General features: G+C 42.7%; 1 protein-coding gene across 1 annotated transcript; it reads left to right on the top strand.

The window, feature by feature from the left end:
* On the top strand, positions 64,261-134,845 carry KCNK1 (potassium two pore domain channel subfamily K member 1). The gene is made up of 3 exons (XM_018042569.1): positions 64,261-65,105; positions 129,334-129,729; positions 133,951-134,845. The coding sequence occupies exons 1-3, from the start codon at positions 64,751-64,753 to the stop codon at positions 134,208-134,210; spliced, it is 1,011 nt and encodes a 336-aa protein (XP_017898058.1). The 5' UTR covers positions 64,261-64,750; the 3' UTR covers positions 134,211-134,845.

The raw sequence follows: 144,179 nt of genomic DNA, 5'->3' as shown, positions 1-144,179 counted from the left end.
AGGCAAGGTCATGTGGTCTGGGGTCAGACCAGACTTGGATCTCATCACCAGCACTGCCCATCACCATAAGCTAGGGCTTAACCCTCTTGGTACCTAAGTGTCCTCGCTGGTCGAGTTATTCTAGAATATAAGTGCTCAGTAAATGTGGTCCTCCCTATTTGGGGGAGAATGGATACAGGTATATATATGGCTGAGTCACTCTGCTGTACACCTGAAACTATCACAACATTGTTAATCAGTCATACTCCAATATAAATATAAAGTTGTTGTTGTTTTTAATGTGGCCCTCCCCAGAGAAACTCTAGTCCCACGTAAGGGAAGCATAGTTTGGCAGAATTTCTTGGATCCTTCTAGCAATTGTCTCCTTTCTTCAGTTTCCGTCTTCCCAGCCCTGAGCTCCTTGATTGTTTGGTTTCTCTACATTTATGTCCTTCTGTGGACTGCAGCGTTCAGCATCTCACCCTTTCAGCCCTTGGCATCACCCAGCAGCGTCTGGTGTCCTCCCAAAACCCTGCCACTGATTCTTGGACCACAGACTCAGACCTGACTGCTGATTATTTATTTTCAGTACTGACCTTGTGTGCCCTCGGGTTTTATTTCTGTTCTAGTTTGCTCAGCAAAAGATTTGTCTCTTTGTTTCTAAAAGCAAGAGGTGCTGGCATGTGACCTGAGCTGTCTGCCCCTCTGCCATCCTGCTTCCCAACCCCACATCCTCCAATAATTTGGGCAGCCAGCTTCCTTCTCTAGGTGCTGCTTCTCCTGAGGCTTCAGTTCCTCCCTCCGACATCTTCTTCCCTCAGCCCTTAAGGTACCAACACCTCCCATCCGTTAAAGACAATGGCTCACCCTTTCTTCCCCTCCCCCACCACCCTACGCCTCATCCTCTCCATTGACAAGATGGTGAAAATACCTGCCCACATTTGTGTCTCTCCTGCCTCAGCTCACATCAGCTTGACTTCTCATCCACCTCTGGTTCTGGCTCTGCTAAAAATGATTCATTGTGACCTTGAACCAGACCCTTCTCTCTGGCCATCAGATACTCTACGACATGAAGGCAGATGGGACCAATAAGTCTTCAAGGCCTTTTCGACTCATTGTCCAAGACAATGGTAAGGATTTGTTCTTGTTCATCTCATATTGCTCTACTGATAGTAATTTCCACTTAGATTAAAATTTAAAAGTAAAATATCATCCTCGAGAAAATTACTATAAGGAAAGGGGATAGCAAGGAGCCCTAATTATTTCCTGTAATGGAACATAATATTGTCCTCTCTGGCTGTGGTAATATTGGGTGCTTCGTGCTACAAAATTCAGGGCATTCTTCTGCCTAGAGGCTGAAATCTGTACTCATTTTGTGATTTCAGTTGAGAAATGACACTTACAGAGCTATTGACCTGTTCTATCTGAATATGAAACAATAAAAAGAAAATTAGAATGGAATATATTGTCATATAAAGCAAATATGAGAGGCCAATGGGCTATCTTACGATTCTCACTTGAGTCTAAAATGATATCATATTTTCTAATCCAGCTCAGAGAACTATAAACATTGCTGAAAATGAATCACCAGAAAATAATGGTTCTTAATGATAATAATACATTACATTTCAGTTTGGGAATTACAGACTAGAAAAATACATGTTTTCCATGAGATGTAGAATAGTGAGGATTTGGGTTTTACAAAAACAAGTGTAATAGCATTTGTTTCCTCTTCTCCCCATCTCATTCCATTGACTCAATAGCTCTGTTTTCTCCTCAGGCCACCAGGGTCCTCTTCTTTGCATCCCTTCTCTCCTATCCTTTGACAGAAAGCCTTTGAGTTAAGAATATTCCCCTAACTTTAACACTGTCTTTGTTCAGTCTAGTGACTGTCCAACTCTTTGCGACCCCATGGACTGCAGCAATCCAGGCTTCCCAGTCTTTTGCTATCTCCTGGAGTTTTCTGAAACTCATGTCCATTGAGTTGGTGATGCCATCCAACAATCTCATCCTCATTCAACAATATCTACATATCTGAGGTTGTTGATATTTCTCCCAGCAGTCTTGATTCCAGCTTGTGATTCAGCCAACCCAAGCATTTCTCATGATGCACTCTACATCAGTTCAGTTCAGTTCAGTCGCTCAGTTGTGCCCAACCTTTGCAACCCCATGGACTGCAAGGCTTCCCTGCCCATCACCAACTCCTGGAGCTTGCTCAAATTCATGTCCGTCGAGTCAGTGATGCCATCCAACCATCTCAACCTCTGTTGTCCCCTTTTCCTCCTGCCTTTAATCTTTCCCAGCATCAGGGACTTTTCAAATGAGTCAGTTCTTCACATCAGGTTGCCAAAGTATTGGAGTTCAGCTTTAGCATCAAGACTTCCAATGAATAGTCAGAACTGATTTCCTTTAGGATAGACTGGTTGGATCTCCTTGCAGTCCAAGGGACTCTCAAGAGTCTTCTCCAACACCACAGTTCAAAAGCATCAATTCTTTGGCATTCAGCTTTCTTTATGGTCCAACTCTCATATCCATACATGACTAGATGGACCTTTCTCAGCAAAGTAATGACTCTGCTTTTTAATATGCTATCTAGGTTTATCCTAGCTTTTCTTCCAAGGAGAAAGTATCTTTGTTTTATTTTATTCTATGTGTATTTTTTTATTTTTATTTTTACTTTATTTTACTTTACAATACTGTATTGGTTTTGCCAAACATTGACATGAATCCGCCATGGGTGTACATGAGTTCCCAATCCTGAGCCCCTCTCCCACCTCCCACCCCATATCATCTCTCCAGATCATCCCTGTGCACCAGCCCCAAGCATCCTGTATCCTGTATCGAACATAGACTGGCGATTCGTTTCTTACATGATAGTATACATGATTCAGTGCCATTCTCCCAAATCATCCCACCCTCTCCCTCTCCCTCAGAGTCCGAAAGTCCGTTCTATACAAAGTTCTCTGCATAGAAGTTAAATAAGCAGGGTGATAATATACAGCCTTGTTGTACTTCTTTCCCAATATTGAACCAGTCAGTCCTTCAATGTCTGATTCTAAATGTTGCTTCTTGACCCACATACAGATTTCTCAGAAGACAGTAAGGTGGTCTGGTATGCCCATCTCCTTAAGAATTTTCCACAGTTTGTTGTGATCCACGCAGTCAAAGGCTTTAGTGTAGTCAGTGAGGCTGAAGTAGATGTTTTTCTGGAATTCCTTGGCTTCTATGTACATTGCCCTAGTTTGTGAACAAGAAGATTCTCAGAGACCTGGGACCTGGAGTGGGCATGGTGGACCTTTCCTGTGTGTGGTCTCTTTCACTCAGACCAGTGCAGGACTCCTCTCCATAAAATACTTCAGAAATACTGAAGAAATACTGAGAAAGGATAACGGAAATATTTGACATTAACCTTGTGACTGTATATATTATGTTCACTGCAGTTTGTTATTTGATCAGTACAGGCAGTCACTTACACAAGGTGAAGTTTTGCTGTTCTGTGTGGATGATTGATTTGAGCTTTTTTGAAAACAAAATTAAAGCTAAATGCAGTAGCATTATTATTTTTTTAAGTGTTAAGAATTAGGGAGAACACAGAGAAGGTAAATGTCCACCCACTTTCACTTGGCCAGCTCCTGCTCCTGTCTAGTCAGATCTACTCCAGAGTGTGATTGGAGGATATAATGATTGGCCTCCATCCCTCAATATCTTCCTCCAGCCTGGTCATTATACAGGATCCCTTGCTAAGGTGGGGTATACACCTTAGTATACACCTTAGTATACATAGTATACAAGTGATGATCATTTATTAAAAATGTGGCATAAATTTTTATTCCATCCATGGACAATATTCACTTCCTGTATTTCTTCAATATGGTCCTTCAGTCTAGAATGACTCCCCCATCTTGTTTATCCATTCTTTGATTTTAACTAAAATTTTTCCAGACACTCCCTCTCTCCACTGGTATGATGAGCCCTATGCCCCTCCTGGGAAGATGTTTGATAATTTTTCAAATACATAAAAGCTCAACACATATTTTCTAAACAGACATGTTTAAGACAAAAAGATGAAACCCCCCTCCAGGGTACTGGCTACCAGGATGAAGTAGTCCTTCAGTGCAGTGATTATCAAAGTCAACTATAAATTGCCTACAGGGAAAAACATTGAGAAATATTCCTTATATTATGCAGAATAAATTTGGAAAGCAAACAAAAACAAAATGCAATCTATCAAGGAGAATATATTGTTTTTAATTTAAAGTGGCAGTGTTAGCTTATTTTTGAAATGCATTTTCTGTACCAGGAGCCACCCAAATGGCTCCCACCTCCTCTATTTAGCTTGGCCTTTAAGGAGAAAATAATAGCAGGATTTTAATTGCAGACTGCCCACTTTCTGCACCCACACAGAAGCATGCACAGTGTGCAACAGTTACCTCCTACACCCACAATCCTCTTCCAGACAACTGTGGAACCAGCTAAACAAGATCATCTTTAAAGAAGCCACATTGCGGTTGATGATTAAGTCATATTATATTAATAGCTTTTTCCTCTGTTGATTACAATCAAATAGCTAATTCAGTCGGTCCATTACTTTCGGCTTTTTCTTATAATCCAGTTCTTGAAAATTATAAACAGGGAAAAATATTTTTGCAATTAGCAGTTATAAGACCCTGAATCACTTTTTACCTCTGCTGTTTCTTCTCTGGTCCATGACATCCATTCCAATTTATCGTCCCTGAGGAAAACTAAACACTTTGTCTTGCCACAGCTTAGAGAATTGTTTAATCATTTCAATTACTTCCTTACTTTCCTGGAAATGAACCACAGATTCAGACTGGTCATCTGTTGATTGCTCCCATATCTGTCGGGACATGAGAGTCACCACTGTAATTCTGCAGGGTGGGCACCATTCACCCTAAGTTTAGGGAAATTGAATGGCTATTCAGAGTCCATAAGTAGAAAGACTAGGATTCCAAGTGTGGACAAAGAATGTTGCCTGCCTTATCAGTAAGCAAAGAAAGTTGTGGCCATCAAGCCATCAGCTACTGCAGCTCTGCACTCCACCCCCAACCAAGGTGCACCCTGAGGGGATTCAGAATGGAGAAACTAAGACACTGATCCTAGATGTGCTAAGGTGCATATGAAAGGAATGATTTCAATGAGCCCAACTCTTGCATCTTCCCTTATATAGAAAAGCACTAAATTCTTTAACTTGAGATGCCTAGTTTTCTTTAATCAATATTTATCTTCTGATGTTCCAACTACCTGGTCTTTGTTGCAAAACTCCTATATACCCTGGCTCCTCCCTTTACTCTTCAGAGCAGTCCTCCAAGCTGAGAGGCTGCTTCACAGGCTAAAGGCCTCAACAAGTCTGCTGAATAAAGCATAACCCTCAGCTTTGAGGTTGTGTCTGTTTTTCAGCTAACACAATCCAGATCTGACTTCAGATAAAATAGCTATACCATCTTGAGTGCTGATCTTTTACCCTGGAGAAAGATAAGTCCGTAATTCCCTCTGCCACACAGTCCTTTAATTGCATCCTATTCATTCCTTAGCTACTTTCGCTCCCGCTTTGGCCCACCTCCCATCCTGAGAACTTCCATTTTCTTCTTCTTTTCATGCTGTCAGTATGAAACAGGAGGGAAGGGGACAGGGCACAACCTTTAAAAGCATGACATAACCATAGTACATGACAAAAACTGATTGGAACCAACAAGGTCCAAGACGGCAGAAGATTTGATTTCCAGTTGACCTTGAGCATCATTATGCATTCATTACAATACATTAGCATATGACAATGACACACCCACCAAGGCCATGACAATCTGAGGTAAAAAAGTGGCGGTGGCCCAGTTTCTGGGAATCCCTACCTCTTCCCCAATATAGCTGGAATAATCCTCCCACTCAATAGACTATGAAATTATGTAGCCCATTAAAATTAATCATGCCATGTTTCAGGGCCTCTCACCTTCTAAGATAGCCCATACTCTGTCTGTGGAGTGTGTTTCTCTCTAAATGAATTTACTTCTTAATTACCACTTGGTCGCTCACTGAATTCTTTCTGTGACGAGACATTAAGAGCCTGAGCTTTGAATCCTGAGACTGGGTGTGTGATCACAATGAAAAAACAATGAATTTGAGACTGCCCTGGTGGATCCAGTGGTTAAGAACCCACCTTGCAACGCAGGGGACACAGGTTTGCTCCATGTTTGGGGAACTAAGATCCAACATGCTTTGGGGCAACTAAGCTCGAGCAACGAAGACATAGAGCAGCCAAAAACAGAAAAAAGAAACTGTGGTTTCAGATCCCAATCTGAGTTGCAAGGTTTCAAGTAGATGTCCCAGATTAACCCTGGGAGGATGGCCAGGTGGAAGAGAAAGAGTAGGATAAGAAGGAACGTTGTGAGAATTTCCACCAACGCCCTCCTCCTTACAAATAGGCAAAATATGCCTCAGACTGCTCACCATCCTACAGCTTTTTCTTTTTTGGTCCATGTTCATGACTAATTCTCCTCACAAGCTCTCTAATAATTCACATGTTAGGCCATGGAGCAGACACCAAAGTGCTGTAGAACTGATAACATTTTTGTTGAGTCTGATTGGCATAAGCTATCATTACTAGGAAGAACTTTATAGGATTTACAGCTGCCCTTAGAAGAAAAAAATCTCAATGGCGTTGTTTTCCTGTTTACCCTCCATCTGATGCTAGTAAATCAATTGAAGCACAGTCTGTTAGCAGTAGGAAAAATCTACCCAGACATGTAGGTTACACATTAATTATGCTAGAATTTGATGGTTTTTCTGGATACATAAACATTTACTAAAGGTTTTAGCACAAAGGTTTTCTAATTTCCTCTAAGATTTATGCTGTGTCTGCATATGTGAGATTTTATTCTTAATTAACAGATATGGAAAGATGAAGTGAAGAAGAAAACAATTTATGATTGTTTCTGTAGTAAAGGCCATTCCCTAGAGAAATAGAATACTCCTGTCATATCAGTAAGCAAAGACGTCACAGTAATCAGCAGTTGCAGCCCTCCAATGTGAGCTGGTGAGCTCTGAGGGGACTCAGGAAGGAGAATACCTGCCTTCAAGCAGCCACCAGACTGCAGCCACTCCCAACAGTGAGCCCTGAAGACAGGAAGCTCGGGATGTGAAAATGCAGGACACTGGCAGACAGCTGAAGGGCGTATCAAAGGAATGATTTCAGTGAGCCCAGACTCTTGCATCTTTCCATACATAGAAAAGCACTAAATTCCTTAACTTGGGTTATTTGGTTTTCTTTAAATAACAATAATCTTTTGATGTTCCCGACTATATGCACTTTGTTGCAAAACTTCTATATAACCTGGCTCCTCCCCTCACCTCCTCAGAGCAGTTCTCTCAGGGTCACTTGAGATGCTGCCTCCCTGGTTTGCAGTCCCCAAAATTCCCACCCAATAAAATATAACTCTTAACTTTTAGGCTGTGAGTATTTTGTGAGTCAATACCCTCAAGTGAAAATGAAGCATCTTTTATTTTTTATTTTTTCTGAAAAGTGAATAATTTTTCCTATTATCTCTGTTTTTTAAAACCAGATAAATTTGGTATCAATTTTTTTTTCTCTTTTTTATTAACTAAAAAAAATTTTTTTAATACCGAAAACATTTTATATTGGGGTACAGAAAATTAACAATGTTATGGTAGTTTCAGGTGAACAGCAAAGGGACTCAGCCATACATATACATGTATCCTTTCTCCTCCAAACCCCCTCCTACCCAAGCTGGCACATAATATTGAGCAGAGTTCCATGTGCTATACTATAGGTCATTATTGGTTATCCATTTTAGATAAAGCAATGTGTATATGACACTCCCATAGTGAAAGTCATGTCCGACTCCATGGAATTCTCCAGGCCAGAATACTGAAGTAGGTAGCCTTTACCTTCACCAGGGGATCTTCCCAACCCAGGAATTGAACCCAGGTCTCCTGCATTGCAGGCAGATTCTTTACCAGCTGAGACACAAGGGAAGACCTTCCCAAAGTCCCTAACTACCCCTTTCCCCTGGCAACCGTAAGTTTGCTTCCTAAATCTGCGAGTCTCTTTCAGTTTTGCAAGTGAATAAAATGAAGCCCCTTTTAAAATGAAATACAACAGCGATGCTGAGTCTTCTGCTTGCAAACACCTGTTTCCTTTGGTCGTCAGGACTGTCTGCTGTAGAAATGACCCGTGGAGAGACTTCACCTTGGTGCTGCTCGAAATGGTCACCTCCAGCAGTTGACATACAAGATAGAGGACTTTACTATGTGCTGTAGGTTGAATTGTGTTTTCCTCCAAATCCACATGTTGAAGTCCTAACTGCCAGTACCTCAGAATATGACATTATTTGGAGATAGGGTGTTTAGGTGAGGTCATTATAGTGGGTCCTGGGTCTTCCCAGGTAGCTTCATGGTAAAGAATCTGCCTGCCAAGCAGAAGACATGGGTTCAATCCCTGGGTCAGGAAGATCCCTTGGAGAAGAAAATTACAACCTACTCCAGTATTCTTGCCTGGGAAATCCCGTGGACAGAGGAGGCTGGCAGGCTATAATCCATGGGGCTGCAAAGAGGCAGACATGACTCAGTGACTAAACAACAACAAAAAAGACAGTGGGTCTTAAAACTGCAGGAAATTTGTACACAGACAGCCACACAGAAGAATGCCTTGTGAACATGAACATCTACATGCTGGGATTTCCCTGGTGGCCCAGTGGTTAAGAATCCACCTTGCAACGCAGGAGGATGTGATTTGATCCCTGGATTGGAACTAAGATCCCATGTGCCACGAGCAACTGAGCCTGCACACCACCACAACCTGAGGGTCTGTGCCCTGTACCTGAGAGCCCACATAGATCCTGACACAGCCAAATAAATTTAACAAAATAAAAAGATCTGCATTCCAAGGAGAAGGGTCTGGATCAGACCCTTCCATCACAGCACTCAAAGAAAATCAAACCTGCCAGCACCTTGATCTCTTACTCTGACCCTCCAGAACTGTGAAGCAACAACTTTCTGTTGTTTAAACCACCCACTTTGTGGTACTTTGTTGTGACAGCCCTACCAAATTAATCCATCATGTGCTTTGATGTTGTCAGAAAGGAAAAATTTCCTTACCATTCCAAGTTTTTCTGACTGGTCTAAGAATTAAATTGACATGAAATAGATTAACAGGAGGAAATCAAACAAAGATTAATAATATGTAAAGATGTGAGAGACCCAGAAAACTGAGTTAACTTGCCAAAATGACCCCAGTCCTCACCTTAAACACCATCTTCAGCTAAAGGCAAAAGAGGGTTGGCACTTTAAAGGGGAGGTGCATGCATGCTTAGTCGTTCAGTAGTGTCTGACTCTCTTTGCGACCCCATCGACTGTAGCCCACCAGGCGGCTTTGTCCGTGGGATTCTCCAGGCAAGAACACTGAAGTGAGTTTCCATTCCCTTCTCCAGAGGATCTCGACCCAGGGATCAAACCCACGTCTGGGCAGGCAGATTCTTGACCAGCTGAGCCACCAGGAAGCCCATAAAGGGGAGGAAGGCAACTCAAATGGTGATGGAAAAGCAAAAATTAAACATCTCATCATCGATTAACACATAAGAAACAGAAATAAACAAAGTATACAACCAATTTGGAACATAAATTGTTGGGAAAAAATTAAGAGTAAAATCTCCAGTCCATTCTGGGAGATCACAAATGTACAAAATAAAAACCATTTCAGTACTGAATTCACATTAGAACAGACAACCATGCACATCACAGACAATATGCTAATGAGATTACATAGACAGAAAAAAAAAAACCCCACCTTTGTGTAGGACCTAACAGATGCAACCCATCACATGCAAGTTCTCAGAGTAACAGTAACTTGCCCTCTTGTAAGTGAACTTGACAGGACCGTTTGTTAAATATTCTCATGGTGGATTTTCCTGGTGGTCCAGTGTTTGAGACTTCGATTGCCAATGCAGGGGACACGAGTTCAATCCCTTGTCCGGGAAGATTCCACATGCCACGGGCAACTGAGCACGTGCTCCACAGCTACTGAAACCCACATGCCCTAAAGCTTGTGCTCTGCACCAAGAAAATCCACACACCACAACCAGAGAATAGCCCCCACTCACCATAACTAGAGAAAGCCCACGTGCAGCAATGAAGAACTGGCAAACTTAGAACATAAATAAAATAATTAATTTTTAAAACTGTTTCCATGGTAATTGAGGTAGCCATCTCTGCTAGTTAACTGCCTTTATTTGAAGGGAAAATAAAACATCTTGTATCTCTATGACAAGCAGATTTAGAGCAAGGAGCTCAGGTTAACCTCCCACCTCCCACCTTAAGTAAGTGTCAGAGGCCCTCTCTTCCTTAATGTTTGTGTTTCAAAAAGAGAGTCCCAGGTTCTTAAGAGAAACATTCCAGAGTTGCAATGCTGGCAAGAGGCTTCTTTAGCCTCTAAAAAGATTTACATACATATCAAATTCATAGAGGAAGGTTTTTAAAATATTAGTTATTTCCAAGGAAATATTCTTTACAAAGAAGTGAGAGGAAGTTTCTCTCCCATTTAGCAACAGGGAAAATTCAGGGTTTTTTTTCATTTGTTTGTTTTTATACAGACCATTGATAACATCTTTCATATATAAAGAGCTCTTAATATCAACAGAAAAAAGATAATCACACCAATAGAAAAACAACAGGCAACTGATTTGAAGAGATGAGTCGTGAAAGGAGAAATCTAAATGGCTAAATATATGAAGAGAAGATCATTTCGCTAATTACAAAGAAATGCAAATTCAGGTGAGATATCACATTCACATGTCAATTTGACAAAAGCACAGAGAAAAAAGATAATACTCAATGTTTACTTGAGTGTAAGGAAATGGGGTGCCTTTACAGTCTCTTCTGATAAGACTGTAAATTGGCACTCCTCCCCTTGTGGGGGAGGGGTGGCAGTTTAGCGGCTACTGCTAAGTCACTTCAGTCATGTCCTGTGCGACCCCATAGATGGCAGCCCACCAGGCTCCCCCGTCCCTGGGATTCTCCAGGCAAGAACACTGGAGTGGGTTGCCATTTCCTCCTCCAATGCATGAAAGTGAAAAGTGAAAGTGAAGTCACTCAGTCGTATCCGACTCTTTTCGACCCCATGGACTGCAGCCTACCAGGTTCCTCCATCCATGGGATCTTCCAGGCAAGAGTATTGGAGTGAGTTGCCATTTCCTTCTCCAAAGCATGAAAGTGAAAAGTGAAAGTGAAGTTGCTCAGTCATGTCCACTTTTAGTGACTCCATGGACTACAGCCTACCAGGCTCCTCCATCCATGAGATTTTCCAGGCAAGAGTACTGGAGTGGGGTGCCATTGCCTTCTCCAGTTTAGCAGTGGATGTCAAATCCATAAATATTCAAAATTTTGCTTTCACTGGCTCATGCCAAAATAAAAATCAGATATGTACATAAAGATTTATGTATAAACATATACTTTGCTGCATTATTTAAATTATTGAGAAATGAGGAAACTTCAATAAGAGAATTAGTTCAATTTGGTATGTGTATACATGCTCAGTTGCTTCAGTTGTGTCCAACACTTAGCAACCCTATGGACTAGAGCCTGTCAGGTTCCTCTGTCCATGGGATTCTCTAAGCAGAATACTGGAGTGGGTTGCTATGCCCTTCCCCAGGGAATCTTCCCAACCTGGAGATCAAACCTGAGCCTCCTATGTCTCCTGCATTGCAGGCAGATTCTTTGCCTACTGAGCCACCTGGGAAGCCCATAATTTTGGCATATCTACATGATACAATGCTGTGTGAACATCTAATTTCCATAAAACATTTCATGACAAAAAATGTTCATGATAAGGACTTCCCTGGTAATCTGCCTTCCAATGCAGGGGACAAGGGTTTGATTTTGATTCCTGGTCAAGAAACTAAGATCCCACATGCCACAGGGCAACTAAGCCCCACACTCCAACAAGAGAAGCCTGAACTCTCTAGAGTCCATGCTCCAAGACTAGAGAAGCCTGCGAACCATAATGAGAGACCCTTGTGCTGTAACAAGAGAAACCCCCGTGCACTGCAGCAAAGACCCAGGCTGGCCAAAAAAAAAAAAAAAACTTTTTAAAATGTTCATGATGAAAAGCAAATGAAGAGAGATAATTTTATGTCTAAATAGTGGAAGTGACTATGATGTTATTTTTCTCATCTTATGTTTCCTTGCAGTAAATACATATTTATCATGAAAAAACACCCACATTTTTAGGAAAAGTTGTTTATGCAGAGACAGTAACACAAAAGAATTGAACTGGCTCATATCGCTGGTACACTCCAGTTGAGCCTTGGTCAAAAGTAGACTCAGGTAGAAGTCTGGACAGCCAGAAAAGACAACTGCAGACCAGTGACTTCTCTTTCTTTCATATTCTTAGGGCGTTGCTGTGTCAAACATCCACTTTGTCCCAGTGCTATGTTGTATCAAAATAAAGGTTACAGCTGAAGAGGTTTTTGACTATCATCTGGCAGGAGCTCAAATGTTGCACCTGGGATAAGTGTGCCCAGAGAGACTAAGTCAGCATTTGTTTCTGAATCTGACTTTTCTTTTAGAATGTGAGTGGGTGGTGAGGTACTGAGGTTACTTCAAGGCAAGAGCCATGGATCACCTCAGGGTAAGGACACATGGGAAGCAAGATTATAGTGGACACTGGGTAATTAGGGCTTTTAGGCGAGCAGCTTATCTTAAAGTCTCTTCAACTACAGACGGTCTCTACTTACAATACTTTATTGTTAGAGTGACCCTAATTTCTTTTTTATTAAAAAATATTTATTTATCTTTATATTTTTGTCTGTGCTGGGTCTACATTGCTGTGTGAAGGCTTTCTCTAGTTGTGGCAAGCAGGGGCTTCTCATTGTGGTGGCTTCTCTTGTTGCAGAGCACAGGCTGTAGGTGTATGGGCTTCAGCAGCTGGGGCCTGTGGGCTCTTAGCTGCCCCAAGGCATGTGGAATCTCTCCCGACTAGGAATCGAACCTGTGTCTCCTGCATTGGCTGGTGGATTCTTAACCATCAGATTACCAGGGAAGTACAACCACTCTACTATATCTAATTATTCTCCCGTCCGCCCTTGTCCTTCCCTTCTGATTTCCATTTATTCTAGTTTCTACTGTCCTTTTCCTTCCACTGTCTTTCTAGGTATCATACAGCATCTGTCTGCATTATGGTTATGCTCTTTCTATACATCACATCCAACCTCCTCCTCACCCACCCTTCAAAGATCTGATTGGTTCAGGAAATTAACACAATGTACAACTAACCCTTCTTTGCCTATCCAAGGACGCCAGCCCAGGCAGGTCCACTTTTTCAGGGTAGTAGGGCATTTTGTGTGCTTCCCTAGTGATTCAGATAGTAAAGAATCTGCCTGCAACGTGTGAGACCTGGGTTCAATCCCTGGGTTGGGAAGATCCCCTGGAGGAGGACATGGCAACCCACTCCAGTATTCTTGTCTGAAGAATCCCCATGGACAGCAGAGCCTGGCAGGCTAAGGTTCATGGGGTGGCAGAGTTGGACACAAATGAGCAACTAAGCACAGGGCATTTGGTATACAGAATGTTGACAAAAGCATGAGGAATTCAGAAAAGAGCTGAGGCCCACAAGGATCTACACAGAAGACAATACGAGTCGTAGATTCCTTGTCTGATCTTTCCAACACTAGAGCCAACTTTTTCCAGCATACACACAAGGGTATTCCAGACAAGGTGTTGTCCTGCTCAATTGTACTGGGAATGTAGTTGAGAGGAAGAGACAGCTCCTCTTCTTTACTGATAAAAGTAATATGCTTGCAAACTCTGACAATTCAACCATTACTGGTGTGGTGGTGAATTTTTTGTGTCAACTTGGCTAGTCCAAGGTACCCAAATATTCTGGATTTTTTATATGAAATTAACTTTTTTTCCTAATTCTTCTTAAAGTGTTATTGAGGTATAGCTGATTTACAATGTTTTGTTAGTCTCAGGTGTATAGCAAAGTGGTTCAGTTATATATAGAGAGATATAGCTATATCAAACACACACACTCATATATATACATATTCTTTTTCAGATTCTTTTCCTTTATAGATTATTATAAATTATTGAGCATAGCTCCCTATGCTATACAGTAGGTGCTTGTTGGTTATCTATTTTATATATAGTGGTGGTTGTTTAGTTGCCAAGTCATGTCCGACTCTTTGCAACCCCATGGACTGCAACCCACCAGGCTCCTCTATCCATGGGACTTCCCAGGCAAAAATACTGAAGTAGGTAGCCATTTCCTTCTTCAGGGGATCTTCCCGACCCAGAGATCAAACCCAAGTCTCTTATGTCTCCTGCATTGGCAGGCAAGTTCTTTACCACTGAGCCACCTGGGAGGCCCGATAAAGGCATTATATGGTGTTAACTATATTTAACATATCCCTCAAAATCAGCCTGTGTTTGTAGCCCCGGGCCTTGGAAAATGCGGACACCTCTGCCCTGTACATTTCCTGTCCCTTAGATGAGTAACTACCACCTCATTGTAGACATTTGGGCTTTTTAAAAATATATATATACATACTCAAATGCCGGAGAAGGCAATGGCACCCCACTCCAGCACTCTTGCCTGGAAAATCCCGTGGACGGAGGAGCCTGGTGGGCCGCAGTCCATGGGGTTGCTAAGAGTCAGACACGACTGAGTGACTTCACTTTCATGCATTGGAGAAGGAAATGGCAACCTACTCCAGCGTTCTTGCCTGGAGAATCCCAGGGATGGGGGAGCCCACGGGCTGCCATCTCTGGGGTCGCACAGAGTCGGACACGACTGAAGTGACTTAGCAGCAGTAGCAGCAGCATACTCAAATGCTTGAGAAGACCACAAAACTGATTTGTATGGGAGAGGAATGGACCACCCCTGACATTACTGACCCATAAGAGCTGAATCCCAATTATGGGTCATGGGAACTTCCTGGATACGTGCCTGTTAAGTCACTTCAGTCATGTCTGACTCTATGACGCCATGGTCTGTAGCCTACCAGGCTCTCTGTCAGTGGGATTCTCCAGGCAAGAATACTAGAGTGGGTACCATGCCCTCCTCCAGGGGATCTTCCCAACCCAGAAATCAAAAGATTAATAAGAAGTGAGGCCCCTTCATCATTCTGGTAAATTCCCTGGCAAAGCAGGTGCAAGACCCGTGGTCTAGAATATTCTGGACTGTATACCCCCACAATGGTGGGGTGGGGTGAGATGGAGCAGAGGGCTGGCGTTATGTGAGAGGTGGGGGTGGGAGGGGCTGAGTTCTTGTCAATCCCTTACTTGCAACTCCAAAGCCAAAAATTAGCTCAAAGCTCAAAGTTGGTCACAATTGACTTGCCTAAAATAACGTGAGGCTACTAGTAAGCTCTATCCCACTTAGTGCAAATGTTCATGCATTTCAGTGAAGAAGTAGTAATGTGTTTGATTTCTGGATTCTGCCTCAGGTCCTGTTGAAAATGTTATATAATATAAAATCCAAAAGAAGGACAGGCTGAATTGTAGCCCCAAGGGCTTTAACTAAGGGACTGTGGAACTGTTTCATTTCTCAACAATTAATTAAGTTAAAACAGAATTTCACGTCTATCCTTCAGAAGAGATTACAGTCCCCTTTCAAAGAAGCCCAGTGGGAGTATAAAATAAGAAATTAACAGGAGGATTCATGGCCATTCTTTTTTTATTATTATTATTTTATTTACTTTGGCTGCACTGGGTCTTCATCGCTGCATGGGCTTTTTCTAGTTGCAGAGAGTGGGGGCTGCTCATTGTTGTGGCTTCTCTTGTTGTAGAGTATGGGTTCTAGGGCTCAAAGGCTCAATAGGTGCAGTGCACAGGTTTAGTTTAGGGATATTGGTTCCTGGATCAGGGATCGAACCCATGTTATGTTTCCTGAATTGGCAGATGGGTTCATAGCCAATGGACCATCGGGCAAGTCCCCTCATAACCACTGTTGATCATGTGATCTGCGGTCAGTATTCCTGGGATGTACCTGGGATGTACCTCCTGGGATGTTCCTTGTCTTCTTTCCCTCAGAGCAGATTTTACCAATCAGAGCAATGCAAACATGTTTAGAGGCGAAACCTACTCCCTGAGATCCTGAGTGTTTTGGTCCCTGAGGGCCAACTGTCAGCTCCAACTTGTTCTGTCTTTTCCAAGTCCCCACACCCTGCTTGCTTTTCGTAAACGATGCTCAGGCATCATCAGGCTGACATAGGGGTTTGCAACTCACATAAAACTTGTCTTTTCTTCTGAGACATGATCTGCATTCACAAATAGGAAAACCAACAACTACTACACACCTTTCTACATATTCATTTGGCTCATTGTGCAGACTTCATTAACAGTGCTCCATTAAATTCAGGGAATAACATGGTAACCATATTTAAAGTAACAGTTCTACATTTTAAAAATCAATATAAGTTCTGTAGAGGCTGTGGAAGCAGAAAATCTTTTATGGATTTACTCATATTCAGAAACTTGACGAATATTTTCCTGAACTGTGCAGTATGTGACCAAAGCAAAATGGATTTAACCTTTTATGGATATACTATTAGGCAATCAGAGGCCAGCTAGAAGGTTAAATCAGAACTGTCATCATATTTCTTCTGGTTTTTGTAATTGCTAGACTTAAAAATGGTTCCTAAGAAAACAAGGCATTTCCAGAAATAAATAATGGTGATCACAATCCAAGATTTGCTAACAGTTGATAATGTTGTTCAGTCGCTATGTCGACTAAATCGGGCGCATGTATCTTGAAATGATGGTTTTCTCTGGAGTTTTGGGGTTAACAGATACACACTACTACATATAAAATAAATAAACAGAAAGGGCTTATTGCACAGAGAACTCTACTTAATGTTATGTAATAATATATACGGGAAAAGAATGTGAAAAAGAATCATTGTTCAGTGACTAAGTCACATCAGACTCTTGTGACCCCATGGACTGCAGCACACCAGGCTCCCCTGCGCTTCACTGTCTTCCAGAGTTTGCTCAAACTCACGCTCATTGAGTTGGTGATGCCATCCAACCATCTCATCCTCTGTTAACCCCTTCTTCTCCTGCCCTCAATCTTTCCCAGCATCATGGTCTTTTCTAATGAGTCAGCTCTTTGCATCAGGTGGCCAGAGTATTGGAGCTTCAGCATCAGCCTGTCCAGTGAATATTCAAGGTTGATTTCCTTTAGGAATGACTGGTTTGGTAATAGATATTCTAATTTATTATTAAGAGTAGCTACGTCAAAAGCCAGAGAACACTTTATTCTGCATGGCACAAGCAGAGTGCCTGGGAAATGAGATGTTTGCCAGTCATGAAAGAAAGTGAAAGTGAAGTCTCTCAGTCGTGTCCAACTCTTTGTGACCCCATGGACGGTAACCTACCAGGCTATGTGGTCCATGGGATTTTCCAGGTGAGAATACTGGAATGGGCTGCCATTTCCTTTTCTGGGGGATCTTCCCAACCCAGGGATCGAACCCTGGTCTCCTGCATTGCAGACAGATGCTTTACCATCTGAGCCACTAGGGAAGCCCAGTCATAGCCTTGGCTTTTTTGAGAAATGTGCTCATTCTTTCAACATACCTTTACTGAACCTTCCCTGGTGGCTCAGATGGTAAAGAGTCTGCCTGCAATGCAGGAGACCTGGGTTGGGAAGATTCCCTGGAGAAGGGAACGGCAACCCAGTCTAGAGTTCTTGCCTGGGGAATCCCAAAGATAGAGAAGCCTGGCAGGCTGCAGTCCAGGGGGTCCCAAAGAGTTGGACACAGCAGAGCTACTAACACTTTTTACTTACTGAATCTTTACCATGTGTCAGAGGCAGGGTTAGGTATTGGAAAAACAAAGTGAATGAGACATACCATCTCTTCCCTTGAGGTGGGATGGATTTGAGAACATTGAATAGAAAGAACAAAGAAAACCTCTAGGACTTAATGATATGTCTCAAACTGTACTTTCATTTTCTCTCATGGGTAAAGACTGAGTCTTACTTCAGTTCTTTTAATTCCTGGCACAGCTGTGGGCTTACAGAATATAGTTGGGCTAATTAGTTGAAATGAAAGCTGCAAAGAAATTAATGAATTCATCATTAAGTGAACTACAGGGCAAGTCCCTCAGGGCAAGGAGGTTTTTTCTTTTTCTTTTATTTTTTTCTAATTTATCATCTCACTGCAAGCTTGCCCCTGCCACAAAGAGCTTTCAAAAAAGTACTGAGCGGGGCTTCCCAGGTGGTCCAGTGGTTAAAGATTCTGCACTTCCAGTGCAGGGGACACAGGTTTGATTTCTGATCAGGGAGCTAAGATTCCACATGCCTGCCTGGCCAAATAAACAATTTTAAAGTAGTGAGTGAATGAGCCTGAGTTTTTCTGGTATTCTTGCTAGAATTTAGCTAGGTCCCTAAAGTCTATCTTGATATACAAAGGGTACTGTGATCATGCTATATGCTGAGTTTTCCCCATATGCACTCTGCTAGGTTACCATGGTGATTATAACATATCACGGCCTTTCAGTTATTTTTTTTCTAGTTGCAACATAACTACTTCTGTGCTCCATATGTAGAATAAGAACAGGGAATACAATAATAACATTCAAATCTGAGTGTCATTTAAAAACCAAGAATAATGTTTTAACTTGTGGTATCATGTCTTGATCATGGAATCTTAAACTGTCCCTTTCATCTCCAATGTTAGTGCCCATCTATCACTTCAAGGACATAGAAAAATATTTGAAATCTGGAAAGTAATACTAATTATATATGGCATAAGAATAAAATCTCTTCTATTACACCTCCAATCATTAGGTTGATATAAAAACCCTAAAATAAATGCACGTTGGGATCATTGTATGTGAAGAGGAGGATTTTCTAGTAAAAGAGAGCAAATACAGTATGTGTTCTCTTTGACTTGCAGCCAGTAGGAAACTAAGATGAAATAACATGCCTAAATATAAATACATCCAGATTGGCAAACCTCAGAAACAAAAGCAATTTCCTCTGTAGTCAAATGTGGCCATGTTTCAAGTAGATCACTCATTTTCCCACAGTTAAGAATAAGGAAAACAATATCAAGGCAGAATAATAACTTCAAAGTTCAATTTCCTGGTTATAACATCAGACTAACTAAATGTGCTTTCAATATTACCTTCGCAGAGGTTCCTAATTTCCCAGCTTCAATATAAAAAACAATTTAGTACAGATTTAAGAGATTATAATCAAAGAAATGCAAGAGAAAAGATGACACAGGGAAGAGAAGAAGACAGATGGGTCACAGAGATGAGGGGAGAAGAAATAAAAGAATGAGAAATGAAGGAATTTATAGGGAGACTCAGCTTAATGACGTGGACTGATGGTGGACTTCGACTAATATTTGTTGCTCTGTTGCTTTAACACAACCAGAAATCAAAAGTAAGTATTTGATATAAACACACTGCAAAAACTCCCTACAAGCCTTCTTCTCTAGCCTAGGAACATAGAGCTACCTGATAAATATTTCAGTTCCTTGGAGTAGAGATTTTTAATTGTTCCATTAGATGCTACTGTTTCCAAAATAATAGTAATAACTGCTAATATTTGTATAAGCCCTTCCATAAGTACTTTACATATATTGTATTGCCGGGAGCCAGCACAGGAGATCCCACCCATGACAAGGTCATGCGGAGAGACCTGAAGGGCAAGGCGAGTCAGGTCTCAAGGGGTCCTCTGCCTGAGCATCTACCCTGAAACCAACATCTGTCTGTTTACTGTCTGCTATCCTATACTCTTCTGACATTACCACCTTTCTCTGGAAAGAGTTAACTCAGAGCTCCAGTTAACAGTCTCCTGCATATAAAAGGAATGTCTTGGCTTAAACCCCTCTGATAGCTTTCTAACTTACCTGACCGGTCTGCCCGGACTTTTACAACTTGTGAATTGTTTACAGCCCCCCAACAGGGAGAGGTACAAAGCTTAAAGCATCTTAAAGATACAGAGCCTTTTCTAAAGAGCTAAAAATTATATTGGTGATGGGTTTCACTGTTGAGTCAATGACTGCTTGGCAGGCCTCCGTATTCTTTATCTTTTAGGCACCTGAAGGATATTAATCAATGTAACTGGGATATAGAAAAAGGAATGTAGTAGTTTTGATGTTAGCAACGCTAGACTTTTGAGTTAATTACTTTTCTCTTTGTTATAAATCACTGTACTTCTTTCATTGTTATAAATTGTTGTGTCCTTGCTATGTAAGAATGTAACTTTATTTAGTGCTTTCTGAGAGTGGCACCAGATTTTGGGAAGAGCAACACAAATAAGTTTTCTGGTTGACAGACCCTTATCAGAAAAGGGCTGTAAAATGTTAATTGGCCTTCTGGCCAAAAGCTGATGTAAATCACCTACAACTTGTGTATACAACTAGGTATGCAGAGAGAAAGCCTGGTCTCGATAAGAGTCAGGGCTGCTGACGCTGCATAATTTTGTATTATCCATTGATCTCTATGTACAATCAAAAGTATAAAAGGCCTTTCCAGACGAATGAAGATGGGCCAGTCATTAGAAAGACTGGTTCCCCCGTGTCTTTTCTTACTCTATTTTCAGGCTGAATTCCCATCCTGGGCGTGGAGGCTCACCATGTCTACTTTCTTGCCCTGGCTTCTAAGACCCATGAGAGAGGGAGCCCAAGGCGGGGCACCCTCCACTATTCAAATGGGCGCCGGTGGCCTAATGTAGATGGAGTAAACCTCTTGTCCAGAGGTTTTATTACTTCTCCACATAAACCAAGTTATTCAGCCTCTTTTCTCCACTAAATTTTCCTACTATACTATTTTTTCCTAATCTCTCTTTATATTTCTAAATAAATAAGTTTTTTCCTCACCACGCCATCCCCGCTTTGAAGTACCCTGGATCCACCAGGACTGGACCCCAGCATTATATCAGTTAATACTCAAAAGAATCCTCAAAACAATCTCCCAAACAATTCTAATGATTGTTACATTTTTGTTCCCATTGTACAGATAAAGCAAACAAGACACAGAGAAACAAAAGTCGAGGAGTTAGTAAGGAGTGGAATTGGAATGTTTGTTGTCGTTTTCAGTCACTAAGTTGTGGCCTACTCTTTGCAACCCCATGAACTGTAGCCCACCAGGCTCCTCTGTCTATGAAATATTACTCAGCCATAAAAAAGAATAAAATCATGCCATTTGCAAAAACTAGAGATTATCATACTTAGGTCAGACAGAGAAAGACAAATATCATATGATGTCACTTAAATGTGGAATCTAAAAATAAAATAAATGAACTTATTTATAAACACAGACTCTTAGAGAAAGAATTTATGGCTCCCTGAAGAAAAAGGAGGGAGGGATATATTGGGAATTTGGGATTGACATGTATACACTGTTATATTTAAAATATATTTAATATATTAAATAAAATATATTTTATTTTTAAATAAAAATAGAAAACTAACAAGGACCTACTGTATAGCACAGCAAACTCTGCTCAATATTCTGTAATAACATACATGAGAAAAGAATTTGAAAAAGAATAGGTACTTGTATATGTATAACTGAATCGCTGAGCTGTGCACCTGAACCTAACACAACATTGTTAATCGACTATACTCTGACCTAAAATTAGAAAAAAAAAAAAAAAAAGAATTGGTGGGCATAAATACCAGAGGCTTAAAATTCATATCCAAGTACTTGAGAGAAATAATATATTTTCTAAAATTTTGTGCACCTTGCAAATGCATATTACTTTTTGAAAAAATTAAATCCAGACCTTGATTATACTTTAATGTTTGGCAACTTAATTAGAGTTTAGAGGGGGCTGGCGAAACAGCCATTATGTCTTGGGTTGGCCAAAAAGTTAAGATGTTACAGAAAGACCCAAACAAACTTTTTGGCTAACCCAGTGTACACAATGGTGATCTCTGCATGTCCCTCAGATTCTAATAAAAGCCAAAATTCATTTCAGTAGTAAGGAATTAGCTGCATTTATTCAGATTTCCTTCTTTGAGCTTCCTCACTAAGGTGCTAGAGACTTCTAGTTTGTATCCTACAATTTAGCACTCAGTTATATATCATATTTGGAGAAGGCGATGGCACCCCACTCCAGTACTCTTGCCTGGAGAATCCCAGGGACGGGGAGCCTGGTGGGCTGACATCTATGGGATCGCACAGAGTTGGACATGACTGAAGCGACTCAGCAGCAGCAGCAGCATATATCATATTACATTACCTACTTCTGTGCCCCCAGAATAAATACCCTGATTTCAGAGACAGTTTCTTTTACTTCTGCAACATTTGCAGAACCATGACCCCTGTGCTTCACTCTCAGAAGCAGCTAAAATCCACAAATCCACACACCAATAAAAAACAAAAACAAAAACACAGTCATTCAGTCATGTCTGACTCTTTGTGACCCCATGGACTGTAGCCCACCAGGCTCCTCTGTCCATGGAATTTTCCAGGCAAGAATACTGGAGTGGGTTGCCATTTCCTGCTCCAGGGGGATGTTCCCAACCCCACGATAGAGCCCACTGTGTCTCTTGTGTCTCTTGCATTTGCAGGCAGATTCTTTACCCACTGAGCCACTGGCGAAGCCCCACAACTGTTTCCGCAGTGAGCAGGTCCAGACCTGCGCAGGGAGACCCCACTGGATTTTCGAATAGCTTGAAGTTTTTTTGTTCATTAGTTTTCTTATGTTTCAAGAGGAACAACTTTATTTCAAAATACCTTAGTGTCTGCTAGAAACTTAAAAATTATACTTCTACTGATACTTTTATCTTACAATATTTTACAAAGTGGTTATTATATTTTCTCACTTTAATCCTTAAAAACAATATCAAATCTAGAAAAGACAGAAACTGTTAGCTTCAGGGTTTTGTTTTTTCTTTTCAACTTCTGTTGTTCAGATGTCATGAAGAAACACACAGAGATAAAACTCAAAAATCACAAAATTTACACTTTTTTAAAAATGTACAACTCAGTGCTTTTAATACATTCACAAAGTTGCACAATTATCACCACTTTCAAATTCTAAAACGTTTTCATCATCCCCAAAAGAAACGCCATACCTATTAGCAGTCACTCCCCATTCCCTGTCCTTGGTAAACACTAACCTACTTTCTATCTTCATGGATTTGCCTGCTCTGGACCTCTAATATAAATGAAATCATATAGTATGGAGCCCTTTCCATCTGCTTTATTTCATTTAGCATGTTTTCAAGGTTGATCTATGTTGCAGCATCCCTTTTTATGACAATAATATTTCATTATATGGCTATACTACTGTTCATTCATTCATCAATTAATAGGCATTTCAGTTGTACCTGCATTTCATTTTAAATAAATTTTTTAAAATAAAATAATTAAATTAACCAAATAAAAATAAAACATCTAAAAATAAAATGTTCTCAGCAGAATTGTTTCTGTATTTAGACTGAAAGCAGAATATGTAGATGATGAACTTGAGTGTACGGCTGAGGAATTTCAGAGAGGTTTTGAAGGTGATGCCAAGCAGGGCCCTGTGTGGCTCCTGGGCACAGAGGCCTTTTTGTCTCCCATTCCTAGGCACGACTCTAGGCTCTATGACCTTCTCTGAATTCCAAAGGTCAGAATAGTTGCTAACCAAAGGAGAAACAGCAACAAAACCACCTGAGGCAAGATTAAAGGGACCAGAGAGGCCTATCAAGATTAGGAGAGGACCACCTGAAACCTTGCTGTTGTTCAATCCCCCAGTCATGTCCAGCTCTTTGCAACCCCATTGACTGCAGTATGCCAGGTCTCCCCGTCCCTCACCAACTCCCAGAGTTTGCTCAAGTTCATGTCCATTGCATCAGTGACATCATCCAGCCATCTCATCCTCTGATACACTCTTCTCCTTCTGCCCTCAATCTTTCCCAGCATCAGGGTCTTTTCTAATGAGTCAGCTCTTCACAACAGGTGGCCAAAGTATTGGAGCTGCAGCTTCAGCATCAGTCCTTCCAATGAATATTCAGGACTGATTTCCTTTAGGATGGACTGGTTTGATCTCCTTGCCGTCCAAGGGACTCTTGAGTCTCCTCCAGCACCCAGTTCAAAGGCATCAATTCTTCAGCACTCACCATTCTTTACAGTCCAGCTCTCACAATTGTACGTGACCACGGGAAAGACCATAGCCTTGACTATATGGCCCTCTGTTGGCAAAGTGACATCTTTGCTTTCGAACAGTCTAGGTCTGTCATACCTTTCCTGCCAAGAAGCAATTGTCTTCTGAGTTCATGGCTGCAGTCAGCATCGGCAGTGATCTTAGAGCCCAAGAAGAGGAAAGCTGTCACTGCTTCCAGTTTTTCCCCTTCTATTTACCATGAAGTGATGGGGCTGGATGCTGTGATCTTAGTTTTTTTAATATTTAGTTTTAAGTCAGCTTTTTCACTGTCCTCCTTCACCCTCATCAAGAGGTTAAGTTTCTCTTCACTTTCTGCCATTAGAGTGGTATCTTCCACATATCTGAGGTTGTGTTATGCCCAAGTCGCAAAATCTCCCAATGACCACCTGGGAGCCAATGTCCGATGCAAAAGCAAGAGAGTCTTTATTACCAAGCTTAAGCTGGGACTTTCACCATTATGGACGCAGCGGCTATGGGGAGGAGCCCCGAGTTTTGGGTTACATTGCTTATATAGGGTATATTCGTGTAAAAGGGGATTTTCAGGCTGGAGGACATCTGATTGGTCACCCTCTTTCAAAGGGTTGTGTGTTGATTTCTGATTGGTTCTTATTACCTAGGCAAACCACAAATTTCTGAACATAAGGTCAGGAGATTTTGGTCCGAGGTCTGATTGGCTCCTGGGTGGTGGGGTGAGGTCAGGGGATTTTCAGTCTCTTTCCTAGAACTTTAGAAAAAAATGGAGTTCTCCTATTAGACAAGATGGAGTAGCTTAAGCTCTTCAGTTGTCCCATCAATCTTGATTCCAGCTTGTAACTCATCCAGCCTGGCATTTTTCATGATGTGTTCAGTGTATAAGTTAAATAAACAAGGTGACAAGCAGCCTTGTCGTTCGCCTTTCTCAATCCTGAACCAGTCAGTTGTTCTATGCAGGATTCTAACTGTTGTTTCTTGACCCACTTCCAGTTTTCTCAGGAGACAGGTAAGATAGTCTGGTATTTCCATCTCTTTAAGAGTTTTCCACAGTTTGTTACGATCCACACAGTCAAAGGCTTTAGCATAGGCAATGAAAACAGAGGTAGATATTTTTCTAGAATTACCATACTTTTTCTATGATCAAGTGAAAGTTGGCAATTTGATCTCTGGTTCTTCTGCACATTCTAATCTTGTCAGCAACCCCACCCTTTTGAAACTTCAGAAAAAGGAATGAAGACTTTTACTGTCTTGATCCTTATCACATACACCTGACTGCATAATCTCTTCCTACTCACCAGGAAGAGCCAACTCATTGGAAAAGACCCTGATGCTTGGAAAGATTGAGGGCAGAAGGAGAAGAGGACAACAGAAGGTGAGGTGGTTGGATGGCATCACCGACTCAATGGGCATGAGTTTGAGCAAACTCAGGGAGAGAGTGAAGAATAAGGAAGCCTGTAGTGTTGCAGTTCGTGGGGTTGCAAAGAGTCAGACATGACTTAGTGTTTGAAAAACAACTCACCAGGAAGGGAGCTGGCACAGTTCTTGAGGCACTAACCTACTGTGTTCCCCTGTCTGGCAAAGTGATAAAGTCACCCTTTCCTTCTCTCCCATAACTCTGTCCCTGTATTTCTTTTTGGCACTGATGCACAGAGAGCCAAGATTTTGGCAACAAAGGTGCTGCCTGCTTTCCTTTTGCCACTTGTAATGAGGTGCAACTGAAGAGAGAGAAATTGAGGAAAGACAAGTTCAACAAAAATGAAACAAGGAATGGGAGAATTTTTAAAATTCTCAGCCTCTCCAGATGGCGATAGATGCCACACATCAGAGATGGCAGCCAAAAGTACAGCATATCATTTGTCCAGTACAGTCTTGATTTTAAAGTAATTTTCAAAAACCACTCTTTTTTTTTTTTTGGTGGTGTCACATGGCATGTGGGACCTTAGTTCCCCACCAAGGGACTGAACCCATGCCTGCTCCAGTGGGAGCACAGAGTCTCAACCACTGGATCGATAGAGAAGTCCCAAGTCTTGATTTTAAAAAACAAAAACAACAACAAAACTCAAAAAATGTCACATAGAGAAAAGCTGAGTGTGTGATGGAAGGGACAACTTTTGCAAAAACTGAAAAAAGCTCAAGAGATAAACTAAAAGCCTTTTTAAGAATTCAAGGATGTGTCTCACAAATCCTCTTAAACAGACAGAGGTCCTCTATGAAGCTTCAAGGGTTGCCTTTGTCAATTACAAATTGGAACTTGCCAGGGGCATTTTGCCCTCTGCCTCTGCAGAGACTGAGTCCTGTGCTGGTGCAGCTGCTGACCTTCAACATGCCCTGAAAGCAGTTCAGTGTGGAGAGTGAGGCACTCTGTGCTCCAGGGAAACACAGGGAACAGCTCTTTAGATAGATACTTTCAGGAACTGATTTTTTGATCCCAATCTTTGCATCTCCTCATATTTAGAAAAGCACTTAATCCCTTCATGGTGACATCAGTTCAGTTCAGTCAGTCAACTGTGTCTGACTTTTTGCGACCCCATGACCCGCAGCATGCCAGACCTCCCTGTCCATCACCAACTCCTGCAGTTCACTCAAACTCACGTCTATTGAGCTGGTGATGCCCTATAACCATCTCATCCTCTGTCGTCCCCTTCTCCTCCTGCCTTTAAGCTTTCCCAGCATCAGGGTCTTTTCAAATGAGTCAGCTCCTCGCATCAGGTGGCCAAAGTATTGGAGTTTCAGCTTCAACATCAGTCCTTACAATGAACACCCAGAACTGATTTCCTAAAGGAAAATGGGCTGGTTGGATCTCCTTGCAGTCCAAGGGATTCTCAAGAGTCTTCTCCAACACCACGGTTCAAAAGCATCAATTCTTGGGCATTCAGCTTTCCTTATAGACCAACTCTCACATCCATACATAACCACCGGAAAAACCATACCCTTGACTAGACAGATCTTTGTTGACAAAGTAATGTCTCTGCTATTTAATATGCTGTCTAAGTTGGTCATAACTTTCCTTCCAAGGAGTAAGCGTCTTTCAATTTCATGGCTGCAGTCACCATCTGCAGTGATTTTGCAGCCCAGAAAAATAGTCAGCTGCTGTTTCCACTGTTTCTCCATCTATTTGCCATGAAGGGATGGGACCAGATGACATGATCTTCGTTTTCTGAATGTTGAGCTTTAAGCCAACTTTTTCACTCTACTCTTTCACTTTTATCAAGAGGTTCTTTAGTTCTTCTTTACTTTCTGCCATAAGGGTGGTGTCATCTGCATATCTGAGGTTATTGATACTTCTCCTGGCAATCTTGATTCCAGCTTGTGCTTCATCCAGTCCAGCGTTTCTCATGATGTACTCTGCATATAAGTTAAATAAGCAGGGTGACAATATACAGCCTTGACGTACTCCTTTTCCTATTTGGAACCAGTCTGTTGTTCCATCTCTAGTTCTAACTGTGGCTTCCTGACCTGCATACAGGTTTCTCAAGAGCAGGTCAGGTGGTCTGGTATTCCCATCTCTCTCAGAATTTTCCACAGTTTATTGTGATCCACACACTCAAAGGTTTTGGCATAGTCAATATAACAGAAATAGATGTTTTTCTGGAACTTTCTTGCTTTTTTGATGATCCAGTGGATGTTGGCAATTTGACCTCTGGTTCTTAGGCCTTTTCTAAAACCATCTTGAAAATCTGGAAGTTCACAGTTCACATGTTGCTGAAGCCTGGCTTGGAGAATTTTGAGCATTACTGTCCTAATGTGTGAGATGAGTGCAATTGTGCAATAGTTTGAGCATTCTCTGGCATTGCCTTTCTTTGAGATTGGAATGGAAACTGACCTTTTCCAGTCTTGTGGCCACTGCTGAGTTTTCCAAATCTGCTGACATATTGAGTGCAGCACTTTCACAGCATCATCCTTTGGGATTTGAAATAGCTCAACTGGAATTCCATTACCTCCACTAGCTTTGTTCGTAGTGATACTTCCTAAGGCCCACTTGACTTCACATTCCAGGATGTCTGGCTCTAGGTGAGTGATCACCTATCGTGATTATCTGAGTCATGAAGATCTTTTTTGTATAGTTCTTCTTGTAATCTTGCCACCTCTTCTTAATATCTTCTGCTTCTGTTAGATCCATACCATTTCTGTCCTTTATTGAGCCATCTTTGCACAAAATGTTCCCTTGATATCTCTAATTTTCTTGAAGAGATCTCTAGTCTTCCTATTCTATTGTTTTCCTCTATTTCTTTGCATTGATAGCTGAGGAAGGCTTTCTTATCTCTCCTTGCTATTCTTTGGAACTCTGAATTCAAATGGGTATATCTTTCCTTTTTTCCTTTGCTTTTTGCTTTTCTTTTCACAGCTATTTGAAAGGCCTCCTAAGACAGCCGTTTTGCTTTTTTGCATTTTTTTCCTTGTGGTTAGTCTTGATCCCTGCCTCCTGCACAATGTCACGAACCTCCATAGTTCATCAGGCACTCTGTCTGTCAGATCTAGTCCCTTAAATCTATTTCTCACTTCCACTGTATAATCATAAGGGATTTGATTTAGGTCATACCTGAATGGTCTAGGGGTTTTCCCTACTTTCTTCAATCTCAGTTTGAATTTGGCAATAAGGAGTTCATGATCTGGGCTATAGTCAGTACCCAGTCTTGTTTTTGCTGACTGTATAGAGCTTCTCTATCTTTGGCTGCAAATAATATAATCAATCCGATTTCAGTGTTGACCATCTGGTGATATCCATGTGTAGAGTCTTCTCTTGTGTTGTTGGCAAAGGGTGTTTGCTATGATCAGTGTGTTCTCTTGGCAAAACTCTATTAGCCTTTGTCCTGCTTCATTTTGTACTTCAAGGCCAAATTTGCCTATTATTCCAGGTATTTCTTGACTTCCTACTTTTGCATTCCAGTACCCTATAATGAACAGGATATCTTTTTTGGGTGTTAGTTCTAAAAGGTCTTGGTCTTCATAGAACCATTCAACTTCAGCTTCTTCAGCGTTACTGGCTGGGGCATAGACTTGTATTACAGTGATATTGAACAGTTTGCCTTGGAAATGAACAGAGATAATTTTGTCGTTTTTGAGATTGCATCCAAGTACTGCATTTCGGACTCTTTTGTTGACTATGATGGCTAATCCATTTCTTCTAAGGGATTCCTGCCCACAATAGTAGATATAATGGTAATCTGAGATAAATTCACCCGTTCCAGTCCATCTTAGTTTGCTGAATCCTAGAGTGTAGACATTCACTCTTGCCATCTCTTGTTTGACCACTTCCAATTTGCCTTGATTCATTGACCTGACGTTCCAGGTTCCTATGCAATATTGCTCTTTACAGCATCAGATCTTGCTTCTATCACCAGTCACATCCATAACTGGGTGCTGTTTTGCTTTGGCTCCACTCATTGCATTGAACCCACTCTTCACCAAACAGCCTCTTTGACCTTCCCCAACTGCCTCTTTGGAGCAGTTGCTTTCTCCCGAGCTGCAGTCCTCATTTTACCACAAATAGGACATAACTCACAACTCTCACATTACGCATCTTTTTAGTTGACACCTCTCAGCCACTCAGAAGGAGCCAAGAATGGAAAAAGGCTTATTTCAGAAATATTTATGTGAGTGGAATGAATTCCCATGAAATCAGTACAAGACACAAAATTCTTAAGAAAATTTTTTCAACAGAAATACTGCCAGTCTGAACAAAAAGGAGCAGAGAAAATATAAAATGAAAGAAGGGTGTAGGACCTTTAAAACTGGACTGACAGGAAACAGGCTGATAAAATGACTCAACTGTGAACACATTTCATGGATAAGGAAGGATGACTCAGTGGGTGGAGAAATATTTTTCTAGAGGACAGTGGGAAAAGGAGAGGAAAGGTCCATGAATGAGCTCAGGAAGCAGAATTGAACCACCATATGACAGAGAAATGCAATTTTTTTGCTTAAGTCACTATGTAAATTGCACTGTGTGCAACCGCAGGGACATCCTTGTCATACAGATTATCTTTCACTTTTATGAAAACAATGGCTGAGCACAAGTGGTTTACCTAAACTGTTGTCCCCATTAGCAAGTCTTATGGAGAGATGGAACAAAATAAGGAGTGAAAACTGAGCCTTCCAGTGTAGATGGATGATGTCGGTTCTCCAAGTGAATTTTCTCCTGGCTGATTCCCTGTCTTCTTGCCTGCAAAGTAAACCAGTTGTTCTTTATAGGTGTAGTTCCCAATCAATATTTTCCATCAAGGGAGAGACAGACTGGTGAACCTTGCTTACACAGCTTACAGTAGCTATCCCAGGTTTGTTTCCTTTCTCTAAGTAGATAACCAACTGACATCAGACATATAGGAAGAGAATGAAGCACGAAAGAGAAAGAACAAGTAGGGATTAAAACAGATAATGCAGGGGGACACAAAAGCTCTTGTTCTGATACTTCAGTTCAGTTCAGTTCAGTTCAGTCGCTCAGTCATGTCTCACTCTTTGCAACCCCATGAATCGCAGCACGCCAGGCCTCTCTGTCCATCACCAACTCCCACAGTTCACTCAAACTCACGTCCATCGAGTCAGTGATGTCATCCAGTCATCTCATCTTCTGTTGTCCCCTTCTCCTCCTGCCCCCAATCACTCCCAGCATCAGAGTCTTTTCAAATGAGTCAACTCTTCGCATGAGGTGGCCAAAGTACTGGAGTTTCAGCTTTAACATCATTCCTTCCAAAGAAATCCCAGGGCTGATCTCCTTTAGAATGGACTGGTTGGATCTCCTTGCAGTCCAAGGGACTCTCAAGAGTCTTCTCCAACACCACAGTTCAAAAGCATCAATTCTTCAGCACTCAGCCTTCTTCACAGTCCAACTCTCACATCCATACATGACAACTGGAAAAACCATAGCCTTGACTAGATGGACCTTAGTCAGAAAAGTAATGTCTCTGCTTTTGAATATGCTATCTAGGTTGGTCATAACTTTTCTTCCAAAGAGTAAGTGTCTTTTAATTTCCTGGCTGCAATCACCATTTGCAGTGATTTTGGAGCCCCCCAAAATAAAGTCTGACACTGTTTTCACTGTTTCACCATCTATTTCCCATGAAGTGATGGGACTGGATGCCATGATCTTTGTTCTCTGAATGTTGAGCTTTAAGCCAACTTTTTCACTCTCCTCTTTCACTTTCATCAAGAGACTTTTTAGTTCCTCTTCACTTACTGCCATAAGGGTGGTGTCATCTGCATATCTGAGGTTATTGATATTTCTCCCGGCAATCTTGATTCCAGCTTGTGCTTCTTCCAGTCCAGCGTTTCTCATGATGTACTCTGCATAGAAGTTAAATAGGCAGGGTGACAATATACAGGCTTGATGAACCAGTCTGTTGTTCCATGTCCAGTTCTAACTGTGGCCTACATACAGATTTCTCAAGAGGCAGGTCAGGTGGTCTGGTATTCCCATCTCTCTCAGAATTTTCCACAGTTTATTGTGATCCACACACTCAAAGGCTTTGGCATAGTCAATAAAGCAGAAATAGATGTTTTTCTGGAACTCTCTTGCTTTTTCCATGATCCAGAGGATGTTGGCAATTTGATCTCTGGTTCCTCTGCCTTTTATAAAACCAGCTTGTACATCAGGAAGTTCATGGTTCACGTGTTGCTGAAGCTTGGCTTGGAGAATTTTGAGCATTACTTTACCAGCCTGTGAGATGAGTGCAATTGTGCAGTAGTTTGAGCATTCTTTGGCATTGCCTTTATTTGGGATTGGAATGAAAACTGACCTATTCCAGTCCTGTGGCCACCGCTGAGTTTTCCAAATTTGCTGGCATATTGAGTGCAACACTTTCACAGCATCATCTTTCAGGATTTGAAATAGGTCAACTGGAATTCCATCACCTCCACTAGCTTTGCTCGTAGTGATGCTTTCTAAGGCCCACTTGACTTAACAGTCCAGGATCTCTGGCTCTGGATGAGTGATCACACCATCATGATTATCTGGGTCGTGAAGATATTTTTTGTACAGTTCTTCCGTGTATTCTTGCCACCTCTTCTTAATATCTTCTGCTTCTGTTAGGTACAGACCATTTCTGTCCTTTATCAAGCCCATCTTTGCATGAAATGTTCCCTTGGTATCTCTAATTTTCTTGAAGAGATCTCTAGTCTTTCCCATTCTGTTCTTTTCCTCTGTTTCTTTGCATTGATCACTGAGGAAGCCTTTCTTATCTCTCCTTGCTGTTCTTTGGAACTCTGCATTCAGATGCTTATATCTTTCCTTTTTTCCTTTGTGTTTTTTTTTTTTTTTTTTTTTTGCCTCTCTTCTTTTCACAGCTATTTGTAAGGCCTCCCCAGACAGCCATTGTGCTTTTTTGCGTTTCTTTTCAATGAGGATGGTCTTGATCCCTGTCTGCTGTACAGTGTCACGAACCTCATTCCATAGTTCATCAGGCACTCTGTCTATCAGATCTAGGACCTTAAATCCATTCCTCACTTTCACTGTATAATCATTAGGGATTTGATTTAGGTCATACCTGTATGATCTAGCAGTTTTCCCTACTTTCTTCAATTTGAGTCTAAATTTGGTAATAAGGAGTTCATGATCTGAGCCACAGTCAGCTCCTAGTCTTGTTTTTGTTGACTGTATAGAGCTTCTCCATTTTTGGCTGCAAAGAATATAATCAGTCTGATTTCGGTGTTGACCATCTGGTGATGTCCATGTGTAGAGTCTTCTTTTATGTTGTTGGAAGAGGATGTTTGCTATGACCAGTGCATTTTCTTTGCAAAACTCTATTAGTCTTTGCCCTGCTTCATTCCGCATTCCAAGGCCAAATTTGCCTGTTACTCCAGGTGTTTCTTGACTTCCTACTTTTGCATTCCAGTCCTTCTCAATCCTTGCATCTCCTCATATCCAGAGAAGCCCTAAATGCCTTCGTGGTGATTTCAGATCCTCATGACTAACAAAAACCCTTTTTTAAAATGAGTGCTTCCTGGTATTGACTCCCCCTTCACCAAATCCTTATATATTGACCTTCCCCTACTGCCTCTTTGGAGCAGTCTTTCAGAGCTATCTGAGATGCTGCCTCCCGGACTGCAGTCCTCATTTTACCCCAAATAAAACTTAACTCATAACTCTCAAGCTGTACATCCTTTTTAGTCAACACAATAAATAAATAAAAGAGAGCCAGAAGGAAAGCAATGTAAAATACTGAGTAAAAAGTAAAGAGCCCTAGGTGACCAGTCCAGGAAACCCTGTATTTGATTATTAGGATTCCAGGGATAATTTAGAGAATGAAGAAGGAAATGATATAGAAATCAAAGAACTTTTATCAAAACTAAGAAAAAAAAAACCCTACTTCAAACAGATCCTATTAAGTGCCTAACAAGATGATTTATTTAAAAGGTATAAATACTGAGGACAACAAGAAAATTTTAAAACTTCTCCAAAAGGAAAATAAGCCACTCAGAAGGACCAAGAATGAGCCCTAACATCACATTTCTGATCAATTTCACTGAGTACTGGAGAAGTGGAACAAGGCCTTCAAGCTGTGGGAGAAAATGGTTTTATCCAATGGTGTATTTTTTAGCCAAACTATGAACTATGGTATGGATCTAACAGAAGCAAAAGATATTAAGAAGAGGTGGCAAGAATACATGGAAGAACTGTACAAAAAAGAGCTTCACCACCCAGATAATCATGATGGTGTGATCACTCACCAAAAGCCAGAAATCCTGGAATGTGAAGTCAAGTGGGCCTTAGGAAGCACCAAACTAACAAAGCTAGTGGAAGTGATGGAATTCCAGTTGACCTATTTCAAATCCTGAAAGATGATGTTGTGAAAGTGCTGCACTCAATATGTCAGCAAATTTGGAAAACTCGGCAGTGGCCACAGGACTGGAAAAGGTCAGTTTCCATTCCAATCTCAAAGAAAGGCAATGCCAAGGAATGCTAACTGCCTCTCAGTTGCACTCATCTCACAGGCTAGTAAAGTAATGCTCAAAATTCTCCAAGCCAGGCTGCAGCAACAAGTGAACTATGAAGTTCCAGACATTCAAGGTGGTTTTAGAAAAGGCAGAAGGACCAGAGATCAAATTGCCAACATCCACTGGATCATGGAAAAAGCAAGAGAGTTCCAGAAAAACATCTATTTCTGCTTTATTGACTATGCCAAAACCTTTGAGTGTGTGGATCACAATAAACTGTGGAAAATTCTGAGAGAGATGGGAATACCAGACCACCTGACATGCCTCTTGAGAAACCTGTATGTAGGTCAGGAAGCCACAGTTAGAACTGGACATGGAACAACAGACTGGTTCCAGATAGGGAAAGGAGTACGTCAAGGCTGTATATTGTCACCCTGCTTATTTAACTTCTATGCACAGTACATCATGAGAAATGCTGGGCTGGAAGAAGCACAAGCTGGAATCGAGATTGCTGGGAGAAACATCAATAACCTCAGATATGCAGATGACACCACCCTTATGGCAGAAAGCGAAGAAGAACTAAAGAGCCTCTTGATGAAAGTGAAAGAGAGGAGTGAAAAAGTTGGCTTAAATCTCAACAGTCAGAAAACTAAGATCATGGCTCTGGTCCCATCACTTCATGGCAAATAGATGGGGAAACAGTGGAAACAGTTTCAGACTTTAATTTTTGGGCACCAAAATCACTGCAGATGGTGATTGCAGCCAGAAAATTAAAAGATGCTTACTCCTTAGAAGGAAAGTTACAACCAATATAGATAGCATATTAAAAAGCAGAGACATTACTTTGTCAATGAAGGTCCATCTAGTCAAGGCTATGGTTTTTCCAATGGTCATATATGGATGTGAGAGTTGGACTGTGAAGAAAGCTGAGTGCAGAAGAATTGATGCTTTTAAACTGTGGTGTTGGAGTAGACTCTTGAGAGTCCCTTGGACTGCAAGGAGGTCCAATCAGTCCATCCTAAAGGAGATTAGTGATGGGTGTTCATTGGAAGGACTGATGTTGAAGCTGAAACTCCAGTACTTGATGGCCACCTCATGTGAAGAGCTGACCCATTGGAAAAGACTCTCAAGCTGGGAGGGATTGGGGGCAGGAGGAGAAGAGGATGACAGATGGCTGGATGGCATCACCAACTCGATATACAACTTGATGGACATGAGTTTGAGTAGACTCCAGGAGTTGGTGATGGACAGGGAGGCCTGGCGTGCTGCAATTCATGGGGTTGCAAAGAGTCAGACGTGACTGAGCGAGTGAACTGAACTGAACTGAACTGAACTGAACTGATGAACTATGAGACTAAACTAAGGATCTTTTTACTCAGATCAGCTTACCTCCCACCTTTTTCTCTGCAAGCTACTTGAAGGTATATTTCAGAGCCCAGGGAAATAAACCCCAAAAGTAGAAGATCTGGAGAACCAAAAGCAGTGGTTTCTGCCCAGGAGAGCAGTGAAATCTCAAAGTGAGTGCTATGCTGCAGAGCTAAAGATTAACCAGCCCAGTATGGAGTAAGAGAACCAGAGCTGAAGAAATACATTATTGCCAAAACAACATATAATTGAAAGAATGAGGAAACTCTTATAAAAAAATATAATCTGATACAAGAGACAAGGGCAATTTAAAGCTCCAAGATAAACTATAACCATAGGAGAAAAAAAAAATCTTGGTCCATACAGAAAGCCAACCAAAGTGTGGTATGATTTTAAGCAGTCGATGGAGCATAAGAAAAGAAAACCCACTGTAAGGGTTGACATCCTTAACCCTCATATTGTTCAGGGGCCAACTGTATAGACTAATCCGGTAAAAAAATCTTCTATAAAATATGAATAAATTGAATCCGGTATCATCAACAAATGTCTTTCCCCACGAAGACAAAGACATCTCAGCATTAGAAAATCTATTAATGTAACTCACACTTTTAACAGATTAAAACTCTAGCTTTCATCTTAAAAGTTAGGAAGAAAAGATGACATTCTAACTTGATAAACACTATCTAGCAAAATTTAAAAGTCATACTTGACACGTGAGAAAAATACTCTCATTTATGCCTAGAGCAAGTCAAGGTTTCCTGCTCTGCACCACTGTGTTAAAAGTTAACAACTGCAACCACAAAAGTATCAGAAATAAGAAGGATTCCGGTGAAAAAAGAATTGAAAATCACTGTTTAATGATGGAATAAAATAAAGAAGACCTTCACGACCCAGATAATCACAACAGTGTGATCACTCACCTAAAGCCAGACATCCTGGAATGCAAAGTCAAGTGGGCCTTAGGAAGCATCACTATGAACATAGCTTGTGGAAGTGATGGAATCCCAGTTGAGCTATTTCAAATCCTTGAAGCCCTTGCTATTAAAGTGCTGCACTCAGTATGCCAGCAAATTTGGAAAACTCAGCAGTGGCCACAGGACTGGAAAAGGTCAGTTTCCATTCCAATCTCAAAGAAAGGCAATGCCAAAGAATGCTCAGACTACTACACAATTGCCCTCATCTCACACGCTAGGACAGTAATGCTCAAAATTCTCCAAGCCAGGCTTTAGCAACACATGAACCGTGAACTTCCAGATGTTCACGCTGGTTTTATAAAAGGCAGAGGAACCAGAGATCAAATTGCCAACATCTTGGATCATCAAAAAACCAAGAGAGTTCCAGAAAATCATCTATTTCTGCTTTATTGACTATGTCAAAACCTTCGACTGTGTGGAGCACAATAAACTATGGAAAATTCTGAAAGAGATGGGGATACCATGCCACCTGACCTGCCTCTTGAGAAAGCTGTATGTAGGTCAGGAAGCCACAGTTAGAACTGGACATGGAACAACAGACTGGTTCCAAATAGGAAATGGAGTACATCAAGGCTGTATATTGTCACCTTGCTTATTTAACTTCTATGCAGAGGACATCACGAGAAACGCTGGGCTGGAAGAAGCACAAGCTGGAATCAAGATTGCCGGGAGAAATATCAATAACCTCAGATATGCAGATGACACCACCCTTATGGCAGAAAGTGAAGAGGAACTAAAAAGCCTCTTGATGAAAGTAAAAGAGGAGAGTGAAAAAGTTGGCTTAAAGCTCGACATTCAGAAAATTAAAATCGTGGTATCTGGTTCCATCACTTCATAGGAAATAGATGGAGAAACAGTGGAAACAGTGGCTGACTTTATTTTTCTGGGCTCCAAAATCACTGCAGATGGTGACTACAGCCATAATATTGAAAGACGCTTACTCCTTGGAAGGAAAGTTATGACCAACTTAGACAGAATATTAAAAAGCAGAGACATTACTTTGTCAACAAAGGTCCATCTAGTCAAGGCTATGGTTTTTCCAGTGGTCATGTATGGATGTGAGAGTTGGACTATAAAGAAAGCTGAGCAGCGATGAATTTATGCTTTTGAACTGTAGTGTTGGAGTAGACTCTTGAGAGTCCCTTGGACTGCAAGGAGATCCAACCAGACCATTCTAAAGGAGATCAGTCCCGGATGTTCATTGGAAGGACTGATGCTGAAGCTGAAACTCCAGTACTTTGGCCATCTGATGCGAAGAGCTGACTCATTTGAAAAGACCCTGATGCTGGGAAAGACTGAGGGCAGGAGGAGAAGGGGATGACAGTGGATGAGATGGCCAGATGGCATCACTGACTCAATGGATATGGGTTTGGGTGGACTCTGGGAGTTGGTGTTTGACAGGGAGGCTTGGTGTGCTGCAGTCCATGGGGTCACAAAGAGTCAGACACGACTGAGCAGCGGAACTGAACTGAAAATAAAATCCATTAAAACCAAAAATGAGAAAATGTTAGAACAAAGAATAGCAAGCAGACTGGATGCAAAATCAACACTCAAAATTTTAGAACTGAGTAGGACCCTGTGGGGTTCCTGGGCAAGGCAGCAATTCCATGTCTCCCATTTCTTGTTTGTAAGGAACAGACTCCTGCTTCTGTGACCTTCCTGAGGGTGGATTGAAACAGTTGTTAATCAGAGAAAGGAGGGGATGCAATGATAAGTGAAAAGCAGCCAAGAAACAATAGTGCAGCCTTGGGGCAGGATCCTGGTTCTGCCTCAGTATGCATAGCAATATGTCTGAGCTCTTCTGCAGAACTAAAATCCCCCCAAAATGGAAAATGTTAGCATTCTTCATTCCAGTTTAAAGAAACTGGAGAAGCTCATTAGGAGACCACCTGGTGCCAAATTAAAGAAACCACAGAACTTCATTAGATCACCTGCAGCCAGATTAAAGGAGTGTAGGGCCTAACACACCCTAAACCTTGAACCTTGCTATGAAACTTCTCACCAAATTCCTCTAGATTGGGAACATATGGTTTTGAGAGGAATGAGCTTGCTGTGCTCCCCTTTGCCTGGCAAAGCAATAAAGCGGTTCTTTTCCATTTCATCCAATATCCTGTCTCCAAGATTCGATTTGGCAGATGCAAAGAGGCTGTTTCCAGCCTCACTGCTGCTGCTGCTAAGCCGCTTCAGTCATGTCCAACTCTGTGTGACCCCATAGATGGCAGCCCACCAGGCTCCCCCATCCCTGGGATTCTCCAGGCAAGAACACGGGAGTGGGTTGCCGTTTCCTTCTCCAATGCATGAAAGTGAAAAGTGAAAGTGAAGTCACTCAGTCGTGTCTGACTCTTCGTGACCCCATGGACTGCAGCTTACCAGGCTCCCCCACCCATGGGATTGTCCAGGCAAGGGTACTGGAGGCCAGCCTCACTATGTATCAACAAAAACATAACTGAAAATACTATTGAAACAAGCTTCAATTCTTATTATCAATAAAAAGTGTTACATACCTAAAGATGAATGGAATATCCATATGAAGAAAATCATAAAGTTGTAGAGAAGAATATTTTTTTAAATAGCCAATTAAATGGGAATGTATTTCATATCTCCAATGAGAAGAATAAATAGTACAAAGATATCACTTGTGAATATTACTGCTGCATTGACAGCCATGACTGATGTGGACGCAACTTAAAGAGTCCTCAAGGATGAGTCCAAGAAGGATGGTTTGAATAAAAAGATTAACGTTAGGGCTGCTGTTTGGAATTGAGAGATAGCAAAATTACAAATGAAATGCAGGGAATGATAAACACTAATTTCAAAATAGTGGTCAATTCTGAGGGAAGGCAAAGAAGGGACTATAGCTAACAGGGTACCTTGCCAGAGGAGTCAGTGCTCTTGTGAATGTTTTAGTTTTTAAGGTGGGTGGTCAGAACTGTTTTTCTGTGTCTAAAATAGAATAAGGAGGGAGAATTCAAGAGCCAGATGTAAGACCCATCTCCTACCACAGACACAATAAAACTACAGCTATATATGGAATAATTCCCTTGGAAAGGGACCTGAAAACCAGACGAATAGAGCCACTACAACAAAGTGTAAAAGGACAGAACTGATATGGCAGGAGAGGCAGAGATATAGTCTCACCAAGGAAAAACCCACCCCAGCCATGGTGACCCAAGATTGAGAGGGGTTACAAAGGTATGGATCTTTTCCCTGAGAAATAGGGTATTGCAATTCTACATTAGATACCTCAGCCCCTAGACCTACACAGGAGAAACGAATCCCCCAAACACCTAACTCTGTAAACCAGTGAGGAATATAACCTGAAAATCTACAGATAAAAAGGGAATGGAAAGCCCACTGATAAAAGGTCCATGCACAGACTCTCCCAACCTCAAAACCAATGCAAAAGCACCATTATTACAGAATGACTTAAAATCATAGTTATGCTGCATGGACTTTAATGCAATAGGTTGTTGTTGGGTGGAAAAAGTAATTCAGAAAAAGTAATCTGGGGGACTTCCTTGGTGGTCCAGTGGCTAAGGCTCTGAGCTGCCAATGCAGGAAGCCTGGGTTCAATCTCCGGTCATAGAACTAGATCCCACATGCCGCAACTAAGAGTTTGCATGCCACAACTAAAGATCCCATATAGTGTGACTAAGACCGGTGTAGCCAAATTAAAAAAAAAATATATATATATATATATATATATATATATATATACATATATGTGTGTGTGTGTGTGTGTGTGTTTTGTCAATGTAATATAAAGGGACTTATCCCTTTATACACATATATTTTAAATTTATTTGTTATATATATAGTCTGTAGATATAAAATTATCTTATGGAAAAAACTATAAATTATGTTAATAATATTTCTGTTATTGTTAATAATGCTAAAACATGTGGGGAAAATATTCGTATGATGTATCCTATTTAAGCTTCTTATAACAGAAGTAAAGTCTCTGTCAATAGGTTGGTTTGAAAGCCTGGTGTGTGAATGTCTGTAATAGTCAGCAGTGCTGATTAGAACATGGGGCTGGTAAGATTTCTGCTTCAGATCTCTTCTCCTCGTTTCTTCACATCTCCAGTTAACTTTTGTTAGAGAAAATCCCTAATCCATTACTAAAAGTTGAATGCCAAAACCTGACAGAAATCTTGAATATGCATTTTTCAGAGATGAAAGATGACTAAATACAACTACTGAAAGCATTATAAACACACTGAAGTCATGGTGATTTGCCAAATATTCATGTTTCTGTATAAATTCTCTCTGTTAACTCTGCAGGGAAATATACACATTGGGATGATTGCTATTGTCTCTTTATGGGCAATTAAAAATAGTACGTCAGCTCTAACTTATTATATTGATTTACTGAAAAAATTTTCCAGGGTTCACTACTTTTTCCCTTAGAAAATCTCTTGTAAGTGAAGCCAATGCATGTAGCAATGTGAATTTTAAGTATTTTCAATGATGCCTTGTTGGAATATGCCTAGGTTTGTTACGCTGGCATGAAAAAAAAAAAAAAAAAAAGGAGACTCACTGATGGTTGAAACTAATGCCCAACACAGTTGATTCCTAAAAAGGGAAGATAATTCCTTGCTTTTGATGAAACTGTCTAACTTCATGTACAAAATGTTTTGCAACTATAATTTCACAAATGACAAATTTCCCCTTATAAACTCAGCATCAAGTTTTCATGGCAATATTTCCTTGTATAATCACCAGTATAATCATTCTTCATTACATGGTCTAGCTGACCACAGGGTATCTTCATAGCATTTCAAATTGTGCAAAAGGAATTCCCAAACTGGATATAATATAAAGAAAATGTGGGGGAATACTATCTTTGTTCTCCTTTAACTCTAGAAAGAGCTATCACCCAGCTTATTTAACTTATATGCAGAGTACATCATGAGAAACACTCGGCTGGAAGAAGCACAAGCTGGAATCAAGATTGCTGGGAGAAATATCAATAACCTCAGATATGCAGATGACACCACCCTTATGGCAGAAAGTGAAGAAGAACTAAAGAGCCTCTTGATAAAAGTGAAAGAGGAGAGAGAAAAAGTTGGCTTAAATCTCAACATTCAGAAAACGAAGATCATGGCATCTGGTCCCATCACTTCATGGCAAATAGATGGGGAAACAATGGAAACAGTTTCAGACTTTATTTATGGGGGCTCCAAAATCACTGCAGATGGTGATTGCAGCCATGAAATTAAAAGACGCTTACTCTTTGGAAGGAAAGCTACAACCAAACTAGAGAGCATATTCAAAAGCAGAGACATTACTTTGTCAACAAAGGTCCATCTAGTCAAGGCTATGGTTTTTCCAATAGTCATGTATGGATGTGAGAGTTGGACTATGAAGAAAGCTGAGTGCAGAAGAATTGATGCTCTTTGGATTGTGGTGTTGGAGAAGACTCTTGATAGTCTTTGGACTGCAAGGTGGTTCAATCAGTCCATCCTAAAGGAGATCAGTCCTGGGTGTTCATTGTAAGGACTGATGTTGAAGCTGAAACTCCAATACTTTGGCCACCTCATGTGAAGGGCTGACTCATTGGGAAAGACTCTGATGCTGTGAGGGATTGGGGGCAGGAGGAGAAGGGGACGACAGATGGCTGGATGGCATCACCGACTCGATGGACATGAATTTGAGTAAACTCTGGGAGTTGGTGATGGACAGGGAGGCCTGGCGTGCTGCAATTCATGGGGTTGCAAAGAGTCAGACACGACTGAGTGACTGAACTGAACTGAACTGAACTGATGAACTATGAAGCTAAACTAAGGATCTTTTTACTCAGATCAGTTTACCTCCCACCCTTTTCTCTGCAAGCTACTTGAAGGTATATTTCAGAGCCCAGGGAAATAAACCCCAAAAGTAGAAGATCTGGAGAACCAAAAGCAGTGGTTTCTGCCCAGGAGAGCAGTGAAATCTCAGAATGAGTGCTATGCTGCAGAGCTAAAGATTAACCAGCCCAGTATGGAGTAAGAGAACCAGAGCTGAAGAAATACATTATCGCCAAAAGAACATATAATTGAAAGAATGAGGAAACTTTTATAAAAAAATAATAATCTGATGTGCTGGGGTCGAGCCCTGGTGGATCCAGGGAATTCAAAGGGGAGATGGAGTCAGCATCTTAGAAAAGAATTATTTAATTAGAAATATAAGATTAGATTAGGAAAGAATAGTGTAGTAGGAAAATTAGTGGAGAAAAGATGCTGAATAACTTGGTTTATGTGGAAAGCTAATAAAACCTCGAGATAAGAGGTTTACACCATCTACATAGGCCACTGGCACCCGCTTGAATAGCAGAGGGTGCCCGCCTTAGGCTCCCTCTCACGTGGGTCTTAGAAGCCAGGGCAGTAAGTAGATGTGGTGAGCCTCCACGGTCCAGATGGGAATTCAGCCTGAAAAGGAGAGGGAGGGAGAGGGAGAAAGAGAGAGAGAAAGTTGACGTGAGGGAAACCAGTCTTCCCAGAAACTGGCCCATTCTTTATTGTTCAGGAAAGCTTTTTATACTTTTGGTTGTACATGGAGATCAATGGATAATACAAAATTACGCAGCGTCAGCAGCCCTGACTCTTATCGAGACCAGGCTTTCTCTCTGCATACCTAGCTGTATACACAAGTCTTAGGTGATTTACATCATCTTCTGGCCAGAAGGCCTATTAGCATTTTACGGCCCTTTTCTGATAAGGGTCTGTCAACCAGAAAACTTATTTGCCTTAATAGTGTTGTTCTTTTCCAAAATCTGGTGCCACTCTCAGAAAGCACTAAATAAAGTTACATTCTTACACAGCAAGGACACAACAATTTGTAACAAAGAAAGAGGAGTACAGTGATTTATAACAAAGAGAAAGTTCACTAACTCAAAAGTCTAGTGTTGCTAACATCAAAACTACTATAGTCCTTTTTCTATATCCCAATTACATTGATTAATATCCTTCAGGTGCCTAAAAGATAAAGAATATGGAGGCCTGGCAGCAGTCATTGACTCAACAGTGAAACCCATTACCAATATAATTTTTTTGCTTTTTAGAAAAGGGCTCTATATCGTTAAGATGCTTTAAGCTTCGTGCCTCTGGTGGTTGGGGGGCCGTAAACAATCACAAGTGTAGTTAAACCTGTCAGGCAAGTTAGAGAGCCATCAAAGGGGATAGAGCTGAAACACTCCTTTTATATGCAGGAGACTGTCAATTGGAGCTCTAGGTTAACTTTTTCCAGAGAAAGGTGGTGGGGAATAACCCCCTGTTAATGTCAGAAGCATAAGCAAAAAGCATAATGCAGTATGGCAGGCAAACTCTGGATTTGGGAGTAGATGCTCGAGAAAATTCAGCGAGGCTCCCTTAAGGCCCGACTTGCCTTTGCCTGTTGGACCCCTTAACCTCATGACCTTTGCAACGGATAGGACTCCTCGTGCTGGCTCCCAGCATCGATTCAAGAGACAAGGGCAATTTAAAGATAAACTATAACCATAGGAAAAAAAATCTTGGTCCATACAGAAGGCCAACCAAAGTGTGATATGATTTTAGGCAGTCAATGGAGCATAAGAAAAGAAAATCTACTGTAAATGTTGACATCCTTAACCCTCATATTGTTCAGGGGCCAACTGAACAGACCAATCCTGTAAAAAAATATTCTATAAAATATAAATAAATTGAATCTGTTATCATCAACAAATATCTTTCCCCATGAAGACAAAGACGTTTCAGCATTAGAAATATAGAAATATCTATTAGAAAATAGAAAATCTATTAATGTAACTCACACTTTTAACAGATTAAAACTCTAGCTTTCATCTTAAAAGTTAGGAAGAAAAGATGACATTCTAACTGGATAAACACTATCTAGCAAAATTTAAAAGTCATACTTGACACGTGAGAAAAATACTCTCATTTATGCCTAGAGCAAGTCAAGGTTTCCTGCTCTGCACCACTGTGTTAAAAGTTAACAACTGCAACCACTAAAGTATCAGAAATAAGAAGGATTCTGGTGAAAAAAGAATTGACAATCGCTGATTATAGATGGAATAATTATCACCTAAAATAAAGAAGATCTTCATGACCCAGATAATCACGATGGTGTGATCACTCACCTAAAGCCAGACATCTTGGAATGCAAAGTCAAGCGGGCCTTAGGAAGCATCACTACGAACATAGCTTGTGGAGGTGATGGAATCCCAGTTGAGCTATTTCAAATCCTCAAACACAATGCTATTAAAGTGCTGCACTCAGTATGCCAGCAAATTTGGAAAACTCAGCAGTGGCCACAGGGCTGGAAAAGGTCAGTTTTCACTCCAATCCCAAAGAAAGGCAATGCCAAAGAATGCTCAAATTACCACACAATTGCCCTCATCTCACACGCTAGGACAGTAATGCTCAAAATTCTCCAAGCCAGGCTTTAGCAACATGTGAACTGTGAACTTCTAGATGTTCAAGGTGGTTTTAGAAAATGCAGAGGAACCAGAGATCAAATTGCCAACATCCACTGGATCATCAAAAAGCAAGAGAGTTCCAGAAAAACATCTATTTCTGCTTTATTGACTACGTCAAAACCTTTGACTGTGTAGATCACAATAAACTGTGGAAAATTCTGAGAGAGATGGGAATACCATACCACCTGACCTGCCTCTTGAGAAACCTGTATGCAGGTCAGGAAGCCACATGGAACAACAGACTGGTTCCAAATAGGAAACAGAGTACGTCAAGGCTGTATATTGTCACCCTACTTATTTAACTTCTATGAAGAGTACATCATGAGAAACGCTGGGCTGAGGAAGCACAAGCTGGAATCGAGATTGCCAGGAGAAATATCAGTAACCTCAGATATGCAGATGACACCACCCTTATGGCAGAAAGTGAAGAACTAAAGAGCCTCTTGATAAAAGTGAAAGAGGAGAGTGAAAAAGTTGGCTTAAAGCTCAACATTCAGAAAACGAAGATCATGGCATCTGGTCCCATCACTTCATGGGAAATAGATGGGGAAACAGTGGAAACAGTTTTCTCAGAAAACTTTATTTTTTTTTGAGCTCCAAAATCACTGCAGATGGTGACTGCAGCCGTGAAATTAAAAGACGCTTACTCCTTAGAAGGAAAATTATGACCAACCTAGATAGCATATTCAAAAGCAGAGACATTACTTTGCCGACTAAGGTTCGTCTAGTCAAGGCTATGGTTTTTCCTGTGGTCATGTATGGATGTGAGAGTTGGACTTTGAAGAAAGCTGAGCACTGAAGAACTGATGCTTTTGAACTGTGTTGGAGAAGACTCCTGACAGTCCCTTGGACTGCAAGGAGATCCAACCAGTCCATTCTAAAGGAGATCAGTCCTGGGTGTTCTTTGGAAGGAATGATGCTGAAGCTGAAACTCCAGTACTTTGGCCACCTCATGTGAAGAGTTGACTCATTGGAAAAGACTTTGATACTGGGAGGGATTGGGGGCAGGAGGAGAAGGGGACGACAGAGGATGAGATGGCTGGATGGCATCATCGACTCGATGGACGTGAGTTTGTGTGAACTGCGGGAGTTGGTGATGGACAGGGAGGCCTGGCTTGCTGCAATTCATGGGGTCACAAAGAGTTGGACAGGACTGAGCGAACTGAACTGAACTCTAGAAAAGCAAAGAAAGGAAAGGACTTAATATTTTTAAGTGAAGTATAGTTGATTTACAATGTTTTGTTAATTTTTGCTACATTTTAAAATATATATTCTTTTCCATGGTTTATTATAAGACTGAATGTACTTTATGCTACACGATAGGACCTTGTTGTTTATCCACATAATATATAAAAGCTTACATCCCCAAACTCCTGCTGCCATCCCTACCCTCCCCACCTGCCCCCTGCAACCACAAGTCTGTTCTCTATGGAGAGGACAAAGTTTTTCATGCTTATTTACCTCTTAAATCACCATGGGTGATTAGCTGATACAGAACAATAAGGTATAAGTTAATCATAGTTGGGTCAAGAATTTCTTCAGGAAGGGACTTTGGGGTTTTAGGTCATCTTTTCACTTCTGTCGCAGTCTCTTTCCTCTTGGAAACAGCTCAGACAGCATGAGCTGGGTGGGGATGAGTATCAGCTGAAAAATTAAGAGCTGAAGTGCAGAGAAGGCTCTTGGGTTTTAGCGGTTACCTGCTTCAAAGAACGAAGAGACTGACCAAGGAGAAAAACTGAAGCTTTTATTTTTTCAAGGTTTCCGTAGGAGAGTGTGAATCACAATGTGGGTTCCAACCATCGGATATTTTAGATAAATATTACTTTGACCATATAAAATTGCTTATATTTAACCATCATCTTATGCATAAAAACTGCAGTTTCATATGATTCAACTGAATATCTTAAAGTGTAAAATGCTTGCTAGAAAACCCAAGTAAATATTTGGGGTCATTACATGTTTATAAGGATTTATATACCAAATTCTTCATCTTAACCTTTTTGCTTGAAGGCATGGACATTTGGGGCATTTTTACTTCTTATCATTCTGGCCAAGTTTGTTTGCATAAGACTGAAAATCAATTCAAAAATCTCTCCTTCCCTGATCTTCAAACACTGAAGTGCGGCATCCATTCTAAGAGTTGCTCATTCAGGAAGGTTTTGCCATTCTGAAATCTGGATTGAAAGGCAGTCTGTCAGAATGATAAAAATCTTAGAAGCACTGAGGTCTATCAGTGCTTATTTTTTTCCCAGCGACTATTTTGTGCTAACGAGACACCAAAACATGCTCATTGTTTCCAATGCAGCCACTGCCATTAATCATTCTCATTATTGATTATCTGTCACTTTCATCTGCATTTATGTGTTTTTCAGCAAAGAATAAATATATTTCTCAGCGATTTAAAAAGTCCTTGAAAGATGACAAAGTATAGTGACAGGAAACTATTATTACCAACTCCTTGGGTTTCATTTTTAAATATATCACAAAGCACATCACCATCATTTTATAGGCATGTTTCGAGCAACCTTATAAACCATGCTCTATGACATTGCAATTCAAAGGACAGGGCTCCTCTAGGACACTGAAAGAGCATTGACCAAAGATGCTTTCGAAAAAGCATTTTCCCTTATTCTTTATTTACTCATCAGTAAAAATTGGATAATAATGCCTTACGTACTTCTACAGATATTGTAATGAAATTCCTGTAATGAATGTATCTGATGAATGATCCATATGGAAATGATCTACAAACTTTATTTATTTATTTGCTCTTTGGCCATACCATGACATATGTGGGATCTCCCCTGACCAGGGATCGAACCCATGCCCCTTGCATTGGAATTGTGGAGTTGACCACTGGACCACCAGTGAAAACCCTATCTACAAACTTTAAAGCAGGAAATTAAAGTGAAGTTATTTAGGGAAAAGTAAAAGTAAAAGTGAAAGGTGTTTAAAAGAAAAAACGTGCTCTGAAATTAAGTTAATGGCCAAGCGAGAATGAAAACACGTACTCTATTTTCAGAGAGTAGAACAAAGATGGGGCAAGGCTGGTGCTGGTTTCCTGTGACAACGTTTTCCAAGTTGACAGTGACAGACTTCCCTGGTAGTCCAGTGGTTAAGACTCCATGCTTCCACTCCAAGGGGGCATGGGTTTGATTCCTGATCAGGGAACTAAGATCCCATATGCCCCTCAGCACAGCCAAAAACATTTTTTAATATTAATAGTAATAAAAGAGTTGGACACGACTGAGCGACTTCACTTTCACTTTTCACTTGCATGCATTGGAGAAGGAAGTGGCAACCCACCCCAGTGTTCTTGCCTGGAGAATCCCAGGGATGAGGGAGCCTGGTGGGCTGCCATCTGTGGGGTTGCACAGAGTCAGACACGACTGAAGCGACTTAGCAACAGCAGCAGTAGCAGCAGTAATAATAGAAAGTGACTGTGTTCTTGCATCGGCGAGCAGTGGGGGAGGGGTAGAGGGTAATGGGAAGGTGAGCAGAAGCAGAAAGCATTGCCTGGTGGCCAGGGTGACCACCAGCAGAACCAGCCAACCTCTGAGATTCAGTTGCACCTTCCCCCGAGCTTCTTTGCACTAGTTTGGAAACCTTGAGATCAGTTAGTTCTCCTCTAGCTGATTCTGTCGGGTGGAATAGATAGAATCCTCTAACTAGTTCTGTCAGATGCGGTTCTCTATCTTCTTCGTCACCTTGCCAGATGTAGGCTCCTCTGTGTGTCCTTCCTCTCCGCTGCTCTTACCTGCAGGAAGGCCTTCTTGCTGCGGGGAAGTCTGGGCTTCCTCTCCTGTAACTGTGGTGTGCATTGCTACTCTCCGGTGCAAAGTCCCCCACCTGTCTTGGGATTTTCACTAAAGCCACTTTCCCTACTTCCTTATTCCAATCAGAGAACACCCTCTGCCTTCTTCCCTTCCTGAAGCCCGGACCTCTTGGTATATTCTTGACAGTCCGTGGCAGATGCTGCCCGTTCTACTACATCTCAGGGCTGGAGACGGGATCGGTGTCATTCTTAAATTCCTCAATCAATTTGTCTCTTCAGAAAGAGGAATGGCAGCTGGGGAGTCAGTCTTTATGGTGGTGCTTCTTCCCTTAATCATCATCTCTGCTATCTACTAACCTCCCACTCACTCCTGAAACTGAAGATTTCTGCTACTGGCACCCACTCTCTTTCTTGACCCCTGTCCTGGCATCGTCTTGTTTGTCTTCAATGTCAGCATACACAATCCTAGACTCAAGGCTCATCAGTGACTTAAAAAATTCTTTTTGGTCACACTGAATGGCATGTAAGATATTAGATTCCTAAATAAAGATTGAACTTTTGCCCCCTGTATTGGAAGCATGGAATCTTAACCACTGGACCTCCAGGGAAGTCCCTACTTCAGTGACTTTCTTCCCTTCACTTTATCAATGGCCCTTGGACAGCAAGAAGATCAACCAAGAAACCCTAAAGGAAATCAACCCTGTATATTCATTGAAAGGACTGATGCTAAAGCTCCAATACTTTGGCCACCTGATGCCAAGAGCCCACTCACTGGAAAACACCCTGATGCTGGGAAAGATTGAGGGCGAGAGAAGAAGGGGGTGATAGGGAATGAGACGGTTGGTGGCATCATTGATTCTATGGGAATGAGTTTGAGCAAACTCCAGGAGTTAGTGAGGGACAGGGAGGCCTGGTATGCTGGGCAACCCAGCTCTGCCTTCCCTACCCCAGCCCCAGCTCTGCCTTCCCTACCCATGGTCTCCTCCTGGAACCTCCACTCACTCATCCCACAAATGTTTCTTTCACACCTACTCCCTGACAGGCACTACGTAAGGTATGATTTTCAGGCCTTCAGCAGTGAAAGTGCCGAGTTCTAACAACTGGATCGCCAGGGAATTGCCTTTTACTCATTTCTAAATACCCGGAATATTGCCTTCTATCTGGAACAGGATAGATATTTAATACAGCTTTTTCTGTCACTTTTGAAAATCATTACTGTGGCATAATTTACATTTCACCATTCATATTTTTTAAGGGAACAGATTATAACTTTTGCAGAGTACACACCTGCGTAATCACCAATCCAATCAGGACATCAAATATTTCCCTCTCCCCAGAAAATTTTTCTTGACACTTTTCAATCAATCTGTCTCCCACCACAGGCCACTACCAAGCTGATTACTACTTTAGATTACTTCTGCCTGCTAGAATTTCATATTTATGAAATCATATGGTACGTGGTATTCTGTGCCTGACTTCTCCACAGAACACATTGCTGTTAGATTCATCCCTATTGTGTGTATCAGGAATTGATTTATTTTCATTACTTGTATACATACATTGTATGAGTTTATACAATTTAAACAAGCTGAATAATGGATAAAGCTACAATAAACATTTGAAAACAAACATTGTGGTAATTGTTTTCTTTTTCTTCTTTTTGAAGCTCTTTCTTGTTTTTTCAGTTTTATTAAGCTATAATCAACATATATATTACAAGATTTAAGGGGTATAATATATGATTTGATGAACAAATATATTGTGAATGGCTTCCCCCATCCAGTTAATTAACACATTCATCAATCACCTCACATATTTACCCTTTTTCGGGGGAAAACATTTAAGTTCTGGTGTCTTAGAACATTTCAACAATGCAGTACAGTGTTATCAACTATAGCTGATGATCATTTTCATCTCTCTTAGATACACTTAGAAAATGAATTGCTAGGTCACATGATAATTTACATGATTAACTTAATGAGAAAATACCGTACTTTTGTCCAGCTATAAAGTTGTTTATGTTAGGAAGGCTAGTCTGGTAGTTATGACATCAGGGCTGGAAGTAGAATAGACTTACTACATCTTTGTGAATAAATTAATGAGTGAGTAAAATAAAAGGAGGGTCTAATAAAAGATAAGTCTCTTTTTTACAAGTTACCATATAGACACGCAAGTAAGGTAAGTGTTGATGAGTTTTGGAGGAAGGTTATAGATATTCTGAGCATATAGTTAACAAAACTTTAATTTCTTCATTTTATATGTGAGAAAAATCAAGACCCAGAAGTTAAGTAATTTTTTCAGGTATTCAACGACCTGAGTCAATTAGGTCCAACTAGGCAGAGTAAGGACCGACACCTAGGATGGTGGTGTTTTAGACCAGGTCTACTTCTGTACTAAGCTGTACTCAACTGTGAATGAGTCCTTTAACAGGTGGGACCTTCTGGAACACTGGGAGTCACTTTTATTTCAGTCTTAGCCCACTGGTTTGAAGTTCTGGAATATTACCAGTCACGATACGACTGAAAAGATTTTATAGCTCTCAGTGACACAAGCACCCTCAACGCCCATGCTGTGAGCTGTTCTGAACATTTCCTGGGCTGTCTCTTCTTCCTGCCTAGATGTTCCAAATTGGAACTGTCTCAGCCAAACTGAGATATCCAGTCATTTAGCTGATTCAAGCTTGGTAGCTGTGCCTTGAATATAATATATAGAACAGGAATATATTCTATCAGGAAGCTGAAGAGTTCCTTAATACTGTATTTTGTTAGAAGTTCTGAGTTAGGTCTTGTGAAAGATACAAAGACTGGAAAGTTACCTTCTCTGCCAACCAGGAACTTGACAATCAAAAAGAAGACAAATCGTAAAATCAGACTGAAGCCTACAAAACCACAAAATGTCGAAGTAATGTAATCAACTGTCCTTTAAAAACCAATACAAAATTAAGAACAGAAAGCAAAGAGTCCTTTGGATGAACACAATCAATACAAATATACCTTAGCTTTATGTTATAGCCTGTAAAGAGAAAGATCAGAGAGGAAAGAGGAGAGGGAAAATAGGTTGGAGAAGAATTAAATAGAAAATGTGAAAGAAAGAGGCACTAAGGGAAAAAAAAATCTGTGTGTCTGGCTACACATAGTTGTGTGGGATTTTGTTTGTTTGGTTGGTTGGTTTTTGGCTGTGCTGGGTCTTCACGGGGGCACAGGGGTTCTCTAATTGCTGCGATGCATGTGGCATCTTGGGGCTTCCCAGGTGGTGCCAGTGGTAAAGAATCCCCCGGCTAGTGCAGGAGACGCAAGAGACACAGGGGTGTGGAAGATCCCCTGGAGTAGGAAATGGCAACCCACTCCAGTATTCTTGCCTGGAGAATCCCATGAACAGAGGAGCCTAGCTGAGCACGTATGCACACAAAAGGCATCTTAGTTCCCCAGCCAGGGATCAGATCAACCTTCCCTGCATTGACAGGCAGATTGTTAACAACTGGACCACCAGAGGAGTCCATCCATTTGTTAAATAAAGCAATAGGTCTCTTTTCCTGTGTCCAGCTTCTATGCTATTGATCATAGTCATGCATGCTTCCTCTGGAACCATTCTTTATCAGTTGTCTCCCCTCTTCCCTCGTTTCTAATCCAGCTTCTCCACCAGTTCCTTCCCTGCAGTAAACAATCCTGTTCAAGTCTCAAACACACATGTCCACACCCATAACCACACACCCACCCACACCCCTTCTACTCTATGTGCCCATCAGTGGCATATAGAGTCACAGAGTCACTTGAACGAATGTTCTGGGCTTATGGATTTCACATCTCTGTCTCTTTCTCCTTAACTGGGCTAAATCTTGCACCCTTTAAAACTGCACTAGGTAAGGTTCTCAGCAGCTTCTTGGTTAAAACTTTTTAAATTTTACTGAAGAATAGTTGATTATAATGTTTCAGGTATACAATAAAGTGATTGTTTTATATGTATATATACATATATGTGTGTGTGTATATGTCTGTGTATACTTTTTCAGATTCTTTTCCTTAGCACAGTCTTGCTTTTTCTAGAATATGTAAAAGGGTATTTTGCTTTGTTTTTCAAGGTTATGGGAACAGAGAACTTTACTCAATATTTTGTAATAATCTATATAGAAAAAGAATTTGAAAAAGAATTGATATATGTATACATATGACTGAATCACTTTGCTGTATGCCTGAAACTAACACAATATTGCTTTGTTGATTTGCAAACAAAATATACCCCAATATAAAATTAAAAACTTAAGCTTAAAAAAATGATTAACTTGATGGGTAGGACAGATATTCAAAATTAAAAGTCTAGTAGAGTATCTTTGCCTTCCATGGTAAAATATCACCTGAAAAGCCTTCTTTATATAAGGAAAAATCCTAGAATCCAATAGAACAAATTTACTCTCAAATAAATCACTGTCTAGGGCCCCTGGGGCAGGTCCTTGTGCTGAGAACCAGTTTCCTCACATTGAAAGCAATAACAGATATTTATTGTATAAACAAAGGGTGGTTGGCCATCATTCTAAAAATATTTCACTCTAAATAATTTGCTGCCACCTGGGGAAAGTATAATCACTGCATTTATTCATTAATCAAACAATCAAAGATGTTTACTGTACATATATCATGTGAGAGAGTAATCCTGAGTGCTAGCGAGGGTACAAAGAACTAAGAGACACAGGGATCCCTCCTAAGAAGGTACAGTTCTGCAGGGAGACAGAGTGTACTCATAAAATGAATGACACTAGGGGGTAAACGTTAGGAACCAGTGACTCATACAGCTAATGTCTGCAGCGTGAATTCAGAGAGAGAGAGGGAGAGATAGGCTTTTGTGTGTTTTGTTAAGGAAAGAGACCTGAAAGGAGGATTTGCATGAGGTGTTGAAATAGAGGAAGGTTTATGAGGAAGTGGCCTGTGATATGGAGGAAACTAAAGATTCTAGGATCTAGGGGAGGTCCGGACACAGCAAACTCAGCAGTGTACCAGGTGAACATTTGTAGACTTCACCTGGAGTCCTAGCCCTAGCATTCAGTGGGAGTAGGCAGGGAATCTCAGTGTGCCCAGACCTGAAATTTTTCTGAGTAGATGAGTTCTTGAAAAGGTAAAGCATGAAGCTTCAGCATGAAGCCACTCTGTGTGGGAAGCTTCCTGGATGCCAGTTGGCATCTGGGTCTCTGCTGCTGACTTGCTGGCTTGTATCACATGCAAACACAATGGTTTATGAGGGTATTGTCCTGGGCTATCAAGGAGCTTGCAGTTCGAGTGTCTCACCTTGGTAGAAATGGAACACAGCAGCCCCAGTGATGGCCAGCAACCTGGCCTGGACACTCCAGGAGGCAAAAAAGTTATTGTCCTGCTCTTTTTTCTCTCTCTTTCTTACACTAGGGCCATAACCCCCACATGGTGTAAAGGTCTGAAATCACGGAGTAACTCAGCTTAAGGGAGTCCATTTCAAGCTGCTGAGACAAATGACCTGATTTTGGAAGGAGTGAATGAGGTGGCTATAGGCTACTTCCAGCTCACCTGCATGTGTGTACTCTGGGACCCTGGGTGGAAAGTAAGGGGAGGCACTGCCTTCCATGCAGGTGGGACCCGCTTCCAACCTCATTTGGCAGCCAGATTCTTGGACGTCATTAGAATTTTTGTGTTGCTCTGTTCATTTTTAAAATTTTTTTCAAACTTCACCTTCACCTTGTTTAACTTTCTTGCTTTTAAGAAAGTTCTGTCTTCTGGTCCTTTCCCTACTTATCTTTTGTACTTCTGGAAAGGAAGTGAAAGTGCTAGTTGCAACCGGCCTTTGGTGACCCCATGGACTGTAGCCAGTCAAGCTCTTATGTCCATGGAATTCTCTAGTCAAGTATACCAGAGTGGGTTGCCAGTCCCTTCTCCAGGGGATCATCCAGACCCAGGGATCAAACCTGGGTCTCTTGCATTGCAGGTGGATTCTTTACTATCTAAGCCACTAGGAAAGCCCTGTACTCCTGTAGGGCATGTTGAATAAGAGGTGAGCAGAGAACCCACTCCAGCGTTCTTGCCTGGAGAATCCCAGGGACTGGGGAGCCTGGTGGGCTGCCGTCTATGGGGTCACACAGAGTTGGACATGACTGAAGTGACTTAGCAGCAGCAGCAGAGATTTGGAGGCACTGATAGAAGACTGAGGGGAGGGCAGGAAAATTAGGAGCATCCCCTCACCACGGGTGGACAGACTCTCACAGGCTTGTGTGGCCAGAAGGACCCTAATGGGAGTCATCTGTCACTTGCTACCCTTCCAGCAGATGCTGAGCATGTCTAGAGGCTGAGCCCTATCTGCTCTCTTCTCAGGATGGATGTCTCCACCACAACGGGGGAGGGTGCAGGGAATGGCAATACCCTTTGCCAAAGATGACAGAGAAGCTCCCTGACACCTGGGCATGGCCCCACCTGGAGTTAGGTGCTCCAGGGTTGGAGTACTGTGGGCATCCCTGGTTAGGAATCCAGCAATTTTCAAGCTGCTCCTCAGGGCATTTTTGTGCATTTGCTTCACCACTTTCTCCCCATACCCTTGACCTTATAAATGCTGCAACCATAAATCTCAAACTTAGAAAGTGCCTTAAATGACACAAGGCTCCCCATTTTTCCTTTCGAATCTGTAACTGTTTGCTTTCTGCTTGAACAGTCATGGCAGGGACGTTTCTAGAAGTGTCTCATACCATTGATAGTCTCGTTATATGATTAGAATGTTCTCTCTTGCAGATGACATTACCGTTATGGCAGAAGGTGAAGAGGAGCTAAAAAGCCTCTTGATGAAAGTGAAAGAGGAGAGTGAAAAAGTTGGCTTAAAGCTCAACTGCCAGGGTCCAGCCCCGGTGGATCCAGGGAATTTGAAGGGTGGACGGAGACAGCAAGGAAAAAGTTACTTCTTTAGAAATATAAAGAGAGATTAGGAAAAGAGAAATATAAAGAGAGAGTAGGAAAATTAGTGGAGAAAAGATGCTGAATAACTCGGTTTATGCAGAAAGCTAATAAAACCTCAAGACAAGAGGTTTGCACTTCTACGTTAGGCCACAGGCGCCCGCTTGAATAGCGGAGGGTGCCCTGCCTTGGGCTCCTCTCACATGAGTCTTAGAAGCTGGGGCAAGTAAGTAGACTCGGAGAGCCTCCGCGCTCCAAGGGATCAGCCTGAAAAGGAGAGGGAGGGAGAGGGAGAAAGAGAGAGAGAGAGTCGACACGGGGGAAACCAGTCTTCCCAGTGACTGGCCCATTCTTTATTGTTCAGGAAAGCTTTTTACACTTTTGGTTGTACATGGAGATCAATGGATAATACAAAATTATGCAGTGTCAGCAGCCTTGACTCAGCGAGACCAGGCTTTCTCTCTGCATACCTAGCTGTATACACAAGCCTTAGGTGATTTACATCATCTTATGGCCAGAAGGCCTATTAGCATTTTACGGCCCTTTTCTGATAAGGGTCTGTCAACCAGAAAACTTATTTTCCTTAATAGTGTTGTTCTTTTCCAAAATCTGGTGCCACTCTCAGAAAGCACTAAATAAAGTTACATTTTTACATAGCAAGGACACTTCAATTTATAACAAAGAAAGAGGAGTACAGTGATTTATAACAAAGAGAAAGTTAATTAACTCAAAAGTCTAGTGTTGCTAACATCAAAACTATTATATTCCTTTTTGTATATCCCAATTACATTGATTAATATCCTTCAGGTGCCTAAAAGATAAAGAATATGGAGGCTTGGCAGCAAACATTAAATCAACAATGAAACCCTTCACCAAACTAATTCTTAGCTCTAAAAGGCTCTATATCTTTAAGATGTTTTAAGCTTCGTGCCTCTCTTGGTTGGGGGGCTGTAAACAATCACAAGTTGTAAAAGTCTCCAACTGTCAGGCAAGTTAGAGAGCCATCAGAGGGATTTGAGCTGACACTCCTTTCATATGCAGGAGACCAGTTGGAGCTCTGTTAACTTTTTCCAGAGAAAGGTGGTCGGGGATAGCCCCCTGTGATGTCAGAAGAGTATAGTATAGCAGACAGTAAACAGACAGATTTTGGTTTCAGGGTAGATGCTCAGGCAAAGGACCCCTTGAGACCTAACTTGCCTTGCCCCGTCAGGTCTCTCCGCATGACCTTGTCATGGGTGGGATCTCCCGTGCTGGCTCCCAGCACTCAACATTCAGAAAACTAAGATCATGGCATCTGGTCCCATCACTTCATTGGAAATAGGTGGGGAAACAGCAGAAACAGTGTCAGACTTTATTTTGGGGGACTCCAAAATCACTGCAGGTGCTTGATTGCAGCCATGCAATTAAAAGACACTTACTCCTTGGAAGGAGAGTTACAACCAACCTGGATAGCATATTCAAAAGTAGAGACATTACTTTGCCAACAAAGGTCTGTCTAGTCAAGGCTATGGTTTTTCCAGTGGTCATGTATGGATGTGAGAGTTGGACTGTGAAAAAAGCTGAGTGCCAAAGAATTGATGTGTTTGAACTGTGGTGATGGAGAAGACTCTTGAGAGTCCCTTGGACTGCAAGGAGATCCAACCCATCCATCCTAAAGGAGATCAGCCCTGGGATTTCTTTGGAAGGACTGATGCTAAAGCTGAAACTCCAATATTTTGGCCACCTCATGTGAAGAGTTGACTCATTGGAAAAGACCCTGATGCTGGGAGGGATTGGGGGCAGGAGGAGAAGGGGACAACAGAGGATGAGATGACTGGATGGCATCGCCGACTTGACGGACATGGGTTTGGGTGAACTCCGGGAGTTGGTGATGGACAGGGAGGCCTGGTGTGCTGTGGTTCATGGGGTCGCAAAGAGTCAGACACAACTGAGCGACTGAACTGAACTGAACTCTTGCAATGATTTTTAAATCTTATGCCCTAAATCTTCCACCTGTTAATCCTAGCTCTGCCTGTGAAGATTTACAAAATAAATTCACATACTGTTTTTTCTCTGCAGGCAGCTATCAGATCATCTTCAATTGTCTTTCCTCTGGGCAAATGCCTGGAATATTCCTGCCATTTCTCCAAGCTGAGTTTCCAGACCCGTCACTAGTCAGGCAGTCTCACCTGTCTACGTGCCAGGTCACTGAGGTCCTTGTCCTGTGTCCCACCTGGACTGTCCAACACCCTCCAGAAGTGAAGGATGTATACTTCTTCAAGGGCCCACATCAGCAATACAGCCTGGAGCTGGTTGGAGGATGGGGAAGCTTCAACTCATTCTTAAGGCCTGTACCCGGCTGTCAACTCAAATGGGGATTTTATTTTTTAATTGTGATAAAATACACATAACACAAAATTGACCATCTTAGCCAATTTTTTTTTTGGCTGCACCAGAAGGCATGCAAGATCCTAGTTCCCCATCAGGGATCACACCTGCACCCCCTGCATTTGGAAGTGCGGAGTCTTAACCACTGGACTGCCAGGATAGTCCCCGTCTTAGCCATTTTTGAGTGCAGAGTTCAGTGGCATTAAGTACATTCATATTGCTGTGCAACCATCACCACCAGCCATCTCCAGAACTTTTTCATCTTGCAAAACTGAAACTCTGAACACATCAAACAATAACTCTCCATTTCCCTCCCCAACCCCACCTCCCTCCAGGCCCTGACAACTATGAGATTCATCCTGCTTTCTGTCTCTATGAATTTAACTAGCCTAGGTACCTCACGTAAGTGGGATCATATGTTATTTGCCCTTGTGTGACTGATTTATTTCACTTAAGTGAAAGTTATTCACTTTCACTGAAAGTGAAAGAACTTCAAAGTTCTTTTGTATTATACTGTGTGTATAATATAAAGAATTTCATCCCTTTTTAAGGCTGAAAAATATTCTGTTGCCTGTACATACTATATTTTGCTTATTTGTTCATTCATTGATGAATTCTGGACTTGCTTTCATCCCTTGGCTATTGTTGACAATGCTAGGAACATGGGTGTACCTCTTTGAGTTCCTGCTTTTAACTCTTTTGAGTATAAACCCAAAGGTGGAATTGCAAATATTAACATTTTGTGTTTTTTGCTGCTGATTCATTGGTTTTTCCCAACCCTGTGTTTGTGAATTTCACTTTTTGATCCTCTGGTGAAAGACTTTCCTATAGAACTCCTGTCTCTACAAATGGTTCACATCATCTCAACCTGCTGAGATAATTAAATCCATTTACATGAACTATTTGCCACTTATACCTAATTATCATACAGTACAATGATCTTTTGCATCATTTGTTCCTTGTAAGATTGACTTGCAAGCTCTGTGCCAAGTGCCAAGTCAAGCTTGTCTCTCACAAAGCTTGGTCACCTGTTTCAAAATTATGTCAGTTAATGAGAACACTGATGTAGAAAGCAACCTTGATATTGTGAGATACTGCCTCTCTCATTTCCCACCCACTTCACCCTGCCCCCCTGCCCACTTCCCTTTCTACTTTTGCTTCCTTCTTGGGAATCTGCACTCTTCTCTGATGTTTCTTCCACATTCCCCCCACCTCCCTCTTTTTTCCTGAGAAATACTTGGGAGGGCCTCTGGCAGGCTGGGTGGGGGTAGCTCCAGCTTGTACGGTCCCAGGAGGCCAGAAGGGAAAAGGCTTCTCAGCAGTGTGGTACCTAGAAATCATGCGGAGTAGAGGTTTAACAGAAGGAAAAATCCTAACATCACTAAGATCATTAACTAGCTCATCCCCTCCCCCACCCCCAGCTCCAGGCTCCACCCAACAGATCTCATCCTTCAGGGAAGGTGTCAGACCACATGTATCGCAATTTCATTTCTATATGTAGTGTGAAGGCAACAGGTAATTTTATTTTTTTGGTTTTTTAATTTAACACTTATGTTATTTTAGAATATAGTGGATTTACAATGGGGAGAAGGCAATGGCAACCCACTCCAGTACTCTTGCTTGGAAAATCCTATGGATGGAGGAGGCTGGTAGACTGCAGTCCATAGGGTCTCGAAGAGTCGGACACAACTGAACGACTTCACTTTCACTTTTCACTTTCATGCATTGGAGAAGGAAATGGCAACCCACTCCAGTGTTCTTGCCTGGAGAATCCCAGGGACGGGGGAGCCTGGTGGGCTGCTGTCTATGGGGTCACACAGAGTCGGACACGACTGAAGTGACTTAGCAGTAGAGAAGACTCTTGAGAGTCTCTTGGGCTGCAAGGAGATCAAACCAGTCAATCCTAAAGGAAATCAACCCTGAATGTTCATTGGAAGGACTGATGCTGAAACTGAAGCTCCAATACTTTGGCCACCTGATGCAAAGAGCCAACTCATTGGAAAAGACCTTGATACTGGGAAAGATTGAGGGCAGGAGAAGGGGGCAACAGAGAATGAGATGGTTGGATAGCATCACTGATTTAATGAACATAAGTTTGAGCCAACTTCAGGAGATAGTGAAGGACAGGGAAGCCTGGTGTGCTGCAGTCCATGAGGTTGCAAAGAGTCTGACATTACTTAGCAATCGAGCAATTCTTTTTCAGATTCTTTTCCCACATATGTTATTACATAATGTTAAGTAGAGTTCTCTGTGTAGTAAGTCCTTGCTCTTTATCTATTTTATATATCTAATAGTGTGTATCTGTTAACCCCTAAACTCCAGAAAAAAACATAATCTGAAAAGATACATGCACCCCAGTGTTCACTGCAGTGAAGACATGGAAGCAATCTAAATGTTCATCGATGGAGAAAAGGATAAAGAAGATGTACATATATACAACGGAATATTAATCATAAAACAGGTGGCTTTAAAAATTTTTTGTTGCTGAAGATTTCTTTTTGATATAGATCATTTTTAAAGTCTTTATTGCATTCGTTACAACATCGCTTCTGTTTCATGCTTTGCTTTTTGGCCACGGGGATGTTGGATCTTAGCTCCTCGACCAGGATTGAACCCACATCCCATGCACTGGAAGGAGAAGTCCCCACCACTGGAAGGCCAGGGAAGTCCCCAAAGAGATGATTTTAAAGTATCAGTATTTGGTATCCCTGGTCTGGTTGTTATATGAAACTGGGCAAGAGTCTCAGCCAGATTAGTGAAATATGTGAAAAGAACAGCCAACACATTGGAAGAAAACATTTAATGACAAGTTTTAAAGTTTGGTATAGTCCAGATGCATGCTGTCCAGGGTTTCTATCATTACCTGAAAAGCTCCCCCAAAACTTCATGGCTGAAAACACCACCCACTTCATTACAGCTCATGATTGAAACCAAGTTCAGCTGGGGGATTTTTCTGTTGCGGGGGGCACTGACTCCCTGGGTGGTGTTCAGGCAGATGACCAGATCTGGAGGGCTGAGCCTGGCTGCACTCATGTCCCACGCCTCAGTGAGGATGGTGGAAAAGCTGGTTTAGCTTGAACTGTCTCCTGGAACACCTCCATGTGGCTTCTCCAGCTTGGCAGTTTACCTTGACTAACCTCAAGGAAACAAGAGACCTTAAGTGGTGGCTTCAGGCTCTGAGAGAGGAATGTTCCAGTGGATGATGCCTGAAGCTGGGGGCTTTTATGTGCCAACCTTGAAATCACCGAGCGTCATCTTTGTTGACTGAGTCACAAGCCCACGCAATTTCAAGAGCAGGAAACACAAAACCCTACTCTTTGATGAGAAAAGGGTCCAAGAATTTGCAACCATGTGTCAAAGCAGGCATACATGCGTATGTATATTGGAGTGTGCGGTGACCAAACCACACTTGTGTTATGCAGTTGTTAACCCCATGTATGCCACAAAATGTGCTGTTCAAAGGGTCCTAGGGACTTCCCTGGTGGTCCAGCTGCCCAGAAACTCCCAATGCAGGGGGCCTGGGTTTGATCCTTGGTCAGGGAACTAGATCCCACATGCCGCAACTAGGAGTTTGCATGCTGCAACTAAAGATCCCGCATGTTGAAAGTAGGACTGAAGATCCCATGCACAGCAACTAAGACCTGGTGTGGCCAAATAAATATTTAACAACAAAAAAGGATTCTGTGGATTGGGTCGTTGTTCACTCAGTTGTGTCCAATTCTTTGTGACCCCATGGATTGCGGCACACCAGGCTTCGCTGTCCATCACCATCTCCTGGAACTTGCTCAAACTCACATCCATTGAGTCAGTGATGCCATCTAACCATCTCATCCTCTGTTGTCCCCTTCTCCACCTGCCTTCAGTCTTTCCCAGCATCAGGGGCTTTTCTAATGAGTCAGCTCTTCACATAAGGTGGCCAAAGTATTGGAGCTTCAGCTTTAGCATCAGGCCTTCCAATGAATATTCAGAATTGATTTCCTTTAGGATTGACTGGTTTGATTTCCTTACCGTCCAAGGGACTCTCAAAAGTCTTCTCCAACACCACAATTCAAAAGCATGAATTCTCTGGTGCTCAGCCTTCTTTATGAGGAGGAAGAAATCACATCCCCTCAGGGCACTGGCAGTGTTGAGGATGAGGTATGGCATTTAAGCTGGGCACGAAGGACAGGTACATGCAGTACGTTACAGGTTGGGGCAGGGACTGTCTGAAATACATGATCAGAGACACTGAGGCCAAACAAGACAAAGAAACAAAAAAGAAAATAATGACACTGGGAGAAAAGCCATCATGATATACAGAAGGACAAGGAGTGTGCTGCAGGAGAAGGTGACCTCAGGAGCAAGGAGGTCCCCTGATATGTCACACTGGCAGTGATCAAGAAGAATGGGGTAGGAAGAGCAAGCATTGCAAAGCAAGTTGGAGAGCATGTTGCAAGATAGCGTGGGCTGGAGGTGATATTTTGCAGAGAAAGGAGCTAGTAGACCAGGAGGGAATCAGGTTCTAAAAGGGCAGGGGACTGACCGGGGAGATCACGGTTCCTGGAGACTGAGGAGCTCAGAGTGGTGGGTTAAAGACGTCACCTTGAAAATAAGCAGGAGCTGTTTTCCTCAGGGGTAAGAGGACAGAGGAGCCTGGAGGGCTACACTCCATGGGGCCGCAAAGAGTCAGACATGACTTAGTTTTTAAACAAGAGGAAAGAAAAGAAGTGGATTACTGATTAAGACATTTTGAAGTGCAAAGAAGTAAAGGGGAGAGATCGTTTCAATCCTCTGAGTAAAGTAGGAGGTAAAGCTCATTTATTGAAAGCAAAAAAACAACAATAATAACAATTTTAAAAAAATGATAAGGATGTTAAAGATTTCCATGAAAATTTCTAAGTGAACACAAAATGTTTTTCATTGTTTAATTTTTTAAAATTTCTTAAGATAGGCAGATAGGAATTCTAAATTATTTTGTTTATTTTTAATGTTTCTTTGAATTATAAAAATAGGTCCACTGTCAGGAATTCCCTGGTGGTCCAGTGGTTAGGACTCTGTGCTTTCATTGTTAAGGGTGCAAGTTCAATCCCTGGTCAAGGAACTAAGATCCCAAAAGTTACGTAGCACATAGCTTAAAAAAAAAAAATAGGTTCATTCTAGACAATTTGAAAAATAAAAAAATGTCAAAGAAATAAATGTCACCTATATACTCCACTGTCATACAAAGACAACTATTAGGGGATGATTTGATTTATCTATTATACAGATAGTTCTGTTTCATAATATAAAATATAACCATTTTACATATTTGATATTCTATACGTAAGACTGTATACACTCTCTATATGAGATTGTTTATGTTTCAATAATCTTCATGCTGTAGAGATACCATAATTTATTTACTTTATTTTATTGAAGTATAGCTGACTTACAATGTTGTGTTAGTTCCTGGTATATAGTAAAGTGATTCAGTTATACGTATATATACTCTTTTTCATATTCTTTTCCACTATGGTTTAAACACAGGATATTGAATGGAGTTCCCTGTGCCACACAGCAGGACCTTATTTGTCCGTCCTATATATAACAGTTTGCATCTGCTAATCCCAAACTCAGAGTCTAACCCTCCCTCACACCCTCTCCTCCTTGGCAACCACAAGTCTGTTCTCTGTGAGTCTGTTTCTGTTTCTAGATAAGCTCATTTGTGTCATATTTTAGATTCCACATGTATGTGATATCACATGGTATTTGTCTTTCTCTGACACGTCATTCAGTATGAAAATCTCTAGTTGCATCCATGTCGCTGCATATAGCATTACTTCATTCTTTTTTAGAGACACCATAATGTATTTAACCATTCCTCTATTTTGGAATAGTTCAATTGTTCCCGACTCTTCATTATTTCATATATAATATAGATACACATTGTTTATATATCTATATATAGCCTTGTCTATAAATCTTTGCCTGCCAGGTTATTTTTTTCTTAGGACACATCACGGAGTCAGAGCACAGAAACTCTTTCAAAGCTCCTGAAACCTATCTTCAAAGGGCGTTTGTCAAAACGGTACGCGGACTTTGACTCTCACCCACAGTAAGGGCGTTCCCGTGAAAAGAAATGCCACTTGGGAAAGCTCGGTTGCTTCTGGTAGTTGGCATACTGGGACCTTTCTTCACTCTTCATGTCTTAAAGAATTAGGATTCAGAAGTGTGACGTCCAAAAGTCTGACTTACTCTTCAGGTTCAAGGTGCCTGCCAACCTTGAGATTCCAGGATTCCGGTATTTTCACCGTCATCAGATTGCTCAATCCTTAGGCCAGTAAAAGAAGATGGAAAGTATCCCAGCACTTGCTTTGCTGTAACTGTGGCTTTGATTAAGAATAGGTGGGAAACTGTGTAGCTGGGGACAAGGGGCTTGGGCCCACAGCGCACAGCCCAGAGGTGTACACGCACCCACACACACACCCACACACACACCCACACACACACCCACACACACACCCACACTGGCCTTCAGCGCATAGCCTATGAATGTACCCCACGCACACTCCCTCCCTTCGTTGCTCCCACCCCGCCGGGTGCACTCTGGTGCCCGGGGTGGGTGAACCCCGGCGGGCAGCTGGAGGAGCCCGGGGGCGGGGCGAGAAAGGGCGGGGCTCCCAGAGGCCCGGGGGGCGGAGCCCAGGGCGGACGCTGCCAGGCAGCGCGCGCAGCCCCCAGCTCAGCCTCCAAGTTTGCCCGGAGGTTTGGGGCGACTCTCTGGTTACCTGAGCCAGTCACCACGTCAGCGCCACATCATCTGGGCCCTTTCTGTTAGAAAGGAAACAGGAAAAGAAGGGAGCAAAAGCTCTCCGGAGCGGCAAGCCAATCGCAGGCAGTAGGCGCTGCGGGCGGAGCGCGCGCGCGGGCAGCGAGGCGGGCCCGAGGGGGCGGCGGGCATCCGGCGAGCGGTGGGCCGGTGTGCGGCGCGGGCCTTGCGGCCGGGCGGCGGGGAAGATGCTGCAGTCCCTGGCCGGCAGCTCGTGCGTGCGCCTGGTGGAGCGGCACCGCTCGGCCTGGTGCTTCGGCTTCCTGGTGCTCGGCTACCTGCTGTACCTGGTCTTCGGCGCCGTGGTCTTCTCGTCGGTAGAGCTGCCCTATGAGGACCTGCTGCGCCAGGAGCTGCGCAAGCTGAAGCGGCGCTTCTTGGAGGAGCACGAGTGCCTGTCGGAGCCGCAGCTCGAGCAGTTCCTGGGCCGGGTGCTGGAGGCCAGCAACTACGGCGTGTCGGTGCTCAGCAACGCCTCGGGGAACTGGAACTGGGACTTCACCTCCGCGCTCTTCTTCGCCAGCACCGTGCTCTCCACCACAGGTAGGAGGCCCGCCCCGCGCCCCCGACCCCCGATCGGCCTTTCGATCCTCCCGCCCCCTTCCGCCCTCTGTCCCTGTGCCCCTCCGGCGCTGCTCGCGGGGGACCGGCTCCGCGGCGCAGGAAGCCGGCGAGGTGGCCTTAGAGCTTGGGGGTGGCCTCCCGGAGCTCTTGGATCGTGGTCCCTAAACCTTCGGCCTGGGCAGCAGCAGGGGTCCCCCTCCCTGGGCTGCCTTCTTTGGTTCGCGACACTCTACCTCGAGCTGCCCTCTTGGAGTCGTGCGGTCCTGGCGGCCGCGCGGTGAGGCCCGGGCTGATGGAAACTCGCGGGTGCTCCGAGGGCGCTCACCTTCCTCCCGCTCGCGTCTCGGCGGGGGAGGGCTGCCGAACCTTTAACGCGCCGAAGGGTCACTTTCCGGAGGGAGCCTGTCTTTTCATGATGCGGTGGTGTTTCGGCTCTTTTCTATGTGGGGGCCCTTTCGGGGTAAGCCGAGCGACATCATTCTGCTCTTCGCAGGTGACCTTTGAGCGCAAAGGCGGATCCGATTGCTTTTCGGAGCGGGAGGAGGGGTGAGGGAAAGGAGCATCCGATCGCCCGTGAGCAGGCAAAATGGGGGCACCCTGATTCAGCAGTTTTTGGTTTTCGCAAGTTTTCGTGTCCGAGGCCACCCTTCAGCTTCCAAGCACCACTTGGCTCGCGCGGCTCACCTGGCAGCACATTCGCTAAAGGCGGGTGTCCTGGGGGCGGGCGAAGGCCGTCCCTGCGCCTCAGGGCGTCGTAACTGTGCCACGTTGGGTGGCGAAGGCTGAGTTGTCCCAGCCATGGCTAACTGGGGCACAGACACCTGAGGGGAGTTGTTATCCATTGGAATCTGGACCCCGGAAAGTGGCCTCGAGCATCCAGCGCAGATCAGTTCTCTGAACAGTCCGTCTCGGCTTCCACAAGGTCACCGGCTTCCTAGTTGCCAGCGACGTCCTGGAACCTAAGCCTTGTGATTTCCCTGCCAGGGGCGTGTGGCACCCCACCCCCACCTTTACAGGTGAATCAGCTTTCTGTTTCTCGGACTCTTCCTTCTTCCCACCCCCTCTCTGCCTCTCGCGGTTTATTTCTTTATAATCCCCTTGGGCTAAACCCAGTTGATTGTTCTGGTAATTATTTGGTAATGAGTAATGGTAAGCCATCCAGGTATCCTGTGAAACAGTGATTGGCAAGTGTGGGGTGAATTACTAAACTGACTTGAATTTGCCCTGCAATAAAAAGAAGTAGAATTCTAGTTTGCAATGAGACACTTTTTTAAAGTAGCCTTAAGGCAGACCTGTTATTTTACTTTTTAACTTTTCCAACACTCCTCTTGAGCTTTTTTTTCTCCCTCCCCTCCTCGACCAGTTCTGCTTTCTTTGTCTTTCCTGGCTCTGTTCCCCAGAACTCAGGGTGCCTTTCCTTGGAGTATGTGCTAAATTGGGAATCGTTTTTTTTCCCTGCAAAAGCAAGTGGTTTCACAGAGCTGCAGAAGATCCACAACTGGGTCACAATGTTGGATAAATATTATGGAGAATGATGGTAACTTTTAGTGCTTTCTAAGTAACAGAGTAAGGACAGTGTTAGGAGGGAAAGGACAGGTTTGCTGCTCCTCGGCAACACACTTCCATCACTGACAGCCCATATACAATCTCAGCATCACGGGCACATAGTTAAATGTCAAATATATGAGTTTACATCTTGAACACACTATTATTCCCCAGATTCCCTGCTGTCCCTTTTTGCAATTACAAAAATCCACAGTTCTTGTTAAAAAAAAAAAAAAAGATGGGGAAAGATGTCTTATTATATTGGTATTCAAATTGCATTGTGGTTCCTAAGAAAGTGTGTATTCAGGCAAAACAAGAGTTCATTTAGGAAATCAGTGCAAGGAGCACTTAAGGATAAACTAGATGAAAAAGGATTGCCTCTTGGTTTGTAAAATTAGCAAAGCAATGAGTTCTTGTTACTGATAAAATAGAAATTATTGATTCAAATAGAATTCTATTAAAATGTAGAACTGTATTCTGAATCAAGGATACCCTTCTCTTGGTTTTGTATTGACCCATCCCCTGGTTTTGTATTGACTCATCCTCTGCCATGTTTGATGTTCCATGTGTTTATTGGTTTTGTAGCAGAGGATCAGGTGATTTTTGGTCAATACATTATACTTCCTTACCAGCAAAGTGTTTTCCAGAAAAGTACCAGGCAACTCAAATCAACTGGAATTGTGGTTTATGCTTTTCTTCAGGTAGATTTTTTTTAAATTTTAATTTTAAAAATTTATTTTTTATTTTTGCTGTGCTAGGTCTTTTTTAAGGCACTTGGGCTTAGTTGCCTCATGCCGTGTGGGATCTTAGTTCCCTAACCAGGGATTGAACCTGCATCCCCTGCGTTGGAAGGCAGATTCTTAATGACTTGTCCATCCCCTAGACATGCTGTAATTTTTTTTTTTTTTTTAGCTCTTCCACCATAGTGGATGGCAACTCACAGAGATTATCATTGCCCAGTCAATCAGTGTGGTCAGCTCTTGGCCTGGCCAGAATGATAACAATTCCTGTTACAAAAATGTGGTTCTTGGTAGTCATCGTCATAATATGGAACATGAAGATTTTATGGCAGAACCTTCTCATCCCAGAAAGCACAAGCTTCCATTTATGGAAATAAGTGGGTAAAGTCTTCGTGGTCTGTTTATAAGAAGCCTTGAATGATAATTCAGTCATATTCTCTTCATTCTCTCCTCTGCCAAAGACTCTGAATAATTTCCAGAAAATCATGTCACATCTCTTTACTTTTTGATTAAAAAAAAAAAGATATAGCAACGTCCACGTAGAAATCATGAGGATGGAAGAAAGTACAGTTTCACTTTTTCAAAGGGAAGGAGATGTGGGCTTAAGAAATATTCACAGTCTAAAAGTTGAGACTTATGTTTCACTTGGTGGGAATTTTTAAGACTTCAAGCCCAGGAGACAGCATCTCAAGCGACCGTGAGAGAACTGCTCTGAGGAGGCGAGAGGGGGAGCCAGGTTATGTAGAAGTTTTGCAACCCAAGGGCCTTGAACATCAAAAGATTGACGCTGAGAATTAAAGGAAACCCAGATGATATCTCAGGTTAAAGAATTTAGTGCTTGTCTAGGTATGGGAAGATGGAAGAGTGTGGGCTCACGGAAATCATTGCTTTGATATGTGCCTCATCTGTCTCGGGCCAGTACCCTGTACCGCCGTCCTGAGTTTCCTCATCAGCTCACGCTCCACGGCGGCTGCAGTGGCTGATGATGTCCTCGTTTACTGTTACGGGAGGAAAAATTCCGTTTCTCACAGGTTATTTTAGACTCAGCTGATTTCCCACTTAGAACTTCCCAGGTGGCACAGCGTTAAAGAATCTGCCTGCCAGTGCAGGAGATGCAACAGACAGAGCTTCCATCCCTGGGTCGGGAAGATCCCCAGGAATAGGGAATGGCAACCCACTCCAGTATTCTTGCCTGGGAAATTCCATGGACAGAGGAGCCTGGCAGGCTGCAGTCCGCGGGATCGCAAAGAGTTGAACACGACTGAGTGTGTGCATGCACGTGTTGAGGTGCACGCACCTTGAGGTGATGCTTGGAGAGTGAGAAGTCACTTTTATTAAAGTTATCTTTAGTAGCCAGATAAAATGATGAGTGATCTCATTCATTCTTCAGAAGAGTTTGTCATGTCAGTTACTATGATTTGCTTCTTTTTCTAAAAATTTTATTTGTTTATCTGTTTATTTATTTGGATAATAGGGTCTTAGCAGCATGTGGGATCTTCTTTTCATCATGCAGGGTCTTTCCCTGCTTCCCATGGACTCTCTAGTTGTGGCGCGCGGGCTCAGTAGTGCGGTATTTGGGTTGAGTTGCTCCTCATGTGGAATCTTAGTTCTTTGACCAGGGATCGAACCCCAGTCTCCTGCATTGCAAGGCAACTTCTTACCCACTGGACCGTCAGGGAAGTCCCACATTTGTTTCTTTATTCATTCCCCTAAACAGGGGTCTATCATGATGGTGGATGATGGAAATGCAGTTTACGACCTTTGCCGCATTGTGTGAGCATGGGGCTTACACCATTGCTGAGTCCCCCTTTCTGCCATTGGGAGCATGCTGCCTTATCAGCGTTTATGAAGAGATGTTTTGAAACTTGTATTTAAAGAACTCAGAAAAGGAACTTAATTTACCTTGTTTTACAGTGGCCTTTGTTTTAGCCAGGTTGGTAGCATTGGTATTTTTCAAAAAGAGAAAGAGGGAAAAGGTAATAGGAGATACCTGACGGATCCTTAGTCTTCAGATTATTTTCAGAAGGAGAACTGTATTATCACTAACAGCAAATACTTAGTTAAGCTTTTAGAGTAGAATCAGTCCAGTTCAGTTCAGTCACTCAGTCGTGTCCGACTCTTTGCGACCCCATGATGCTGGGGTCTTTGATGCTGGGAGGGATTGTGGGCAGGCGGAGAAGGGGACGACAGAGGATGAGATGGCTGGATGGTATCACCGACTCGATGGAGGTGAGCCTGAGTGAGCTCCGGGAGTTGGTGATGGACAGGAAGGCCTGGCGTGCTGCGATTCATGGGGTTGCAAAGAGTCGGACAAGACTGAGCGACTGAACTGAAGAATGGTTTTACATTTTCAAATAGCTTTCTAAAAAGTCAAAAGGAAAAAAGTACTTCCTGATCTGTTAAAGTTCTATGAAAAACACATCTCAGCATCCATAAACAAATTTTACTGATGCACAGACACACACCTGTTTTCTTCTGAATTACAGTTGTTGTCTACCATGAGTAGTTGTGACAGAAACCAGAGGGCTGCGGGACCTGAAATATTTACTGTCCAACCTTTTGTAGAAAGTTTGCTGCTGCTGCTAAGTCGCTTCAGTCATGTCTGACTCTGTGCGACCCCCTAGACGGCAGCCCACCAGGCTCCCCTGTCCCTGGGATTCTCCAGGCAAGAACACTGGAGTGGGCTGCCATTTCCTTCTCTAATGCATGAAAGTGAAAAGTGGAAGTGGAGTCGCTCAGTCGTGTCTGACTCTTAGCGACCCCATGGACTGCAGCCCACTAGGCTCCTCCGTCCATGGGATTTCCCAGGCAAGAGTGCTGGAGTGAGGTGCCATTGCCGAAAGTTTGCTAATATCTGCTTAAGATAATGCTTGGAAGAAACGGTTCAGTCAGAGGAGTTCTAAGTGCCTGACTAATTTTTAGAAAACTTTCTAGAAGACAGTTTAGCTCTTCAGGCTTCTTTGTGGTTTTTTTAAGTGGTTTGCAACATTTAAATTAGGTACCGCCACCACAGCTGCTTCTAGAACACATGATTATTATAGGATGTCACTAGTTTTGGTCAAATTTGTGACACTTTTTTTTAATGGTAACAAAGTTACACTTCACATTGGGATTACTTTCTTTAAAATGTGTTCAGTTCAGTTCAGTTTATTTGCTCAGTAGTGTCTGACTCTTTGCAACCCCATGAATCGCAGCACGCCAGGCCTCCTTGTCCATCATCAACTCCCGGAGTTCACTCAGACTCACCCCCATCGAGTCGGTGATGCCATCCAGCCATCTCATCCTCTGTTGTCCCCTTCTTCTCCTGCCCCCAATCCCTCCCGGCATCAGAGTCTTTTCCAATGAGTCAACTCTTCACATGAGGTGGCCAAAGTACTGGAGTTTCAGCTTCAGCATCATTCCCTCCAAAGAATACCCAGGACTGATCTCCTTCAGAATGGACTGGTTGGATCTCCTTGCAGTGGTGAATCCATATATTGTGTCTAGAGAAGAAATGACAACAATGAAGGGAATTCCACCAGAAACAAGCAAGTAAACTCGTCAGAAGAGAGATCTGACATCCCACACACAGACGTTTCCATTCTTTCTTTGCAGGAAAGGCTTTGGCCTTGCTTCTGAGCCTTTATACTAATTCTAACAAATTAAATGATCTGGTTTTCAAGCCTGTAACAGCTTAAGAAAGGAAAGGCACAGCTCTAGGCAAACCTAAGTGAAAAGTCATGAAAAGGCATATACCTTAAAAACCAGGAAAATAGAAGGATTCTATGTGCCAGGCAGTGTTTCCGTGTATTACCTTCTGTGTATTGCCAGGAAGTGATGAGGTGTAGTCATTATCCTCACTTTACAGAGGCTGAGGCAGAAGTTTCCTCGAGTGACTTCTCTAACTAGATCACAGACCTAGAAGTGATTGGCCTTGATTTGAATCTAGTGTCCCACTCTTTGGACCCCATGGACTGTAGCCCACCAAGCTCCTCTGTCCATGGAATTCTCTAGGCAAGAATAATGCTCACATTGCAGGCAGATTCTTTATCTGAGCCACCAGGGAGGCCTGTTGAATCCAGACGTGTCTGAATTAAGAACTTGAGTTGCACCTAGTAGCTGGGCATAGGAGGTTGTTTCTAGATGCATCTGATTTCCCCAGATTTGGAAGTCGAAATCATCACCGCCATAGTTCAACATGTATGTTTAGAGGTAGGGCCTTCAAAGAGGTAATGAAGTTAAAATGAGGAGCCAGTGAGAAGATGGCTGTCTATAAGCCGAGGGAAGAGGCCTCAGAAGAAACCAACTTTGTAGACCCTTTGATCTTGCACTTCCAGCCCCCAGAAAAAGTGGAAGTGAAGTCGCTCAGTCATGTCCTACTCTTAGTGACAACGACCCGATGGACGGTAGCCTACCAGGCTCCGCGGTCCATGGGATTTTCCAGGCAAGAATACTGGAGTGGGCTGCCGTTTCCTTCCCCAGGGGATCTTCCCAACCCAGGGATTGAACCCAGGTCTCCTGCATTGCAGACAAGACGCTTTACCGTCTGAGCCAGTAGGGACAGAACTGGGAGCAAATACATTTCTTGGTTTAAATCACCCAGTCTGTGGTACTTTGTTGTGGAGGCCTGAGCAAACTAATATAGAATTACTCAGGTAATTATTTTTTAGTTGCATAAACTGAAATAACACCCCTCCCACGAGGAAATCAACCTTGAATATTCACTGGGAGGACTAAAGCTGAAGCTCCAATACTTTGGCCACCTGTTGTGAAGAGCTGACTCATTGGAAAAGACCCTGATGCTGGGAAAGGTCAAGGGCAGGAGGAGAAGGGGACGACAGAGGATGAGATGGTTGGATCACATCACCAGCTCAATGGACATGAGTTTGAGCAAACTCTGGGACATAGTGAAGGACAGGGAAGCCTGCAGTGCTACAGTCTATGGGATTGCAATGTGTTGGACACGACTTGGTGACTGAACAGTACAGATACATGAGTACCAAGATGATTTTTTTAAACTTATTTTTTTATTGAAGGATAATTGCTCTACAGAATTTTGTTGTTTTCTGTCAAACATCAACATGAATCAGCCATAGGTACACATACACCCACTCCCTTTTGAACTTCCCTCCCAATCCTACCCCTCTAGGTTGATACAGAGCCCCTGTTTGAGTTTCCTGAGCCATACAACAAATTCCCATTGGCTATCTATTTTCCATATGGTAATGTAAATTTCCAGGTTACTTTTTCCATACATCTCACCCTCTCTTCCCCTCTCCCCAAGTCCACAAGTCTATTCTCTTTGTCTGTTTCTCCACTGCTGCCCTGTAAGTAAATTCTTCAGAACCATTTTTCTAGATTCTGTATATATGCATTAGAATATGATATTTATCTTTCTCTTTCTGACTCACTTCACTCTGTATAATAGGTTCTGTGTTCATCCACCTCACTAGAACTGACTCAAATGTGTTTCTTATATGTACCACAACTTTTTTACCCATTCATCTGTTGATGGACATCTAGATTGCTTCCATGTTGTAGCTGTTGGAAATAGTGCTGCAATGAATAGTGGGATACATGTGTCTTTTTCAATTTTGGTTTCCTCAGGGTATATGCCTAGGAGTGGGATTGCTGGGTCATACGGTGGTTTTATCCCTAGTTTTTTAAGGAATCTCTATAATGTCTTCCATAGTGGCTGTACCAATTTTCATTCCCACCAACAGTGCAAGAGCTTTCCCTTTTCTCCACACCTTCTCCAGCATTTATTGTTTGTAGACTTTTTGATGATGGCCATGCTGACCAGGGTGAGGTGATATCTCATTGTGGTTTTGATTTGCATTTTTCTAATAATGAGCAATGTTGAGCATCTTTTCATGTGTTTGTTAGCCATCTGTGTGTCTTCTTTGGAGAAGTGTCTGTTTAGGTCTTTTTCCCACTTTGTGATTGGGTTGTTTGTTTTTCTGTCATTGAATTGTATAAACTGCTTGTATATTTTGGAAATTAATCCTTTGTCAGTTGTTTCGTTTGCTATTCTTTTCTCCCATTCTGAGGGTTGTTGTTTCGCCTTGCATATAGTTCCCTTTGTTATGCAAAAGCTTTTAAGTTTAATCAGGTCCCACTTGTTTACTTTTGTTTTTATTTCCATTACTCTAGGAGGTGGATCGTAGAGGATCTTGCTTTGATTTGTGTCAGCAAGTGTTCTGCCTATGTATTCCTCTGAGAGTTTTATAGTTTCTGGTCTTACATTTAGGTCTTCAATCCATTTTGAGTTTATCTTTGTGTATGGTATTAGGAGGTGTTCTAATTTCATTCTTTTACATGTAGCTGTTCAGTTTTCCCAGCACCATTTATTGAAGAGGCTGTCTTTGCCCAAGAGGCTGCTCTTGCCTCTTTTGTCAAAAATAAGGTACCCATAGGTGCATGGGTTTATTTCTGGGCTTTCTATCTTGTTCCATTGGTCTATGTTTCTGTTTTTGTGCCAGTACCATACTGTCTTGATGACTGTAGCTTTGTAGTATAATCTGAAGTCAGGAAGGATGATTTCCTCCAGCTCCATTCTTTTTTCTCAAGACTCCTTTGGCTATTCTGGGTCTTCTGTGTTTCCATATGAATTGTGAAATTTTTTGTTCTAGTTCTGTGAAAAATGTCGTTGGTAATTTGATAGGGGTCACATTGAATCTATAGATTGTGTTTGGTAGTATAGTCATTTTCACAATATTGATTCTTTCTACCCAGGAACGTGGAATATGTCTCCATCTGTTTATGTTGTCTTAGATTTTTTTCATTAGTGTCTTATAATTTTCTGTGTACAGTTCTTTTGTCTCCGTATAAGTTTATTCCTATATATTTAATTCTTTTTGTTGCAATGGTAAATGGGATTGAGTCTTTAATTTTCTTAAAATCTTTCTGGTATTTCTTTCTTAGTATATAGAAATGCAAGTGATTTCTGTGTATTGATTTTGCATCCTGCAACTTTTTAAAATTCACTGATTAGCTCTAGTAATTTTCTGATACTATCTTTAGGGTTTTCTATGTACAGTATCATGTCATCTGCAAATAGTAAGAGCTTTACTTCTTCTTGTCCAATCTGGATTCCTTTTATTTCTTTTTCTTCTGTGATTGCTGTAGCTAGGAGGCCCAGAACTATGTTGAATAATAGTAATAAAATAATAATAAAAGTGGAAACCTTTTGTCTTCTTCCTGATCTTAAGGGTAATGTGTTCAGTTTTTCACCATTGAGAATAATTGCTGTAGGCTTATCATCTATGGCTTTTATTATGTTGAGGTAGATTCCTTCTATGCCCATTTTTTTGAAGAGTTTTAATCATAAATGGGTGCTGAATTTTGTCAAAGGCTTTTTCTGCATCTGTTGAGATGATCATATGGTTTTTATCTTTCAATTTGTTAATATGGTGTATCACATTGATTGATTTGCATATGTTGAATAATCCTTGCATCCCTGGAATAAACCCAACTTGATCATGATGTATGAGCTTTTTGAAGTGTTGCTGAATTCTGTTTGCTAAAATTTTATTCAGGATTTTTGCATCTATGTTCAACATTGATATTGGCCTGCAGTTTTCTTTGCTTGTGTTGTCTTTGGTTTTGGTATCAGGGTGATGATGGCCTTGTAGAATGGATTTGGAAATGTTCCTTCCTCTGTAATTTTTTGAAAGAGTTTTAGAAGGATAGGCATTCGCTCTTCTCTGAATCTTTGATATAATTCTCCTGTGAAGCCATCTGATCCTGGGCTTTTGCTCTTTGGGAGATTTTTTTAAATCACAGCCTCAATTTCAGTGCTTGTAATTAGGTTTTTCATAATTTCTGTTTCTTCCTGATTCATTTTTGGAAGATTGAATTTTTCTAAGAATCTCCATTTCTTCCAGGTTATCTGTTTTATCGCCATATAGTTGTTCATAACAGTCTGTTATCACCCTTTGTATTTCTGCATTGTCTGTTGTAACCTCACCTTTTTCATTTCTAATTTTGTTGATTTGATTCTTCTCTCTTTTGTTCCTGATGACTCTGGTTAAAGGTTTGCCAATTTTGTTTATCTTCTTAAAGAACCAGCTTTTAGTTTTGTTAATCTTTACTATTGTTTCTTTCATTTCCTTTCCTCTTATTTGTGCTCGGATCTTCATAATTTCTTTCCTTCTACTAATTTTGGGGCTTTCTGTTCTTCTTCCAGCCGTTGTAGGTGTAAAGTTGGGTTGTCTGCTCAATGTTTTCTTGTTTCTCGAGGTAGGATCGTATTGCTGTGAACTTCCTAGAACTGCTTTTGCTGCATCCCATAGGTTTTGAGTTATCGTATTTTCTTTGTCATTTGTTTCTAGAAAGTTTTTGATTTCCCTTTTGATTTCTTCAGTAACCTGTTGGTTATTTAGAAACATATTGTTTAATCTCCATGAGTTTGTGTTTCTTACAATTTTTTCTTGTAATTGATATCTAGTCTCAAAGCGTTGTGGTTGGAGAAGATGCTTGATATGATTTCAACTTTCTTAAATTTACTGAGGTTTGATTTGTGACCTAGGATGTGGTCTTTGAGAAAGTTCCATGTGCATTTGAGAAGGTGTATTCTTCTGCATTTGGGGGGAATGTCCTGAAGATATCAATGAGATCCATCTCATCTAATGTATCATTTAAGACTTGTGTTTCCTTATTCATATTCTGTTTTGATGATCTGTCCGTTAGTGTGAGTGGGGTGTTAATGTCACCTACTATTTTTGTGTTACTTTCAGTTTCTCCCTTTATATCTTAGTGTTTGTCTTATGTATTGAGGTGCTCCTGTGTTGGGTACATAGATATTTACAATTGCTATGCCTCCCTCTTGGATTGATCCCTTGACCATTATGTAGTGTCCTTCCTTATCTCTGATAATCTTTTTTAAGGTCTATTTTGTCTGATATGAGGATTGCTACTCCAACTTTCTTTTGCTTCCCATTTGCATGGAATATATTTTTCCATCCTCTCACTTTCAGCCTATATGTATCTTTAGGTCTGAAGTGGATTTCTTGTAGACAGCGTATATATGGATCTTTTTTGTTTGTATCCATTCAACCAGTCTGTGTCTTTTGGTTGGAGCATCTAATCCATTTACATTTAAGGTAATTATTGATATATATGTTCCTGTTGCCATTTTCTTAATTGTTTGGGGTTGATTTTCTAGATCTTTTTCCTTCTCTTGTATTTCTTGGGTATATAAGTCCCTTTAACATTTGTTGTAAAGCTGGTTTGGTGGTACTGAGTTCTCTTAACGTTTGCTTGTCTGGCAAGCTTTTGATTTTCCATCAATTTCGAATGAGATCCTTGACGGGTACAGTAATCTTAGTTGTAGATTATTCCCTTTCAGTGCTTTAAATATATCCTGCCATTCCCTTCTGGCCTACAGTGTTTCTGCTGAAAGATAGCTTTTATACGTGTGGAGTTTCCCTTGTATGTTACTTGTTGCTTTTCCCTTCTGCCTTTAATTCTTTCTTTGTATTTAGTCTTTGTTGGTTTGATTAGTATGTACCTTGGCATGTTTCTCCTTGTTCTTACCCTGTATGGGAGCTTTTGCACCTCTTGGACTTGATTGGGGAAATTTTCAACTATAATCTAATACCTTTTTTTTTTCTCATACCCTTTCCTCATACCCCAGAATTTTCTCATACGTAATTCAAAGATTGGTGCATTTGATATTGTCCCAGAGGTCTCTGAGACTATCCTCAGTTCTTTTCATTCTTTTTACTTTATTCTGCTCTTCAGAAGTTATTTCCACCATTTTATTTCCAGCTCACTGATTTGTTTTTCTGCTTCAGATATTCTGCTATTAATTCCTTCCAGAGTATTTTTAATTTCAGTAATTGTGTTGTTTGTCCCTGTATGTTTATTCTTTAATTCGTCTTGGTCTATGTCAGTTGATTCTTGCATATTCTCCATTTTGTTTTCCATCATCTTTAGTACCGTGATTCTGAATTCTTTTTCAGGTAGTTTCCCTATTTCCTCTTCATTTATTTGGACTTCTGTGTTTCTAGTTTGTTCCTTCATTTGTGTAATATTTCTCTGCCTTTTCATTATATATATATATATTTTTTAACTTACTGTGTTTGAGGTCTCCTTTTCCCAGGCTTCTAGGTTGAATTCTTACTTTCTTTTGGTTTCTGCCCTTCTAAAGTTGGTCCAGTGGTTTATGTAAGCTTCCTATGGGGTGAGATTTGTGCTAAGTTTGTTTGCTTTTCCTCTGATGGGCAAGGCTGAGTGAGGTGGTAATCCTGTCTGCTGATGATTGGGTCTGTATTTTTGTTTTGTTTGTTGTTTAGATGAGGCGTCCTACACAGGGTGCTCCTGGTGGTTGGGTAATGCCAGGTCTTGTATTCACGTGGTTTCCTTTGTCTGAGTTCTCACTATTTGATACTCTCTAGGGTTAGTTCTCAGGTCGTCTAGGATCTTGGAGTCAGTGCTCCCAGTCCAAAGGCTCAGGACTTGATCTCTGGTCAGGATCGAAGATTCCACAAGTGGTTTATTATGGCATTAAGTGAGATTAAAACAAATACCCCAAAATGAGAAACTAAAGATGAACCTCAGACAAATGGCAGTTACAAAATCAGGCAAATAGTAATTAAAATAATGGACTATATGCATATACACCCATAAGCAAAGTCAAAACAGTCCAACAAAAATAAAGTACAGTAGATTGATGCATCAAACAGAGAAATCAAAAATTACATCTACCAGTTAAGAACAAAACTAACTAAAGCACAAATCGGAAAACAAAAATAAACCAAAGTGCCAAGTGGGGAATAAAGCAATGAAAACAAAACTAACAAATATGTTGAGAGGAAAGGAAAGAATGAACAGAGAGAAAGAATACATATGCAAAGTTAAATAGAGGTAGAAGAAGATTTATATACATTAAAGGTTAACTGCAAGGGGAAAAGTACAGTAGGAAAGGTAAACAAAAGAATAAATGTAGAAAAAGTATAATAGACTTTTAAAAATTAAAAATTAAAATTAAAAAAAGGAAAACCACAGAACTGCAAAAGCCCAACATAGAGGCAGATGTTTATAACAATAAAAATTGTATCTGAATATACACATATACATGTACACCCATAAGCAAAATCAAAACAGTCCAACAAAAATAAAGTATAATAGATTGACCCAGCAAACAAGGGAAACCAAAAATTATATCTACCAGTTAAGAACAAAACTAACTAAAGCACAAAGTGGAAAACAAAACTAAAGCAAGGTGCCAAGTGGGGAATAAAACCATGAAAATAAAACTGACAAATATGTTAAGAGGAAAGCAAATAAAGAAAAGAAAGAAAGAATATATGTGCAAAGTTAAACAGAAGTAGATAAAGAAAGTTTATATACATTAAATGTTAACTGCAAGTGGAAAAGAATAGTAGGAAAAGCAAACAAAGGAATAAATATAGAAAAAATAATAAGAGGTTTAAAACTTAAAAAAAGAGAAAGAAAAGAAAAAAAAAATAGGAAAACTCCACAGAGCTGCAAAAGCCCAACACAGAGGCAGAGTTTTATAACTACAATAAAAAAATGTGGTGGGGGGGGAAGCGCAAAAGTTTAATTAGATTTCATAGTGCCAAGAAAATTGACAACTACAACAGAGGGGGAGAAAAAGGAAAAAAGAAAAAAGAAAAAATCCAAAAGAATCTACAAAACAAGTACAAACATAAGAATAATAAATATTTTTCTTGAGTCACTGCTATCAGGGTCCTTCCCCTCACTGGGAGTCACAGTCCACCTCACCTCCCTAGGACACCCTCCAAAACTGTGCTAATCTCTGGACTTGCTGTGGGGGCAGCTCAGATTCTAGTCTGGTCTTACTCCTGTGTGTTCTTGCCTCCAGTGTCCACAGCTATCAGAACTAGTGCATTTTCTTTTGTGGGAGCTCTCAATGGCCTTTTATATTCCATAGACACAGAGTCTGCCTAGTTGATTGTATGGATTTAATCTGCAGCTTGTACAGCTGGTGGGAGGGTTTTGGGTCTTCTTCCTTAGCCACACTGCGCCTGGGTTTCAATTGTGGTTTTATTTCCACCTCTACATGTGGGTCATCCGCTGGAGTTTGTGCCTGAGGCTGCCTTGGAGGGCTTGGATTTGCCCCTGTGAGGGCCAGGTGTGGAGGTGGTGCAGCTGCTTGGGTTGCAGGGGTTCTGGCAGCACCAGGTACTCAGGGGTGTTGGCAGCTATGGCAGCAGGAAATAATAGTATTCTAGAAGGGTATGGCAACAAGTATTGGCCAATGCACTCCAGTATTCTTGCCTGGAGAAAACCCCTGACACAGAAGCCTGGCAGGCCACAGTCTACAGGGTTGGAAAGAGTTGGACACGACCGTAGCAACCCTGGGAGCATAGACACAAGGTTTTTCTTTGTTGCCTGTGGCAGTTCTGCATGAAGGTGGTGCAGCTGCTTGGCTTGCAGGGACCCTGGCTGTGCAAAGTGTGCAGGGACACGGACTGCCTCTGCCGCAGGAGTTATGGCCCTTTTTTTGACCCTCTTGTAGCTGGCGATCGATCAGAAGGTCTCTTTGGCCAGTCTTTCTCTGTAGCTCCCCCTATTCAGACACTTAGAGGGCTCCCTTGCCTGAGGTCCTTCTCTGTTGTTCGGTGCATCAGGCACTTAAAGGGGCAGCCTGGCTGGGGTCCTACTCTGCAGTTCAGTGCTGGCGTGTGGGGAGAGGCTATGGTGGTGGCTCGTGACTCAGCAGTATCGGCTGGCTCCCGTGGCTGCCTGGCTTTCCTCCACAGGCATTTCCCACCACAGTCTCCTCCCTCACATCCCCTCCATCCGTCTCTCTGCAGTTAACAGCAGCGCTCGCCCTGGGATTGCTCCACAATCCCTAAACTCCAGCTCCCAGCCCTTGTGCCTTCCAGGGGACCTGCATCCCTGTCCGGTGTATGTATGGCTGCGGAGGACTGTCTGATTCTCATTCCACTTAGGCTGCCACAGATCAGCTGTTTCACTCTGGGCCTTAAATGTTCCTCCTCTGACTCAGACAGTTGCCCCGCTGTGGGGGTCAGACCCCTGCTTCCGTTCCGCCACCCGCCGAGGGCAGGTCCGGTCCTCCTAACACTCCTGTTTCTCCCCCAGTTCCTTCCTCCTACCGAGTTTTGTGTGGGTCTATATATTCTTTCCACTGGGCAGGTACTCCTGTCCGCTCTCAGCTGGTGTTCTGCATGCACTTCTGTGTCTGAAGGTGTATTCCTGATGTATCCGAGGAGAGATGTACTCCACATCCACCTACTCGTCCACCATCTTGTTCTCCCTCAAAAATAACTTAACATCCTTGGTATTGTGGCCAACATTTTCATATGCTTGGTTTGGACATCCTTGTTGTACTGTAGAACACAGTCTTGTAATTGATAGAACTGAAATATATTGAATTGATTATTGAAATCTCAAGAGCAATACTACAACGTGCTTAAGAAAGCAGAGATGCGTGTGATAAATTTTAGAAATATTTCCCACTAATGATCAAAGAGTAGATACTAGTGTTTAATGTGTAAACTCAGACCTGTCTACAGAACATCAGTCCTTTAGTATTTTTTTTCAAGACTATAAATATGCTGTTATCTGTACCTATTTTATGACACCTGTGACATACTGTTATGGTTATAAATGACAGTATCTTCAAAGAAATGATGTGTTGCTTTTATGACATAACTGTATGTCTTGTGAAGAATACAATCTCCAGTTTTCCCAGGAGCCTCGGCGGAAGTCTGATGCATGTTAGGGCAAGTAGTTTTATGGAGCCACCTTTCAGATGACAGCTGGGGCAGTGCGCCTGTTGTGTGTAGAGGAGGAGTGTGCTGGAAGGTTGAAGCAGGTGGAGTTGCTGATGCTGAACTGTTTGGACCCATAACAACGTCCACTTCACATAGGTCGACTCACTACAATGTGGTTTCAAGCATAGAAACGAATCATCCACACTGTACTCTCTCCTTGGCTGAGTATCTCTCCCCGAGTGTCCCAGGCTAGATTTTGTCCTCAAGAGACATCATCTGATCCCAGCTGTGGCCAAATCCATGAAATACTGAGCCGCTCTGCTTCTCCGCTGACTGCTGTGTCATCACACTGCCTGTTACTGGCGGGAGACAAAGGCTCTCTCTCTTTTGAAAAGCAGGCAACTGTGAAGGTGTCTTCTTCACCCTATGATGTTTCTTTTCCTCTCTGGGACTCAGTTGGTGCTCTGACTTTCTTTGTTTCTTCAGGATGGACTCCTTGTCCTTAGAGTTGGTGGCCACTCTGTGTCAGGGCAGGGCTATGCTCCTAACCTGAGGCTAAAATGGAGAAGGAGGGGAGGTTGTCAGATTACCTGTTCCACATTTTCAACAAATAAAAACTGTAGTTTTCCAAAAAGATACCATATTTTTGCTTTACTCTCCTGGGTTTCTACTTGCTCTTTTCTGATAAATTTCTTTAATCATTTAAGTCAGGATCAGTTCAGTTCAGTTCAGTTCAGTCACTCAGCCGTGTCCGATTCATTGCGACCCCATGAATCTCAGCACGCCAGGCCTCCCTGTCCATCACCAACTCCCGGAGTTCACTCAGACTCACGTCCATCGAGTCAGTGATGCCATCCAGCTATCTCATCCTCTGTCGTCCCCTTCTCCTCCTGCCCCCAATCCCTCCCAGCATCAGAGTCTTTTCCAATGAGTCAACTCTTCGCATGAGGTGGCCAAAGTACTGGAGTTTCAGCTTCAGCATCATTCCTTCCAAAGAAATCCCAGGGCTGATCTCCTTCAGAATGGACTGGTTGGATCTCCTTGCAGTCAAAGGGACCCTCAAGAGTCTTCTCCAACACCACAGTTCAAAAGCATCAATTCTTCGGCGCTCAGCCTTCTTCACAGTCCAACTCTCACATCCATACATGACCGCAGGAAAAACCATAGCCTTGACTAGACGGACCTTAGTCGCCAAAGTAATGTGTCTGCTTTTGAATATGCTATCTAGGTTAGTGGAGGTATAATTTACATATGGGAAAATATATCCTTTTTTAAAAACTGGAGTATAACGGCCTTACAATGTTGTGTTAATTTCTGCTGTATAGCCAAGTAAATCAGCTGTATGTATACATATATCCCCTCCCCCTTGGACCTCCATGCCATCCCCTTAGGTCATCACAGAGCACCCAGCTGAGCTTCCTGCGCTGCATATATATAGCAGCTTCCCGCTAGCTATCTCAACCTTCCATTCTTCTGTTACAGCGCTTACCACCTGGTACTGACATCATTTGTTTTCCTATCTGACCTCCCCCAAGAGCCGTCTTGAGGATAAGCACATTCTCAGTCTCCTTCGCATCCCAGCCTCAATAAGTCCTGAGAAGCCCGCTCCAGTATTTTTGCCTGGGGACTCCCATGGACAGAGGAGCCTGGCAGGCTACAGTGACTTAGCAGAAGCATGTGCAATTTAAGGCACACTTCCTCACGCATCAGAGCCTGTTTCCTCTTCTGGAAAATGAGGAAGGTTAAGATGTTTCAAGAGACCTTAGATATAATCTTGTTGCCTTAATGGGGAAACAGAGTCCCAAAGTGCTTTAATAACTTTTGAAGTTATTCATATTGTTGACTGAAAAGTTTTACACCATCTAAAAATTGAGAGTTGTAATACTGTACCTATTATAATACTGTCTCTTATGTCTACTCAGTGCCCTGTGGAGGGCCTTAGCTTATCTATAGGAAAGACAAGGGGATTCTTCACCCAGAGTCTTTTGTTTCTTGGGTGTTTTTTTTTTTTTTTTTTTTGGCTGTGCTAGGTCTTTGTTGCAGCTCTCAAGCTTACTCTAGTTGGAACATGGGCTTAGTTGCCCCGCTGCGTGTGGGATCTTAGTTCCCCGACCAGGGATCAAATCCACATCTCCTGCATTGGGGATCTTGCCTTCCTAGATGTGTCCGTCTAGCAGGGGGAGAAATGCAGGAAACAAGATAACTAAAATACATAGCACTTCCTGTGGGGAAATCCGCGGAGAGCCACCCTGCAGCAGAGGAGACCAGGGTGCAGGGAGAGTGCATTAGTGCGTGCTCGAGGCGGACTGCGGTCTAGGAAAGGGGGTCTTGTTTGTGAGGAAGCCAAACAAAGCCTTACCGAGGAGATAGCATTTGAGTAAAGAGCTGAAGGAGGTGGGAGGGCATTATACAGCTATTTGGCGAACTGTGTTCAAGGACCAGGTCCCCATGTTGGAGACCACTGTGACTGGAGACCAGCGCGCAAGGAGTGATGGGCACATGGTGAAGGATGTCATGTTAATGTTTAATTGCCAAGTTGTGTCCAACTCTTTTGTGTCCCCAGGGACTGTAGTCTGCCAGGCTTCTCTGTCCGTGGGATTTCCCAGGCAAGAATACTGGAGTGAGTTGCCATTTCCTTCTCCAGGGGATCTTCCCGACCCAGGGATCGGACCCGTGCCTTCTGCATTGGCAGGTGGATTCTTGACCCCTGAGGCACCACGGCAGCCCTGCAGGATGTCACAGGCCACTGCCCAGCCTTGGGCTGTTCTCTCAGCCAGGTGGAGAGCCCTGGGAGATTTTGAGCAAAGGGCAGTGGAAGTTGGTGGTGAGACTGGTTGGATTTCGTGTACCTATTGATGATAGAACCAAGAGGATTTGCTGATGGATTGGACATGATTTGTGAGATAGAGTGGTCAAGAGGGACCCCAGGGTTTTTGGTCTTAGCCGCTGACCGTATGGAGATGGAAGGAAAGCTGGGGAAGGATCAGGTGTTGGGTAGAGCTCAGATGTTGGCCTGCTGAACTTGAAATCTCTCCTGGGTGTCCAGGGGTCCCCAGGAAGCATGCTCCCACCCTAGCGTGGTGGTCCTGGGGAGACTGTAACTGTGTTTGCTCAGTGGGCCAAGATTTTAGGTTACGTCGATGTATCTGATGGCAAGAGGTTGTAGACTTGCATGGGGCGATATCTGAACTTGTCCTCGAAGGAGAGAGAGTATCCTTAAACAGGAAAGAGGGAAAAGAACTCAGATTGAAAATGTGAATTCTTTGGGCTGAGTTGTCCTTTGATGATTGCATTTAACCTTAGTTTAAACTCTGTACTTCAACCTCCAGGCTAGGAAAGAGCATCTAAATTATCATATTGTTTTCTTTTTTAAAAAATTTATTTATTTTCTACTTTAGTATTGCATGTGGAAAACTGAGGGGGAAAGGGCAGAAGGATTTGCTTCATATTTTCTTAAGTTTAACAATAGTATATTTAGTACTTGATAATAGTAAAATGTAAAATTTATGTTATATATTTTCAAAGAAACAACACACACAATGTACAATCTTTGGTACATTTTTTTTTTCCTTTAGGAGCAGCTAACATCAAAGTTTGGAGAAGGCAATGGCAACCCACTCCAGTACTCTTGCCTGGAAAATCCCATGGACGGAGGAGCCTGGTAGGCTGCAGTCCATGGGATCGCTAGGAGTTGAATGTGACTGAGTGACTTCACTTTCACTTTTCACTTTCATGCACTGGAGACGGAAATGGCAATCCACTCCAGTGTTCTTGCCTGGAGAATCCCAGGATGGGGGAGATTGATGGGCTGCCATCCCTGGGGTCGCACAGAGTCGGACACGACTGAAGCGACTTAGCAGCAGCAGCAGCAACCTCAAAGTTAGATGATGTTGACTAACATCAAAGTTAGATTATGTTAACCAACAGTCAGCTCCCGGTCTTGTTTTTGCTAGTCAAGGCTATGGTTTTTCCAGTAGTCATGTATGGATGTGAGAGTTGGACTATAAAGAAAGCTGGGCATTGAAGAATTGATGCCTTTGAACTGTGGTGTTGAAGAAGACTCTTGAGAATCCCTTGGACTGCAAGGAGACCCAACCAGTCCATCCTAAAGGAAATCAGTCCTGAATATTCATTGGAAGAACTGATGTTGAAGCTGAAACTCCAATACTTTGGCCACCTGATGCAAAGAGCTGCTCATTTGAAAAGACCCTGATGCTGGGAAAGATTGAAGGCAGGAGGAGAAGGGGCAACAGAGGATGAGATGGTTGGATGGCATCACCAACTCAATGGACATGAATTTGAGTAAACTGCAGGACTTGGTGATGGGCAGGGAGGCCTGGCGTGCTGCAGTCCATGGGGTCACAAAGAGTCCGACATGACTGACTGAGCTGAACTGAACTGAACATCAAAGTTACTGTTCTATCAAAGTTACTAGGTCGTTTCTGTTTTTAGGAACTAAATAAGAAAAACGTGAATTTTTTTTCCCCCACAAGGGATCTAGACATTTTAGGAGTCTATCAGCTTCAAACAAACACATTTACAGTTTGTAACAGGTGGGAAAATGATCATGTGACTCTGAAAACCACTTAAGTAATTTTCACTTCTTGAGAGTATTTTGTTTTTTATGTTTACTGAATTACTACTCAAAATGATCAAGTATCCTTTTCTTTTTCTAAAAAAAAAAATTTTATTTGGATGTCTCCTTCACTTGTGCATAGCAGGAAGGGAAGTGGAAAGTTTGAAACTAGAATTAAAAGGCGAAAACAGTCTTGTAACTAAAATTCTTCAAATATTTGAATACCAGTTGCCAAGGCATTCAATTATTTAAAGACTGGTTAGGTGGATTACGTTAATTAAAGCAGCAGAAGAGGGCTGCCTGGGTGTCTGACGCCCCACTGAGAAGTTCTGGAGCCACCAGGTCACAACCTACCTGCCCCTAGTGCTGTGACATGAGTCACGGCCGGTGACTCATGCAGCGCCCAGTGGGGTGTGCAGAGCCCGACCTCACCCCCACCAAGGGGACTGGCAGTCTCCACCTCCATGATGCATCTTGTGTTTAAAGATGGAGAAAAAGGACAAAACTGAAATTAACAACAGCGACAAAAATGCAAACTCCTGTTAGTAGTTTATGGATCACGATCTAAATCTGCATTTGTTCTCACGGCTCTGGCTAAACACCTGTGACTTGAAAAATCATCTGAAAGAGGCTTAAAAGACACATTTGCCACCTGAATTTCCTCTCTTACTTCAGTCACAACTGTGTTTTGTGTGTTGATCGTTGCTGGCCATCCCCTGCCCTCTCAGGGCTGTTTCATGCCACGCAGGGCTGGTGGCGGGAGTATGTGTCCAGGAGTTTTTCTTGCTGATCCTGTGTGGCCCTCTGCAGTGTCCACATGGCCAGCCGAGGGCGGGGGCACCTCTGGGCAGGGTCCCTCCTCGTCGCGAGCAGGGCTGGCTTTCCCTCACTGGCCCGGGGAGTGGAGCTGTGGAATAGGATTCTCCTCAGTGGTATCGGACTGGATGAATACGACAGAGTATAGACAAATGAGTGAAAAAGTGAGAATCGCGAGTTATTTAATATTTTGGGGGTTTTTCCGATGTACCGAGTGACTCAGTACAGACTTCAGTCAGTGTTACTAAAAGTGTTCCTTGAAGAACTTTAAAAAGTGAGCCCAGGGGCTTGAGTGAAAGGTGATGGGATAGGTGGTGCAGAAACCTTGATCAGGAGAACAGAAGGAGTCATCTTTAGCAGGACCCATTGATGATTTCTCCAGAAGTCAGTTGTTTCTCTGTGCAATGAAGGGGCTGAGCTTCTCCTCCAGCTCTGAAGTCCTATATGGTCCTAGGTCTTGGGAGTGTCTACTGAATGCTTATATACTGCGCCCCACATATGGAGCCACATACAAATCCTAAAAGTCGGGACTTCTCTGGTGGTCCAGTGGTTAAGACTTTGCCTTCCAGTGCATAGGGTGCAGGTTCAGTCCCTGGTTGGGCAGCTGAGATCCCACATGCCTTAGGGCCAGAATCCAGAACATAAGCAATAGAAGTAACGTGGTAACAAATTCATTAAAGACTTAAGAAAGATCTTAAATGGTCCACATCATACAAAAAATTCTGAAGAAATGAAAAAGACCTAAAAGGGATAACCACTGGTCTCACAAAGCCTGCAGCCCAGCTACAGAGGCAAAACTCAAACATAAAACCCTCAGAGAGCCATAGTGGTGTAGACACCTAACTACTGAATTGGGTGGGCCCCTGGGGGCATCTGGGCTTTTCCAGTGGCTCAGCTGTAAAGAATCGCCCTGCAGTGCAGGAGCCACAGGAGATGCTGGTTTGATCCCTGGGTTAGGAAGATCCCCTGGAGGAGGGCATGGCAACCTACTCCAGTATGCTGGCCTGGAGAATTCCATGGACAGAGGCCTGGTGGGCTACAGTCCATAGGGTCACAAAGAGTTGGAGACGACTGAGCAACTGCAAGATTTTGCCGAGGAGAACAGGTTGGGCTTAGGTGTTCAGAGAAGCCGCATGTAGGTGACTGAGATGAGCAAGCACGTTGTGTGGCACAGAGGAAAGGGGATCAGAAGGAAAGGCGTGTGTGCTCAGTGCAGGTGCCCAAAGAGGAACTGAGCCTGGCCTTCAAGAGAGCGTGGGTGGCCAGTCTGTCCCAGTCCAGAGCCATCTGTGGGCGAGGGGCTGAGAAGGACCTGCAGGTGGAGGCAAGAGCCTCAGATGCGAGAAGCTGAGTTTGCTCTGGACTCTAGGGGTTAATAGGGAGCCACTGCAGGTTCCTGAGCCTGCACTATGATGAACAGCCTGATCTGCAGACTGGCTTACAATGCGGGAAGCTAGATGTGGGGACCATGGCTCTGAGGCTTCTGCAGACATTCAGACACAGGTAGGTTGCACTAAAGCAGAGACAGAAGTGTCCAAAGGACCACCAGAGCATGGAGAGTTGCAGGCATGTGGTATCTTCCTGGACCACGGATCGAACTGATGTCCCCTGCATTGGCAGGTGAATTCTGAAGCCCTGGACCACTGTGGAAGTCTGCTCATAAATGCTTGGAGGCAAATGCACCCCTTAGTATACGACTTTAAATTCATGATCTTGCTCTGTTTTCTTCCTCATCAGATGTGATATATATACATATGTGATACATATATTTTTTAACCACACACATGATCACATTTGCCGAATCTGCTTTTCCTTACTGCTGCCGTATTGGAAAGCTGTGAACTCAAGAAATGAGTTCCATGTTGAACTCACAGTTGTTCTTGTAGCCAAGATACTTCCACAGTTCCTAGGTGAGTCTGAGAGAGATTTCCATACATGGAAATGTTAAAAAGTAAAGCAAAGTTGATCACATTTTTTTATTCTCTTAAAAGTCTGCCAAGACAAAGTTATGGTTACTAAGGGGGAAAGGGATGGACAGGGGAAGGGTAAACTGAGAGTCTGGGATTAACCTATGCATGCTACTACATATAAAATAGAAAAACAGCAAGGACCTACTGTCTAGCACAGGGACTTCTCAGCACTCTGTAATGACCTATATGGGAACAGAATCTAAAAAAGAGAGGACATATGCATATGTATAAACAATTCACTTTGCCATACAGCAGAAGCTAATACAACATTGTAAACCAACTATACTCCAATAAAAATTAATTTTAAAAAAGAATCTGCCATTTAACCCCTGAGGATCCACCCTGGTGCATTTCAGGGTTAGACACCACTTCAGCTGCACCTCCCCACCCCACCCCCAGCCCCACCAGCCCTCCTTTCTCAGGTGTGCTCTCAGGGCAGTAAAAGCCCAATAGGAAGTCAATAGAGAGCTCTCCTGGGGCTTCTTTGGTGGTCCAGTGGTTAGAGGGTTCGGGTTGGATCCCTGGTTGAGGAACTAAGATCCCACATGCCACACAGCGTGGCCAAAGCACACACACAGAAATAAAAGTCCAGAGCCCTCGTGCAGCAAGTGAGAGGGCAGGGCTTGCTCGTTTCCAGGAGACTAAATTAGCATAGGGTAAATATTATTCTTACAATAATGTCACCCTTACTTCCATTCTAATATGCTTTCTTGAATAGGAAAAAAAAAAAAAGTGTTACCTCTGGCCCGGAGAATTTTGCACCACCCGCAGTCTGTTTTGTTTATACCAGTGTTGAGAATTCGAAATTCTAAAAGACACAGTGGTTACTGTTTCCTTCCCCGTGTCACCAATTGGATATCACGTCAGGATGTATGCCCATGAGGGTGTGCTGCTCATTGGGTAGCTGATGTCTGTTTAGCTGTAGGGGAAAGGAGAAGAATCATTGCTGGAAGACATGAAGTTTAATTAGCCCCACCTCATTATGTTTCTTCTTAATGCATAGGCTTTTAAACCCAAAAGTTATCAGCTCAAAAGCAGAAAATATTAACTCTAGCTTGTGCCCTGTTACCTTAAAGAGGGTATGCAATGTGTTAACTCAGTGTGAATGTAATTGAATTCCCCCTTGCTTGTACACATGATGGTTTTCAGAGCTACTTTCTCTTTTACCAAAAAGTGCAATAAAGCCACCCATCTCCATCTACCCACTTGGCATGTTTTAGAAGGTGAGCACATTCAGGAACCCAGTGAAATGATTCCTTTGTTTTTGAGTATTTCCAGCCTCCTGTCTTTCCCGCTCACCTGTGCAATGAGTCTGGGCTGGGATCTAGCGATGTGTTCCTATAGAAGCATCCTCACCCTTCTCACACAGCCTGCTCATTCCTATGTGTGGTCTCATCAAAGGCTGATGTTGTTGTTCAGTTGCTAAGTTGTGTCCAACTCTTTGTGACCCCATGGACTGCAGCACACCAGGCTCCTCATCCTCCACTGTCTCCTAGAGTTTGTTCGAATTCATGTCCATTGAGTCGGTGATACCATCCAACCACCTCATCCTCTGCCACCCCCTTCTCCTGCCCTCAAACTTTCCCAGCATCAGGGTCTTTTCCAATGAGCTGGCTCTTTGCATCAAGTGGCCAGAGTGTTGGACCTTCAGCTTTAGCATCAGTCCTTCCAGTGAATATTCAGGGTTGATTTCTTTTAGGGTGACTGATTTGATCTCCCTACAGTCCAAGGGACTCTTGAGTCTTTTCCAGCACCACAGTTTGAAAGCATCACTTCTTTGGCATGCAGCCTTTATGGTCCAACTCTTATATCCATACATGACTACAGGAAAAACCATGGCTTGGACTACATAGGTTTCATAAAAGGTTGATAGGTTCAGCCTTTTCCCTAGCAGGTAATCTGCATTTCCCCTTCAATGCAGAGGCAGTGAGAGTGTGTCTTCCAGAAGCTTCAGTGACTAATACTGTCTTCTGGTTTGATGATCCCCTCAGATTCAGGCAGAGCCCTGTCCTGGACCCTGGAGAGGGATTGTAGCTCAGCTTGGCTCTGTACCTGAAGCCCCCTCTGACTTCCAGTCCCATAGACCAGTGTCTGTCCAAGATGCCAGGACCCTCGAATCCTGGGTCTGTATGTGTGCTGCTGAGCTCATTGCAGGAGGAAAGTATAGCTTTGTGGACTAAGTAGGAACCAGACATTTTGCTGACAAACTTGAAACAGTTAATATGTGTTTTGTCTCCTTAGTTCAGGCAAGGTTCTTTTCGTTCCCCTCAGGCCTCCTGCCAAAGTTAATGATTCCTCTCATGATGTGTTCTGCATGAATTCACTTTTACATGGACATATTTGACCTGTTTCCTACTTTTTTCCCCTAAAAATACTAACTCTAACTTGAAGCTAATGAGTTTTGACATGCATACAACCCAATCAGGATGATATCAGGAGAATGTTTTATTAGTGCTATTGACCATGTAGGATGAGAAGGTCAATTCATAGACGAGAAGCCTCAAGGGTCCATCTTTTCATAATCCTACAGTACTGGCACTCATCCTTCTTTTTCTTTTAACTGCCTGTAGTCCCTGTTGAGATCCATCGGCGACATTGCTCTGGGCCCTCCTGGCGATGATTTGTCCTCTGTTCGCTGCTTGGACCTCACCAGTGGATCTGGTTTGATGGTCCCAGTAACTACTACTGCTTGTTGACCACATTCTGCAGGCCGTACACAGAATGTGGCTTGTCTTGCACTTAATTGGGTCCTTCTGCTGTTCTGCTTGGTGGTCTTGGTCACCTTTCCTGATTATCCTGGGTTTGTACCTCATCCCAGAAGCAACTCACTGTTTCACTGTCCTGACCTGCCTGCCAGCTGCTCTCTTTGTCCTCCAGGTTTTTTTCCACATCAGGTTCTTTTGCAGTTCAGCTCTCAGAACTTAGCTTTTGGAAGCGTCTCATCTCTTACAGGCAATGGCACCCCATTCCAGTACTCTTGCCTGGGAAATTCCATGGACGGAGGAGCCTGGTAGGCTGCAGTCCATGGGGTCGCTAAGAGTCAGACACGACTGAGCAACTTCACTTTCACTTTTCACTTGCATGCATTGGAGAAGGAAATGGCAACCCACTCCAGTGTTCTTGCCTGGAGAATCCCAGGGACCGGGGAGCCTGGTGGGCTGCCGTCTATGGGGTCGCGCAGAGTTGGACACGACTGAAGCGACTTAGCAGCAGCAGCAGCAGCAGCAGCATCTCTTAAAACAGTCTTTGCATTTGAAGATAAGAGCTGGGAGACCATACTGTCTATTCTTAGAGATATTTTGAAACCTGTCTTTCCAGGGTCCAGTGTCTGCCTGTAGCTCAGTGTCAGAGCTTCCTCCTTGGCCTTTACAGAGTTAGCTCTTTCTAACTTTGGTTTAATTCCATGTGTCATTTCAGTGGAAACTCTATTCCTTGCCAGTGAGTGAACTGTATGAAAATAGTTGTGGGATCCTTGAGACACGGGGGTGCAGGATTAGGGGGTGGGAGGTAGAGAGAAGGTTGTAAGCAATTCAGGTTCATTTTGTGACTCTTAGAAATCTGCCCTGTGGTAGAGGGACTTGTCATTTGCATCCTCTGTCAAGTATGAAACAGTAAAAGTACTGTAGTGAAAATTAACATTTTAAGAGGAAAACTCCATTTAGAGTATGTATTTTAGGGCTCTTCCCCAGGGCATTCTCATGTAGGTCAGTACATTTTAAAAAACCAGATTAACATAATGTACTTGGGAAATGTTGATGGCTCATTAAACCTACTGTTTGGTTTTCTGAGGAATTCAGAAATATTCTTGAATCTAAGAATATTTACTGCTTTCCTTAAGCTGCCAATTTTATAAGACAATTTGGATGCCCATTTGATCCTTCTCTATGGAAGAATAAAAGTATGCTGCCAATTTGTCTAAAATCTTGAATAATACCCAGTAAAATATTAAATTTACTTAGTGTTTAGGGACAGTCTGAGAAGGAGACACATTTTGGTAGTTTCTAGTGTCTAAAATTCTGTGTTTTGTTTTTTGGGGCATACATTTTTTGTTTGTTTTTGTTTGAGAGTGGGAAAGACGATTTGAAATGAGATGATATCAGATGCACACAATTTACAAAGAAAACACCCAGCCTCATTAATGGTAGGTGCCAAGGGAGAACCATTATAGCTTTTTGTACCCAGAAGGAGTTTTAGAACAGTCCAGTACACAGCAAAACAATAGTTCCCTTTATTCATTCATTTACTGAGTGTTTGCTGGTACAAGAAATTGTAAAGACCAGTGTTCAGCAGTGACAATGAATTAAATCTGGAGACAGCAAGAAACACAAACACTCAATAAAGATATTTACATTTTTTCCTTTGCAATTTGTATATCGTTTTGCAGTTTTTTAGAATTGTTCTTACTGTGTTGCCTCCTTAAGCCCGGGTCCTGTAGACTTAAAGATGTGAATGTAAATATCCTGTTTAACTGGAAGCAGTTGGGAATGGAGTATGGGACTCAAACCCCAGTGCCCAGACAGTCCTGGGGGCTCTTTGAGAGAGTGAGGTGTGAGCGCCTGAGTGTCCAGAAGTAGGACTCATGGGATTGTTACAGCCATGCAGTACCTTGCGTATAGTGACTTTAAGTTCCTCCGGTTCTTCTTTGGAAACTTCTGCTAAAGATCCCGTGTTGACCCTTCCTTCAAATCACAGGCTTCCCTAGTGGCTCAGCTGGTGAAGAATCCACCTGCAGTGCAGGGGACCCCGGTTCAGTTCTTGGGTTGGGAAAATCTTCTAGAGAAGGGAAGGGCTACCCACTCCAGTATTCTTGGGCTTCCTTGGTGGCTCAGCTGATAAAGAATTCGTGCGTAATTCGGGAGACCTGGGTTCGATGCCTGGGTTGGGAAGATCCCCTGGAGAAGGGAAAGGCTACCCACTCCATTATTCTGGCCTGGAGAATTCCATGGGCTGGATAGTCCCTGGAGTCACAAAGAGTTGGACACAACTGAGCAACTTTCACTTTCACGCTTTCACTTTGGAATCACTTAGTGCAAAGCTGAAAGAAAATCCAGACCATCTCTTGAGCATCTGAGTCTGAAATGGTCACTTTGTCCAGATGGGACACTTTAAATATTGATAGAGAGAAAGAATTGTTTCTTTCCAAAGTTAAATTGATGTTTCATAACCCTTATTGGTACTTAAGGCTTCTACCCTTTGTTCTAATGCCGAAGGAAGAATGTTTAAATGGAAATGGTTCTCCAGTCCAACCTATCCATTGCTTAGGCCAAGTCTTTAGAATGGAGCTGTCTTTTGGTAGGGGGAGGGGTGAATGCAGCAAAGCACAGAGGGTTTTAGGACAAGTAGACTACTCCGTGTGGCCCTCTAATGATGGACACGTGCCCAAACCGCAGAACGCACAGCGCCAGGAGTGAGCCCTAGCGTAAACCGTGGGCCCCGGGTGGTGGTTTTATGTGAGGGATGGTGATGCTTGGGGGGCCGTGCATGTGTCAGGGCAGGGGCATGTGAGAATCTTTCTACCTTACGCTCGGTGTTTGCTGTGGATCAGTGTTTGCTTTTTCTAAAAAAAATTTTTTTAATGGAATTCTCAACATCTGAAGTAAGTAAACACCCATATTTTATTCTTTTTCAGGGACCACTTTAATATTCTGTTAATAGCAGTTACCAATTTGTGAATGGAAAAATAATCACCTTTTCCATATAAATAGTTTGCATATATACCTACTGGGGTGAGAGTACCCCTGAGGTTGTATTCACCCTGACATAGCTCAATAAATAATGACACTGTATTGTAAAATAAAAGCCTTATTTATTGTTCATTCAGGCCACAGATACCTTTTGAGTTCCTGCTGTGAGCCATCCTCTGCTAGGCTTGAAATATGGGGGAGAAACAGAGTAAATACAATCCTTGCCCAAAGGGAACCCAGAGTCTGTCTCCAGGACCATTACATTTTGTTGCTTTTCATATTTTTGAGTGGTTGAATAAAAATGGAAAATCTAAGCCAGTAGAACATCACAGCTATGTATTTTTCACTTGACATTTTGAAACATCACATATGATCTAGTTAATAATGAACTAAGGAGCCAACAAAACCAGTGCTTTGGGTTTTTGTTAAAGATTAATCTATAAATTTGCTTCTGCCAAGTGAAGTATTATTTCATTCACTCATTTATTCATATTGAATAAATTATTCATATTGAACAAAATACCTTTTGATACCTGCCATGTCCCAGGAACATTTTTAGGTGCTGAAGGAACGTCAGGGAACAATGTAGCCTGAAATTCTTACTGTAGGGTATACAGTCCAGAGAGGAATGATAATAATTAATATAAGTGACTTACAAAATTATAAGATATTTTACATAAAATAAGTAAGAAGCAAATATAAAGTAGAGCAGAGAAGGATGATACAAGGTTTTCATTGAGGAGAAGATTGATATTTTATTTTTTAAATATTCATTTAATTTATTTATTATGGCTGCACTGGGTGTTGGTTGCGGCCTGCAGGATCTGGTTCCTTAACCAGGGATTGAACTCAGGCCCCCTACATTGGAAACATGGAGTCTTAGCTACTGGACCACCAGAGAATTCCCAGCATTATTTTATATAAGGTGCTTTGCTGAGGCTCCTCGAATAGGCCACTTTTGAATAAAGACCTGAAGTTGGTGACTACGCCAGCCAAATGGATACTAGAGGAAAGACCATCCAGACAGCCGGGACAGCACGTGCAAAAGCCCTGAGCCCCGACTGAGCCTGTCCTGGAGCTAGGCGGCCGGTCTGGCTGGAGCTAAGTAAAAGTGGCAGATGAAACTGGAGCTATACGGGAGTCATATCAGGCAGGACCATATGGGCCATAATAAAGACTTGGGTTTTATTGTGAGAGAATGAGGCAAAGCACTGCTGGAGGATTGGAAGCAGGAAAAAACACCATGTGACTCGTTTCCCAGGGTCACTGTACTGCTGTTTGAAGAGCAGAGTGTCTGAGGCTGCACAGAGCAGGGAGTCCATTTGGTGGACCATTACTGTGATCATCAGGGAAATTTTGGTGACTTGGACCATAGTAGTAGAGTGGAGAATGGTGAGACGTGGTCCAATATGGACATGCTTTAATGAAGAGACATATGTAAGATTTGCTGTTAGATTGGATGCATGTGAAAGGGAACAAGAAGAGATGGGCATGACTGTAGGGCTTTTGGCCTGGATACAGGGAAGTAAAGTTGCAGCTGCCACCAACAGAGGGGGTAAACCCATGTAGAAGCAAGATGGAGCTCAGCTATGGAAGTGTTAAGTTTGGATGCCTGTGTAATGGCCAAGTGGAGATACTGAGTAGGGGGCTGGATGTATGAGTCTGGGCTGTTCCACATGAGAGGTCAGAAAGAGGAGGAGTCAAATGAAAGACTCAGGTGGTCAGTGATGTCATAGGAAAACCAGGTGATTGCCGTGGCCTGGAGGTCAAGTGATCAGTGATAGAGTTGTTGCGAGGAGGTGAAGGCTGAGACTGGCTGTCCTATTTAGCAATGGCAAGGTCAGTGAGTCAGTGTGGAGCCCAACCTGAGTAAGATTGGAAAGAAAAGGAGAGTGTGTCCTTCAGTGGGTGAATGGATAAATCGTGGAACCTCCAGACAATGGAACATGGCTCAGTACTAAGAAGAAATGAGCTATCGAGGCATGGAGAGACATAGAAGAACCTTAACTACATATTGCTGAGTGAAAGAAGCTAATCTGAGAAGGCTACATACTGTATGATTCCAGCTATAGGACATTCTGGAAAAGATGAAACTATGGAGACAGCAAAAAGTAGTGTCCAGGGGATGGGAAAGAGGTGAATAGGTGCAACACAGGATTTTTAGGGCAAGGAGCAGCTATTCTGTCTGGTCCTATAATGATGCATACATTTGTCAAACCCATAGAATGCACAACACCAAGAGTGAACCCCAAGGTAAACTGTGGACGTCTGGTCATAATGATATGTTGGCGTAGGTCCATCAGTTGTAATAAATACATCACTCTGATAAGGGATGCTGATCACGGGGGAGCTGTGTGGAGTCAGGGCGTCTATGGGGACTCTCTGTACCTTCTGCTAAAATTTGCTATGAATGGTCCTGCTCTACAAAGTAAAGTCTATTAAAGAGAGAGAGAGGATAGGAATTGGAGGTAGGCGGTGGATAACGGTTTATGGTTTTGCTACAGAGAGGAGCAGGAAACTGAGCAGTAGCTGGCAGGGAAGTGGAGGATCAGGGGAACGGTCACCTGCTTCTTTAAGGTGAGCGAGCAGCACTGTCTGTGGAAAGAAGGTAGACCTGCTGCGGTGGGTACTGGTAGGTGCATGGGCCTGCGACCTCCTACCTGGGTGCAAAGCAAACAGAAAAGTTGGCAGTCATTTTCCAGGTGGGGAAATATGCTTCTGGGTTTTGGTGGGAAGTCTTTTCTGTTGGCTTATGTTTGCTCAGTGGGATGAAAATGTAAGGAAAATTTGAAACAAAAGAACTTAAAAACCCATACTTAACCGATGTTTCAGCCTATCTCTCAGTTTTCACCAAGCTAGCCCCCTCAGGTCATTCAAATTAAAATTCCCATTTGGCATTGTTTGTTTATCTTTTCATAAGCACAGAATTACCAAGCTTGCAGTGGGACCCCTGTGACTGTGGTGTATCCCAGGGCTGACCAGCGATGAGATTTCACCTTTACAAAACCTGCACCGTAGGAATTCTGCTTTATTAGTTAGTTAGGAATAGTTAGAATGTAATATTGCTTTGGGAAAATCTGGATTAAAAGTAAATAAATTCAGGACTTCCCTGGTGGTCCAGTGGTCAAGACTCCTCCTGCCAATGCAGAGGACATGGGTTCAATCCCTGCTTCAGGAAGATTCCACATGCTATGGGACAGCCAAGCCCATGTGCCACAACTGCAGAGCCCGCGCTGTACAGCCCGTGAGCCACAACTACTGAAGCTCATGAGCCCTTGAGCTGGTGCTCTGCAAGAAGAGAAGCAACCGCAGTGAAAAGCCTGTGCACCGCAACTAGAGAATAGCCTCCAGTCACCACAACTAGGAAAGGCCACACGCAGCAAAGAAGACCCAGTGCAGGCAAAAAGAAAATATATATGTACGCAAATACATAAATTCAGTTCAGTCATTTGGGGAGCAGAAATTCATTTTGCATTTTAAATAGTTCTATTTATTGGAAACAACATTTAAGGACTTTAAGAGCAGAGATTCTCAGTGGGTACATCGGGAGAGGGAGATACAGTTTGAATACTATTATATTTTATAATTATTATTTATCATGCTGTTCACCAACTCAAAGCTCATTCTACTCACCACACAACAAGGCATTAAATTGAGAGAGAAGTTGTTGGGACAAGGAACATTGGCTTTATTCGGAAAGTCAGCAGACTGAGAAGATGGTCGATTAGTGTCCCAAAGAGATGTTGATTAAGTTAGAATTCAGGCTTCTTTTATACCAAAAGGGAGTGGGATGGCTGGTTGGTGCAAACTTCTTGGTGTGGGAATCCTTTGTTCTTGCAGCAATCCACATAGGTCAGATCAGAATGTTCCTGTAAACCTCCAACAAGGCAAATGTTGTGTTTTGCAACTTTTTATCTCTTTAGAAATGGGAAAGTATTAGCTCTTAAGGGTTGTCCTGTGTATTTCAGGGTATGAGACAACATTCTTTAACTTGTAGCAAAAGCAATAGGAGACAAAGCTGAAAGTAAACAAAACAAAACAAAAACAAAACGCCCAGGTCCAGATGGAGTCAGATTTGCTCTTCCCTATTACAATACAGATTACAGAAATTAATGTTTGAGGGAATATTCTGGGCTGTGGAAAAACACAGAGTTATCCCTTCCCTCCCCACTCCGTGATGGAAATTACTCTAGTTTTGTTTATCCAGAGGGCATTGATTTTTAAAATTAATAAAACCCTGATTTGGATATTCACTCTTACTGTCTTAAACAGTAAAACAAAGCCAAGTTAGTGTCAGATTTGAGGTGCTTAGGAGGCGGGGGAGGGGACTGCACATGCCTTCACTTTCCCGCAGACTACAGTGAATGTGCCCACCCTAAACAGGAGGCTCTCTGCTTCTCTTTAATGAGGTCATACCAAGATGTGGATTAGGAAAACAAAGTGACTCTTTCTCTCTTTGTGTTTTATTTAATGGTGTTTCCAAAAAAGAAATCTGTTGAGGAAATGATGGCTTAGTAGAAGTGAGAATGTTTGCTAAGACAGATGGGCGGAAGCGCTGCAGAAGGAACTCTGTTGCGCAGTGCTGTGAAGCGGTGACAGATTCTGGAGGCTGCTGTGCAGCGGGGCACCGAGACCCCAGCCTCCACCCCCTGCTGGCCTCCCAGCCTCCTCTCCTCGAGGCGCTCTGTGCTCTTTCTGGCTGAGCCGCCCTACTGCGCAGGTGCAGGCTGTGGGGACCCAGCTGGTGGGAAGCAGGACGTGATGACTATCCCAGCTCTGCTCTGTCGGCTCCGTGACTAAGCTGAACCACACTCGGGAAAGTGTTTCATGCCAGGAACTAACATTTTTAGAAAGGGAAGAATTCGTGTGATTCTATCAAGCAGCTTGTCCTTCCTACGTCTGGCTCTGTGCGGTAGCATGTGTCCACAGAAATGGCAGATACATCTTCCTGCTCCCTCAGGGTAATTGCGCATAAAACAAATGATGCCAGTCTCTTTTTGGGAAAATAAAATAGAAACCCAGTGATGACTAGTTTCCTCTGACCAAAGTCTTCCAAAGTCTTTATATATTTAACCCTGGTATATATTTACTCAAGACCGTTGACTCTGGGATTGGGCTTCAGTCCTGAGGCACCAAACGAAGAGGTAAATATATAGGATTTGAGCTTTTCAGCCATATAACCCTAAATCGAGTTTCCCAGGTGGCACAGTGGGAAAGAATCCGCCTGCCAGTTCATGAGATGTGGGAGTTGAGGATTCAGTTCCTGGGTCAGGCAGATCCTCTGGAGGAGGAAATGGCAACCCACTCCAGTATTCTTGCCTGGAAAATCCCATGGACAGAGCATCCTGGTGGGCTACAGTCCATTGGGTTGCAGAGTCGGACACAACTGAGCGACTGAGCGTGTCATTGGCTTCATATGCCTACCTCTTTATAGAGCATTTCTAACCACTCACTTTTCCCCTAATAATAGTTTTTTGTTTTAAATGTTCTCTTTTGTTTCAATAACTATATCTTTCATAAGACAAGAAGAGCGTAGAGTCGGTCCTGTGTCTCTTGGAACAACCTGCAGCATCTCTGTGTGTTTGGCATATAATAGGTGTGTCATATTTTGAGCCATTTATAAGAAGGGTTGATTTTCCACCTTTTATGTTGCTTGGTTGAATTGCTCTCTCCCATTGCATAGATATACCTTGTATTTTAACACTAAATTGCCTTCTCATTTATCTCCCAATAATATTTAAAGTAGGAGAATCTGACAGATTATAAACATTCCCTGTGTGTTTGTGTTAAACATTTGATCCTTTTCCCGATAATATCTAGGGGGAGAATTAGTGCTTTTTAGACTGTCCAGTGTTTAAAAGAACAGAGGCAGCCAGCTTATGAACTTGGTATTGTGTTCATGACACAACTGACAGGGGTCTTGGCCTCCTTAATCAATAGAAATTGATCAGAGACCAGACAAATTCAGGCAAGGCTTTATTGGGGCCCCTGCTGAAGCCGGTGGAGTGGGGAGCAAGAAGAAACAACATGTTCTCTTGTTTGCTCACTCCCCAAAGGACGATGAGGGTAGGGGTCTCCAGGAGTGTCCAGTGTCCAGGGGTCGAGCTGGAGGGCTGACTTAGATTGTTTGCCCACCTTTAGGTGGTGGTGTGTGCAGGGGGCGTGAGAGGTACCCTGCTTTTGCTCCCAACCCCCTGCTTTTGCTCCTGGCTCCTCAGAAGTGGCAGTTGGGTTTTTGGTCTTTTTGTATCTTGTTGTCCCTAATTTGCCCTTACTCTGCAGGGTGCAGGCAGCTATTTTTATTCACTTATAGTTTCTTTGTTTTCTGTCTCTCGGGGAGCCCAGGAGACATCTGTCCAGATGCAAGCACTGCAGCAAAGCATCCCAGGTCCCAGCCAGTCTCAGTTTGTTCGTGTTCACTACTAGGTCGTGGTTTGGGTTTAGTTTTAGTACTCCTAACTTTTATCCTGAAAAATCCTTCCTGAAAAGTACTGAATGCTGGTTCCTTCCTCTAGTTCGCACTTCTCTGCCCAGATCCTCTGTGCCACTCTCCCTCTGCCTCATTCTTGCCCTCTGCAGCTGCTGACCTGGGGTTTCAGGGTGAATGGGAAAAAAAGGATTAGAAATTGAGCTCTGGCTGGGGAGGAGTAGGTGATGAGTCCTGCTATTTTTTCACCAGTCTCATTTTTTCAAGGAGGATTTGCAAAAGGGACTGTAAGCTCTCTTTCCAAAGAGAGATCTGAGATAAGAATTCTCTTGTCCAAACAGAAAAACAAGTCTCCCAGGTTTGTGGAAAGCAATAGAGAGAGAAAACCATATGATACTGGTTGGAAGAGTTTTTGGTAACATTGGAAATATGCTCCTCTGATAACATAGAACTTTTTTGGCACCATGAATAGTTTTGAAAAGGTGAGAAAACACGTATAAGAACTAGCTGTTGTGCAGTATTGTCAGTGTGGGCTGAACTCTGAGCCTGGTTTATTGTAGGTGAGCAGATAAAGGTGAGGAACAAAGGAGCAGTTGGAATTCTCAGTGCTGAACTCTCAGGAACAGTGTGGAAGTCCAGCTTGGCTTCTGACCTAGTAGACTCATTCTAGTTCTAATTTCTTCTCCATGGAAAGACAGAACAGACTTGGAAGTCATTAATTAGAGCTAATGAATTGGCTCCAAAAGTTGTTTTCTTATCCAGTGAACTAATATCCCTATGATGGAAATTTGGTAATAGTTTACATACATATTTTTAAAATTTATTTTATTGAAATATAATTGATTTACAATGTTGTGTTAATTTCTATTGCAGCAAAGTGGTTCAGTTATACATATACATTCTTATTCTTTTCCATTACACTTTATCACAGGATATTGAGTATAACCTGTGCTGTATAGTAGGACCTGGTTGTTTATCCATCTTATATATAATAGTTTGCATCTGCTCACCCTAAAGTCCCAATTCATCCCTCCCCTACTTCCCTCCTCCCTTTTGGCAACCACAAGTCTGTTGTCTGCATATGAATTTTTAATCTCTGAAAGTACTCTTGGAAATTGCTCTGAAAGAGGTGATTTTCTGGGAAAATGTTGAGAATAAGTGTCAGTTCTGTCTCGTGTCTGCCTGGAACAGCCTCTTCTAACTGCTTTCCCCATAAGCAACACCTCTGAGGTTAAAGCCTTCATTAGCTTGCCTTATGCAAGGCCCTGTGCTAGGATTTCAGAATTAGAAGAAATCAAACATATCTTAGAGAAACATGTAGACGGATTATTATAATACAAGTGACTATCAATTAAGATTGCTTTCAGCTTCAGTAAATAAAAATCCCAGTTTATAGTGGCTTAAATTGGTGTGTTGGTTGAGGGGGGTGATTTTTCTCCTAGCATCTGGCAGTGAGCAGTTGGTCTAGCTGGCACTGGTCTAAGCTGTTCAGCATGGCAGATCCTTCCTGCCTGTCGCCCATCACCCTTGGGCCAGGCCCGCAGCATCACAGGATGGCTGCCAACTATTGGTGATAAAGCAGGGACAAAGGTCACCCAGACCAACTTCCCTCCAGCACATTTCCATGTAGATCTGATTATCCAGAACTCTGCTATGAGGTCACTCCTGGCTCGCACGGTGAAGAGGACAAGAACTGGGTGCCTCTGCCAGCCTCTGGTAGGGACGGTAGTAGGGGAAGGGCTGTGTGCCTTGGGGGTTGTCACAGCAATGCTGCGGGCAGAGAGCAGAGACAGGGAGTATGGGGACAGTTCAGAAAGACGAAAGGGAGCAGCCATGTGAAACTGGGCAAGCATGAAGGGCAGGAGATGTTCTGGGAGCATCTCCAGATTCCCTTTGATCAGCCCTGAGCAGGCAGTGAGGCTGACTGACGGGCCCCAAGCATTCACCCCGGGGTCTGAGCCTTCGCCTTTTGCAGTGAGAAGTGGCAGCAAGAGGGGTGCAGAGCGGGAGGAAAGCCACTGAGGGTCCTGAGCACAGAGCAGGGATGATGAACCCTCAACCTGATGATGACAGAAAAGGCAAGGAGCTGGAGCAGTTCTCCCAAAGCCAGGGGCTCTGGGTGCCCCCTGCATGGCAGTGGCAGGCTATGAGTTGGGGATTATTCTCAGGCAGCTGGTGGGTGGACCGTGGAGCCGTCCCCAAGCTGGTTTGAGGGGTGAGCTTTCTGGTTCATTCGTACATTTGCTGGGTCAGAGGTAGTCCCAATCTATTCGCCTCTCGGTGGTTGGGAACTGGCGACTGGGTCTGATGGGGGCTATGTTGGGGTGGGATATATACAGAAATGAGGGACTTTGTGGGGCATGGGTGGGTGGGGAGTAGGTACTTGTTGAAATAAAATATCTTGTTGGAGTCCAGGGTGACAGGGTGCTGCACTCACTTTACCCCATTGTTGTTCAGTCGCTCAGTTGTGTGTCTCTCTGCAAGCACATGGACTGCAGCACGCACGCAGGCTTCCCTGGCCTTCACCATCTCCCGGGGCTTGCTTAAACTCCTGTCCATGCAGTTGGTGATGCCATCCAACCATCTCAACCTCTGTCATCCCCTTCTCCTCCTGCCTCAGTCTTTCCCAGCATCAGGGTTTTATTTTAATGAGTCGGCTCTTCCCATTAGGTGGCCAAAGTTTGGAACTTCAGCTTCATCGTCAGTCCTTCCAATGAATATTCATCATCAGTCTGAATATTCAAAATTTATTTCCTTTGGGATGGACTGGTTGGATCTCCTTGCAGTCCAAGGGACTCTCAAGAGTCTTCTCCAACACCACAGTTCAAAAGCATCAATTCTTCAGTGCTCAGCTTTCTTCACAGTCCAACTCTCACACCCATACATGATTACTGGAAAAACCATAGCCTTAACTAGACGGACCTTTGTTGGCAAAGTAATGTCTCTGCTTTTTAATATGCTGTCTAGGTTGGTCATAGCTTTTCTTCCAAGGAGGAGGCGTCTTTTAATTTCATGGCTGTGGTCACCATCTGCAGTGATTTTGGAGCCCAAGAAATATAAGGTCTGTCACTGTTTCCATTGTTTCCCCATCTGTTTGCCATGAAGTGATGGGACTGGATGCCCTGATCTTCAGTTTTTGAATGTTGAGTTTTAAGCCAGCTTTTTCACTCTCCTGTTTCACCTTCATCAAGATTTGTACATTGATGGAATTCGTGTCAACCTTAGTTCATAGTTTGACATTGCACTGCAGAGTATAAGGTCTTCTGATGCACCCCTGTTAGCAAACACTTTCCCCAGAGTGGGTTCCCTTTAAGCACTGCGCCTCCGCCCTAGCCATGCTTCTCTTTCCTTACTGAGTACTCAGGCTGTGAAACCTCTCACTCCTTGTTTGCAGAATTCCTCTTCTACAGAGGAGGAGGCATGGAGACCTGGACTTCATAGCTAGGTTCCGGCTGCTGATGGGGTGTTGGACCAGCGTGGCAGGAACCGTCATGACTCCTCCACACCCCTCCCCTTTGCATGATGTGATGTCAAATTCATATACATCACAGCTCTGTGTCAACCCACCCCAGTATTCTTGCCTGGAGAATTCCATGGACAGAGGATCCTGGAGGGCTACAGTCCATCGGATCACAAAGAGTTGGACACAGCTGAGCAACTAACACACACACATAGCTCACATCATCATCTGAGTTCACCTGCTCTCCCCAGCCACTCTCAGTGTAGACTGTTTAGACTGCGGAGGGAAAGAATAAGACAACAGAATCATCCATGCTGTCCCAATCCCAAAGGAGCTTTTGCAGTTCACATGTCTTGACAATAAAACTGCTGGCCGTATCAGGGACATTCATGGTGCTTTTTAAATAGATACGCTGTGAACTCTTATATATAGTGCACAAACAGTTATTCAGTGCTCCCTACTGATCAAGTGGCTCTTCTAGGCACTTAGGCTTGAAACAGTCGATAAGACATCTTGGTTAGTATGTAATTAAGTAAGGTGATATTTGCTGCGATGGGAAACTGAGATGGGGTTGTGGCATCAGAGCCTTGAGAGGGGATGGGACCGTGTTAGCGAGGGTGCCCTGAAGCCCTTTCTTGAGGCAGTGGTATTGGTCTGAGACCTGAGTGAAGAAAAGGAGTCGCTCCTATGATAGACCTTGGACTTTTTGAAGAGGAGACAAAGGCTGGTGTGTCTAGAGGGTAGTATGTTAGGGAAGTATAGGAGGAAGTTTGCTCAGAGAAGTACTCAAGGTTCACGTCCCATACAGTCCTGTGAAAGTGAAAGTGTTAGTCGTTCAGTCGTGTCTCTTTGTGACCCCATGGACTATACAGCCTGCCAGGCTCCTCTGTCTGTGGATTTCTCCAGGTAAGAATGCTGGAGTGGGTTGCCATTTCCTCTCCAGGGGATCTTCACAACCCAAAGATCTAACCCAGGTCTCCTGCACTACAGGTGGACTCTACCATCTGAACCACCAGGGAAGTCCGTGTGGTCCTATATTTCATGGCCATGAGTTTAAGATTGTGCTGTATTTCCAATATTTGCACTGAAAAGTCGTTGGAGGATTTTAATCTGAGGAAAGATGGGATTTGGTTTTCATTATAGAAAAGTAACCTTGGGACTTCCCTCATGATCCAGGGGCCAAGGCGCTGCACTCCCAATGCAGGGAGCCCTGGTGTGGTCCCTGGTCAGGGAACTAGATTGCACGTGTAGAAACAAAAAGATCCTGTGTGCCACAACTAAGACCCAGCACAGCCAAGTAAATAGTCAATACTTGAAAAAGACAGCCTTAGAGTACTGAAGTGGGATGAATGGTGGTCCCCAAGTCGACGTCAGTGTCTTAAGCCTGGATCCTATCACCTTATTTGGAAAGAGTCCTTGCAGATGTCACTGGGTTACACATCCCACGGTGAGATCACCCGATGGGCCCTAACTGCCATGAGAGGTGCCCTGATAACAAGACAGAAGAGGGGATGCACAGATGATGCGGAGGGAAGGCCCGATGGAGCTGTAGGCAGACGCTGGGGTGACGTGGCCACAAACCTCCAGGAGGCTGCCTTCCTGGAGGCCTAGGGCCACCGGAATCTGGGAGAGCAAGGAGGGAGCCTTCCCTGGAGCCTTCGGAGGCTGTACAACCCTGGCAGCATCTTGGTTTCAGACTTCTGGCTCCCAGAAAAAAAGTACTTTTCTGCCGTTTTGAGCCACCAGGTTGGTGGGAACGTGTGAAGGTAGCTACAGGAAAGTAACCCAAGTGTCTCACAGCCTGGGCATACATCCGGGGCTGGAGCAGTGGAAGTGTGGGGAGGGCTGGGAGGTGGGTAAAAAGGGCTCCAGGAGAGTAACCACGTGGCGTGGATCAGCAGCAGGGAGGATGATGAAGAGTGCTCTGATGTAGAACCTATTTGGGAAGTAGAACCAATCAGATTTGCTGGTCGATTAGAGGTTGGGGACACAGGAAAAAAAAAATTTTTTTTAAAGATCTCCATGGTGTTTGGGCTGAAGAACCAGATGTCAGTACTGTTACCTGCAACCAGGAAGACTAGACTAGGGGAGGGCCTCCCGGGTGGCACTAGTAGTAAAGAACCCACCTGCAAATGCAAGAGACGTAAGAGACACAGGTTTCGTCCCTGGGTCGGGAAGATCCCCTGGAGGGGGGCGTGGCAACCCACTCCGGTATTCTTCCCTGGGGAATCCAACCCCATGGACAGAGGAGCCCGGCGGGCTACAGTTCATGGGGTCACAAAGAGTTGGACACGACTGGAGCAACTTGGCATGCGTGCAGACTAGGGGAGGGGCCAATGTGGGCTGTTTTTCAGAGAGAGAGGTGATGGTTGGGGCAGAGATGGTTCTGAGTATGACATAATGGAGACATCTTTTTGGATATGTTAACTGAGACACCTGTGTCACACCTCTAAAGATGGGACTTCGAATAGGACGTTAGGCATGGATTTAAAAGCTCAGAATAGATGGGCTTAGTCTTTTCAGTTGTGTCCGACTCTTTGCGACCCCACGGACTGTAGTCCACCAGGCTCCTCTGTCCATGGGGTTCTCCAGGCAAGAATAACTGGAGTGGGTTGACATGCCCTTCTCCAGGGGATCTTCCCAACCCAGGGATTGAACCCACGTCTCTTATGTCTCCTACATTAGCAGGTGAGTTCTTTACCACTAGCGCCACCTGGGAAGTGACCAGAATAGAGGGGAGGACAAGTAAACTTGGGAGTCATAACAATAGTGAAAAAACATATACCAGCATCTGCACTCCATCCCAGACCAACTGAAATGAAATCTCTAAGGCATTTAAGAGTTCCCCAGGTGAAGCTAACGTGCAGCCAGGTCGAAGAGCCGTAGGTAAAAGATGGAACTTACAGCCTGTGTCTGGATGAGCTCATCCAAGACAGAACCGCCTCAAAGATGAGATGCTGCTGATGAGTCATAAGCAGACTTGGCTTATGGCTCTTGGGTGGCCATAGTCTGAGGTTGGTAGTGAGTACAGTTGAGGGGTAAGTCCTGGAGGTCTCAAGTCAGGCAGGCTCACCACAGAGAAGGACCCTGAGGAGGGTCTGTGAGCTGGGAGACACTGAATGGAAGGGAGAAGCCGAGAGAAGAGAGTGTTTCAGGAGGGGTTAGTCAGGGGGTGGGGGAGGGGGCTGTCAGCTTGATCCAGCAGTGGTTAGAGGTTGAGAAGCGTGAGAATGAAGCTACTTGGGGATTTTCACAAAATGTAAGCCACTGGCGACCTAAAGGAGACGGACTCATTTGAACACAATGGTTTGGTTGGAGCTCATGTTGAATCACAGTTCAAAAGCATCAATTCTTTGGCATTCTGCCTTCTTTATGGTCCAAATTTCACATCCATACGTGACTACTGGAAAGAATTGATGCTTTCTAACTGTGGTGCTGGAGAAGACTCTTGAGAGTCCCTTGAACAGCAAGGAGATCAAACCAGTCCATCCTAAAGGAAATCAGTCCTGAATATTCATTGGAAGGACTAACGCTGATGCTGAAGTTCCAATACTTCGGTTACCTGATGTGAAGAGCTAACTCATTGGAAAAGACCGTGATGCTGGGACAGATTGAAGACAGAAGTAGAAGAGGCTGACAGAGCATGAGACAGTTGGATGGTATCACCGGTTCGATGGACATGAACCTGTGCAAACTCCAGGAGATGATGAGAGACAGGGAGGCCTAGAGTGCTACAGTCCATGGCATCACAAAGAGTCAGATACAACTTGGCAACTGAACAACAACATATTGAACCAGTGGAAAGAAGTGCATTTTTTGTTTGTTTGTTTCTTTGTTTGCTTTCATGTTTATTTGGCTGCACCGGGTCTCAGTTGCAGCACGTGAGATATAGTTCCCTGACCAGGGATCGAACCCTGGCCCCTGCATTGGGAGCGTGGAGTCTTAGCGACTGGACCACCAGGGAAGTCCTGGAGATCTTAGATTGGGCCCAAAGATCTTCCCACTAAACCTGGAGGGAGTGAGGGAGCCTCTGATAGGCTTGTTCCTTCTGCTTTCCCCTCCTAAAATCCAGCATATTATCTGTGAGCTAGAAAATTCTATTCAAGATGAGTCTATTGAGCCAAGTATTTCATCTTTGCGAATGTGGCACCTGAATCCCCTTATGAAGACGTCATCTTTATATTATATCTTTTTCTTTTCCATCTGCCTGAGCTACAGAGGGAGCCTCTTTTGGGGCTGGGGGATTGGTGAGCTTTGAGTGATTTCTTTTGCGTGAGATGGTTCGAGCTGAATGAATTCATACCTGAATGTAAATGGAGTTGTCAAACCTCACTGCCTGGAACACAGTCGGAGCTCAGCAAACATTAGTTGAAACCTAGAGCTAAAATCACCTTAAAGGCCATCACAGCTGCCCCAGGGACAGCCAGTGCGCACCTGAAGGTGCCCTGGGGGGAGGGCCTCCAAGCTGCCGTGGGGGGTGGGGGAGGCTGACCCTTCATATGCCCCCTACTCCCAACGCCCTCACCCCTCCTCTCCTCTGCTCTGCCCTCAGGGGTCCCACTCCCCTTGATGATGAGTTGGTAGGGCTGCCATGCCTTTGGTTTCCAGCTTCAACTCCTCTTGTTTCCTTCTGGCACTCAGCGCCCCAAGACTCTGTTCCGCCTCCTCCCCGCACCCTGGGAGTCTCACAGGATGATGAAGTCAGGCCCAGCATGTGTGTTGGAGCGGATTGCGCTTCCTCCAGCCTCAAGGAAATAGCATTTTCCGGAACACTGCTCATTAGTGACAGGTTGGCAGGACCAGGAGGTGCTCCCTGGGCTGTGATCCACCCCCACCCTCAGCCTGGCAGATGGACCTGGGAATTGTGTCCCCACATGTAGGAGCAGACAGCGGATGTACATGGACCCCTGGAAGCTCACCTAAGGAAGCCCTGGAATTGAACCCTCCTCCTCGTTTCAGCCCCTGCACATCTGAGTTGCCTACAGCCTGGGATTCTGTGCTCTCGAAGAACAATTGGAGGTGTTAACCCCTTTATCTGAGGATATTAAGGAATGTTGTTTAGTTGCTAAGTGTGTCTGACTCTTTGCAAAGCTATGGAGTGTAACCCACCAGGCTCCTTTGTCCATGAGATTCTTCAGGCAAGAATACTGGACTGGGTTGCCATTTTCTTCTCCAGGAGACCTTCCCGACCGAGGGATCGAACCTTCATCTCCTGCACTGTGGGCAGATTCTTTACCACTGCACCACCTGGGAAGCCCAAGAAACTGTTACAGATCTGTTAGCAATTTAAAAAGTACATGTGACTGAATCTTAATGTTTGTGAGTGCCACACCTTGGTGTCGTAATTGATCTTCTGGTTCACGTGCTAACTTCCTGCACTGTCCTATACCAAAGCAGGATTTCAAGGAGTAAAGAAAGATCTAGAGTGTCCTTCTTCATGTTGTGTAGCTGGAAAACAGTTCTCACACCCACAAGTCAAAGCCCTAACTTTTAAGTGTGTTCGTTCCAGGTTATTTTCAACTATTGACAGAATTAGAGTTGCATAATGCATCCTCCATGTGCCCACAAGCCAGCTGTCAGCACACTGACTTCCCATTCTTGTCTCCTCCATCCCACATACCTCCCTCGCCTGCTTTTGAGTTTTCCCAGGCATATTGTGTTAGTAAATTTTGGCCAAGCAATGTTGTGGTGATGTGACTCCAATCTCTGTGGCTTCCAGTAACCAAGGCACGTGTTCTTAGTGATCACACGTGGCTTTACTCTGCAGCCAAAGCAGCAAGATGAGCCTCACCCTGTGGAAGAGTTCCTGAGGCAGATCCCACACCCACTGGGCCATGACCCAGAGCTGAGAGAAGCAAAATTTCCTAGAAGGAAAAGTCAGTCATGTTGTCAGACCCTAAGAGGAGTAAAAAGATGTTTTTGTATTCCCACATCATGGTGTGGTAGTGTTCCTATAAATTAATCTGTAGTCCAATGACAGAGAGTTACCATATAAAGTTCCCTGGTTAGGAATGAAAGAAAACTTTGACAAACCTAGACAGCATATTAAAAAGTGAAGACCATCACTTTGCCGACAAAGGTCCGTGTAATCAAAGCTATGGTTTTTCCAGTAGTCACGTGCAGATATGAGAGTCAGACCATAAAGAATTCTTTGGCTGAGCACCAAGGAATTGATGCTTTCAGATTGTGGTGTTGGAGAAGACTCTTGAAGAGTCTCTTGGACTGCAAGGAGATCAAATCAGTCTATCCTGGAGAAAATCAACCCTGAGTATTCATTGGAAGGACTGATTTTGAAGCTGAAGCGCCAGTATTTTGGCCACCTGATGCTAAGAGCCAACTCATTGGAAAAGACCCTGATGCTGGGAAAGATTGAAGGAGAAGGGGACAACAGAGAATGAGATGGTTGAATGGCATCACTAACTCAGTGGACATGAATGAATTTGGCGAGACTCTAGGAGATAGTGAAGGGCAGAGGAACCTGTCATGCTTCAATCCATGGGATCACAAAGAGTCAGACACCACTTTAACAACCGAACAACAGCAACAACAACTCCAGGGGAAGTTAGCATTTGGAAGACTCTAGCCTGGTGGGAGGCGGGAAATGGAGTCGCACAGAGTCGGACACAACTGAAGTGACTTAGCAGCAGCAGCAGCTTGGAATTCATTCTCCTGAAGAGGTAGCAGCAAGGGCCTAAATATAGACTAGAGTCCATCAATCAGCATAAGGGGAGACTAGATGTATTTTCAGGGATAGGATGGATGGTTCTTCATTCTAGTTATGAGGATTGACAAGATGTTTTTCTGCTCTTGCATGAAGAGCTATAAACATTTTTGTGAATCCAGCAAATGGATATCCTTCACTAAGGCATTCCAGCTCAAGGATTCTGTCACCTGATTGGACCAGAAAGTGCTTGATATCTGGCTTCTAAAAAACTGTGGCATCTACCTCCATGCAACCTTTCAACCTTACTGCTTGTTGCAGTACCTATAGGAAAGAGAACTTAAACTTCCCTAAGCTTGTAACAGATTGTGTGACTATTTTGTGCCTCGTTTCATTGCAATATACCACCTAGTAGAGAAATTTTATGGGACCTACAGTTCTCTCCAACCTTCTTTTAAATTAATTTTTATTGGGGTGTATTAGATGCTTTACAATGTTGTGTTAGTTTCTACTGAACAGCAAAATGAATCAGCTATACATATAACCCCTCTTTTAGGATTTCCTTCCCATTTTGGTCACTACAGAGAAGTAAGAGTTCATTGTGCTATACAGTAGGTTCTCATTAGTGATCTGTTTCATGAGTAGTATCTTTAGTGTGTATGTGTATATATATATATATATAAATCCCAATCTCCCAGTTCATCCCACCCCCTTTCTCCCTTAGTATCCATATGTTTGTCTTCCATGTCTGTGTCTGTATTTTTGCTTTGCAAATAAGATCATCCGCTGGATCATGAAAAAAGCAAGAGAGTTCCAGAAAAACATCTATTTCTGCTTTATTGACTATACCAAAGCCTTTGACTGTGTGAATCACAATAAACTGTGGAAAATTCTGAGAGAGATGGGAATACCAGACCACCTGACCTGCCTCTTGAGAAATCTGTATGCAGGTCACGAAGCCACAGTTAAAACTGGACATGGAACAACAGACTGGTTCCAAATAGGAAAGGAGTACGTCAAGGCTGTATATTGTCACCCTGCTTATTTAACTTCTGTGCAGAGTACATCATGAGAAACGCTGGGCTGGAAGAAACAGAAGCTGGAATCAAGATTGCCAGGAGAAATATCAATAAGCTCAGATATGCAGATGACACCACCCTTATGGCAGAAAGTGAAGAGGAACTAAAAAGCCTCTTGATGAAAGTGAAAGAAGAGAGTGAAAATGTTGGCTTAAAGCTCAACATTCAGAAAACGAAGATCATGGCATCTGGTCCCATCACTTCATGGCAAATAGATGGGGAAACAGTGGAAACAGTGTCAGACTTTATTTTTGGGGGCTCCAAAATCACTACAGATGGTGACTGCAGCCATGAAATTAAAAGACGCTTACTCCTTGGAAGAAAAGTTATGATCAACCTAGATAGCATATTCAAAAGCAGAGACATTACTTTGCCAACAAAGGTCTGTCTAGTCAAGGTTATAGTTTTTCCAGTGATCATGTATGGATGTGAGAGTTAGACTGTGAAGAAGGCTGAGTGCCGAAGAATTGATGCTTTTGAACTGTGGTGTTGGAGAAGACTCTTGAGAGTCCCTTGGACTGCAAGGAGATCCAACCAGTCCATTCTGAAGGAGATCAACCCTGGGATTTCTTTGGAAGGAATGATGCTAAAGCTGAAACTCCAGTACTTTGGCCACCTCATGCGAAGAGTTGACTCATTGGAAAAGACTTTTATGCTGGGAGGGATTGGTGGCAGGAGGAGAAGGGGACGACCAAGGATGAGATGGCTGGATGGTATCATTGACTCAATGGACGTGAGTCTGAGTGAACTCCAGGAGTTGGTGATGGACAGGGAGGCCTGGCGTGCTGCGATTCATGGGGTCGCAAAGAGTTGGACAGGACTGAGCAACTGAATTGAACTGAACTGAACTGATACCATATTTTGGGTTTCCCTGGTGGTTCAGACAGTAAAGAATCTGCCTGTGGTGATGGAGATGTAGGTTAGGAAGATCCCTTGGAGAAAGCAATGGCAATCCACTCCAGTATTCTTACCTGGAAAATTCCATAGACAGAGGAGCCTGGTGGGCTACAGTCCATGGGGTCACAAAAGAGTTGGACACGACTTGGTGACTTAAGCAACAATACTGTTTTCTAGATTCCATACATATACATTAATATATAATATTTGTTTTTTTGACTTACTTTACCCTGTAGGACAGTTTCTAGGTCCATCCACGACTCTACAAATGACCCAGTTTCATTCCTTTTAATGGCTGAATAGGATTCCATTATATATATGTACCATCCCTCTTTATCCATCTCTCTGCTGATAGACATTTAGGTTGCTTCCATGTCCTGGCTGTTGTGAATCACATAATTTTAATCATGGAAATCCGATAAGATCTACCCATAGGAATGCGACTGTTGTGAGTGGCCACCTTATTGGATCTCTGCAGTGAAGGGACTGAGAAATTGCGAGGGGCCCTTTGGATTTTTCTGTGGTGTTGGGGTAATCAGTGTTCTCCCCAACCACAGAGAGGCCACAAAGTTCCTGTGTATCAGTTTGTTCCCTGAGTGCTCTTGTTAGGTCTTTGGATGTTACCCGGAACTGCTTTAACCACCAGTTTGGAAGCTACCTTGAAGGATAGAGGGAAGATCAAAATGTGTGCAGAAGACAGAGGAGAGAATACTCATCTTCTAGCTAGGATGCCTGGTGGCCGGTCTGGAAGAGTGTGCACATTAACAAGATAATTCAGCTAGTTCCTTCAACATGCATAGAAGAGTTTACTCTCTCTGCTTCTTATATACCGGCAACTTTACTTTGATGTAACCCTCACAACACCTCCTGGAGGTAGGAAGTGTTATTCATATTTGACAAATGAGGAAATGAAGGCATACAGTTTTGCAGGGCCAAACAACTAGTAAGAAGCAAAGTCAGCAAGAATTTCACCGTGTAAAAAAGATATTTTTATTGTGACTCAAAGAAAATCTCAGGAAATTTAACTATATTAAAATAATTTACCCAGCTTACTTAGCTTAACTTAAATATGACATGGTTCGACTCCTTGCGACCCTGTAGACTAACCTGCTAGGCTCCTCTGTCCACGGGATTTCCCAGGCAAGAATAATTGAAGTGGGTTGCTATTTCCTTCTCCAGGGGATCTTCTGACCCAGGGAGTAACCTGCGTCTCCTGCATTGCAGGTGGATTCTTCACGATCTGAGCCACCTGGGAAGCCCAACTATTAAATGGTGTATTTGTCCAGTTTCTTTTATGATTGGATTCTGCATAAGGTGCAAAACATAGGGTACAAATAAAATTAATACTAAACTCCAATTTTTTTTTTTTTTTAAGTAGAGCCAGGATTCAACTTTAGAACATCATATTCCTTGGCCCATTCCCCTAAGCCTCACCTTTAGTTTCAGTTCAGTTCCGTCTCTCAGTCAGTCCTACTCTTTGCGACCCCATGGACTGCAGCATGCCAGACTTCCCTGTCCATCACCAACTCCCAGAACTTGCTCAAACTCATATCCATTGCGTCGGTCATGCCATCCAGCCATCTCATCCTCTGTCATCCCCTTCTCCTCCTGCCTTCAATCTTTCCCAGCATCAGGGTCTTTTCCAATGAGTCAGTTCTTTGCATCAGGTGGTCAAAGTATTGGAGTTTAAGCTTCAGCATCAGTCCTTCCAATGAATATTCAGGACTGATTTCCTTTAGGATTGACTGGTTTGATCTCCTTGCTGTCCAAGGGACTCTCAAGAGTCTTCTTCACGAACACCACAGTTCCAAAGCATCAATTCTTCGGTGCTCAGCTTTCTTTATGATCCAGCTCTCACATCTATACATGACTACTGAAAAAACCATGGCCTTTAGTTTACATGTGTGATACTGTAAAGGACTTTTTTGTTTGCACCTTCCTCCCTGTGTTCTCAATGTTCGAGAGCCTCTAAGTCTTTAAAGTCTGATGGAAGAGAAAAAGAAGTTTGTTCCAGGAACCTCTGCCTTTCAAAAGTACAGAGATTTTCCTATTAAGGGGAAGTGGACACCTGTGTTTTCCTTACATAAAACCTTAGGACATCACTGCTTAGTTGGATACGACTGAGTGATTAACACTTTTTAGTTCTTCACTGGTAGCTCAGATGATAAAGAATCTGCCTGCAATGCAGGAGACCCTGGCTTGATCCCTGGGGATCCCCTGAAGAAGAGAATGGTTATCCTGGCCAGTATTTTTGCCTGGCGAATTCCATGGACAGAGGAGTCTAGTGAGCTACAGTCCATGGGGTCGCAAGCAGTCGGACATGAGTTAGGAATTAACATTTTCACACTTTTGTCTAAGGGAGGAGTGGTTTAGTCCAGCAGGTGCCCACAGCTCCCACACCTTTATACCATACAACAGTTTAGAACCACTGATAGTCTGGAGTCAAAGTGAAAGTGAAAGTGACTCAGTTGTGTCCGACTCTTTGCAACCCCATGGACTGGGGCCTGCCAGGCTCCTCTGTCCATGGAATTCTCCAGGCAAGAATATTGAAGTAGGTAGCCATTTCCTTCTCCACGGGATCTTCCCAACTCAGTCATCGAACCCAGGTCTCCCGATCGCAGGCAGATTCTTTACTGTCTGAGCCACAGTCTGGAGTCAAGCTTGGGATCAAGTAAGACCAGTGCTGATTACCTGCAGGGCTAGGGGTTGAAAATTCAGAGCCAGGTAAATGGTGTGTTGTCTCCTTGTCATCCAGCACTTTTTCCGTTACCTTTTGAGCCTGCCTTCCACAGGGCAAGGTACCCACTTGCCCTGTGGGTAAAAGAAACTAAAATCTGGATGTCTGCACAGCATCCATGCCCGGGGGAAATGCCTACAGCACAGATTTTCAAACCCTGTTGTAAAGGCGCATGACTGGGAGGCCTTTACAGTCTAAGAATTTTAAACCTCAGGGAAGTGATGGCCGCAAGATAATTATGTCAAACCTGAAGGCACACTTGAAGGAAGTGGCAGGTGGAAAAATCAATGCTTTGGTGAACAGATCAGAAAGCCTTCTTTAACATATTAGAACTTTCGGAAGAACCAGACTCTTGTTCTGATGCTTTCTTTGGTTTTTCTTCATCTTATTGTCTCATTGTCACAAATTTCTAAGACATGGTCAAAATGAGGGAGAGAGGAAACTAACAATAATAAAAAAGACTAACTAGGGACTTCCCTTGTGGTCTAGTGGTTAAGAAGCCACCTTCCAGTGAAGGGGACACACGTTGATTCCCTGGTGTAGGAAGATTCCACATGCCAAGGGGCAACTAAGCTCATGTGCCACAACTATGGAAACCCAGTCCCCCAGAGCCTGTGCGCCTCAAAAAAGAAGCCTCCACAATGAGAAGCCTGAGCACATGCTAGAGAGGAGCCGCTGCTTGCCACAACTGGAGAAGGCCCTCATGCAGCAACAAAGACTCAGTGTAGCCAAAAATAAACAAGTAAATAATTGAAATAAATAAATAAAAGATCAGTAAACACATGGTTCAAATCCTGCCTCCCTTTTGCACTTACTGTTAGGACTTTGGTAAACAGTTTAATCTCAGAGTTTCTTTTTCTGTTAAAAAAGTATTAGTCACTCAGTCGTGTCTGACTCTTTGCAACCCCATGGAGTATAACCCTCTAGGTTCCCCTGTCCGTGGAATTCTCCAGGCAAACATACTGGAGTGGGTAGCCATTCCCTTCTCCAGGAGATCTTCCTGACCTAGGGATCTTCCTGACCTGGGTCTCCTGCATTGTAGGCAGATACTGTACCATATAATCCACCAGGGAAGCCCTAGGTAAAATAGAAACTTACGTGCTTATCTCAAAATCTGATATAAAGATGAAAGAAGATGATGCTTGTAAAGCAAATGCCTGGGTCAGAACATCCCGAATGTTTTACATTCATTTTCTCTTTGGAACACTCTTCCCAGGACTGCAGGGGAGATGAGAGTTAACGAGGAACAAAAATGAAGGCATTTTAAAGATTCTGTAATTGTGTGTATTCCCTGACTCTTTCTACAGATTCCCAAGCTCATCTAGATTCTTCCTGGTTTGGTTGCTAGAATAAGTTCAAACTTACTACTGCTTGTAAGTTAGCCCAGTGGGCATGCTTCCCTAGAGCTAAGCTCTGGTTTTGTTCTCCTCCTGCAGGAAGTGTCCTTTTATTGTGCTGCTCTGGCATCTTGGGGCCATGCTGACCCTGCAGAAACTGCCCCTCTCAGGCTTAGCCAATTCCTAGATGGTAAAAGGCCCACCTGTTAGTGTGCTTTCAGATTCCAACTAGCCAATCCAGAACCTCTTTTATCAGGCTGTTGCTCTGAGATCCTGTCCCTCTGCCCTAGTGCCAGGAGATTACTTAAGAGCTGGACGCCAGACAGCTGGGCCCCCTGAAAGTATGTCAACTAGCCAGTCCTAAGCCTGTTTCCCCTGCCTTGTCTGCTCCCTCCTATCAGAACCCACAGTACAGGGAGCTGCTTGGAATTCTGGGAAAGCCGTACTAAAAACCCAGACTAGTCTGGTGATGATCTCATATCGGATAATGGGCCATGTGCTCCCTTCTTCTGCCTCTGGTAACCTAACAAGGGCATGGAGTGACTGTGTTCAGTGGATGGCCACTTGAGCAAGCTGGTGTTAGGAAACATGTAGAGAGATTATGACCTGATGCTTTTCACAGGAAACAGGTGGAACGATGATGGTTAGTGAAAAAATTGCCCTTGGCCACTGTTTCCTGGGCAGCACTACTATAGCATGTATTTAACGTATTCCTGCAAGTTTACTGAACGATGGCTGACCAGTGGAGCAGACCTGCTAGCATCTTGACCAAGTAAGGTTCAAGCTGAGCACCAGGTGGGGCAGAAGCTAGGCCACAGCCGGGTATCCACCAACTCAGCGAGAATAGTGGAAAGGAGGAGGAACAGTTGTAAAAGTGTCTGCAGTGTATTTATTCCTCTGAGAAATTCATTTTCATGAAGCAGGGCTTCATAAGGTGATCTTGGCTGGTGAGGATGTGCAGAGGCATGTGGGAGAAGACATTATAAGGATCTGTGTCTTAAAAATAGATTGAGGAACAAATCTGAAAATATGAAAAAGGGAATACGGAAAAGATCATTGTAATGTGAACTTTAGAGCTAAAAAGACCATTCAAGAAATTTAAAAATTAAAATAAGCAGTACAAGGGAAAAGAAATGAAACGGTTGGCATCTTAGATAGAATCCATATTCTATCTAAGCAGCTCCCATATTACTAGTGTGAGGGTAAAATGAATAAGCACATGCTTATTTTTTATGTTTTAAAATTTCATCAGCATGTAGTTGATTTGCTGTGTTGCTGTGTTAGTTTCAGGCGTGTCTGACTCTTTGCAACCCCGCGGACTGCAGCACACCAGGCTTCCCTGTCCTTCACTATCTCCCAGAGTTTGCTCAAACTCATGTTCATTGAGTCAGCGATGCCATCCAACCATCTCCTCCTCTGTCACCCCTTTCTCCTCCTACCCTCAATTTTCCCCAGCATCAGGGACTTTTCCAGTGAGTCAGCTCCTCACATCAGGTGGCCAAAGTACAAGCTTCAAGCCTCACTCCTTCCAGTGAATGTTCACAGTTGATTTCCTTTAGGATTGACTGAAAGTTGTTAATGTTTAGAAAAGAAAGCATTCATAGTAGGAATCCCTAAATTGGCCAGGTAGCTCAATAAAAAATTTAAATTGGAAAATTAAACATTTTTGATTGGACAGTTCAGAACAAAAGGTCAATAAGCAGGTAGTAAACAGTGAAAAATTGCTTGTGGAAGCAGAGTCATCAGAAAGAAGACAGTAGAACAACCATACATGCAATATACTGTTTATGACAGAAACCAGCTCAGACTGTTTTTCTGGAAGTCTATATCTGTGAAGCTAAAGACTTAGAAAAATTTCAGGAACTGTTGGCTGCAAACTCATAATAATAATCCTCTGGAGACCTAGAGCTGAAGAGACGGTAGGTGGTTGAAAAGACCTTGGCTTCATTGGTATTCTTTAAAGTTTCCCAGTGTACTTTGTACAATGTACAGTTTTGATTGAAATGTTCGGCTGACTTTTATATTAGCCTCTTAGGAACCGAACTCATCCTCTGGGCCAGTGGACAGCCTGTCTCATTTGACCAGTGCCTCTGCCATTGTGTGTTTATTTGCAGACAGAATGCCAGATGGAGTTACCCACATCTAACAGTTAAGGGACTTCCTGGTGGTCCAGGGGTTAAAAATCCACCTTCTGATACAGAGGATGTGGGTCTCATCCTGGTTGGGGAGCTAAGATCCCACAGGCTGGGAAGCGGGAAAAAAAAAAAAGTTTTAGCAATTAAGTAGGAATATAGGAGTTCTATTGGACCCTATTCTGTGTTTGTATCACTGTTAGTGCCGCAAAAACAGTACTTTACAAGGTCACCACATGTTTGTCATGATTTCATGTTTCCATGTCCTATTCTTCATTGATGACCATTTATCATAATGGTTCACCCATATGGCTTCTAAGTTGAATTCAAGAATCTGGGGCCCGTGTGGCTTGTACTCACATTCTCCAGGCCTTAATGGTTTATGTGCTGACCTGCCTCTTGACTCTAGTGTAACCCCTGCCATTTTGTGTGTGGGTCACACAGTCCTTTGTCTGTCCGCTTCCTTCCAGAGTCTCATCTCATGTTCAGGTCCACAGAATCACTGGGAAAAAACCCAGTGAGCTCAGGCGGCTCACAGTCTAGTGGGAAAGAGATGTGAATACGCTAAAGTCCAGGATTGCAAATGAAAGTCTTTTTAGGAAACATTGAGACCTACTTCAGTCTCTCTACCGGGGCTGACTTCAGAGGTGGATATTCTTCTTGTGTAGTTTTCTTGTTTTAAAAGCATGTGTCAAGCTAACTTAATGGGAAATGAATATGTTGTATCATAGTAAATAATGTGACTAAATGACAGTATTTTTTTGTTTGTTTTGGACACACCACATGGCTTGTGGGAGTTGAAGCCTGGCCCTGGGCAGTGAGAACTTGGGAGTCCTAACTACTGGATCGAGAGGAAAGTCCTAAGGCTATTTTTTATTTGGGCAGGTTAACGGTGAGCATTACTTCTCTCAAAAGTATCAGGTACACGTGACAAAATTGCACATTTGTGACTTGCTGTAGTGAACAAAATAGGAGCCCAGAGAGAGCCCTGATTCAGGAGGATGTAAATACAAGAACAGCCAGCAGGCCCTCTCTCCAGCACAGTGGGGCCCAGATTGGATGGTAGCTAGCCTCCTGTCAGGGCTATTCTAGTGAAAGTGACAGAAGCCAATAGAAAGCCCAGAGATAAGTCTACGCACCTATGGACACCTTACCTTTGACAAAGGAGGCAAGAATATACAGTGGAGAAAAGACAATCTCTTTAACAAGTGGTGCTGGGAAAACTGGTCAACCATTTGTAAAAGAATGAAACTAGAACACTTTATAACACCATACACAAAAACAAACTCAAAATGGATTAAACATCTAAACATAAGACCAGACACTATAAAACTTCTAGCGGAGAACATAGGCAAAACACTCTCTGATGTAAATCATAGCAGGATCCTCTATAACCCACCTCCCAGAGTAATGGAAGTAAAAGTAAAAATAAACAAGCGGGACCTAATTAAACATAAAAGCTTTTGCACAACAAAGGAAATTATAAGCAAGGTGAAAAGACAGCCTTCAGAATGGGAGAAAATAATAGCAAATGAAGCAACTGACAAAGAATTAATCTAAAAAATATACAAGCAACTCCTGCAGCTCAATTCCAGAAAAATAAATGACCCAATCAAAAAATGGGCCAAAGAACTAAACAGACATTTCTCCAAAGAAGACATAGAGATGGCTAACAAACACATGAAAAAATGCTCAACATCACTCATTATCAGAGAAATGCAAATCAAAATAAGCATGAGGTGCGATCTCACACCGGTCAGAATGGCTGCTATCCAAAAGTCTACAAGCAATAAATGCTGGAGAGGGTATGGAGAAAAGGGAACTCTCTTACACTGTTGGTGGAAATGCAAGCTAGTACTGCCACTATGGAGAACAGTGTAGAGATTCCTTAAAAAACTGGAAATAGAACTGCCATACGACCCAGCAATCCCACTTCTGGGCATACACACTGAGGAAACCAGAATTGAAAGAGACACGTATACCCCAGTGTTCATTGCAGCACTGTTTATAATAGCCAGGACATGGAAGCAACCTAGATGTCCATCAGCAGATGAATGGATAAGAAAGCTGTGGTACATATACACAATGGAATATTACTCAACTGTAAAAAAAAATGCATTTGAATCAGTTCTAATGAGGTGGATGAAACTGGAGCCTATTATACAGAGTGAAGTAAGTCAGAAAGAAAAACAATACAGTGTACTAACGCATATATATGAAATTTAGAAACATAACAATGACCCTATATGCGAGACAGCAAGAGAGACACAGATGTAAAGAACAGACTTTTGGACTATGTGGGAGAAGGAGAGGGTGGGATGATTTGAGAGAATAGCACTGAAAAATGTATATTATCACATGAGAAATAGATCACCAGTCCAGGTTCGATGCATGAGAAGGGTGCTCAGGGCTGCACTGGGATGACCCAGAGGGATGGGATGGGGAGGGAGATGGGAAGGGGGGTTCATGATGGGGAAGACATGTACATCCATGGCTGATTCACGTCAATGTATGGCAAAAAACACACAATATTGTAAAGTAATTAGCCTCCAATTAAAATAAATAAATAAAGTGACACAAGCCAATCTGGGAAACTGTCACTTGGGAAACTGTCATCAATTTTACCCCTACATCCTACCCTCCCCTACAGGTACAGAATCATAACAGGAAACCCAGACATCGGAATTTCATTCCAGAACCCTGTTTTTCTTTTTTTTTTTAATTAAAAAAAATTATTGGCATATAGTTGATTTATTATACTATGTTAGTTTCTGCTATATAGTGAAGCAAATCAATTATCAGTTCAGTTCAGTTGCTCAGTTGTGTCCGACCGTTTGCGACCTCATGAATTGCAGCACGCCAGGCCTCCCTGTCCATCACCAACTCCCAGAGTTCACTCAGACTCACGTCCATCGAGTCAGTGATGCCATCCAGCCATCTCGTCCTCTGTTGTCCCCTTCCCCTCCTGCCCCCAATCCCTCCCAGCATCAGAGTCTTTTCCAATGAGTCAATTCTTCTCATGAGGTGGCCAAAGTATTGGAGCTTCAGCTTTAGCATCATTCCTTCCAAAGAAATCCCAAGGTTGATCTCCTTCAGAATGGACTGGTTGGATCTCCTTGCAGTCCAAGGGACTCTCAAGAGTCTTCTCCAACACCACAGTTCAAAAGCATCAATTCTTCAGCGCTCAGCCTTCTTCACAGTCCAACTCTCACATCAATACATGACCACTGGAAAAACCATAGCCTTGACTAGACGAACCTTAGTTGGCAAAGTAATGTCTCTGCTTTTGAATATGCTGTCTAGGTTGGTCATAACTTTTCTTCCAAGGAGTAAGCATCTTTTAATTTCATTGCTGCAGTCACCATCTGCAGTGATTTTGGAGCCCAAAGGAATAAAGTCTGACACTGTTTCCACTGTGTTCCCATCTATTTCCCATGAAGTGATGGGACCAGATGCCATGATCTTCATTTTCTGAATGTTGAGCTTTAAGCCAACATTTTCACTCTCCTCTTTCACTTTCATCAGGAGGCTTTTTAGTTCCTCTTCACTTTCTGCCATAAGGGTGGTGTCATCTGCATATCTGAGGTTATTGATATTTCTCCTGGCAATCTTGATTCCAGCTTCTGTTTCTTCCAGTTCAGCGTTTCTCATGATGTACTCTGCATATAAGTTAAATAAGCAGGGTGCCAATATACAGCCTTGACGAACCAGTCTGTTGTTCCATGTCCAGTTCTAACTGTTGCTTCCTGACCTGCATACAGATTTCTCACGAGGCAGGTCAGGTGCTCTGCTATTGCCATCTCTCTGAGAATTTTCCACAGTTTATTGTGATTCACACAGTCAAAGGCTTTGGCATAGTCAATAAAGCAGAAATAGATGTTTTCCTGGAACTCTCTTGCTTTTTCCATGATCCAGTGGATGTTGGCAATTTGATCTCTGGTTCCTCTGCCTTTTCTAAAACCAGCTTGAACATCTGGAAGTTCACGGTTCACATATTGTTGAAGCCTGGCTTGGAGAATTTTGAGCATTACTGTCCTAGCGTGTGAGATGAGTGCAATTGTGTGGTAGTTTGAGCATTCTTTGGCATTGCCTTTCTTTGAGATTGGAATGAAAACTGACCTTTTCCAGTCCTGTGGCCACTGCTGAGTTTTCCAAATTTGCTGGCATATTGAGTGCAGCACTTTCACAGCATCATCTTTCAGGATTTCAAATAGCTCCACTAGAATTCCATCATCTCCATACATATATCCACTCTGTTTTAGATTCTTTTCCCATATAGGGGGGACTCTGTTTTTTAAGTTCTTTTTTAAGTAGACCTAGCCTTGCTCAATCTTTTTTGCCCCAAAATTATATGAAAAATTTAAGGAACACCAAACACGTAAGGTATTGACATTTTGCTAATTACTTCCTAGTTTGTAAAAAAATTTTAATATGGTTGCAAGATTTTAAAATATGAGCATTGCTTTATGATTTGTCTGGGGAGTCAACTGACATAACTTGAGTAAATTATTCACCACTTCATTACAGTTCACTGGGACTGAAGGTTTCCATCGGGTGCATTCAACAGTCTATCCCAAAAAAATTGCTGTGTGCTCAGTAGAGCATTGCAAGTGTAGAGACTGCAGATGAGATGTAAATTTTACATTATACTGTCCATTAACAAAAATTGTATATTATTTATTTTAAAATATATTGTCTATTCATTTGGACGTGCTGGGTCGTAGTTGCAGCATGAGGGATCTTTAGTTGCTGCATGTGGGGTCTAGTTCCCTGACCAGGGATTGAACCCAGGCCCTCCACACTCTCAAGTGTGGAGTCTTAGCCACTGGACCACCAGGGAGGTCCCAACAAAAATTATTTATGCAAACAGAAGGAGAAACTGGCTTTCAAGAAGCATTACACTTCAAAAGAATAAAATACTTAGGAATATTTCTACCTAAAGAAACTAAAGACCTGTATATAGAAAATTACAAAACACTGATGGAAGAAATCAAAGAGGACACTAATAGATGGAGAAATAGATCATGTTCATGGATCAGAAGAATCAATATAGTGAAAATGAGTATACTACCCAAAGCAATCTACAGATTCAATGCAATCCCTATCAAGCTACCAGTGTATTTTTACAGAACTAGAACAAATAATTTCAAGATTTGTATGGAAATACAAAAAATCTCGAATAGCCAAAGCAATCTTGAGAAAGAAGAATGGAACTGGAGGAATCAACTTGCCTCACTTCAGGCTCTACTACAAAGCCACAGTCATTAAGACAGTATGGTACTGACACAAAGACAGAAATATAGATCAATGGAACAAAATAGAAAGCCCAGAGATAAATCCACACACATATGGACACCTTATCTTTGACAAAGGAGGCAAGAATATACAATGGAGTAAAGACAATCTCTTTAACAAGTGGTGCTGGGAAAACTGGTCAACCACTTGTAAAAAAATGAAACTAGATCACTTTCTAACACCACACACAAAAATAAACTCAAAATGGATTAAAGATCTAAACATAAGACCAGAAACTATAAAACTCCTAGCGGAGAACATAGGTAAAACACTCTCTGACATAAATCACAGCAGGATCCTCTATGACCCACCTCCCAGGATATTGGAAATAAAAGCAAAAATAAACAAATGGGACCTAATTAAACTTAAAAGCTTCTGGACAACAAAAAAAATTATAAGCAAGGTGGAAAGACAGCCTTCAGAATGGGAGAAAATAATAGCAAATGAAGCAACTGACAAACAACTAATCTCAAAAATATACAAGCAACTTATGCAGCTCAATTCCAGAGAAATAAACCACCCAATCAAAAAATGGGCCAAAGAACTAAATAGACATTTCTCCAAAGAAGACATACAAATGGCTAACAAACACATGAAAAGATGTTCAACATCACTCATTATTAGAGAAATACAAATCAAGACCACAATGAGGTACCACTTCACACCATTCCTAATGGCTGCAATCCAAGAGTCTACAAGCAATAAATGCTGGAGAGTCTGTGGAGAAAAGGGAACCCTCTTACACTGTTGGTGGGTATGCAAACTAGTACAGCCACTATGGAGAACAGTGTGGAGATTCCTTAAAAAATTGCAAATAGAACTGCCTTATGACCCAGCAATCCCACTGCTGGGCATACACACCGAGGAAACCAGAATAGAAAGAGACACATGTACCCCAATGTTCATCGCAGCACTGTTTATAATAGCCAGGACATGGAAACAACCTAGATGTCCATCAGCAGATGAATGGATAAGAAAGCTGTGGTACATATACACAATGGAGTATTACTCAGCCATTAAAAAGAATACATTTGAATCAGTTCTAATGAGATGGATGAAACTGGAGCTGATTATACAGAGTGAAGTAAGCCAGAAAGAAAAACACTAATACAGTATACTAACACATATATATGGAATTTAGAAAGATAGTAATGATGATCCTGTATGCAAGACAGCAAAAGAGACACAGATGTGTAGAGCAGACTTTTGGACTCTGAGGGAGAGGGGGAGGGTGGGATGATTTGGGAGAATGGCATTGAAACATGTATACTATCATGTAAGAAACGAATTGCCAGTCTATGTTCGATGCAGGATACAGGATGTTTGGGGCTGGTGCACGGGGATGATCCAGAGAGACGATATAGGGTGGGAGGTGGGAGGGGGGTTCATGTTTGGGAACTCATGTACACCCGTGGTGGATTCATGTCAATGTATGGCAAAACCAATACAGTATTGTAAAGTAAAATAAAGTAAAAATAAAAATTAAAAAAAAAAGAGGTGGCAAGAATACATGGAAGAACTGTACAAAAAAGATCTTCACGACCCAGATAATCATGATGAAAAAAAAAAAAAAAAAGAAGCATTACACTTCAGTGATATTTAATCTCTTAGTGGGAACATACTACCGACCAAGAAAAGGCATTACCAAAGAGAGCCATCCTAAAGTCTTGGAATGATTATCTCAGTTGCTTGGAGATGACATTTTAGTAAATTTAGTAGGATTCTGATAAATAAGATTCTAATTCTGTTGTCATTTAGGAATAAAAATGATAGCCTAAAGTATTTTAAAGCTGGAAATTATTTCCCCCCCCCCTACTGTTACTGAAATCATGTAGTTTATTGAAACAAATGGTATACAGAAGAGGTGGGCTGTGTGATATGGGAATGTTAGACTTTGGGTGAAGATTCATAGCAATGCCACCAAACAGTAATAAACTCATGGGCTTCAAGACTTTTTGCTAGTCTAACAGATTTAGCCAATCTTATGTTTTCTCTGCAAAAATGCTACCAAAGTAATCCATCCTTTACAGTCTGTGCTTGATTCCCATTGTCTCCTGGTACTTTCAGTCAAAGGTTCGCTACCAAATTTGTGAATCACTTTCCAGTTGTCTTTGTTATGTTAACCACAGTTTCATTATCCTATTCTATTTCCAGATCTCTGACCATTAAAATATCCTTCCTCATTAATGCCTGGCCTGGTTCCAGTCGGCCCCAATCTTCTGTGATGTGAACTGCTTTACTCACAAACTCTTAATTCCTGTAATGTTTTTCCTCACAAGTAAAGCTTTCACATTTCTCATGCTTCTTTCTTTTGCATGAATATTATTCAGCAAGCCTTCTCCATCCTCCATACTACTGTCTGGAAACCCTAACTGGCTTATCTCCCTCTTTAACCGCGCCTAGAATCAACCGAAGCATTCCAGGAGCAGCTGCGTGTTCGAGGACCAGATGGATTTGGGAACTAATGCTCAGAACAGTGGTTCTCAGTCCTTCTGAATGCCTGAGCTTTGGCATCTCTTTACAGAAAAAATGCACGTGTGTGGAGATGTTCAGTTCAGTCGCTCAGTCATGTCTGACTCTTTGCGATCCCAGGGACTGCAGCATGCTAGGCTTCCCTGTCCATCACCAACTCCCAGAGCTTGCTCAAACTCATATCCATCAAGTCAGTGATGCCATCTAACCATCTCCTCCTCTATTGTCCCCTTCTCCTCCTACCTTCAATCTTTGCATCAGGTGGCCAAAGTATTGGAGCTGCAGCTTCATCATTAGTCCTTCCAATGAATATTCAGGATTGATTTCCTTTAGGGTAGACTGGTTGGATCTCCTTGCAGTCCAAGGGACTCTCAAGAGTCTACTCCCAACACCACAGTTCCAAAGCATCAGTTCTTCAACGGTCAGCTTTCTTTATGGTCCAACTCTCACATCCATACATGACTGCTGGAAAAACCATAGTTTTGACTATATGGACCTTTGTCAGCAAAGTAATATCTCTGCTTTTTAAAATGCTGTCTAAGTTTGTCATAGGTTTTCTTGCAAAAGGAGCAAGCATCATTTAATGTCATGGCTGCAGTCACCATCTGCAGTGATTTTGGAGCCTAAATCTCTCACTGTTTCCATTGTTTCCCCATCTATTTGCCATAAAGTGATGGGACCAGATGCCATGATCGTAGTATTTTGAATGCTGAGTTTTAAGCCAGCATTTTCACTCTTCTCTTTCACTTTCATCAAGAGGCTGTTTAGTTCCTCTTCACTTTCTGCCACAAGGGTGGTAGAGATGTTCAAACTGATGCAAATTCAGTAGTTCCTCAGACTCCCTATTCATCCATAACCTTCTAGGATTAACCACCCTGACTATTGTGCTGAGGTCGTGCATGGGAATAACCAGAGCAATCTCTTACGGGCCACATAGACCAGGGCCTCACCTGGAAATTGATAGAAAGCAGACAACCAGGAGGTCTGAAGCTGAAGGTTTTTATGAGTTCTCTCTAAGCAGGATATATTTTAGAAATCAGATTTGAAAACCACTTTTCAGTTAAAACCCCATGAGTGGCATTTTGTTTTTGTTTTTTCCCCAGAAGCCTATTTCACAAAAAAGAAAATGCTTTTAGTTGGCTTTTTCCTGAACTGACTTGTCAGACATGTTAGTCCTTTCAGGATGAAGGCCTTGTGAGATTTTAAAAACAGCTCACTGGCTTCTCTTTTGCTAGCATTTATCAGATGAAGCGTCTCTTGACTGGCTTGATTTGGGAATGTCTCAATTCTAGTAGAAAATAAAAGAGAACTATGTTGTGACCACTGGTCCTAGCATGTGAGTTTTGGGGAATCTATGGCATCTTAGAACCTACAGAAATGACAAGGGGGAGACAGTACAGTTTCTAAATGTGCCATTTAACCAGATAATTGAACGAAATATTTGGGAAGAAGTGCTTAGCCCTGTGACCCAGCATCCTTTGATGTTCATTTATCTTCCTCTTTCTCTTTCTTTTTTAAAAGTATTGTTTATTTATGGCTGTGCTGGGTCTTTGTTGCACACGGACTTTCTCTAGCCTTGGGGCTACTCTCGAGTTGCGGTGCAGGGCTTCTCATTGTGGTGCCCTCTCTTGCTGTGGAGCACGGGCCGTAGCATGTGTTGGCTTTAGTACTTGGAGCATGGAGGCTCAGGAGTTATGGCTCTTGGGCTCTAGGGCACGAGCTCAGTAGTCGTGGCCCACGGGTTTAGCTGCTCCACAGCATATGGCATCTTTGACCAGGGAGCAGAGTTGTGTCCTCTGCATTGGCAGGTGGATTCTTAACCGCTGGACCACCAGGGAAATCCTGTCTTTCTCTTTTTCCATGTCTGTATTCTCCTCGAGTCTTCCCTGTCTTCCCACTGTCCACTCGTCTGCCTGGTACTAGTGTTTTGGAAGCAAGTGTGTACTGGCTTTGGATCCTAATGAGGCTCCTGGGGTGGGGGAATGGAAGGGGAGCAGGCTGGGGAGGGGAACATCCTCCTGGCAAAGTAGGTACCCCTGTCATGAATTTTCCCTGATGGCCCAAGACAGGGAGGAGTTAGCTCCTTCACACACAGAGCTTCTGCTTCAGCCTAGCAGTGAACTCAGAACAAGGCTTGATGCGTCAGGAAGAGCTGGGAAGATTTGATCCAGGTCAAATGTATGGCACCCATTGTTGAATTATACTGCAGTGACAGGATAGCACCTTTCTGTTTGCTTGTTGCTTTGGGCTGTGCTGGATGTTCATTGTGTACACAGACTTCTCTAGTTGAGGCACACAGGTTTAGTTGCCTCACGGCGTGTGGAATCTTAGTTACTGGTGCAGGGATTGGTCCCCTGCATTGGAACGTGCATTCTTTACCACTGGACTTTTCAGGGAAGTCCCAACAGGATAGAGCCTTTGAAGCACCAATCTGAATTTTATCTGGCTTTTTTTTCTCTTGGATGTGAGGGGCAGAGGAGTGAACGAGAGGCATGTGTTTTGTTTTTCTATTTTTGGCCATGCCATGGAGCATGCGAGGTCTTGGTTCCCCAACCAGGGATCGAACCCTTGCCCCCTGCAGTGGAAGCTTGATGTCTTAACCACTGGACTGCCAGGGAATCCCAGGTGTGTGTTATTTACGAAGGTGTTTTCTACCTCCTCTCCTTGCAGGTTACGGCCACACCGTGCCCCTGTCCGATGGGGGCAAGGCCTTCTGCATCATCTACTCCGTCATCGGCATACCTTTCACCCTTCTGTTCCTGACGGCAGTGGTCCAGCGTGTCACCATCCATGTCACCCGCAGGCCAGTCCTCTACTTCCACGTCCGCTGGGGTTTCTCCAAGCAGGCAGTGGCCATCGTCCACGCGGTCCTCCTCGGTGTGGTCACTGTGTCCTGCTTCTTCTTCATCCCGGCCGCGGTGTTCTCTGTCCTGGAGGAAGACTGGAACTTCCTGGAGTCCTTTTACTTTTGTTTCATCTCCCTGAGCACCATTGGCCTCGGAGATTATGTTCCTGGGGAGGGCTACAATCAAAAATTCAGAGAGCTCTACAAGATCGGGATCACATGTGAGTATCCGAGTTCACGGACTCTGTCCCAGGGCTCTGTACTTCCACGCTTTGCCTCACCCACTCAGTGATGAGAGTCACTCGTCAGAGCCCTGACTGCTTTCCATGGATGAATTTTCCATTTTGCCACCTTCCCATAACTTTCGTTTCATCATGATTTCCTTCAAAATTCTGTATGAAAACGTCTTGTTATTATTGAGAGTTACTTTTCCCAGGCACAGAAAAGTATTGATCAGTTTCTTACTAGTAATGTAATAGTCATTTTAAATGACAGTAGAGGACTGCACCTAAGCACACAAGTAAGAGTGCACCACACAAAGTAAGTTGCTGCTGAACTTTTTAACAAAGTTGCTCTACTTTATTAAATATTTTAAGCTCAAGGACACCAGAGCTAGGATAGCCTGTTAACAATCCATTACGTTCTTTCATTAACCAGGAAAATCGTAAAGCAGTTGCTTATCTCGTTCATCCATCTGGTTCTTTTTTGAAGTTAGAATATGTTTGCTGCTTTCAGAATTTTTATATGTGTAGGAACAAAATGGTGAATTCATTGTTCAGTGAAGTTCTTGGTGAAAATGAAAAAGAAAAAAGAATTTTATACGTGGAAAATAGGCATTAAAATTCAGATGCCCAGTGACATTAAACTTTGAAGCAATTTTTTTAACTTCAATATAATACCATGGGAAACTTATAAATCCATTCATAGAAAAATATTTATTTTTGTGTGTTCCTTTCCTGTCTTTTCACAAGGCATAAAATTACATCATACTGTACATACAGTTTCCATTTCTGCCTTCCTAAGTATTTTTCAAGACTCCGCTCGTGGCCGTGTCTTCTAGGAAATCAGAGTACATAACGCAGGCAGTCAGATGTTCTGTCCTGGCCCCATCCTGTGGTCTTAATGACAACAAAATGTGTAGTTGAACTACATGTATTTTTAGCATTTCCATTAAACCATGCTCACTCAGGACACAGCCTTCACTCATAAGTGCCCAGTGCTTTCAGTAATGCCTGGCTACCATGCAAGTTCAATAAATATTTACCGAATGGTTACCAGGGTGATTTCGAATTTCTTCTAGTTACCATATTTATCTTTACTATCCACGTATTATTTTACCAGGTGACTGTACCATCATCTGGGGCTTCCCAGGTGGTGCTAGTGGTAAAGAATCTTCATGCCAGTGTAGGAAACGTAAGAGACGTGGATTTGATCCCTGGGTCAGGAAGATAGCCTAGAGGAGGGCATCACTTCAGTATTCTGCCTCGAGAATTTCATGGACAGAGGACCCTGGCAGGCTGCAGTCCATGGGTCACACAGAGTCGGATATGACTGAAGCAACTTGGCATGCACGCATCCATACTATCATCTAGTCCTACTTCTGTTGTCAAATATTTAGATTGCTTCCAATCTAAATATTGGCATTGTAAATTACACTGCAGTAAATACTTTTGTGTGTTTAACTCATTTTTCTAGTTTATTATCTTTCCAAGAAGTGGACCAGCTGACCCAAAGTGAACATGCCCTTTGATGACTCACAGATCGAGTTGACCTAGTGTTTTCCAAGTGGCATCATGAGTTTACGGTGTCATCAGAATTACCTAATGCAAGTCTTTCTTGTCTTGCATTAGGGTAAAATGTTACCTCCTTATGTGAATTTAGTTTTTTTGTGACTTGAGGCTTTCTTGATGGCTCAAATGATACAGTCTGCCTAGTGTATGAGACCTGGGTTTGATTCCTGGGTTGAGAAGATCCCCTGGAAAAGTGAATGGCAACCCAGTCCAGTACCATTACCTGGAGATTTCCATGGACAGAGGAGCCTAGTGGACTTCAGTCCATAGGGTCTCAAAGAGTCAGACACAACTGAGCATGCGCATACAGCACATAAACTTACCTAAAACACATTTTCTCCTTCTGCATCACCACATATACCTTGACAGTGACCTGAAGACCAGGCTGGTCCTGAGGATGCTCGGTGTCCTGGGCTAGATGATGGGGCAGGAAAAACTGGCCCCATCCTGCACCTTTCTCTTCCTACCTTTCATTCCCCTCAGCCCTACAAGGTCCTTACATGGATGTGTGGACTCACTGCCTTGGTAATACAGCCATGTTCCATCAATGTCCTCTTAAAAACATTTGCCCCTGGGCCTGGGTGCATGTAGGGGAGCACACCAGTGATGCAATGCCCTTTTGGGATGGTGGACCCAGGATAGAGACCCTTGCAGGTACCATCACCCCTATGAGGTGGGGACATTGTACAGAGAATTTCCAAGTTTTAAATACATGGAACATAATCTGGGGTGGGGGTTGGCATGGGGTCCCAGAGGGCAAGCCCCACTGGCCCTGCAGACTCCTCATTCCATAGAAGAGGCATGATCAGAGTGAAAGGCCCAGTTTAAGTCCATCTGCATTGGAAGGCAGATTCTTAACCACTGGACCACCAGGGAAGTCTGGGAAAATAGTAATTTTAAGTTGGTTCCAACATGTTTAAAATCAGTTTTCAGAAAAAAAAAAAAAATTCATCAGAGACAGGAACAAAAAAGTGAAAGTGAAAACTCTAAGAATAACAGAAGTCCCAATTTCATGTCCCATGGTAAAATGTTTGAAGATTTTCAGAAAATAAATGAACTTGGGAAGCCAGAATTGGTAGCAAAATAGGAACAAGGAAGTCATTCATGGATGCAAAGTGGCAGGTTTCTTAGGCTTTAATAATAATATAGCATATTAGAAATAGCAGTGACATTGTTAGCTGAACTAATCCACAAATCTCCTTTTCCTTTATTCATTATTTAGTCAAACTCTTCAGTGCTGACAAAAATATCCATGGGATTTCAGACAAAAGCTGTGGAATTCTAGCCTATCCACAAACTAACATACCTTTGGAACATTTATTTGTTCCACCCAGTACATCCCCTATGTAGAAATCCTTAAAAAAAAAAAAAAAAACACACACACACACAGCAAAGTGATCTTTTACATACATGCACGTATGTGCTAAGTCACTTCAGTAGTGTCAGATTTTTTGTGACCCTATTGATTGTAGCCTGCTGGGCTCCTCTGTGCATGGGATTTCCCAGGTAAGAATACTGGCGTGAGTTGCCTTTCCCTCCTCCAGGGTATCTTCCCAACCCAGGGATCGAACTTACGTCTCCTGCATTGGTAGGCGGGTTCTTTACCACTAGCACCACCTACATATATATACGTGTGTATACACACACATACACACATTCATTTCTATTGTGGTTTATCACAGGATATTGAATATAGTTCCCTGTGCTGTACAGTAGGACCTTGTTGTATATACTAGTTTGCATCTGCGAATCCCAAACTCCCAATCCATCCCTCCCCCAACCCCCTCCCCTAACCTCCCCACCCCCATCCCCCCCTCGCCCCTTGGCAACAAGTCTGTTCTCTATTATGGGTCTGTCTGTTTTGCAGATAAATTCATTTGTGCCCTATTTTAGATTCCATGTATAAGCGATATATGGTATTTGTCTTCCTTGTTCTGATTTACTTCAGTTTGCGTGACAACCTCTAGGTCCATCTGTGAAATGGATCTGTGGAACTGCAGATGAGAGTTTCATTCTCTTTGACGGCTGAGTGATATCCCATTGTGTGTATGTACCACATCTGCTTTACCCATTCATCTGCTGATGAACATTTAGCTTGTTTCCATGTCGTGGCTATTGTGAACAGTGCTACTATGAACACTGGAGTGCATGAACTTTTCAAATTATAGTTTTCTCTAAACTATAAGCCCAAGAATGGGATTGCAGGGTTATATGGTAGCTCTGTTTTTAGTTATTTGAGGAACCCCCATACCGTTTTCCAGTTGTACCAATTTACATGTTCTCAAACAATGTAGGAGGGTTGCCTTTTCCCCTCACCCTCTCCAGCATTTGTCATCTGTAGACGTCTTAATGATGATGATTCTGACTGGTGTGAGATGGTACCTCACTGTAGTTTAAATTTGCATTTCTCTAATAATTAGCAATGAGACACATCTTTTCATGTGCCTGTTGGCTCTCTGTATGTCGTCTTTGGAGATATGTCTCTTTAGGTCTAGAAGGTTAAGTCCATCTTCATTTTCCTCTGGATCATCCTTCTGAGCCATGGAATTCAAAACATGCCCAGAAATCAGAGGAGGCAATGGCTTGACCCATCAGCAGAAAGGTTGTGTCATGACTGGATCTCACTGAGTCACTGTTATTTCTCTCACACAGGTTACCTGCTCCTTGGTCTTATCGCCATGTTGGTGGTTCTGGAAACCTTCTGTGAGCTCCACGAACTGAAGAAGTTCAGAAAAATGTTCTACGTGAAGAAGGACAAGGAAGAGGATCAAATGCACATCATAGAACACGACCAGCTGTCCTTCTCCTCCATCATGGACCAAGCGGCTGGGGTGAAGGAGGACCAGAAGCAGAACGAGCCTTTTGTGTCCCCCCAGCCACCCGCCTTGGCCGATGGCGCCGCAGACCACTAGAATAGGGCTTTGCTGGACCGTGCCAGGGCACAGGCTCAGGGCGGTGGGAGGAAGCTTCGCTTGTTCATTTTGATGAGGATGTAAAAGCAGTACTTTTTGTAAAATGGAACAAAAGAAGCTTTTATTCCAGAAGACTGTCTAAAATATGAGAAAATGGCATCTGTACCTGTAATTCATCTGTGACAAAATTATCTCGACTTTACTAATAGTAGAAGAAGAAGACTTGAAGCAGGGTGCCGTTGTGGATAGAAACAGATTTTATACTTTTCATTGGGAACTTTGGGATTTGCATTTGAATTGTTTAGCTGATAGTTAAATAGTGACATTTATATTTAAAGCAAAAAAAAGGCATAGAGATGTGTTTTATAAATAAGTTTATGTGTGCTGGTTTTGCATGTACCCATCTGAAAATCATTATTTTTGTAGACTCTTAAGTTAAACCTACTATTTATAATGACTAGATAACCATTAAGTGTACATACAGATATAAATATGTTTATATTCTGTACATACGGTTTAGGTCACCAGTTCCTGGTATACTTCTTAACCCAAGATTGTAGAGATTTTCCCTTTTGATTTCTCTTTATACTGAAGAATCAGAAGTTGCTGCAATAAAATAAGTGGATTAACACATTGATGCGTGAATTACTTTAGTATTCTGTTACAATAAATATTTCTGCTCACTTGGAATAGCGTGATCTCAAATGTCTACAATGTTTGTAAACGTTTCTCTGGAGGTAAACAGGTAACGAAGCATATGATTTTGTTAAAAAGTTAGGATACTTTATTTTGAAAGTACGTGATGATTTACAGTCAGCTAATACTAAAGCATAGGACCCAAACACAGAAGCCCCAAATGAACATACTCTGTCAGATTAGTCTGAGAGGTTTTTTTAGTTTATAAGCTGAAATAAGTAAAATTGTAGCTGGTTGCAGTCTTACGCTTTAATATATCAAGAAAAGGTTCCCCCCACATAGATAATATGTATGCACTCCTTTGTAGAAACCATAAAGGCAGCATTCAAATACTGTACTCCAAATGCAGGACGCTATTGGGATTTTTTTTCCCTCATCTTTTGGCTGAGGCATGCAGGCATGTTAGTTCCCTTACCTGGGACGGAACTCATGCCCCCTGCAGTGAGAGCATGGTGTCTTAACCACTGGACCACTAGGGAAGACCCTGCTAGGAATTTTAGAAGAGAAAATTAGGCCTTGTATGATAATGAATGCTCCGTGACCCGCTAACCAAGTCCCGTCTCCCGTTGGAGCTGCCCAGGAGGTGGTACTTGAAGTGTTGGTAAAATTCAGCATCGCCGATGAACAGCTGAGCAGAGCATCCTTGCCTTGGGGCTACTTTGGCAACCTCTCTACTGCCTCCTTAGCCATCAAACATCGTATCCCCTGACTTAGAACAAGGGCCTTCTTTATAGTATAAAATCCCGTCTGAGAGCAACAAAACCACAGGAAGGAATGACATCCCCTCTGTAGCGCCCGGGACCCCAGCTCCTGTGATGGGGAGCTGTCCTCAGTGGATCCTTTCTAGTGTTTAATTCAAAACATGTCCTCCTGTCCCTCTGACCCGGGTTGTGCTGGCTGTTAGCATATGTTGCCTATGTTCCTGGCTGTCTCCACAGTGGGAGACTGCTCACACTGGGTAGGTAGGTAATTGGTAAAGGGAGGAACTAGAGACTCCTTAGAGGATACATACTTCATGGGCAGGCCTGAATTTGAGAAGTTCATGGGATCAGAATGCTTGGTACCGTGCAAAGATGCTGAAGAATAAAATTGGAAAAAAAAAGGTAGATTATACCCACGGAATGTCATTACATTTTAGTCCAAGCAGGAAACTGATGGGCCACCACTGCCTGACTCTTAATCTGAGAGGGGAGTGCAAAATACAAAAAACAAGGAAGAGCCTGAAGGGAAAATTCTGAGTCAGGGTGTCAATAAGCAGTGTAATACTTCACTTTGAAAGCTTCTGTGAATCTGCAAAGAATATACTTACTAGGCCTTAATACCCTTCACATTGTTTTTGTTTTTTAGTATTTGTTTGCTTCCCTGGTGGCTCAGATTGTGAAGAATCTGCCTGCAGTGCAGGAGACCTGGGTTCGATCCCTGGATCAGGAAGATCCCTGGAGAAGGGCATGGCAACACACTCCAGTATTCTTCCATGGACAGAGGAGCCCAGCAGTCTACAGTTCGTGGAGTCTCAGAGTTGAACACAGCTGAGCGACTAACAGGCAGTATTTACTTTTCTGGCTGTGTCACGTCTTAGTTGCAGCACGCAGGATCTTGGCTACATCAAGTGGGATCTTGTTTGCAGTGCAGACTCTAGTTGTGGCTCATGAGCTCAGGAGTTGTGGTGCACGGGCCTAGTTGCTTCCTTGCATGGGGGATCTTAGTTGCCTAACTAGGGATTGAATCCACGTCGCCTGCATTGCACGGTGGGCTCTTAACCACTGGACCACCAGGGAAGCTTCCTGTTTTTGTTGTTTTTAATGTGAAACATAAGGTTTAAAAATGGAGCAGGTTTTGCCTCCCTGTCAGATATGAAATGTAAGGGGAAGTGCATTCCCCAGACTTTATTTCTGTCACTGGCCGGGGGACAGATGATGCACTGACTGGGCTTCTGAGGGAGGGGGAAGCTGTGTCCTGCAGAACAGAAGCAGGATCCCCTGGGCATGGGGTAAGGAAGTGGGAGGCTGGGCAGAGAGGCTCCGTCAGAACTATCATTGGAACCTTCTGGTTGGAGATGAGCCACTGTGAAGTCGAAGGTCAAAGAAGGTGGATTCTGAAAAAAAAAGAATCGAAGCATGAAAGAGTATAAACTGAAGGACTGAAGTCCTGGCAGTATTTGAGGCTGAGTTCTTAAGAATCCCACGGAACACCCTGAGGATAGAGATATGGCAGGGATCATTGTCCTTTCTTGTGTGAATTTAACGTGTGTGTGCATTTAAAGTCACATGTGTCCAGTAGGTATGTTGATTTTGGAGCAGCAGATACACTGAACATTAGGAGAGAACTGTGTCTCAGAAAAATAGCTGCCCAGAAATCAAAGGGACTAGAGACCAAAGCTTCTCCTGTGGCTCAGTGGTAAAGAATCAGCTTGCAACGCAGGAGACACAGGAGACTTGGGTTTGATCCCCGGGTGAGGAAGATCTCCTGGAGAAGGGAATGGCAACCCACTCCAGTATTCTTGCCTGGAGAATCCATGCAGAGGAGGCTGGTGGGCTACAGTCCATGGGATCGAAATGAAACAGACACAATTGAAGCGACTTTGCACTCACATAGACCCAGGCATTAGAGTCTCCAAAAGAATCTTTTTTTCCCCCCATGGATAAAAGTATTTTTTGCTGTTGTTGCTGTAGTTCTCTTTATTTTATCTATTTTTTAAATAAATAAATTGGAGGCTAATTACTTTACAGTATTGTATTGGTTTTGCCATACATTGACATGAATCTGCCACGGGTGTACATGTGTTCCCTATCCTGAACCCCCCTCCCACCTCCCTCCCCATACCATCCCTCAGGGCCATCCCAATGCACCAGCCCCGAGCATCCTGAATCATGCATTGAACCTGGACTGGCAATTCGTTTCACATATGATAATATACATGTTTCAATGCCATTCTCCCAAATCTTCCCACCCTCTCCCTCTCCCACAGAGTCCAAAAGACTGTTCTATACATCTGTGTCTCTTTTGCTGTCTTGCATACAGGGTTATCGTTACCATCTTTCTAAATTCTATATATATGTGCTAGTATACTGTATTGGTGTTTTTCTTTCTGGTTTACTTCACTCTGTATAATAGATTCCAGTTTCATCCACCTCATTAGAAATGATTCAAATGTATTCATTTTAATGGCTAACACTCCACTGTGTATATGTACCACAGCTTTCTTATCCATTTGTCTGCTGATGGACATCTAGGTTGCTTCCATGTCCTGGCTATTGTAAACAGTGCTGCAATGAACATTGGAGTATATGTGTCTCTTTCAATTCTGGCTTCCTCTGTATGTATGCCCAGAAGTGGGACTGCTGGGTCATATGGAAGTTCTATTTCCAGTTTTTTAAGGAATCTCCACACTGTTCTCCATAGTGGCGGTACTAGTTTGCATTCCCACCAACAGTGTAAGAGGGTTCCCTTTTCTCCACACCCTCTCCAGCATTTATTGCTTGTAGACTTTTGGATAGCAGCCATTCAGACTGGTGTGAAATGGTACCTCATTGTGATTTTGATTTGCATTTCTCTGATAATGAGTGATGTTGAGCATCTTTCTGTGTGTTTGTTAGCCATCTCTATGTCTTCTTTGGAGAAATGTCTCTTTAGTTCTTTGGCCCATTTTTTGATTAGGTCATTTATTTTTCTGGAATTGAGCTGCAGGAGTTGCTTGTGTATTTTTGAGATTAGTTGCTTCATTTGCTATTATTTTCTCCCATTCTGAAGGCTGTCTTTTCACCTCGCTTATAGTTTCCTTTGTTATGCAGAAGCTTTTAATTTTAATTAGATCCCATTTGTTTATTTTTGCTTTTATTTCCAATATTCTGGGAGGCGGGTCATAGAGGATCCTGCTGTGATTTATGTCAGAGAGTGTTTTGCCTATGTTCTCTAAGAGTTTTATATTTTCTGGTCTTACATTTAGATCTTTAATCCATTTTGAGTTTATTTTTATGTCTGGTGTTAGAAAGTGTTCTGGTTTCATTCTTTTACAAGTGGTTGACTGGTTTTCCCAGCACCATTTGTTAAAGAGATTTTCTTTTCTCCTCTGTATATTCTTGCCTCCTTTGTCAAAGATAAGGTGTCCATAGGTGCATGGATTTATCTCTGGGCTTTCTATTTTGTTCCATTCATCTATATTTCTGTCTTTGTGCCAGTCCCATACTGTCTTGATGACTGTGGCTTTGTAGTAGAGCCTGAAGTCTGGCAGGTTGATTCCTCCAGTTCCATTCTTCTTTCTCAAGATTGCTTTGGCTATTCGAGGTTTTTTGAATTTCTATACAAATTGTGAAATAATTTGTTCTAGCTCTGTGAAAAATACCGTTGGTAGCTTGATAGGGATTGCATTGAATCTATAGATTGCTTTTGGTAGTTTACTCATTTTCAGTATATTGATTCTTCCAATCCATGAACATGGTATATTTCTCCATCTATTAGTGTCCTTTTTGATTTCTTTCACCAGTGTTTTATAATTTTCTATATACAGGTCTTTAGTTTCTTTAGGTAGATATATTCCTAAGTATTTTATTATTTTCATTGCAATGGTGAATGGAATTGTTTCCTTAATTTCTCTATTTTCTCATGATTAGTGTATAGGAATGCAAGGGGTTTCTGTGTGTTGATTTTATATCCTGCTTCTTTTCTATATTCATTGATTAGCTCTAGTGATTTTCTGGTGGAGTCTTTAGGGTTTTCTATGTAGAGGATCATGTCATCTGCAAACAGTGAGAGTTTTACTTCTTCTTTTCCAATTTGGATTCCTTTTATTTCTTTTTCTGCTGTGATTGCTGTGGCCAAAACTTCCAGAACTATGTTGAATAGTAGTGGTGAGAGTGGACACCCTTGTCTTGTTCCTGACTTTAGGGGAAATGCTTTCCATTTTTCACCATTGAGGATAATGTTTGCTGTGGGTTTGTCATATATAGCTTTTATTATGTTGAGGTATGTCCCTTCTATTCCTGCTTTCTGGGGGGTTTTATTATAAATGGATGTTGAATTTTGTCAAAGGCTTTCTCTGCATCTATTGAGATAATCATATGGCTTTTATTTTTCAATTTGTTAATGTGGTGTATTACATTGATTGATTTGTGGATATTGAAGAATCCTTGCATCCCTGGGATAAAGCCCACTTGGTCATGATGTGTGATCTTTTAAATATCTTGTTGGATTCTGATTGCTAAAATTTTGTTAAGGATTTTTGCATCTATGTTCATCAGTGTTATTGGCCTGTAGTTTTCTCTTACTTTGTGACATCTTTTTCAGGTTTTGGTATTAGGGTGATGGTGGCCTCATAGAATGAGTTTGGAAGTTTAGCTTCCTCTGCAATTTTCTGGAAGAGTTTGAGTAGGCCAAGTATTAGCTCTTCTCTCAATTTTTGAAGCTGTCTGGACCTGGGCTTTTGTTTGCTGGAAGATTTCTGATTACAGTTTCAATTTCCGTGCTTGTGATGGGTCTGTTAAGATTTTCTCTTTCTTCCTGGTTCAGTTTTGAAAAGTTGTACTTTTCCAAGAATTTTAAAAAGAAACCCATGGGACAGATGAAGTTTGGCCCAGATGACTGCATTGATGAGTGGCTTCAGGGAAAAAATGCTTGCAAATGCCTGGAAAACATCAGTCATGCTCACACTTCCTACAGACCAGCCTTACGTGCCTTTTGGGAAATGAATGAGGAGATATTTACAAATCTGGTCAAGAAATGGTAACTGAAACAGTCCATACAGAACATTTTTAACCTTTTAAAACTATCAATAGCACACTGGTTTCTTACTAAAAGCAGCTATCATTTGCTCCAAATAAGAATTCATTTTAAATTGGCACAAGTGTGCATTGGAGGGTGATCTCTTACTCTGAATTCGGTGAGTAGAGTTTCCCACTTGTGTGGCATGGTACATCCACTTGGAGATCTGCTGCTAAATCTTCCATGCTGAGGAGAGCTGTGATGTCCTGATATCCTCAATTCAGGAAGGCAATCTTTTAGGGGTGTACTTTCAAAAATATGTACATAGTCAAGCAGATTTAAAAACAACCCTTCCTTAGGAAGCTGAAACTGAAATAATACAATAGTTACTATTTACTTTATTCAGCTGTACCCAGTAAGATTGCAGACTGTCTCTTTAATACATTTAAATTTTTCTCTCTAAGTGATGTATTATTTTCCATATTGTTTATGAATATTTGGTACATCAAAGGCTTCTCAGTGAGGTGAAATATGAGGTTGTTTGCTAAAGACTATATTCCAGTATCTCACTGGTACTGTCAGATGTACCCAACTGTAATATGTCGGGAGCCACGTTAGGTATTACTGACAAAATGGAGGCACAGCCCCCAGCCCCCTCTCCGCATTCCGCAGGCACAGACCCAGGATTAGGAGTTAGGCCTTGTAATTCTGACTTGTCTTTTCCTTTCCTTGGCTGAGTTGACTGAAAAGGAATATTAAGGTTCTTATTCTTCTTGAGAGGAGCATGAGAAGGAACAAAGCCTTCTGCAGTTGTGCTCAGATAATAATTCATAAAGTTAATCATTGACATTTGTTTAAGGACTTTTACAGAAGAGTGTTCCAGGATGAGCACATAGACTGCAGCTTGAGGCAATGGGAGGGATTGCTATCTGAAGCTTATTTATGAGGAAAATGTTTATGGCAAAGGAGTTTACTGAATTCAGGGCTTAGAAATAATTAAAATAGTTAGAAGTTAAAGATTTAAGAAATGTTGTAAAGTTAGCATATTTTACTATAACTTATAGAAGTTGGGAATTTTTAGAGACACTATAGCTAGAAACCTTTTTAGGAGATAGTGAGCTCAGGATGTTAGGGGCAAACAGGATTTAGGAAGATAAGTAGTAAACTGAGGCATGTAGCATGAGTTACAATGTAATCACAAGTTAACCATAGGACACTTAGAAGAGGTAGGTAATAGATGATAAGGCTGATTCCGAGAGAATCATTGAAGCAAGAACTCTGTTTGAAGAGCAACAGTGATTTATGGAGATAATAAATCTGAGAGAGGGAGAACTGAAAATGTCAAACCTCTGCCCTAATGTTTTTTGTAAAAGTTTAAAAGAGAATCTTAAACTTGAAATAAACAGGCAGTCCAAAGAAAATGGAGAGGCTGTCTCATTCACCAACACCATTCACCACTTCAGGTTGAATCCCTGGCTGTTGGAGCTGGACTCTGGCAGTAATATGTACTGTCAGGCAATCTCAGCTTTCTAAAATGCAGTAGTGAACACAGAAGAAAAAATGATTTTAAATATTTTCCCAGCCTGGCAGTCAAGTACACTTACTAAGTTCCCTCTTCTCTTCCCTCCAAGTGTATACTTACTTTACACACAGGTCTGGTAAAATTACTTCACTCTTTTCCCAACCAACTGAAAATAAAGCAACATCTTGCTTCCCAATAGTTCACAGATTTTGTGTTAGCATACTTTCCATGTTATAATTTTTGCTGGTTCACTACAAAACAAACAAACAAACAAACAAACAAAAAAAAAAACCTCTCAAGATTCAAGTTGGCAATAATGACCATGTAATGGCTTGGGCAGCCTTAAATTAGCAGTTTCTCTGGTCCTATAAAAGCATTCTTAGTCCTTGGTCTCCCGTGCACTACACCTGGGAAGAAGCATTTACTTCCTGGTGGTTCAGTGGTAAAGAATCTGCCTACCACTGTAGGAGACTCACAGTCCACCCCTGGTCTGAAAAAATCCCCTGAAGAAGGGAATGGCTACCCACTCCAGTATTCTTGCCATGGACAGAGGGGGCTGGTGGGCACTGTCCATGGGGTCACAAAGAGATGGACACAACTGAGTGAACAACAACAGCTCTTAGGAGGGCCACTTAGCAGGAAAAATGGTCAGACGTTCCAGAAATTCAACAGTTTTTCTGCTGTTCATAGCAAGTTGTATTAATAAAAATCTGCTTGGCGCTTGTGTGAGGTTTGTGGCTCTGAGCGCATTACCACTCCAGCTGAGAACCTCGTGTTAATTGCTGGTAAGACAACCAAAGAGAGCAGGCCGCTGGGAGCGCGACACGAGGAACAGACCTGGATTAAGAAGAAAAGGCCTGCCTTCACAGGCTGAGGCAAATAGCTCCCGGGATGGTACAATATTTTTTATTGATGTTATTTCAATCACACAATTCTCATAACAATGTTAACTGTGTTTAATATGCTCTGTTTAAGGAGATAAAGGAAAATGTGTTCCCATACAAAATGATTAGAATGAGTTTTTAAGAGGCTTGTTTTTCAAGTGATTATTTCCACTATCTAGGAAATCCACTTAGACTAAGGATCCAACATGAAATATGAAAGTCAGCGTGGTAACAAATGTATAGCTTTGCTGTCATTGACATGTGAAGATGAGATCACTGCTAACATCTTCTGTAAGTAAATTACGTATCTGGGTTCGATCCCTAAGTTGGGAAGATCCCCTGGAGGAGGGCATGGCAACCCACTCCAGTGTTCTTGCCTACAGAATCCCATGGACAGAGGAGCCTGGTGGGGCGGGGGTTGAGGGTGGGGGTGGGGGCAGAGTCAGACATGACTGAGTGACTCATATACATAATACATCATTTATTCTAGTCATTTCCCTTTGTGAACTCTGTGTACCAACCACTACTGGGACATGAAGGCACACTGGGAGCCAGATGGCGTCCCACGGAGAAGACACGCCTCCCTGGTGAGGGCCTTCCTGCCCTCTGACATCCCACACTGGTTCATTGCCAAGTTCACCCTGGCTTTGGATGGTTTCCCAGCTGCCTCCTTGCTGAGAGATTCTCAAATGATCTTCCTCGCCAGGACAATGCTCAGGCATGTCTAGCCCAAGTGTACATCCCCAGGAGTTAATGGGAACTGAAGGTATGTAGAGCAGATTCAAGTCTGTTCAATCACTTTCAGCCTGAAACTAACAATGTGAGAGCCTCTACCTCAGATCCATCCCCTCTGCAGGCTCAGTTACTGGGGATGTTCCTCAAATACTCACAGTTTTCAAAAACACACTAAGGTCACTCCTCCAGGAAAACAGAAAGCCCTGCAGGAAGGGTGTAGGAATTAAGTGAAAAGAGAGGCATGGGTGAAGAAAAAATGTTGCTGCCATTGCAATAAATAGCAAATGATGCCCTCCATCAAGCCATCAACCACTGCAGCTGTCCCCAGCAGTGGCCCTGAGAGGATTCAGGATAGAGAGAAACAGGATACTGGCCCTAGATAGTTAAGATGCCACACCATTATATTTAAAATAGATAGCCAACAGCACAGGGAAC

Source organism: Capra hircus, chromosome 28 (genome assembly GCF_001704415.2).
Source record: "Capra hircus breed San Clemente chromosome 28, ASM170441v1, whole genome shotgun sequence".
Lineage (NCBI taxonomy): Eukaryota > Metazoa > Chordata > Mammalia > Artiodactyla > Bovidae > Capra > Capra hircus.
The sequence above is the reverse complement of the archived record's forward strand: the minus strand, read 5'-3'. Positions and strand labels throughout refer to the sequence as shown.

Coding starts and splice junctions, on each gene's coding strand:
- KCNK1 (XM_018042569.1), top strand. CDS start 64,751: ATGCTGCAGTCCCTGGCCGGCAGCTCGTGCGTGCGCCTGGTGGAGCGG. Junction 65,106..129,333: donor CACCGTGCTCTCCACCACAG/GTAGGAGGCCCG, acceptor CTCTCCTTGCAG/GTTACGGCCACACCGTGCCC. Junction 129,730..133,950: donor CTACAAGATCGGGATCACAT/GTGAGTATCCGA, acceptor TCTCTCACACAG/GTTACCTGCTCCTTGGTCTT.